The sequence below is a fragment of the Meriones unguiculatus genome, chromosome 10 (assembly GCF_030254825.1).
Source record: "Meriones unguiculatus strain TT.TT164.6M chromosome 10, Bangor_MerUng_6.1, whole genome shotgun sequence".
NCBI lineage: Eukaryota > Metazoa > Chordata > Mammalia > Rodentia > Muridae > Meriones > Meriones unguiculatus.
This window is the reverse complement of record NC_083358.1, coordinates 112,413,857-112,520,980: the sequence shown is the minus strand read 5'-3', so window position 1 is coordinate 112,520,980 and position 107,124 is coordinate 112,413,857. Positions and strand designations below refer to the sequence as shown.

At 43.8% G+C, this 107,124-nt stretch overlaps 2 protein-coding genes across 11 annotated transcripts in view; one reads left to right on the top strand and one right to left on the bottom strand.

Annotated features, from left to right (window-relative positions):
• Positions 1-22,130: 22,130 nt before the first annotated feature.
• Positions 22,131-89,514, top strand: Snx27 (sorting nexin 27). Its single transcript, XM_021661310.2, has 12 exons — positions 22,131-22,596; positions 41,123-41,354; positions 56,324-56,516; positions 58,839-58,903; positions 62,996-63,100; positions 67,089-67,167; positions 68,142-68,305; positions 76,088-76,177; positions 83,396-83,545; positions 84,038-84,166; positions 84,798-84,857; positions 84,959-89,514. Exons 1-12 carry the CDS (start codon positions 22,292-22,294, stop codon positions 84,965-84,967), a joined length of 1,581 nt encoding a protein of 526 aa, XP_021516985.1. The 5' UTR covers positions 22,131-22,291; the 3' UTR covers positions 84,968-89,514.
• Positions 89,515-95,670: 6,156 nt separating this feature from the next.
• Celf3 (CUGBP Elav-like family member 3) overlaps positions 95,671-107,124 on the bottom strand; it is a 14,416-nt gene continuing 2,962 nt past the window's right edge. For 2 of the 10 annotated variants that reach the window (XM_060393152.1, XM_060393146.1), the window contains exons 4-14: positions 103,393-103,441; positions 102,903-103,031; positions 102,723-102,802; positions 101,237-101,380; positions 100,949-101,090; positions 100,604-100,753; positions 99,950-100,099; positions 99,520-99,648; positions 99,125-99,268; positions 98,254-98,436; positions 95,671-96,687 (exon numbers count right to left, since the gene is read on the bottom strand). In XM_060393152.1, the coding sequence (XP_060249135.1) occupies positions 98,285-98,436; positions 99,125-99,268; positions 99,520-99,648; positions 99,950-100,099; positions 100,604-100,753; positions 100,949-101,090; positions 101,237-101,380; positions 102,723-102,802; positions 102,903-103,031; positions 103,393-103,441 (1,269 nt within the window). In that variant the 3' untranslated portion in view covers positions 95,671-96,687; positions 98,254-98,284. The remainder of the gene's footprint in view (positions 96,688-98,253; positions 98,437-99,124; positions 99,269-99,519; positions 99,649-99,949; positions 100,100-100,603; positions 100,754-100,948; positions 101,091-101,236; positions 101,381-102,722; positions 102,803-102,902; positions 103,032-103,392; positions 103,442-107,124) is intronic. The other 8 variants (XM_060393147.1, XM_060393150.1, XM_021661312.2 and 5 more) reach the window with 8 other exon arrangements.

The window sequence follows — 107,124 nt, the reverse complement described above, 5'->3', positions numbered from 1 at the left end:
CAGAGTTACAGGTCCCGAGACTGCATGGAAGGACACCAGTCACAGCAGAGGCACATGAGCAGCTCACATCCTTTGCAATAGAGGTGAAAAGCTCTGGGAAATGCTGACTGCAACTCTTTGAGGGTTTATTAGATTCTGGCAATCTCTGTTAGTGCAGTTAGCTTTCTGCCAGGAAGCTAGTTGGCTGCAGGGCTAAGTAAGACGTAACTGAATTTACACAAACTCTTCTGGGCCAAGGAAATGGGAAACAACACCCCCTTGTTGCTGGCCCTTCTGGTTCTCCTTTCTCTTTCAATTGGGAGTGTAACTTTGCTCCCTTTGCCTCTCAGCTGATTCACAGCACAGGTGTCAAAACGCTTGGGAAACATTCCACCCCAGATCTGGATTTGTCTTCTGACTCCTGGGTTTCTCTTGCCATCGCAGCCTTGCTTGGCACAGGGATATCCAGACTGCTTGTCTCAGAGTATTAGCAGGGTGGGGTTGGCAAGGGTGCTAACAAGACTGGCCTGGCTGGAGGACTCAGGAGTGAGTGTGCTGCCCTGCAGGAAGGGGAGGCTGTCTGGCAGGGCACTGGGCTCCATGGGAGGAGCAGAGATGTGGGTGGAGATAGGAAGTGGCAGAAGACTTTCTGGAGCTCTAAGAGATTCTTTAGTGGGGGGAAGAGGAAAGTGTTGCGGTGGTGGCCAGTGAGTCCTGGCGTCCGCTTTGCCTGGCACTGTGAGCTGCTGCTGAAAGGAGCAAGGCCAGGAAAGATGCCGGGGAGACGCTGGGAAACCATTCGGCATCTTGACAGTCTTTTCAATTAGGGATGTCAGATGGGGCTGGAGAGACGGCAAGCTCCTGGCCTCTGCCCTTTTTATTGCCTATCTTTTGTGGTGTTCTAAGCCAATTCCTGTGTACTACCCTCTGGTAGCTTGCGTTCTGCTTCTTTAGGACCTTTGCTGTGAGGGCGTTATGAGCTGCACAGACATGCAGTCATTGTCAGCCTCCTATAAAACTGGGCTACAGGCCTGGTGTGGGAAAAGAAGCTCACAGGAATGCTTGCTCCCTGCTCCCCCACCCCCACCCCCAGCGACTGCCCATATTCCAGCTTTTCATTTTCCCTTGTGCTGAGCAGAAAACAGCACATACTGTTTCAGCCAGGTGGAGCAGGTTGCTAGCCTTGGCCAATTTGGTGATGAAACCTGGGGACTGAAAACTTAAGGGCTGTCTGGTCAACTTACTTACAGCCCATCTCAAAATAAAAGTTTACCAAAATAAAGAAAAAAGTGCTGCATACCTTTAACGCCAGCAGTTGGGAGGCAAAGAAATCAACCCACAGGTTGATTTCTGTGGGTTTAAGGCAAAAGTCTACACAGTGAGTTCCAGGCCAGACAGGTGTCTAAGGTTCAAAGATGATTTGTTCGAGTGTGTGTGTGTGTGTGTGTCTGTCTGTCAGTATCTCTGTCTCTGCCTTTCTTGGGGTCCCATTTATGTAGCTTAGGCAAGCCACAAAGTCACCATCCCCCTGCTTCGCCCGCAGGTGCTGGGATTACAGGTGTGCACCATCATGCCTGGCTTTGTCCCCAAATCACTGTTCACAGTGAACTGTTCTACCACTTCGGGTGGAGGCTTTGCTTGACAGGGTACAGACGAGGTTAATGCCCTCTGGAATAGAAAAGCAGTATTCCCTCTCTAGCGAGCTCCTAGGTCTGAGTGGCTGGGTTTTTGGTTTGTTTTTGTGTGTGATTCACTGAGTTCTCTTTTTCCTCAGAGCCAAGCTGCTGAGCTAGGGCCCGAGTCTGTTCAGGCCATGACTCAACAACAGATGTTAGCTTAGGGCCCTTGGCCTCTTTTTCATGCTTTGATTTAGAGCTCTGGCTTTGCAAGGAACAATTGCCTCCTCTATTCTGTTCCAATTAGAAGCACCATGGCCTTGAAACTCATAAGTTGGAGACCTACATACTCCCCTTTTCCCAAGGAAAATGCTTATCTAGGTTGAGGATGAAGGAGACAGTTCTTAAAGGTAAGTCTTTCTGGCTCACTGAGGCTGACTTGGGACTCTAAAATGTGTGTGGCTTTTATGCTAGAATCTGTTTCCCTGAGTCCTGTGGGAGAAGATATTGAGGGTAGGTGGTAGCAGGATAATTAACTTCTCAACAGAGTATTGGTCACCAAGTCTTAAACTGCAAGGACATCAGGCTGCTGAAGGGAAGGAAACATTAGTTCTCGTGACTTGAGTGAGCTATCATACAGCCAGCCCTTTCCTCTCTGTTACTAGGGGCTCCTGGCCCAGCCTGACTTTTTGTCTGTCTGTAACTTTCACTGTGGTTTTGTGTTTTAGTTGACATGCTATGTAAAATATATTACTGGGTGGGAATTTTGCACAACATTAATCAATTTTAAAAAATGAGCTTCTGTTGACCGTATAATATCAGGGTCAAGAGGTCTGCAATCAGCTTCCATCTACTCTGTTTCCCTTTACAGTCTTTCCCTCCCTTCCTTCATTCTGAGACAGGTTCTCACTATGTAACCCAGGCTAACCTTGAACTCCTGCCTCCTAGGGCTGAGACAACAGCTGTGAACTATCACGTCTGACTTCAGCTTCTCTGCTTTCTCTTGGTAGGACTGTAACCCTTCAGACTAGACAACCATCTTTGACTCCTCTTCCCTTTTCTTACTCTAATTATATCTGTTTTGTCAACTTGCCAGTTTCCTCTCTTGAAAACTCTCATATGTGCCCTGTCCCATGGCCACAGCCCTCTCCTAGCCTGCCTCCTCCTTAAACTTGAGTTAATGAAGAAGCTATTCCTTGCTGCCCTGCACCTCTTGTTACCACAAAGATTTATTGGAATCGTGTCTCAAAGTACTAAGCACTTGTCTAAGGGGACTCACAACTGCCTGCAGATCCAGGGGATCCAATGCCTCTGGCCTCTGTGTGCACAGAGCCGTACACATAATTAAAAATCATAAAAATAAGTCTTTTAAGAAAAGATAAAGATTGTTATTGTTAGGAGATGGGAAAAGTAGGCAAAGGAAGAATTTAAAAAAAAAAATCAATGAAACCCTACCCCTAAAGGATCCGGGCCTTTCCACTGTCCAGTTAAGACATCCTTCCATTTAATCATTTCCTTGGGCCTGTTAGGCCCTGAACAGTGGCGATCAGCAGCTGAATGGCCTTGACTGTCCAAATTTAAAAAATTGAGAGTGAAGAGTGCCAATGAAACGGTCACTTGTGGCACTGAGGGCAGAGCCTTCTGGACTCCTCCCTTTTGTTTTATTAAATAGGATTTTAGGGTGCAATGAGCACGTTCAATGATACCCTGACTCTGAGGGTTATAGGGGAGACCTGTCAGATGGGTTATTTCCATCTGATGACAAAACTGTCTAAATTTTTGAGAAGTATAGGCTGGCCCATTGTCAGTTTTTAGAATTTTGGGCTTTCCCCAGGCACTCCATGCCTCTAGGCAATGTTGAATAACATGGGCTGCCTTTTCTCCAGTCAGGGGAGAAGCAAACATGACTCCAGAGCAAGTATCAACAGAAACATGCAAATATTGAAGTTTACCAAAAAATGAAATGTGGGTAACATCCATCTGCCACACTTGTAGTGGACAGATTCCTCTGGGATTAATCCCAACATGAGGCATAGGTAAGAACTGACAGCAATTTTGACATTGGGTAACAATATCTCTAGCTTCCTTTCTAGTTATGTTAAATCGATTACACAATGTCTCAGCTGTAACATGAAATCTTTTATGAAACTCCTTAGCCAATTCTAAATTTGAAAGGAGGGCAAATGCAATCATCTTTGTGGCTCGATCTGCCAGGTCGTTTCCATGGGACATGGGCCCCGGTAGACCGGAATGAGCCCTAATGTGTGTAATAAAAACAGGGGATCTTCTGGTAATTAAGGCAAACTGAATCTTTTGAAAAATTTTTGCAAGCTTGCTAGACGCTTTAATTAATCCAGCAGCCTCTAAGATTTTGGTTGCATTTACCACATAACTAGAATCAGAAACAATATTTAAAGGACCTGGAAATTTTTCCAAAACTTCTAGCACTACTAAACATTCCACAATTTGAGGCGAGGTCTCATGATATTGCTTAGAAATAACTTTATTATTAACCACATAAGCTCCTATTCCTGTTTTTGACCCATCTGTATAGACTACCATTCCATCCCGAAGTGGTTTTTGGGACGTTACATGCGGGAAGACTACCTTCTGAGTTAAAGCAAATTGCAAAATAGGATGTTTTGGGTAATGATTATCAATTGAACCACTAAAAGAGGTAACCAGCACCGCCCAAATATCAGAGGTAGCAGTTAATACCTGAACTTGGTGAGCCGTATAAGGCACTATTAAAGACTTTGGCTCCTTCCCAAAGTATGTAATGGCTGTTTTTAACCCACGAAGTGCGAGCTGAGCGACTGCATCCGGATACCATTCAATAATTTTTGTAGGAGAAGCATTGGGATGAACCCACACTAAGGGTCCATCTTGCCATAATACAGCAGTTGGTAAATGTTTAGTTTTAATGACACACAGGTCAAAGGTCTTAGTTTCATCTACACGTTTTAATTGGGCATCCTGTAAAGTGTTTTCTACCACTCGCAGGGCGTGGCTTGCAGCCGGTGTTAAGGCTCTGGGTGAAGAAATATGAACATCCCCTTCCAAAATATCAAATAGGGGCTTTAATTCAGCAGAAGGAATCTTTAAAAACGGCCTAAGCTAATTTATATCACCTAATAATTTTTGAAAATCATTTAAGGTATGTAAATGATCCCTGCGAATTTCTATTTGTTGAGGAAATATTTGTTCCGGATAAATAACAGTCCCTAGAAAGGAGCCCACTTCTGAAATTTGGACTTTTTCAGTGGCAATATGCAATCCCCATTGTTGCAGGGTTTTTTGCAACAAAGGATACGCATCTTGTAAGATGGCTAACTCCTCATGGCACAAGAGAATATCATCCATATAATGAATCAGCAACAAGGAAGGAAATTGCTGTCTAACTGGTTCAAGAGCCATCTGCACATACAATTGACACATGGTGGGGCTATTAGCCATGCCTTGAGGTAGGACTGTCCACTGATATCTCTGGTCTGGCTCATGGTGATTAACAGCAGGTAGGGTAAAGGCAAATCTCTGTCTGTCTCGTGGGCACAATGGAATAGAGAAAAAACAATCCTTGATGTCTATTATTATAATTCTCCATTGCTTAGGCAGGGCTGAAAGCAGAGGCAAGCCTCGTTGCACTGTTCCAAATAATCGCATCTGTGCATTAATAGCCCTCAGGTCATGGAGAAGCCTCCACTTTCCTGATTTCTTTTTTATAACAAAAATGGGTGTATTCCAGGGGGAAGTAGATGGTTCCAAATGACCAAGCTGTACCTGTTCTTTAACCAGCCTTGTAGCGGCTTCTAGCTTTTCAGAGGAAAGGGGCCATTGAGGAACCCATACGGCTTCCTCTGTGAGCCAAGATATGGGCATGGAACCCTCAATGGCAGTTAATGAAAACCCAGGCCTTGTTTTCCTGTATTATTTTCCTGTGAAATCGGGTGCAATCTCCCTTGTTCCTGTTTTCCAAGGCCACTTCCTTCCTTATAACCCATCCTTTTTATTATATCAATTGCCTGTTGGGAGTACTCATTGGTCAATGCTAATCCTAAATCCTGCAAAATATCTCTTCCCCAGAGATTGACAGGGAGAGGAAGAACATATGGTATGAAACTTCCTGTTTGACCTTCTGGTGCTTGCCACCTCAAAGAACATGAACTAACTGCAGGGCTGGCCTCATATCCCAACCCTTGTAAGGAGTGGGATGATTGTGTAACAGGCCACGCCTTAGGCCACCAGGTGGAAGAAATAATGCTTTTATCAGCCCCGGTGTCCAAAATACCAGTAAAACCTTTTCCTTCTATCTGTAATTGTAAGGTAGGTCTGGTCTTAAGATCAACTACCAAATGAGCAAAATCTGTTCCTGTGGAACAGAGTCCTCTTGTGCCCTTTGGTGTTTCGGTAGATGGGAAACAGTGATGAAGACTTGGGAGGAAGACTAATTGAGCAATCCTATCTCCAGGGGAAATAGAAAATATACTTTGGGGGCAGGAACAAAGCACCTGGAGCTGTCCCGTAAAATCCTGATCTAAAATTCCAGGATGGACCATAAGTCCTTTTAAAGTGAGAGAGGAGCGACCCAGAATAAGACCGATACTTCCTTCAGGCAGGGGACCTTCAAACTCCACTGGGACAGGTTGCACCCCCATGTGTGGCATTAATAAGAATTGGGAAGTGGAACGGAGGTCCAGGCCTGCTGATCCTCTGGTTGCTCTATAGCTGGATAAGCCCTCCTGTTGTCTGTGTCCCATTTTTTCTGGGGCCCTGGGACTTGGGGCCCTAAAATCCGTTTTTTGGAATATTTTCATTCCTCTCATCAGGGGGGGTTTCATGCTGGATAAGCTTTCCCTGAATATCTCTAATTGAACGGCATTCATTAGCCCAGTGATTGCCTTTTTTACACTTAGGGCAAAGCCCAGGAACTTTCTTTTGCACAGACACATGACAATCTCTCTTAAAATGACCCATTTTGCCACAATTAAAACAAACTTTATTGTTTTCAGAACTTGGGCGGTTATTGCTCTGTAATATAGCTGCCGCCAGCCCGGTGTTGGTAAGCGGGCCTCCGAGTCCTCAGCAAACCTTTATCCAATCTGTCAGTCCTTTGTTCCTTCTGGGGGTAATGACTGCCTTGCATTCTGGTGAAGCATTTTCATACACCAGCTGTTCTATCATTGGCCGGACCCTTTCCGGGTCTCCAAATATCCTGCCTGCTGCATCCGTCATTCTGGCCACAAATTCTGGGAATGACTCCTGAGGACCCTGGATAATTTTTGTTAAATGGCCCTCGGTCCCACCCTTCTTTGAAAGGGCCTTCCATGCTTTAATGGCAGCAGCAGATATTTGGCCATACACTCCCCAATCATAATCTGTCTGTTGCTGGACATGCGGACCTTGTCCTGTTAGTAGCTCAAATGTCCAGCGTCGTTGATTGTCTTCTGCATTGGCATTAGCCCTAGCTTGGGATTGACAGGCATCATACCATAGGGCTTTCCATTCCAAATATACTCCCATATTAGGGAGGGCAGCTTTCACTACAGTCTGCCAATCATTTGGGGTCATTGCTGTAGAGCCTAGCCTCTCAAGCTGCATAATTGTGAAATTAGCATCCACCCCGTACTTATTAACTGATTCTGCCAGTTCCTTGACTAGAGGGTAATCTACAGGCACATGGACACGGCCTCCCTCCACATCTTCAAATACTGGAAAAGTCTGAAAAATCTTGTCTCTATCTTCTGTTGAAAAGAAGGAATCAGGACAGTGCCTCCCGGTGTAGGATGGGGGAGCACTGGAGACAACAGGAGCGGCCGACTGAGAAAGTGCGCCCTTCCTGTTCCTCATACTACCTTGCTTTTGATATAATAGTGACGGCCGCTCATCCGGATGGTATCGTTTTTCCTCATAGCAGGCTGCTTCCCCCTCCAAATCCTCTTTGCCAGAGGGATATAGCTGCTCAAATCCCAGGGTGTTCTTCCCCTGACCTCTCTCTTCCGTGGCTTTAACGTCCACAGAAGGGTCTTTTTTCTTAGAGACGTCTCTATTTCTATCCATTGGGGCCCCTAATCTCTTCTCACGTCCTGATTCTGGCATGTCGTCTCGCATCTCCCCTACCCTTAGCCTTTTGCTAATCCTTTTTCTTCCGAGGCAGCCCTCGAGTTTGCACGAGACCAAAAAAAGGAGAGCTATGGCAGCTATCACAGCAGGGAAGGTCATAAGGGCTTCTGCTAGCCGAAATGAGAAACGGGATAAATCAAGGTCAAACATGTCTTTCAGGACAAGCCTTAATGTTGCGGTTCTGAATTCCCCCCCCCCCCCCCGCTAACGGGGGCCCTCCTTACCCAGCACTGGCAGTAGCAGGCTCCCTGCTCCCGGGTTTCGGCACCAGATGTTGGGAGCCGAGTGAGAGTCTCGCCGGCAGAAACCCACGCGGACACAGAATCCTCCCGCAATGAAATCTTTATTACAGTCACGTGATGGAAAACGGAGAGGAGAGAGGGAGCCCCAGCTGTGGCGCTGTTTATATAAGCCCGGGTCGCACCTGAGTGATGTGTGAATACCCTGACTGGCTGCTCACTTTTACCCCGCCTGATGACTTGGGCCCATCATGCTTAGCGGGCTTGTGACGTGTCAATACCCTGATTGGCTGCTCACTCTTACCCGGCGTGCTTACGCAATCCTTAGCGTGCTTACGCAATCTGCGCATGCACACTGGAGGTTTACAGTTTTGAGGGCGAGATGTCAGCGCCACCTAGTGGCGTCTGAGTCTCGGCTCTCCACATGTCTCCTTTGTTAGTTGATCCCAGGGAATGACAAGTAGATTGTCCTAATCTCCTCCCTATGGAAGAGTAAAAAGCAGGCACCAGCAACAAAGAGTCTTATGTCACTCCCTTGTCCTTGTATTTGGTCATTCAGCAGTAGTGAGACTGTATAGCATAGAGCTGAGAGCAGCCATGGGCAGCTCTTGCTTATTATATCTTCTTTACTAGCCGTGCTAGTTGGAAAAGTTATTTAAACTCTCTAAGCTTTACAAGATAGTAAGAACATTTACTGAGTGCTTGCAGTGAGCCACAACCATCATTTCCCATTTGGCAGATGAAGTTGAGACACAGACAGCAAGTCTCCTGTCAGAGGATGGACAGGTGGACAGTATGGACCCGTAGCCCTGTGTATAATGCTGTGCTTTACTCCCTGTTGGCTGAAGCACAATGGTCTGAACAGAGCCATGTGGCAAGGGAGCTGGAGATATGGGCTCTGTACTTCCCTGTGCCTGCAGAGGGCCAGCGTTCTGTTCCCAGCACCCACACAGTGGCTCAAAACCATCCGTAACTCCAGTTTCAGAGGATCTGGTGCCCTCTTCTGACTTCTGTGGGCACAGCATACTTGCCTACACAGGCATACATGCAGGCAAAGCATCCATATACATTAACACGTTTTAAAAAGCCATACGCAAGGACTATGTGTAGCATGTTGTATGCCTGGTGCACTGTGAACACTAAATATGTGATTTATTGTGGATAAATATAACTGAGTATGTAATATCTCAAAGGTATAGGGCTTGTCCATAAGGTTACAAGGAAAATTCAGAGAACCTGTCCTCAAATTGCTATTAATCTAAGTAGTGCCATGAGATATCTGTATGCTAAGAGGCAAGAGTCACACATCACTTCTAAAAGAAAACTCGGAAATTGTACAATCCGGTTTTAAGGAAACGAGGCACAAAAGTGGGCACAGGTAAGGGCATGGGCAAGGTGGGCATGGGCAAGGGTGGCATGAGAAAGGGTGGGCAGGGGCAAGGGTGGCATGAAAAAGGGTGGGTGTGGGCAAGGTGGGCAGGGGCAAGGGTGGGTGTGGGCAAGGGTGGGACAAGAATCAGGTCCACAGTAGGGGCTTTGCCTTCATTCTTAGAAGAGCATCCCAAAGCTGGAGAGAAATCCCTGCTCTGAGCTGGCGTAGCTTACTTTTCCTTGGAAGCAGAAGATTGGGGTGTGAAGAGTGAGTGCTGGGGAGATGCTCTGCTTTCCGCCAGACCCTCCTGATCCTCTTGGCTCACCTGGACTCCCCTAAGTTCACAGGTCTTCATGTGTATGTGAGGGTGCTGCGGATTGAACCTTCTGGGACCTCACACCTTCTGGGCAGAGCTTTACTACTGAGCAGCATCCTCAATGAGTCCATATTAAATTTTTTTTCTTTGAGGTTTTATTTATTTCCATTTTTATATGTTTTAGGATTTTGTTCGCATGTATGTCTGTGCCCCACATATATGCAGAGTCTGTGTACGTAAGAATGCAGGTGCCTGCAGAGGCCACAAGGGGACATTGAATCTCCTTGGAGCTGGAGTTACAAGTGGCTAAGAACCCCTGACATGGGTGGCAAGAATCCACCTCCAGTGCTCTGCAAGAGCAGGAAGCACTCAGCTATTGGACCATCTTTCCAGCCCCCAAGTCCCCAGTTCTTAAGTGTCATCATGCCTTTCCAAGTTCAAAGAGGTGACCATTTCTCCTTCCCTGTCCTCTAATGAGTGTGGGCATCTTGCCTGACTACTTCTCTAACTTCACTGTGACCTCACCTGAGTCCCAGCCTCTTTGAGATTCAAGTTCTCTCCTATTAAAAAAAAAGAAGAAAAAAAAAAAAAAGAAAAAGAAAAAAAGGTGGTGGTGGTGAGAGAAGGCTAGACTAACATCCCTTTTTTATTTTTTTATTTATTACAATTTATTCACTTTGTATCCCAGCTGTAGCACCCTCTCCCGTCCCCTCCCACTCTTACCCTTCCTCCTTCTTCTCCTCCAATACCCCTCCCCCAGTCCACTGATAGGGAGGTCCTCTTCCCCTTCCCTATCAGGTCTCATCAGGACTGTCTGCATTGTCTTCCTCTGTGGCCTGGTAAGGCTGCTCCCCCATTAGGGGGAGGAGATCAAAGAGCCAGCCACTGAGTTCATGTCAGAGACATCTTGTGTCCCCCCTTACTAGAGAACCCACTTGGACACTGAGCTGCCATGGGCTACATCTGTGCAGGGGTTCTAGGTTATCTCCATGCATGGTCCTTGGTTGGAGGATCAGTCTCAGAAAAGACCCCTGGGCCCAGATATTTTGATTCTGTTGCTCTTCCTGCGGAGCTCCTGTCCCCTCCAGGTCTTTCTATCTCCCTTTTGTGAGCCAAGTAGAGGTACCACTAGAGGGCAGCAGTGCTCGAGCACGTGGGCAGGTGGCCACTCTGAGCCCCACAGAAGGACAAGCTGGAGGCCTCTTTAGACTTCACCTGGGTCTCAGGAGTTTTCATGCTGTAAATACCAAAATCTTTTTTATTTTCATTATTTTTTTTAGCTGAACTAAGGTGAAATGAGGGATTTCCTGCAAATTAGGTCCAGCACCAGAAGAATAAAGGCCAAGCCTAAAAAAAAAAATTGGATTATAGGAAAGTAAATATTTTATTAAAAAACTGAACACATCTCCTTGTGCTAGTTTTGTTGCTTGCTCTTGTCATCGGAAGCATACCTCTGGGAACATTTTAAAGGCTTTTAAACATTTTAAACATTTTGGTAAAATGAAAGTTGATTTTAAGATCTCATTTGCAGAGAGACAGGTTTCAGCGTGACTGTAGTCCCAGTGTTTGGGAGGCATAGTGGTGGGGGCAAGAGGATATGGCATTCAAGGACATCCCCAACTACATAGCAAGTTTGAAGTCAGCCTGGGTTGTAGGAAACCCTGTCTCAAAACAACGAAAACAATCTCATTTATAAGGCTTGGTGTTTAACCTCTTCTTCATACAGTTACTCAAGAAATGTCAGTTCATTTGATCATGTTAAATAAGTTCTTGCTCATGAAAGAATTGGTTCTGGAGGTTTCCAAAAAGATCTGTCAAGCTATACTCTCCACCCCTTTTAGAGAGGATGATATAACTGGAATTGCCATGTGCTCGCTGGATGACAATCAGCAGCCTGAGCACACTAAGGGGAATGCTCAGTGTGGGAGGTGAAGAGGGTTGGGTGCGGGTGTGGCTTACCCTGAGGAGATGTGGCAAGGCATGCCACTAATCGGAACCTCAGGTCACTCTTCTCTCAAATGGCAGGTTGCTCGAGTTCCAATCATCAACTATTACATTATGTAGAATCACAAGCTGCCTGAAAATGCAAGCCGGGCATGGTGGCACATGCTTATTTGTAATGCCAGCACATGATGGGTTGAGGGCCAGAAGATGGAAAGATTCCAGCTGGGGGCCTGAAGAGATGGCTCAGTGCTTAAGAGCATATGCTGTTCTTACAGAAGATCTGAGTTCAGTTCCCAGCCTCCAGGTAGGGGCGCTCACAACTGACTAACTCCAGCTCTAGGGGATCCAACACCTTCTGGTAACCTCCATGGCATCCACACTCAGGGGTGTGTGCAAACACACACACAAAACCACATGTAAAAATAAAATACATTTTTTGAAAAATGAGTTCAAGTTGGGCTCAGTAAGTCAAATCACTACTCTCCTGTCCTCCACGTGTGCACGCCCCCTTCCAAATAAAGGAGGAAGTGACAGCCTGAGTTCAATGCCTTGTGTCCACATGAAAGTAGAGACAAAATTCCACGAAATTGTCCCAACTACACTGTAGAGATCCACAGAACAGAGTTAAGTATATGACAGCTATGTGGAAAGAGACTGTGGCTCACTCAGGAACAACAGGGCTGAGTGGTTGTTTCCTCCTAGCTCCAGGCCCTGGGCATGTGACAGCTGAATTGAGCCTTACTCCCTTAGCCTGGTTCCTGGGTTTTTGCTACTGTGCAGGTTGTCTTCTGAGATGCAGCAACACTTTCACTTTTTCCCACTTTATGCTTCTATCTTCTTCTAATCCTCACGCAGGGGCCAGGAGAGGAATCTGCCACCGAGGCTGGTGGCCTGAGTTTAAGCCCAAGGACCCGTATGAGAGGAGAGAAGAACACTTGAAAATTGCCTCTTAACCGCCACACTCACACCATAATCCAGGCAAACAAACAAAACCCAAAACCATGGGCCAGCAGGCACTTAGCAGGGAAAGGTGCTGCTGCCAAGGCGGGCAACCTGAATTCAATTCCAGGGACCTGTATGATAGAGAGACGCCATTCCCAAATACTGCCTTCGGACCTCCAGAGATGCACTTGGCAGGAGCAAACCCCCTCCCAAATAAATAAGTGATGTTAAAAAACAAACAACCCTACTCAGTAATGGAGCATCCTGGGATGCCTGCCCTTGAGAAGTGAACGAAGTTCTTGGCTGCCTACCACGTTGAAGGCTAGCGTAGGCTACATGCAACTGTCTCACAAAACAAAACCAGGGCTGTGGGTGCCGTTCAGTTGGCAGAGTGCTTGCCTGGAGTGCACAAAATGATGGGTTCAGTCCTTAGCACCACATAAAACCTAGCTATGCGACACATTTGAGGCTAGCCTGGAAAATATGTGAGACCCTGTTTCGAAAGACAAAGAAATGCCCCACAGCTGGTACTTGGTGAATCATTCTGCCCCTCCTCAAAGGATGCCAGACGGTGATCACCCTCTATGGGACTCCCTTAGCACCTGGCCTCCCTCTCTACAACACCTGTCCACCCTCTTCTCTGCCTAGCCCACACCGAGAGGTCCTAAGAGGCAGGGGTTGTCTCCCTCTCCCAGCACTGGCCCAGTGGCTTGTGGGCACTGCACTCATGTTGGGAGAGATGCGTGAACTCTGCTGTGACCAGTAGGATGTTTTGCAAGGTGGCTGCCCTAGATCACTGAAGAAAAAAATCATGGTTCCTGGAGGGAGCCCTGGAGCACTTGACTGGCACCAGGAGCTGAATGGAGAAAACTGAGTGCTAAGATTTAATGTCTGCACTGGAGGGCACATATCATTTAGAAACTAATGGAGGGTGGCTGGCATCTGTAATCCCAGCCATTTGGGAGGCACAGTGGTTATGCATTCCAAGCCAGCCTAGGCTGCATAGTGGGAACTTGTGTCCCAAACCAAAACCCAGTGCCAGATTAGTGGTGACATAGTGAGTTACCAGATAGCCAGGGCATATGGTCTCAGATAACCAAACCAAACCAGAATCAAAGAGAAAACTTGGTAGAAGCTGATTAAAACCTATTTTAACTCCAGAAGAAGATTAAATGAAGAATGACCTTTCTCAGAGTGTGGGTGAGCTCCAGCGCTATGGGTTGAGGGGTTAAGGAGACCTTAGCCAATAATATTTTTTAGAACAATTGTCTGGAATTACTAGATTAAAATAAAGATGATCTATAATAGCAGACTTATAGACTGGAGCCGGACAGGCTTTTACTCAGCTCTGGGTATGGGACACAGGCTGGGGTTCAGTAGTGTCATCTGGAATGTCTTTATGCTCTCTGAATGGTGTTGGAGTCAGATCCTCGCTGCTCTTCTCAGTATGGCTCTCACAGCTTTGCCTCATGTGCAAACTTCTGAGGGACTGCATGCATTAGTGTCTATATGTTGTCAGTAAATAGACGTTTGGAGAGCTGCCAACACTCACCCAGGCTTTGTGCATGGGCTTCTTTGTAGCTCAAAGACTTTCTCTCTGCCTCCCTGTCCCAAAGGCTCTTGGCGTAGATATGAGATGAGCCAGCTGTGTTGAAAGAGGGCAGCAAACAAAGGAACAAACGAGCAGGTGACCTTCAAGGGGACTTGGAAGTGGATGTGGCAGTTAACTTCATCCTGCACACGGCATTCCTTGCTGTGCTTTTTTTATTATTATTATTTTAAAATTTTAACGGTGCTTCTTGAATTGCATTTCAGTCCAAACAACTTTGGAAATGTAACTGGGCATGGTAGCACCCATATGTAATGTGAGCACCTGGGAGGCTGAGGCAGGAGGACAACTTCATCCAAGGAATTTGAAGCCATTGAGAACCCATCTCAAATAACAACAACAATAATAATAAAAACAACCCTAGAGCCGAAGAGATGGCTCAATGGTTAAGAGCACACTGTTCTTCCAGAGGACCTGGATTCAATTCCTGCTACCCATGTAAGGCAGCTCACAAATACTTGTAACTCTAGCTCTAAGGAAATCTAACACCTCTGGCCTCCGTTGGCACTGCAGTCATGTGCACATTCACATAGAGACTCACACACACACATAAGTAAGAACAAAATAAATCTATAATAATAATAAAAAAAATAAAACATGTGTCTTGGTTACTGTTGTACTGCTGTGACAAAACACCGCAACAAAAGCAACTCATAAAAGAGTTTGAGGCTGATCGTTGCCGAGGGTTGGAGTCCAGGGCCAGCATGGCAGCATGGCAGCAGGCAGGCATGGTGCGGGAGCAGGACTGAGAGCTCACATCTCGAGACCACTTCGGGGCAGAGAGAGCTAACTGGGAATGGGATGCCCCAGTGACACACTCCTCTGACAAGGCCATATCCCCAATCTTTCCCAAGCAGTTCTGCCAACTGGGGATCAAGTATTTAAACATGTGAGTTTCTGGGGCCATTCTTACTTGAACCACTACATCCTAGCACTCAAGAACCAGAGGCAGGAGGTTCAACATGCTTTTGAGATCAACCTGGTCTGCATAATGAGTTCCAGGTCAGCCAGGTCTACGCTGCCAGTATATACATTAAAAAATAAATAAGAGGGCTGGAGAGATGGCTCGGAGGTTAAGAGCACTGGCTGCTCTTCCAGAGGTCCCACAATTCCCAGCAACCCCATGGTGGCTCACAACCATCTAGCGCTCTCTTCGGGTGTGCAGGTGTACCATGCAGGCAGGACACTGTGTGTGTGTGTGTGTGTGTGTGTGTGTGTGTGTGTGTGTGTAATCTAAATAAACCCAATTGAGGATCTGAGGAAAGAGGGGAGGGTGTACAAGGCTGGGAAATAAGCAATGGCTGATGCTGGGAAATTGTTATCATTCACAGATAAAGGTGGGTGAAGTTCAGCATAAATGGCTGTTAGAGACAACCATGAACTAACACAGTTTCCAAGCTTAGCATATTTCTTTTGCTTTATATTTCGAGTATTTTCACTGCTTTCTCTTTGTAGCCCAGCTTGTTCTGAATCATGCTGTGTAGACCAGGCTGGCTTGAACTCCTAGAGGTCCACCTGCCTTTCTGCCTTCTGATAAAGTCTCTCATTGTGGTAAGTTCTATATATATAAAATTTGCCATTTCAGTAATTTTAACTGTGTGGTTGTGGCATTCATTACTTTCGCAGTGTTGCGCAACCACCCCATTCCCGCCCATCTCTGGAGCTCTTTCACTTTTCCCAATCCAAACTCTGTACCTCTCAAACATTCCCTTCCTGTTCCTCCGTTCCTCGAGAGGGTGTGACTGCCACTGCCCTTTCTGTCCACACCTCAGACAAAAACGCTCACATACTACTGTGACTGTAAAATTGTCTACTGTAACAGGCAAATTTCTTCAGCATTGTCTTCGAGGTTTACCCTGTTGTACATGTGCTTCTTTTTTTTAATTATACTGCTTTTTGTAAGAGTGTCCTCATTATTATTTTGGAAGCGTCTACACGGAGATGAAGTGGTACCAGTGGCAGGTTACCCACATGTACCCTCCTATCTCTTTTTGCCCCCATCTTTGATATTTACAGAACTTTGATTGGATTCTGCTCTTCACTGGAAGCTGTACATTCAGGGACAGGTACATTCTTAGCCCCAGGAAAAAGTCTTGACTAGTGCAATTGGGTTATATTGATTTTTCTTTTGCTGTGTAATGAATTGCTGCAGACCCAGGAGCTTGAGACAACGTGTATTCTCTTCCTCATCGTGGTGGGTTTGGTATCAAGAGTCTATCTAGGCCCAGTGTGGGTGGGTCGGTCCTCTACTCAGATCTAACATGGTTACAATCAAGATGCTGTTGAACGGTTTCTTTGTGGAGCTTAAATCCTCTTCTGAAAGTTCATGTGGTTGTTGGCAGAATTTCATCAGGGTAGAGGATGGAGGGACCTATTTTCTTGCTGTCCCCAAGAGCTGCTCAGGTTCTGAAGTCCCCTGTGGCTTCACATATGTGGCTGGCCCCTTAGATGGTTCTCAACCTTCCACAAAGCCAGCAGGACCAATTTTGCTAAGAAAAAGCATTAGGTTTCGCAGCAAAATCATGGGTGTGACCCAGCTGTCACCTTTGGCATATTTTATTGCCCAGAAGCAAGTCATAGGCTCTACTTGCCTTCAAGGGAGGGGGTTACACAAGAGTTTGACTCATTAGGTCATTTGAAACTGTTTTTGTCACAGGAACTTAGATGTCAGAGAGACCTGGAGTCTTCAGGGAACTGGAGCTAGGGCTTGGATGAGGACAATTCAGAGCAGCAAAAGCTAAAAACATCTAAGACCAGAAGGCTGTGTGAGCAGAACTGCAGAGATGGCTTTTCGCCCAAGTATTCCTGCTTGAAAAGGGTGATGGAAAGCTGCTTTTGCAGGTCACAGGGCTAGACAGAACTTATTCAAACAGAAGGTAGACAGCTGGGCGAGGTGGCATATGCCTGTAATCCCAGCACTGGGGGAGGCAGAGGCAAGAGGATCTATGTGAGTTTGAGGCCAGCCTCATTTACAAAGTGAGTCTAGGACAGCCAAGGCTACAGAGCAAATGCCTGTCTTGAAAAAAAAAAAAAAGAGGAAGAGGAAGAGGAAGAGGAAGAGGAAGAAGAAGAAGAAGAAGAAGAAGAAGAAGAAGAAGAAGAAGAAGAAGGTGGAGGAAAGAGTGGCCTGGCTTTGGTCAGAACATTTGGGTTCAAGGTTCAGTTCTTGGGACAATTAGCAGCATGCCTGTGCTCTGCTGTTATCTGAGCCTTTGTGAGGGTAAACTGAGCTCTGAGGTAGGACACACTCTGTAAACAATGAATGGTCCAAGTCCGATGCTGGAGACATTTTCACTGACTTCCAAGACTCCACTCTGGCTGATTCCCCCCGATCTCTGACTCCTCTTAGTCTTTCTCTGATCTCTTTCCTCTTTGAGCCTTCAACACAGTGGCTAGAGATTTCCTGGGTTCTGTTATCAGCGTTCATCTTAGCTCACTACCTTGGTCTGTCATAACCCAGAGCCAAAGGCTCACAAACCTGTGCTGCAGCCCAGACTCCAGTGTCTAAAGAATGAGGAGACAAATCCTCATGGGCCTCTCACAGGCCCCTCAAGTCCATCAGGCTCCAGGTAAGTTCTGCGTCTCTCTTGCACACCTCTCCCTTTTTTGTGTGTCATCTTAGGGGACTGTGTACCATCAATTCCTCCCTGTTCTATGGCATCTGAGATCCCCCTGCCCCAGGCTCCACACCTTTCTCATGTCTCCCTCCTTGTATCCCCACTGCTGCTGCCCTAGTTTGAATCCTATTAACTCTCCCGAATCACTGCAACTGCTTCTTAATTATCTATCTCAGTTCATTCTCCACATGTCCCGCAGCATGAACTTTCTGAAGTGCAAGTTTGATAATGTGGCTAATCTTCTCAAGAAGCATTCAAACAAAGATCCCCACATTCTTAGCAATGAAATTCCAGTCCCCAGGCATGAACAATATCCAGTATCTGCAGCCTCCCAAACTCTCCTGTTTTCCAGCCCAATTCCCTCTGCTCCAGTTCTACCGAGCTGCACTTTCTCACATTACCTGGTGTTCTTGCAGACCTCACCACCACCATCATTCTCCGTGCTGTGAAGTCTTCTCCTGTAGAGTTGCATCTCTCTGTGTCCTCATCTCCAGATGATTGAAGGCCTCTGGCAGAGGCTTGTGCAGGCCTCTATCACACCTCAGTGTGATTTCACTCTTCGTATTGTTTTGTCTTTTGCCACCTGGACTGCTAGACAATGAGTGTTTGAGACATTGTTTCATGTAGCCCAGACTGGCCCTACATTCAGTATGTAGTTGAGTGAGGCTGGCCTTGAACTCCTGCATCTACTTCTCTAGTATTATGAATACAGGCATGTACCACTGCATGGGCTTGGCAACTTATTCACACACACACACACACACACACACACACACACACACACACTTTTTTTTTGCCTGGCTGTTTGGAACTTGGTCTGTAGACCAGGCTGACCTCAAACTCATAGAGATCCACGTGCTGGGATCAAAGGTATGTGCCACCGCCATCCAGCTAAACATATTTTTTAAATATATTTATTTATGTGTGTGTGAGTCAGGGGATATCGAATGGAGTTAGCTCCCTCGGTGCCCCAGGGAGAGAGAACTCAGGTTGCTAGGCTTGGCTGTAGGTACCTTTACTCACTGAACCATCTCCTTGGCCCTTGTTTTTTTTTTTTTTTTTTTTTCAAGAAAGGGTTTCTCTGTTTAGCCTTAGCGCTCCTGGACTCATTTTGTAGACCAAGCCAGCCTCACAGAGATCTGCCCACCTCTGCTTCCCCGAGTGCTGGGATTAAAAGTGTAAGCCACCATGCCAGGCTCTGTTTTCTAATTTTTATGGTCTGGTGACCTCTCTTTTCAGTTTGATCTTTTCTAATTATGTCTTTTTGAGACAAGAGCTCACCCTGGACTTGTGGTGATCCTCCTGCCTCATCTTTCTAAGTGCTAAGATTATAGGTATAAGCCACCACTGCTTGCTCGTTTAATGAATTCATTAGCTTTTATAAGGCAGGGACGCTAGCCCAGAGTGGTCTTGAACTTGTTTGCAGCCCATATTTCCCTGGGCCTCAGGTCACCTTGCCTCTACCTGCCTGGTGCTGGGATTTTAGGTGGCGTGGGAGCCGGAACCCAGGGCTTGCATGCTAGGTAAGCACTGTACCAACTGAACTTCTTCCCCTCATTGGCTTTCTGAATACGTAACACATCCATTCTACTGAAAATTTGGAAGCTAGAGAAGAGTTAAAGAAAAGGGATACATGCCAGCTGGTGGTGGCTCATGCCTTTAATTCCAGCACTCGGGAGGTAGAGGCAGGTGGATCTCTGAGTTCCAGGCCAGTCTGGGATACAGAGTCAGTCCCAGGACAGTCAGAGCTACACAGAGAAACCCCGTCTCCAAAGCCAACCAAACAACAACAGCAATAAAAAAGAAAAGGAGTAATGAGGAGAGTCTCTCTGTGACTGCTGTCCCCAGCCCAGCTGCCCAGCCCCTGTTCCTAGCAGCAGTCTAGGCTATCAGTTTCTTGGGAGCATTTCCAGACTCGCAGAGTAGGGATGCTGCATGACGGGCAGGTGCAGTTTTATGTTTGACTACAGACCATTGACTTTCTTGGCTTCTGGAGAGATCTCATTTCTCTCTGTATCTCTCACCATTGTTAAAAAAAGCCTAGAACAGAATGTACACTCAATTCGTATACATTGTGTCACCTGTGTGTGAGTGTGTACTGAAAAGATATTTATCGAAAAAAGGTTTCTTATAGCCCAGGCTCACCTTGGGCCTGATAGATAGCTGAGGATGATGGCCTTCACCTTTGCTTTCCTTTGGGCCTCTATGATTTGAGTGCTAGGAGTGTATCCCCACATGTTTATATGCTGTGAGGGATTTACGTGGGGGCTTCCTGCATGCTAGACAAGCTGTCTACAACTGGCTGGCATCCACAGCTTTAATTATTTATGTACATGGGTGCTTTGTTTGCATGTATGCCTGCATGTCAGAAGAGGGTATCAGATCCCATTAAAGGTGGTTGTAAGCCACATGTGGCTTACACCACCATGTGGTGGGAATTGAACTCAGGACCTCTGGAAGAGCAGCCAGTGCTCTTAACCTCTGAGCCATCTCTCTAGTTACACCATGCACCCCCCCCAGTATATTTTAATAAATAACAAATAAAGACAACTAGTTTTTTTTTTTTTTTTTGAGAGAGAGTCTCACTATGTAGCTTGTCTCAACTCACAGAGGTTGGCTTGCCTCTACCTCCTGAGTACTGGGATTAAAGATGAGGGCTTGGCAAAAACAACTGGTTCTTTTAACAAGTTATTTCCATCCAGTATTCAACTCAAACCAAATGATTCATGTTCAAAATTGAATTTCACTTATGTTGATGCAAAGCTTATTTCACCATTATCGTTTCAGTATTTGAAAACTGAGAGGCTTCATTAGCTTTGCTGTAAAATAAGGTCACTTTTATTCCTTCTATTTATAATTCAAATTTTTTAACCTTATATGTATGCTCTAACTGTAATTTTTCAGTGTCTTAATCCCTCTATTACTTCTTCTATCACCTGTAATCCTAAGAATTCTGTGTAGCTCCTAAAGTATTTCAGGCGTTGTTTGTTGCTTTTACAAATTACCTGCTTCTTTTGGGTTCATGATTTTAGTTGTGTAACTTCTCCATGTATCTATTTATCTACAAAATAGGGGATGTGATAGTGCTGTAAGGAGCTAATGAGCTGTAGCTGTAAGTGCTTGGCACATGTAATGTTGAGAAAGTGGTACTTCTACAAATCTTCTGCTAGACACCAAGAATTAAGACTCCTGGGTGAGTATTCCCTGGTATTTCTCAGGGTTGTGGGGCTGTTAGCATGTGGCTTTGAGAGATGAAGTAATGTTTCCCTTCAGGACAAAGAGCAAGTTTTGCTTTACTCATTCTATAGAATGGCGGCATTTCCGAGTTGAGTGACTCAGGCTCTGACCCTTTAAGGGTCAGCATTCATCAGAGATCTTTATCTATGTGGTGTTTGGTGGCTAAGAACTGAAACAAGTTGAAGCTAATCCTGTTTCCCTTGTCTTTGATTTGTAGAACCTTGTGTATTCTACAACATCTACTAAACAGTAACAGATTAATTAACTTGTGACCTCAGCAGTAGGGTGAAATCAAACACTAGACTGGAATAGTAATTTCTCAGATTGCCATTTTCATCATTTCTCTTCTTACTCTTTTTGCTGTCACCAGGCACTCAGCACATCATCGAGTTTATATTTTGGGAGGTAGCCAAAAACATCAATTGCCATGTTTTCAAAGAATTCTCTTGTGTAACTGGGAGAAATGAAATAAAAGCAACTTCAAAATTATTGCTAAATTGAAGTTATTGGCCACGTTAATATTTAGTTCTAGGTCACGGAGGCTGTTGTTTTCCTCCACACACGCCTTTTTGTTTGTCTGTGTAGTTTTTGTGAAGTTGCAATACATAAAAAGAAAGTTGCAGAAGTAACTTGAGTTTTAAATCCTGCTACATAATTGTTGCTTGACTTTGGTCACCCTAAGGTTCCGTTTCTTAACACATGAAATAAGGAACCGAATTCACGAACTGGTTGTATCACTCGGTTGCTGGGGCATAGTCCAAGATTAATATTACAAAAGAGCGAGTAATTTAAGACTGCGATGAATCACAGACATCAACTAGTGGCCAGACGTAATCCCAGCACTCCGGAGGCAGAGTAGATGAATCTCTAAGTTCGAGGCCATCCTGGTCTACAGAGCTATTTCAGGACAGCCACAGCTGCACAGGGAAATCCTGCCTCGAAAAACAAACAAACAAAACAAGACATATCTAAACAAAATACAAAGCAAAAACAAGCTGCTCCCCGTCTAATCAGGAAAACTAACAGAACCCAAGGCCCAGTAAACCACAACTCCCAGAAGACTTTGTTCCCGGGTACGTCATGCACCCCTCACGGAACTACATCACCCAGGAGGCCCCGCAGCGTCCAACCGTCCGCTTCCCCCGCCCCTGCACCCCTTTCCCCCGCAGCGCGGTGGCCGACCAGCTCCAGCAGTCGGCAGAGCGGGCGCGCGCCAGGGTCGCGCGGCTGCCGAGGGGTGCGGGCGCGCGCAGGAGGAGTGGAGGCGTAGGGGGCGAGGGACCGCTCGCTTGCTCGCAAGATGGCGGACGAGGACGGGGAAGGGATTCACCCCTCAGCCCCTCACCGGAATGGAGGCGGCGGCGGGGGTTCTGGGCTCCACTGCGCCGGGAACGGCGGCGGGGGAAGCGGCGGCCCGCGGGTCGTGCGCATCGTCAAGTCTGAGTCCGGCTACGGCTTCAACGTGCGGGGCCAAGTGAGCGAGGGCGGGCAACTGCGGAGCATCAACGGGGAGCTGTACGCGCCGCTGCAGCATGTGAGCGCCGTGCTGCCCGGGGGGGCGGCCGACCGGGCCGGGGTGCGCAAGGGGGACCGCATCCTGGAGGTGTGAGTATCGCGGCCGCCACGCCCCGTCCTCCCACCCTGCCCCTGTCCTAGCCCGCACCCTGTCACCCAGGCCGCATCTCCCCCAGTTGGCGAGCCTGCTGCGACCCTCGCCCCCCGTGGGCCTCCGCGGCCCGTCTTGGGCCCCTCTTGCTTTCCTGGCGTATCCGGTTTATGCCTCTGCCTCACCATCCCAATGCTCTCCCCGCTGTTCCCATACCGCTTTGCAGTTCTCGACCCCTTTGCCTTCTCTTACGGCATGCAGCTTTCTGCCCCTTTCTCACGGAGTCTCCTTTTCAACCTAGCCAGTACTGTGTCCTCCCCAAGTTCTCATCTTCAGCATCGTAGTTTCCTGGTCTCTCTGCCACACCCCTCAGACCCTGTGGACTGTCCCTTCTGCCCTCTAGACCCGGTAGGACCTGTCTGGGGTCAGCTCCTTTTCCTCTGGAGGTATCATCTCTCCCCACCTTAACTCCCCCTCCTTAGTTACTGCCCGTTATGGTTAAGCACACCGACATTTTTGAATACACCGCTTGGCCTTTCCTCCCCTCTTCTTTGTAGTCATACCACCTCGAGTATACCTTATCATCTCATGCGTTTTTGCGGGGAGGAGTTGACAGTAGTATTTCTTCTGATTCTGATATTGCAACCTGATTTTCAATCTGGCTTCTCCATGGCCACAGTCCTCCCAGTGCACCCCTTTTCTGGCTCCCTGACTTCCCACGTGCACCACTCCTTACACTTTTGAGTTCTGTTTATGATAGTGCTCTCCCAGTTCCTACTTCCCCCAAACTGCAATCGCCTTAGGTCTTTGCCCGCTCCATTTTCCTTCTGCTCCGTGCTGTTGCAATTCTACACTTATCTTATTTGTTCCTCTACATAGCTTTCCCTTCTCTTTTTAAGGCCCCCTCTGCTGTTGCAACCCACCTTCTATTGCAGTCTTCCTTCGGCCTCACGTGTCCCCACTGCAACTCCTGAAGCTCTTAGGACGTTGCCTTGTCTTGGCGGTTTTCCCGCAGACCTCCAGGGCCTGTTCTGTGTTCGGGATTTAGTACTCTGTACTAAATTCGTATGGCGGTTGTTGGTTGACTTGTAGATCCTGCATGTTCTCATTGTCTCCATTCTCTTTCAACCCTGTATTTCTCTCCTTACTGCATCTGTGCTGTGTCCGCCACTACCACCACCACACACGTGGGCTCTCTTCTTCCATAATGGGAATTTTTTTCTTTTTAAACATGTCATTTTAATTGTAATTTCCACGGCTGCCTGTTTTTCATTTTGTCAAAGAGATTCACTTAAGGTACTTACCGGCTCTTGAAAGTCTGTTCTTGTAGAGGAGTCCACCCCCTCCTTTTTTTTTTTCCTTTCCATTTTTGTGCCCATTACTCTTACTCTATAGAATCATTCATTTTGTTTCCTCATCTTTTCCACATCTAGCTAATTAATGCTTGTGTTTGGAGAGCTTATACATTTCTGACCTGTCTGGGAATAGATGCTTGTTTTTTTTTTTTATTTTTTTATTTTTTTTTATTACTATATTACAAACTTTTTTTTTCGAGACAGGGTTTCTCCATGTAGCCTTGGTTGTACATACTATTTTCTAATGTTTTCTGGCAGTATATTCTCAGTCTTGTGGGGAGCATTAAGATACTGAATACAATAATGACTTTTTGATGGATACCTAGGCATTTATTTTCTAGATAACTCAAAATTTGTGGCTGATAGTTCCTTCTGATAGAAACTTTTAGAGTTGTCATTTTGCTTTCCCTTTGGAAAGTAACTCTGATTCAGCTCTTTATTGTTAGATTTAAAATATATAAAGTTCTAAGTCATTTGCTGTATGGCATCCAAAACAGTGACACTACAGCTAATGTCATCTGCCATGAGTGCATAAGCCAGCAAACATAGTTGGTGACTTTTTGCCTTTATTGTAGTCTGCGGCAGAGAGCCCAGGTGAACACTGGTCATTGAAGAGAAGGTGTGAGTGATCCTGTGACTCTTGTGAGAAGGCTTTGCCTAGGAAGTAGAAGCTAATGTTTTTGGTGGTGAGAGGAATTTTTGTCATTTTTGTTGGCCGGAGAAAGAAACACTGCCTAGACAAATTCTCTCTGGAAGGTTGGTGATGATAGAAAATCTTCGTGTTACTGGTTTTATATCCTTCCACCTGTTTATATTCTGATTCTAAATTCTTTTTCAAAATTCAAAATTCTTTGAAATTTCTATAATACTGTTATAGAAGTAGTAGAAGTAGCAGTTCAAAACTAGTTGATGACTCATGAGGCCTCAGTATGGCTTTTTCCCCTTCCTTTTCTCCCTCCCTCCCTCTCTCTAGATTTTCAAGTAAGAGGAGAAAAATCAGCTACTAACTTCACTTTAGAGATTTTTTTATTTACTTGAGGCAGGATATCATGTAGCTCAGGCTGGCTTCAAACTATATGTAGCTTAGGAAGACCTTGAACTTCTGGTCATCCTACTTCTGCTTGCTGAGTCCTGGGATCACAGGTATATACCACTTTGCTGGGTTTGTGTGCTGTTGAGGATGGAACCCAGGGATTTAGGGCTTCAGTGCTTGCTAGGCAAGCACTCTACCAACTGAAAGACATTTCCAGCCTGAGCTTTTCAATTTATCTTACCCAAGTTGTTAAGTTAACCTCCCAGTTATCCCAAGGAAGCTTTTCATGTTGATGAAATTCCAGGTGCTGGGGTCTGAGTTAGGAATAGATGATTATTCTATTGTGTCACTTCATCATTGTACGAAGTCACAGACAGGTGTCTGGACCTCAAATTGAGGTTTGAGATTTCTCCCTGTTTAAGCGCCTTTCCCTATGTAGGGATAGCTTTTATCCCAGGGTTCATGTTGCCGTTGTTTGGACAACTGGTAGAAGTGTGAGCACAGTAACTGAGACTGAGGTGAATGTAGACTTGGAGATCATAAGAGGATCCGTTTCTCTGTGTTGCTCTTTGAGTTAGCTGACCAAGGCTCACTGAATCCTGAGATAATTGTTCAATTCAGCTGGAGCCAGTATTGGCCACTTTCTCTTTCCCTTCAAGGCTGGCTAGAGTTTGACTGGTTTAAGAGAGTTATGTTGCAGGGCTTGGTACTGCAGTGTGAAGAAGCCCTCTGGGCTCTAAATTTTACTACAGATGGAAAGTTTTCTTGACTGACAATGATCGTTTCCGCCTTGTAATTTCTCCTAGTGGAAAGTGTACTGCATGTCTTCCCTTTGATGTGCATGTACCTTGAGGCCAGTGTGTGGAAGACGCTTTCAACAAATAGAACCAAAATAAATATATCTTTGCACTAATTATATAGTATGTGAAATAACTGACTTCAGGTTAATTTCTGCAAGGTTAAGTAGGTCTGAAGGCATTTGCTCTCTTGAGAGCTGCTGTTAGGGGAATAGCTGTGCGCAGGGAGCATGGAACCATCTACAGGTTTTGAGATTAGGTTTGTTGGCTTTTTTTTTTGGCTAGATACTGTCATCTTTGCACAGGACACACTTTGAGGAGTTAGTTCTCTAAGTTAGGGCAAATTCTCGTGTCTACCTCTTCTCTCCCTGTACAGTGGCTGGGGTTACAGCCATTTTCACCAGTGTATCTAGTTTTTAGGTGGGTTCCAGGAATAGAGCTCAGTGGCAGGCTCACACAGCAAGCACTTTTACCTGCCAGACCTGCTCTGAAGAGTGAATTTCAAGCATGGACCCTTAGGGTTGGCTTGTAAGCATTTAAAATCATGATGTATTTATGTTAGTGAGAGAGTATATGCTTTCCTTCTTAGCAGCTACCTAATAGCATACCCATCAGCTTTTCCTTGTTAAGATTAAAGCATAAGATAAATTATGTTAAACAGTTTTGTTTATTGAGGGTCATTTTGTTTTATTTCATGTGAATGTTTGCAAATCATTGAAGAGTGATAAGTATTTTTGCAGTTGAGTGAGTCATGACACATTGACTGTTGAGTATCTTCTCAAGAACCTTTAAAAAAAATTGACTGATTTCTCTTTAGCTCAGATTTTCCAGGTAGACTTGGAAAATCATGCTTGAAATGATTGTTGAGCAAAGGGAATGATTATGACAAAGTTCTTCTTACACTTTGATATTCACAAGAATCCCTTGGGGGTGCTAGCCAGAAACACAGATTTGCAGGTACACTCTTTAACAGCTGTGATTCAGTAGGTCTTACATAAGGCGAGAAATCTTTGTCAGTCCCTTGCCAGGTTAGGGAATGTAACTCACATGCTAAGTCACATTCCCAGAAGAGCATGATAGTTATGGTCTATTCTGCATTGTTCTCAGCCTGTTGTGGGTTATCATCATTATACTGGGAGCCATTAGCTCGAACTTTGCTAGCACATAGTGACTTATTAAGCTCCTGAATTCCAAACTAAGGTGAAGTCAGTTTCTCACCAAATAGTCTGCCCAGTAAGTAAGTTGTACTTACTTGAGTGGATCTTGCTGTTGTCCTGCAGCAACAGTGTACAGTTAAGAGACAGACGGAATGGCGATAGTCATTGTGATGTGTTGCAGTGACTGTGGTGCATTGAGTATGGTTACAGTTGGCAATACAGTGTGTATGCATATGAGCTTTAGGGCCGCCTTCAGTGGGGAGGTTTAAAGCTCCTCAGGGCAGGGACCGTGTTAACTATTAGCTTTATTGAATTCCTAGCCAAATGTGTAGTGGTACCTGGGTTTTCTTCAGTGAGTGGATTTGGATAGCAGTAAAGTTATCCCTGGTTTGTGAGAGAAAAGAGAGCTGCATTGAGTTACAGACAGAATTAAATCCAGGTCATACGATTCTTTCCCATTTTAAAAATATGTTTTGGTTATTGACTGTTAACAGTTACCTTCCTTAATTTTTATTTATTCTCTGGAAGTTTCACATGTGTATATAATGTCTCTTGATCATGTATCTCCCACAACTTTCCCTTCCAACTCTCCTTAGGGTACCCCCATGATACCTTCCCAACTTCATGTCCTCCTTCCATAATGAATTAATTAGATAATTTCTAAACCACTCAGTCCAATTAGTGCTGTCCATATGGGTATGGATGTAGGTCACCCACAAGGGCGTGGGGGACCTCCCGCTGGCCATACTCTAAAGGAAAGTAACTTTCTTCCTCCGCAGCAGCCATGAACAGCCACAGCTGGGCAGAGTCTCTGGGTAGTCAGCTATTCTTTTTGTGTGTGTTAGTTTTTCAAGAAGGGGTTTCCCCACGTAACCTGGCTATTCTGGAACTCTCTGAAGACCGGACTGGCCTTAATCTTACAGAGATCTGTCTGCCTCTGCCTCCCAAGTGCTAGGATGAAAGGCCTGCCTCACCATTGCCTGGCCTAGTCAGCTGTTCTTGATGGTAACTAGGTTACTTGAAATCAAGTTAAATTTCTGTAAAAATGATAGCGTTGAACTTTTTATTTGTGATTGGTGACATACATTTTTATTTATTCTTTATCTCATGTTGTTAATTTGGATGAGAGGCTGGGGTTGCCAAAGCAAGCCTCCTTTGCTCCTGTTATTGCAGGTTTTTCTGTGTTGAGAGCAAAGGGAACATAACAATCATACTTGTTACTTAAAGTCTCATGTAATGAGGTTGCAAAAAATAGTAAACTTGAAAGTATTACCCAGAAATTACTTCAGAAATCACTTTATGGGTTGCTATGACCAAGAAAAGAACTTTCAGGGGGTTTGGTACATGCCTTTAATCCCAGCACTTTGGAAGTTAAGGCAGCTGGATCTCCTTGAGTTTGAGACCATCCTGGGCTATATAGTGAGTTCCAGGCCAGCCAGGGCTACACAGAGAAACCCAGTCTAAACCACTCCACTCTGCTCTCAAAAAGACTTTGATTAGTTGCATAAGGGCTAGTTTTTAATTTGTGGCAGTTATCTTTTCAGCCACCACTAGTTTATTAGTTAATTTTAGTTTGTTTTAGGTGAGGGCTTGTTATTGCCCTCTCATGGATAAGTAATTTAGAAGCTAAGTCTCAGTGGGAATAAGTCTTATGAAATGGTAGATATTTAGAGCAACACTTTAATTTATAATCACAACAAAGTGCTTTAAGAACAGAATCTGTGGTGAGATTATTCGTTAGATATGTCATTAGATGATGACATTGCTGCCAAAGACTATTGTGGTAGTGTAACTTAGAGCCAGCTAGGTTCATTCTGTTCAGATGGCCAAAAACAAACTGTAGGTAGTGTTAAAAGCTTTAAAAAAAAAACAAAAAACAAACAAACAAACAAACAAACAGGCCTGGCAGTGGTGGCTTGGGAGTCAGAGGCAGGCATATCTCTGTGAGTTCGAGGCCAGCCTGGTCTACAGAGTGAGTTCCAGGACATCCAGGGTTACATAGAGAAACCCTGTCTGGAAAAACAAACCAACCAAAAAACCCATTTTCAGAAACTTACAGGGAAGCTTGTATTCCTAGCACTCAGAAGGCTGAGGTAAGTGGATCATGAGTTTTAGACCAGCCTGTGCTACATAGATCTTAACTCAAAAACAAAACAACCAAAAAATAAAACAGAAAACCAAAATTGCAGTAACTTTTACATTACAACTCATTGTATACACAAACCAACACTAACAGCATCACGTGCCATTCAAACCACCGTCAAAGTAAGTTTCACTAAAACTATTTACTGTTTTTTTTTTTGGTACAGTGGTCAGGTGTTTACTATTTTCTTAAAGCAATGTCTTTAAAAATTTTTATTTTATTAGTAATGTGTGTATGTATGCATAAGTGCATACACATGTATGCATATACATGTACATGTGTGCTGCAACGTGTGTGGAGGTCAGAAGAGAACTGTGGAGTCCATATTCTTTCTCTCTCTACCTTTCTGTAGGTTCTGGGGCTGGAACTGAAGGCAGGCTTTCCAGGCAAAGGCATTTCCCAGTAAGCTATCATCTTGCCAGCCCACTGTTCAGTATTTGGGTTTTGTTGTTTGGGTTGTGTTGGTGCTCTGAAAGCAGTGATTTGTTCATCCTGAGGATGCTGGGCCTCATGTGCTAGGCAGATACCACCTGTGAGCATATCTCCAGCCCTAAACATAATGATTTAAACATTTTTGTCTCCTGTTGGCCCACTATTAATTCATGTTGATGGGTTCCACTGTTAGGCACAAACCATAAGTCAGGTATCACTAGGCTTGTGAGTCAGTATGCCTGGCTTTCTGCCCCTGAGAAGCTTGCTTTGAGTGGAGGAGGTTCTAGAAACAGTTTACTCTGAGCAGCAAAATGAACTAATGGAGGTGAATGGGAAACAGGTGAATGGGATTTAGAGGAAAGTGTGGATATGCTTAAGAAGCTTGATAGTTTACAGAAAACTTCAATATAATTAAAAAATATGTGTGTTGTGAGAACAAGACAGTCAGTGGGAGCATGCGTGTATGCATGCCTGTGTGTGGGTCAGAGGACAACTTTCAGGAGTAAGTTCTCTCCTTTCTCCATGGCTTCTTGGGATTGAAATCAGGGTGTTAGGCTTTGGAGCCAATGACTTTTTCCCCTTGAGTCTTCCCACTGGCTCCTACTGGCTTTTCTGAGATGGAAGGACAAGAGTAATTTCAGTGGTATAGAAGGAGGAAGGGTTTCATATGGTGAGGGTTCGACCAAAGAGAGGAAGATGCAAGAGGTTCTTAGGATTAGGACCCTCAAGTCGCTAATCAGTTAGTGCCATAGAAGAGGGAAAGGATGGTTATAAGGAGATACAGAAAGGCCTTGAAAGCTGCGCCAAGTTTGGGTTTTTTCCCTCTGAAACAGGGTTTCTCTGTGTAGCCCTAACAGTCCTAGAATTCGCTCTGTAGACTCAGGGGTCTGCTGCCTCTGCTGGGATTAAATGTGGGTGCCACCACTACTAGGCTAACAAGTTTGGATTTGTTTTTCTTACATGCTAGGAATATAATTGTATATATATTTGTACCTATACTTTCCTATAAATTTTGTTTATTTGGTTGAATACGTTTCTACAAAGTAGAAAAATTGCTATTATAATGAAAAGAATTTCAGACCATTTTTTTCACTTTTCTGTATATAAAAGGGAATGAAGGGGCTGGAGAGATGGCTCAGAGGTTAAGAGCACTGGCTGCTCTCCCAGAGGTCCTGAGTTCAATTCCCAGCAACCACATGGTGGCTCACAACCAACTATAATGAGATCTGATATCCTCTTCTGATGTGAAGGCATACATGCAGTTATTGTATACATAATAAATAAATAAATTAAAAAAAAAAGGGAATGATGAGCAATGAAGCTCTGACACCCAGCACTAGGACCAGCAGATAAGAAGCCACTATTCATTTGTTTCCACACTTTCCCAGTAGTTCAGACCAGCTTCTGGAATGTCTGTTTCTTGTCCCCTTATGTTGTAAATGATTGTGCTAATGCGTATTGCTATATTTATAGCATTTTCATCCTTATGTGCTGCAGGGCCCTAACAATGCTGCCTTGTTTGAGATTATTTTCTGTCTCTCTGGTTGGAAGATACCACTCTGAATTTAGATCCTTTTTGTTGGTGATGTTGGAGACATGGTTCAGGGGCTTAGAGCAGTAGCTTCCCCCCCCCCCCCCCCCCCCGCCACAGGACCAGAGTTCAGTTTCCAGCACCCACATGACAGCTCACAACCATCTGTAACTCCAGCTCCTGGAAACCTAATACCCACTTGTGGCTTCAGGGCACACACAGAGACACACACCTTTACACCTCCATGAAAATAAATCTTAAATCTTTTATTTTGGTGTTATAGCTTGTGGGAGTTGAGGTGACTAGAGACAAAAAGTTAATATGGTACTGAAATGTATACTGAAGTCTGTCTTCAACATGAAAAAGGTGAATTTTTGCCATGTCATGTCAGGAATGGGACAAGATGCTATTAGTTCGATGTGTGTGTGTGTCATCTTTTACTTACTGCCCCTGTTTGCTAAGTGAGGATCTCCTCACTGGAGGAGATGTACCCATAATTGAGTGTTTGAGTTTCTGAATGAGGCACTGTGTTTGAGAGTCCTTATGTTCTTCCTCCAGTGAACTTTTATTATTGTGAAAATGTTCTGTTTTGTTTTTGACAGTAGCCCAGATGTAGCCCAGACTGGTCTCTAACTTAGCTGAACCTGCTCTGTGTCTGTCTCTCTGTCTTTGTCTCTCTCTCTTTCCTGCCTCTGTCTCCTGAGTGCTTGGGCTACCACACTGGCCTGGTCTTGAACTCTTGATTCTCCTGCTTTCATCCCAAGTGTTACCACATCAGCTTTGTTTTATTAGGTTGCCCAAGCTGATATCAAACTTGCTGTGTAGCCAGGGTGACTATCCTCAATGTTCTCCCATCTCCACCCTCTGAGTGCTGGGATTCACGCATGTGCCATCATGCCCAGTGGAGAAATTTTTTTAAAAAATGTTTTGTTTTTGCTTAAGCTATTTGAAACTTGTTTTTGTTTGTTTGTTTGTTTTGTTTTGTGTTGAGGTGAAACCCACAGTCTCTGCATGCTAAAGCACTCAAATTCTATTGAGCTATACCCCTAATTTTAGCCAAATGTGATAGGTTTGTGTATCTGACCTCAGATCAAGACCAGACAAAAAAAAAGGTATGTATTCTATGGACTCAACACCCAAGTGATTCACTTCCCTTTTGAAAAGTACAGAGTCCCCTGTAGTAGTTAGCTGCTTTCAGCCTGGCTATTACAGAACTGTTTAACAAAAATAATAAGGAAATTTCCTCTTAATACAGCAGAAATTTAGTAAGTATGTGTCTTTCTAGGTTTAGTTATATGCTATGTTTCTAAAATTGGGAGGCGGACTGAATATTTGAAGTTTATGGAAGATATGACAACCTAGGAACATTTGGAAACACACTTCTTTTGCTAGATTACTCATCTACACAATGTGCAAGGTGTTTGTCTACCGAATATGCTAGAGTTATACTAAATATATTTTGTTATAGACTTATAAAATATACATTATATAACATATACTATATTTATATTATATACTATAATTAAAAGATGCTGTTTAATTTTAGGAGCAATCAGCCTTTGGGGCTGGAGAGATGGCTCAGTGTATAAGAACACTTACTGCTCTTGCAGAAGACGCAGGTTCAGTTCTCAGCATCACATTGCAAGGTCTCACAACCATTTGGGACCCAAGCTCCAGGGGATCTGTTGCCCTCTTCTAGACCTCTTGGACACATACACATACACAAACATGTATGTAAACAGATCTTCAAGCCAAGTGAGAAATTAATCCCAACACTCAGGAGGCAGGGGCAGGTGGATCTTTGTGAGTTTGAGGCCAGCCTAGTCTACAGAGCAAGTTCTAGTACATCCAGGGCTACAGAGAGAGACCCTGTCTCAAACAAAAAATTAAAAATAAGCCCTCAACTGCTGAGCCATGTCGTCAGCTCTGGAATTTTGCATTCTAACAGAGGGAAATGAACAAGTTAGGTTTTATTGTTGATAACAATGGTCATGTTGGCTTCACAGACAATTGCCAAACTTTTTTTCTAAATAGCTTGATTATATTTGTATAGTCTGAAAAATATCTTAAAGCCTCATATTTCCTGAATGACAAATATGATTCATTTTCCAAAAATATATCTGCCTGAATAGATTGTAAACTGATTGCCTTGTAATTAGAGATTTAAGGAACTTTTCATTCTTTCCTAAGCATTCTTTCCTCTTGTTTGTTCTGGCTAGAGGTGTTAAGTAGGAAAAAAGGGGAGCTCTCTGTACTTCCCTTGCCTCAGGCAGGTGCTTTGAGCGAGCACACAGCCACAGGTAAAGCCGAGTTGCGCCACGTTATTTTTCCTTCGCTTGGGAGCGTCAGCTGCTGACCCACACGCGGTTTGTGAGCTTTGCCAGGGCTGGTTTTTACTGCTGCCCAGTGTCGATTTTCTGCATGGAAATACTTTTTGTTGTTTTTGTTTCATTTTGTATTTTGAGACAGGACCTCCCTGCATAGTCCTGGTTGTCCTGGAACTCACTATATAGACCAGGTTGGCCTAGAACCTGCCTCTGCCCCCTGCAGTGCTGAGATTAAAGGCGTGTGCCACCCTGTCTGTTGGGAAATGCTTTAAAAGTATTGGTAAGGGCTAGAGAGATGGCTTAGTGGTTAGGGGCACTGGCTGCTTTTGCAGAGGATCCTGCATCCACATGGTGGCTTACAACTGTTTAACTCTAGTTTTAGGGGATTGAACACTCTTTTCTGGCCTCTGCGATGCAAATTGTATTCATCTATGTAGGCAAACTACTCATACAATTAAAATAAAATTAAAAGTAAAAAGTAAAAATATTGACAAGGGCTGAAGAGATGGATTAGTGATAAGAGCATTTGCTTTGCAATCAGAGAGCCAGGGTTTAGATCTTAATCACAGAAGTTCACCTGCTTCTGCCTCTTGAATGCTAGAATGAAAGGCATGTGCCACCTGGCATGCCTGGCTTTGTTTTATTTTTGTTTTTAATGTGGGTTTTGGGAATCCAACTCAGATCTTCATGCTTGTGAGTCAAGCACTTTACTGACCAAGATAATTAATTCCTGGACATTAGTTCATTTTTTAACTTATTTGTGTGTGGCTGGGGTGTATGTGCCTGCACTGTTGTATGCTGCAATGATCATGTGGCGGACCAAGGACAATTTTCAGGAGCTGGTTCTTTCCTTCCACTCTGTTGGTTCTGGATATTGAACTCAGGTTGTCAGCCTTGCAGCAACTACCTTTTCCTGATCAGCCGTCTTGCTGGCTTCCTAGTAAATATATTTTTAATTATTTATTTTTAGTGTATGGGTGTTTTTCCTGCATATATGTGTGTGCACCATGGGCAGGCCTGGTGCCCTAGGAGTCCAGGAAAGGCAGTAGGATCCTTTAGGACTGAAGTTACAGTCAGTTTTGTATCTCCATGTGGTGCTGGGAATCAAACACAGGTTCTGGGAGAGCAGCAAGTACTCTTAACCACTGAGCCATTTCTCCAGGTGCTGCTGCTGCTGCTTCCTTCTTCTTTCTTTGTTTTCCTCCTCCTCCCCCCCCTCCCTTCTTCTTTCTTTTTTGAGATAGTGTTTCTCTATAGTTTGGGCTGTCCTGGAACTCATTCTGTAAACCAAGCTGGCCTTGAACTCAGAGATATGCCTACTTCTGCGTCCCCAGTGCTGGGATCAAAGGTGTATGCCACCATGCCCAGCTCATTTTATGCCTTTTTATGGCAGAAATATTTGATATTTATAATCATAGTAAATAATTCTTTTGATTTTAAATGTATAGGAACCTATCATCTGTTTTTTATTTAAAGTAAGTTTTTTCCATGCTTATATATAATCATCTTAAATATTTGAAAAACTAGTTTATATGTTTGAGTGTTTTCCTTACATGTATGTATGTGCACTGTGTGTTTACCTGCTACCATGGAATCCAGAAGAGGGCATCAGAGCCCCGGGAACTGGAGTTACAGATATTTTTAAGTCTCCATGTGGGTGCTGGGAATGGAATCTGGGTCCTCTAGAAGAGCATCAAGTGCTCTTAACTGCTGAGCTATTTCTCTTTCAATTTTTTTGGTAGAGATTTGGGCTGTTTTTTTCAGTTTTGGAACATTGTAAATAAAGCTGCAGTGAACTGTTCACCTATCGTCATTTGGCCATATTTTTTTCTCGTGGGTAAACATAAGAGTGGAATTGATGGATTCTGTAGTAGTGGCAGCACAAGAAATGAATACTCTTTTATGTTCTTATCAGCAGCGCATGAGAATTCCAGTTGTCCCACATCTTTGGCAAAACTCTGTGTCTTTTGTGTGTCTGTTTGTTTCAGTTTGCAAGCCTGTCCATGCTCATGCAGAGGCCATGTGAAGATGTTAGAGATCTTACCCTATTTTTCTGTGTGTTACTTACTCTTTTGGGACAGTCTCTCACAGAACCCGAAGTTTGACCTTTCAGCTAGGCTGGCTGGCCAGGAAGCTTTTGGGACCCACCTGTCTGCATCCTCCACGACTGGAATTATAGACATTTGCAGCCATGCCTGACTGTTTACATGGATGCTGGAATTTGAACTCAGGTCCTTATGATTATGTATAGCAAGTGCTGTTACCCACTGAACCATCTTCCTAGTGTTCTTGTCGCTTTTTAAAATTTAGGCTCTTCTGGTGGCACATTGCCGTTGTGTTTCAATGTATGAAGCTGAAAAGCATTGTATTACTTACAATTACGTGAGTTTATTGTCGGCTTTTAGTCTGAGGGACTAGTTGCCATTTAATCTCTCTTGCCTGTCACAAGGAGTCAAATAGTATTGTGTAGAAATAGCTTCTTTTCCTGGTGTATATAGAAGTTTGCTTTGTTACATTTCTATTCAAACCTTCTTTTATTATGTTCTGCTTCCTTCAGAAACAGGGTAGATATCCTGACTATTTAGAACTTCTCTCCTGCTTCTGGAAATGTTTAAATCAGCTTTGTAATTTCCTCAGCTGGTTAACTTTAATTGACTTGGAAGTACTATTTGAAGCCATTAGCTAGCTAAAAAAACAAAACAAAACAAAATAAAACAAAAACCCATCTCTGTTGGAGCCAGTTTACTCATTTTAAAGTAAAAAACAAGAATTTCTTTTAATTTAACAAGTGTGTCTTTATACTGTTGAAAACACCTATGTAATTTGAACACATTTACATTCTGAAGGAAACAAAATTCTGGTCTTGTTTATTCATTTTAAATCATTTTCTTATAAATTTCAAACACCAAGCAGTTGTAAAAATTGTAAAATGAGTAGCTACAGGTTTAGCATCTTTAAAAATGTATTTATTTATTTTTAATTAATTTTTTATTAATTACAATTTATTCATTTTGTATCCCAGCTGTAGTCCCCTCCCTTTCCCCCTCCCAATCTCACCCTACCTCCATCTTCTCCCATGCCCCTCCCCTAGTCCACTGATAGGGGTAGTCCTCCTCCCCTTCCATCTGACTCTAGCCTATCAGGTTATTTATTTATTCTTAATTATATGGAAGTGTGTGTGTGAGTGTGTATGTATGTGTACGCCCATGAATGTAGGTGTTCAAGGAAGCCAAAAAAGGGTGTTGGAATCCCAGGAGTTGGAGTCATAGGCTGTTGGAGGTGGGTACAGGGAACTGAACTCAGGTCCTCTGCAAGAACAGTGAATGCTCTTAACTGCTGAGCTGTCTCTCCAGCCCCTACATTTGCCCTCCTGGTTCTATAATTAACTAACAGTCAGTGTTATCTGTTGAATCATTATTGACAGCTCATAGCAGACCCTGACCTGTTTGTGGAAAAGCATAGATTGATACTGCTTTGCTGGCTGTGCATCCTTTTGTGTTCTTGGTTGGACTTGTGTGGTCTTCTGATGCTTGATTATTTTGTGATCATTTATTGTCAGATGAATTCCTGATAGATTATGTTATAAAGACAGAAGGCAGGCAAAACTGGTAGAAGAAGAGGTTTTATTATCATGGAGAACACAATTCTGTTAGCCCATTTGCTGGTTTGGATATTATAGTTCTACTAGCTTTATCAATGGCTCCACGTTCTGGAGCTAAAGCTCACTTTAATTCTCATAGTCACTTCATTAGCCATACATATTAGAGGCGGCTTTTTATATGAATTGGGGAATTGGGGTCTAGTGAGACCGAATGAGTTAAATACTAAGTAAGGTCTTATCTATGATGACATCGTTGGTATTCAAACCCCATTGACTCCCCAGAGCACATGCTTTGAAACAGATGTCTGCACTGCTGAAACTTCCCTTCTCTACAGAAGTTACATTTTGTACTTATTTATATCTCAGATTTGTATCAGTTTGGGGGCCCTACTTAACTTGAACCTGGTTTAATGGTATTCTTGTGGAAAACAGTGTAGCATACCAACATTTTTATGACTAATGCTTTTAAAAATAGTTATTGTTTAGTGTGTATGTTTGTGGTTGTGTGTATGTGAGTGTGAATGAATTTGGGTATGTGCATGTGATTGCCAGTGTCCTCGGATGCCAGAGGTGTCATATGCCCCTGGAGTTATAGGAGGTTGTGAACCACGTGATGGAGGTGTTAGAAGTTGAACTTGGGTCCTCTTCAGGAGCAGTGTACACATGCACGCAATAGCTGAGCAGTCTCTCCAACCTATGACTAACACTTTTATGACTGTAAAGTCCTTGAAATTCCTGAGGAGGGAGGGCCCTGTTTTCACATCAGAGGCCTGGAGTTTTTTAGTGACTTCATTCTGTGGAGAATGTAAGAATTTCTTTTTGTATTGAGTTGAGGCACATATAGCATTCTTCTGTAGTTGAACCAGATAAATATTAGCAAATGTGTTTTGGATATGACACAAAACACTAGAAGTTTCTTCCTGTTTGTGTGTGTGTGTGTGTTTTGTGATTGCTGGGGTTGAATCTAAGGCTCATTCTAGCTGGGCAAGTATTGTACCCCTGAGCTGTAGCCCCACCCCCTGTCTGAACTTATTTTTTTAATGAAGTTTTTGGGCTGTTAGCCAGTTGGAAGCACATTCTTGATATCAAAGATGGGGAACTTAAGCTGCTCCCTTTGCTCTCTGGCTGTGTATAACACTCTCTTAAATTTCTTTGGAGTCTTTCTGGGATTTATTTATTTTTGACACAGACTCTCTGTTTTGCTCTGGCTGGTCTGTAACTCACTATATAAAGCAGGTGGCCTCAAACTCACAGAGATCTATCTACCTGCCTCTGCTTCTAGAGTGCTGGGATTAAAAGTATACGCCACTGTGGCTACTTTCAGGGAGAGTTTTTATGAGTGACTCAAGGAACAGTCTGTTTCTATTTACAATTTGAAGTTGTGTTTTCAAATCAGCAATTTTTAGTCTTTTTGGAGATCACATGTTCCTTTTTGAAACGGATGAAAGCTATGGAACTTCTTCCCAGAAAAAAGATACATGCACACAAACACACTTTTAAGTACAAATTTTGTAGGGTTACTAACTCCAACACTTTAAGTACTTCAGGACAGAGTGGGGTGATACATGCTGTAATGGCTACACTAGGGGAGCTCTCACAGCAGAACTCAAGTCAAGGTGTGGCTGCATAGTCAGATCACGTCTGGGAAAGCTGCCGGAGAATGTGTTCATGCCTCTTGGAGGCCCTCCCACTCTTCGGTGTTATTTTCTTGTTTAACATTTATGTTTGCTTTGAGAAAAAACAAACAAATAAACAAACAAACAAAACCCTTTAAAGGGATAGAATTGGGGACTAAAAGGTAAGATTTGAGGATAAATTTATAAAAAATTCTTGATACTGTCTAGGATATTAGCCTCTGAGATGTCTTATGTCTCTGGTTTTATTGAAAAATTAAAATGAATATTTATGAATAATATTTTTAATATTTACAAAAATTAAAATGAATATTTATGAATAATTAAGATGAATACTTATGAATCCCTAAGATTCTTAGGGATAGATGAATTCCGTGATGATTTCTACCTTTTCGGTTTATTTTTCTTAGAAGTCCTAGGCCAAAGAACTAGATGAACTCCTTTGCCAACCCATAAATTTAGGTTTCAATTTTTTCTTTACCCCAAATGTCTTCATGTATGGTGTCACACCAGTTCCCAAACCTAAATTGAATCCAGCAGGCACTCTACTGCTGAGCTTTATACCCCTTCTTAGTTTCCTTTTCTTCTTATTCATATTGTCTTTTTTGTTTGGATTTTTAAAAACAGAGAATCAGCTCATGTTGGCCTGGAAGCAGAGATGCTCATGCCTCTGCCTCTAGAGCTAGGAAGTTGGACAGTTGGACTTTTGTATTCTAGTTTCTCTTCAGATTGTGCAAGTTGGAGTTTCCATCACAAAGAGGCCTTAATTTTTATTATAGAACTGACTGTTGTTGGCTGAATTACTGCTTTTGAGAGTTTGCTTATAATAAGAACTTTAGGTTGAGAAATGCCAAGAGTTTTGAGGAGCATATAGCCCATGCTGGTCTTAGAACTAAGGCAGTTCTCCTGCTTCAGCTTCTTGAGGGCTAAGCTTACAAACTTGCACTGTACCCAGCTGAATTTACTGGCTGGATTGCTAAACTAAAAATAAGGGAGGAGGCTAGCTAAGGTCTTTCCTGTCTGCTCTGTTCATACAGGTGAGCGTTTTAGATATCAGACTTTGGCAAAAGAGTCCATGACTGAAAACTGCAGAAGGCTTGTTACTAAGTTTACAGAACTGAAAAAAAAAAATAATGTAATTTCAGAGGGCCGATAAGCTTTAAATATGAAAGTGAATAGAGGCCAGGTGTATTTTCCCTATCTCTCTTGTGAGAGCCACAGGAGGGAACCTCCAGGTGCCCAGTGGTTTTGCTGAGGTGGCTCACTAGGCCAGCATTCTGGGAAGGTTCCGTTTGTTGAGTGCTTGTGATCCTCAGCACCTTTCTTGAAAAAATTATTGTTCTTCCAAATCTTGTACTTGTTTCAGCCATGTGTACAAGTAACAGGCAGGAAAATGAATAGGCTGGTATAACTGTAGGTATATGTTTCTTGGTTTGGGCAGATTTTATAGAGTTTTAAGTGAAATGAATGGAGCAGAAAATATGTAGCTAGAATCCTGAGAGATTATCTAGACGGACTGGGAGAATAGAGGAAGTTGGGTCATACAATAGAATTTTAGAGAGTAAGCTTGCCCCTTTAGAAGCCAAGTGATGGGGGAAACTAAGTCTATATGCAGATTAATACTTTTTAACTATCAAGATAATAAATTGGTATAAAGGAAGGCTAATTTGAATATGGGGAAGATGGATATATAATGTGTGTCTTGGGGATGCACACACACACACGCACCCACGCACACACACTTTCTTTCTCTGACTCTCTTAGTTTAATCTCTACAAAGGGTAGTTTTTTAAAAGAAAATTCCTGGGGTTGGAGATATGACTTCATGGTTGAGAGCGCATACTGTTCTTGCAGAGGACCCAAGTTTGGTTACGAGCACTCATGTTGGATATGTCGCAACTGCCTGTAACACTAGTTCCAGGCTATGGCCTCTGCAGGCACCTGCACTTATGTGCTCATACCCATACATACACATAATTAAAAATAATAAATGAAATTATGTAAGAATTTGTTTTTTTTTTTTTTGTTTTTTTTTTTTTTTTTTTTTTTTTTCTTTTCGAGACCTGATTTCTCTTTGTAGCCTTAGCTGTCCTGGACTTGTTTTGTAGACCAGGCTGGCCTCAAACTTATAGAGATCCTCCTGCCTTTGCCTCTCCGAGTGCTGGGATTATAGGCATGTATTACTGTGCCTGCTAAGAATTCATATGTCTGGATGGGTAAAATGAGGAAAGTAGACTGTTTAGGTAGCTGAAGGAGCGTCTCTTCCAGCATCACCATCTTTCCCTCATGTTTTCCTGAATCAAGCAATGTGTAGGATTCTGGACTAGAGGAAGGATAGGTCTCTCCTGTTTGCATTTCCTCTCCCTGCCATAAGTTCACAAACAGCTTTTCTGGAACCAGATGAATCTTTTGCTTTTTATGGTTCATACTATGACACTTGGGGACAGGAGGGTGGAGTTACAAGGTGTTTGAACCCTTCTGGTTTATGGGATTGTTTTTTCCCTTTTTCCCTCAGGAACGGCGTGAATGTTGAGGGGGCGACACACAAGCAGGTGGTGGACCTGATCCGAGCAGGCGAGAAGGAATTGATCTTGACAGTGTTGTCTGTACCTCCTCATGAGGCTGATAACCTAGACCCCAGTGACGACTCCTTGGGACAGTCATTTTATGATTACACAGAAAAGCAAGCAGTGCCCATATCGGTTCCCACATACAAACATGTGGAGCAGAATGGTGAGAAGTTTGTGGTGAGTGTCAGCTCAACTTGATCCTCAAACATTTAGCTATCTTTTATTTCTCTCAGTCTCATTATGAATGTATTTCAAGCAGTAAAACGAAAGCTGCAACCTAGGTCAGTTTGTCTGTCAGAAAGTTGGGTTCACTCAGAAGATCTTGACATTTACTCATTTATTGCAGGGATGACCTACAATAATGAAAAGTCCTGTTTCTTTTTAAGTGCAATTTCATTTTATTTCCTGACAGTTTCAAGTTTGTATTCTTCTCTGCTGTAAAAATATGTGAATTTCTTTTACCATATATCTTTGCTAATTGTAGTCTGATTTACTGTTGGCTCTGGAGCTAAAGGGAGGTTAATTTTAAAAGGCATCTTCCAGATGACTTGGATAGTACAGAGGTTTGCCATTTTGAAACTAGTGCCTCCCTGTACGTACCCCTTCCACACCTTGTTCCTTCTCATTTCTCGTTAATGTCTGTATGCATGATTAACTCGAGTTTTCCTTAAAGGCCCTAATATCTTCTGACTGTAATTTCCATGAGCTGCTCTGCACATTTCCATTTTGTAGCTATTGTAGAGAAGTAGAACTCATCCTGAATTTTATGGTATGTGACAGCTCATTTCCCAATGATGTTTGGTCTTTAAAGCATAGTTGCTACTGATACCTCAGACTGTATTTTTTCTTTTGTTTGTCTTTGGTTGTTTTAGGAACATTGACATAATAAACGTTATTCTTTTATTCTTTGTAGAAATGCAGTATGTTCTGTTGTTCTGTTAGACTAGCAAATAGAGTATAGGTTTTTAGAGCTGATCTGTAGGGCTGGGGGTCATGAAGCAGACTCCGAGGAGACAAGGGACTGAAGGATGTTCTAGGCATAGAAAAGAAGCCAAGGCATGAAGATTTTCTCAGCCACCACTGGCTTTCCGGGGTAGCTTAGAGGGTAGTATGTTTAGCTAACATACCTGAGGTTCTGGGTTCAATACTCTATAAAATAAAAGGCTGATCTGCTGATTAAAGTTAACACCTTTAAAACTAGGATTTGTCCCTTGTGTCGGAATGAGATACTAAATGCTTTGGAAGTCTGTCTCAGTGAAGGGGTGGACAGAACAAGTTAGCTGGGATAATTGCACATGGGTTTTATATCAGCATGGTCTCTGTGTTCTTAGAGTTATACACAAAATTTAGAAATGAGAACTAATTGGTTATGGAACCTTTTGAGAATTAACTTAGGACTTTGGAAACTTTTGCAGCCTTGAGACAAGGAATGAAACTACTAATTGTTCTTTTGTTAAAAAGTCAGCTCTATTAGCAAAGTTTCTGTATGCTAACATTCATCTGGTCATGTGCCCAGTTTTATGGAGTTTGTACTCTTTTATCTATTACTGCCATAAGTGTAGAATACTTAATCACACCCCACAGTTTTCTGCTGTTTTTCATTTAAGCACTGATCTGCTTTCTGTCTCTGTATTTTGCTCTTACTTTTTTTGAATGTCAAACACATGGACATATATAATGTGTGTTGTGATAAAATACCCGACAGAACAAGTGGAGAAGGGGAAGGTTTATTGCGGCTCACATTCTGAGAGTGCTCTCACGTCAGGGAAGGCATGGTGGCTGGAGTGGCCCTGGTGGCCATGGCAGGGAGCCTTAGGCAGTCAGCCCGTTGTGAACGCCCACACTCAGGGAGCAGAAAGATTCCTGCTACTGCTTAACATGCTTTCTTCTTTTTAGTTTTCATTCAGCCTGTGGATGGTGTTGCCCACATTCAGGCTAGTCTTTCCCTCCTCGGTTAAACTTCCTTGGAAATGAGAGGTTGTCTCCTCGGAGATTGTGTGTCCAGTTGGGTTGACAGTAAAGGTGAACTACTACAGCCCTGTGCTCGCATGCACACGCGTGCTCGTGCGTGCAGAGACCCAAGCTCATTACCAAGTGCTTCGCCTCAGTGGCTTTCCAACTTTACTGTCATTAGCTTTTTACATTCATTTATTTGTGTGTTGCGGTTGGGGTGTGGATGTGTGTGTACATGGGTGTGTGGAGGTTAGAGAAAAACATGTGGGAGTTACTTCTTTCCTTCTGTCATGCAGCTTCCAGGAGTTGAACTCAGGTTATCGGGCTTTGTGGCAAGCAGCCTTACCAGCTGTGCCACCTCACAGCCAGAACTGACAAGATAGCTCAGTGGTTAAGAGTGTTTGCCACACCACCATTAGGGCCAGACTTTAGATTCCAGCACCCAAGCAAATCCCAGATGGGTAGAGACAGGACCATCGCTAGAACTTGCTGGCTGTCGTACTACCTGGAAGTGAGGAGAGTCCTTGTCTCCAAGTAACAAGGACATCCAGTGCTCTCAGTCATCTGTCACACTCATTACCCAGGTGAACACGCACACACTCATACATCACTGCACACACAGGGTGTACAGACTTGTCAGAGTTGGATTGGAGGTAAGCCAGAGGGAGAAACTGTCCCTGGTTCAGTTCCTACACATACACCAGATGTAGTAGAACATGCTGTAATCTCAGTACTCAGGAACTGGACGAAGGAGGATCAGCAGTTCAAGGTCTTTCTCAACTACACACTAAGTGTGAGGCCAGTCTGGACTACAGGAGACTCTGTTTCAAAAATTCAAAAGAAAATGAAACTGACAAAGTACTTTTCAAAAGTGCTTTTGTCATTTTTTTTTCATTCTCATTTGCAGTAGAGAATTCTAGTTTTCTGTAACCTCAATATGTGATATTTTAATACTCGCCCTCTCCCCCAGGTATGGACTTGCCATGTGTCTCTGGGTGGCATTTAACTCATAGTTGTTCTGCCTCAGACTGCCAGGGCTTCAGTTAGAGAGAGATGTGAGGCACTGTGCCTGGCCTGTCTTTTTGTTTTTGTTTCTCCTTCAGTTTTGTTTTTAATTTATACTGGGGACTGAATCCAGAGTGTTGTGTGTGCTAAGCACAGTCTCCCACTGAGTTATATCCTTGTGCTTTAGTCTTTTTTACTCCTTACTACTTAAAAAACAAAACAAAACAAAACAACAACAACAAAAAAAACAATCTTGTTATTTTTGAGATGGGGGTGAGGAAGAAGGGAGAGAGAAAATGTGTATTTATGTATATTTGCAGGTGCCCACAGAAGCCATTGTTGAGGCCAGAGGTGTCAGATCCCCCTAGGGCTAGAATTACAGGTGTTTGTGAGCTTCTAGATGGAACCAAACTTGGATCCTCCTCAAGAGCAGTGCATTCTCTTAACTACAGAGCTGTTTTTCCAGTCTTTACTACCGACCATTTTGGTTTTTATTTTATCAAGATTTATTTTTATTTTTTATTTATGTATGTGTGTATTCCTGTGTGAGGAAATGCCAACTGTTTGTAGGTGCCTGAAATGAGGGTGTTGGATCCCTGGGGCTGGAGTTACAGGAAGTTGTGAACTGCCTGGCATGGTCCTTTGCAAGAGCAGCAAGTGGACTTAACCATGAAGCCATTTTTCTCCAGCCCCCACAAGGGCATTCTTGAGGGCATAGTGCTATCCCACTTTAGTTTTAATTTATCCTTATCCAATAACTCATTGGTAATGAATTGATTTCCTTATGATTAATCATCATTCATCTTTTATCATTGGTGTGAAGATTCTGTTAATTTTCTGTCCATTTAAATTTTTGGTTTTATTATTTTGTTATAAGAATTTTTTAGGTGTACTGGATGTAAATCCTCTCTTAGGTAGATGTTTTGTAATTATTTCTCCTGGTCTGTGGCTTGCCCTTTTATTTTTCTAAAGTGTTTTAAAGAACAGCAGTTAGAAATTTTGATAAAGCTCAACTTTATCAGATTTTGATTATTGGTAATGCATTTCATGTTTTAGTAAAAAATGAATGCCAGAATGCCAACCCTCCCGCCACCAGCTCTCTTCATGGTCTTACTATATGCCTTAGTCTGGCCTTGAACTCATGATCTTCCTGCCTTACTGTTCTGAGAGCTGAGACTACAGTTATGTTTCACCACATCTAGCTTTATTATTTTGTTTCCTATAAAATTTTATAGTTATTTTAACTATTTTTGCAATAATGTTATTGATAAACTTAGAGATTTACACAATATGGTGTAAATTGTTACTGTCATTTATATAAATTGTGTAGTTTGGTGTATTTAGAGTATTTCCAGATTGTGCCACAACAATCAGTTTTACGAGTGTTTTCATTATGTTGATACACTATAGCCCGTAGTCATCGTCCCCTTAAACCCTTCGTCTTCCTCCAGCTCTAGGTTTTACTGGTCTACTCTCCTTTAAGTTGACATACACTGAGCAGCTCATATAAATGGAATCATACAGGATTTTTGTGTATGACTTGACTCTTTCATTTAGCATGTTTCCAAGGCTTATTTGTGCTATATTCTGAACCTGTATATTATTTTAACTTCCATTAGTTTTTTTATGGCATGGTGGAATGTTTTTGGGAGGCCGCTTCTCTGTGTCTTGTGTTTTTTGAGTCAGGGTTTCTCTGTTTAGCCTTGGCTGTTCTGGACTCACATTCTAGTCCAGACTGGCCTTGAACTCACAGAGATCCAACTGCCTCTCCCTCCCCAAGTGCTGGGATTAAAGACTGGGTACATGCTGGATTTATTAGCCAGGGTTTTCTGAACAATGGAACTGATAGAATAAAGTTAGGGTTTTATTGCTGTGAAGAGACACCGTAACCAAGACAACTCTTATAAAGGAAAACATTTAATTGGGGCTGCCTTACAGTTTCAGAGGTTTAGTCCATTATTGTCATGGTGGGAAGCATGGCAGAGTCCAGGCAGACATGGTGCTGGAGATGGAGCCAAGAGTTTTACATCTTTATCCACAGGCAGCAGAAGGAGACTGTGGACAACATTGGGCATAGCTTGAGCGTATATAAGACCTCAAAGTCCATTCCCACAGTGACACACTTTCTTCAGCAAGGCCATACTTAACTCTGGTAAGATCTCACCTCCTGATAGTGCTTCTCGTTGGGGGCCAAGTGTTCAAACACTTGATTCTTTGGGGACAATTCCTATTCAAACTACCAATATACATACATACGTACGAACATACACATCCCCTTTTAATACACACACACACACACACACACACACACACACACACACACACACACGGCATTTATTAGACTGACTTACAGGATGTGGTCTGGGTTGTCCCAGCAGTGGTTGTCTCACAGTGGAAAGGCTGAGAATCCAGTATTTGGTCTGTTCATGAGGTTGTTATCTCTGCAGTCCCAGTTTGGTGCAGGTGCCCTGGAGGATTCCTGGAGAGATGCTGTAGTCTTCAGTCTACAGTAGAATCCTGAAGTAATTTGGCAACAACTGGATAGATAAGGTTACTAACAAGAGTGCTAGCAGGTAAAAGGCAAAGAAGGTGTGGCCTAGATTTAAGGTGGGTCTTTTTGCTTTAAAAATCTGATTGACCTCTGGGCAGTGGTGTTGCTTGCCTTTAATCTCAGGAGGAAGAGGCAGGTGGATTTGAGTGAGCTTGAGGTGAGCCTGATCTGCAGAGGGAGTTCGAGGACTCCCTCTGCAGGGGACTACATGGAGAAACCTGACTTGAAAAACATAACAAACAAAACAAACAAACAAAATGGGCTAAGTCTTGAGTTCAGTCAAAAATAAGCCTTTAAGGGTAACAAATAAATGATCACACCTTGATTCTCAAAAAAAAAAAAAAGCCCAAAACCCCATTTGTTATATTTTATTCCAGTCATTACTGTATGTGTATGTAAAAACATGCAGTTGTGCATAGTGGCTCATACCTGTAATTACACTACTTGGAGGAAGCATGAAGTGGGAGAGACAGATCTGGGAAGAATGCTGAAAGTGGCTCTCTTAGTCTACATGAGTTTTAGACCAGCTGCTCTACAGAGTGAGACCTTGTCTCAAAAACATATGTATATGCATACACATGTGTGAGCGTATATGTGTATGTGTGTTTTCTCTGATGGTTTTGCTTTGTAATGGTTCCGGCTGACTTCAGACTTGATATGTACCCCTAGCAGTCTTCCAGCCTTAGCCTTCAGATGCTTGCCATAGGCGTAGATTACCACATTTGGCTTAAATAGTTTTAAAATGTTAATTGACACAGTCATTTTACATATTTGTGAGGTACAGTATGACAGCAATACCTGTATATAATGTGTAATGATCAATATAGAGTAATTAAACACATTTACTTAATTCCTGATCTGAGAGAAACAATTTCAGCTTTTCCTCATTGGGTGTGGTGTAGGCTGTAGGTTTGTCCTACATACTGTTTGCCATTACTATTTTGAGAGACAGTCCTGGTATACTTTGTGGAAGGCTTTTTTTCTGGAGGAATGCTGAACTTCAGCAAATGATTTCTCTGAATGTATTGAGATAATGGTGATTTATACCTTCATTATTTGATGTGATATATTTATTGATTTGCATATATTGAACCATTTTTTCATTTGTTCATCACCTATAATTTTATGTGTTGTTAAATTTGACTTACTAATATTTTGTTGAGAAGCTTTGCATGTTTGTTCATTAGGGTTATTAGTTTTTAGTTTTGCTGGTTTTGTTCTATTAGGTCTGGTGTATGTGGGTGAGGGGTGGTCATGTGCATGCCAAGGCTCAAGTATGGAAGTCAAAGGACAGCTGGTAGGAGTCACTTCTCTTCTACCAAGTGAGCTCCAAGCATTGAACTGAGGTCAGTTGTTAACAGCCTTGTTAACAGCATCTTTACCCACTGAGGCATCTTGCTAGCCGTAGTTCTTGCTGATTTGATTAAAAAAAAAGTTTTATTTTTTGACAGTCTTATGCTTATAAAAGATACAATAGATCTTGATCATAATGCGCTCCAAATCTCCTTTCCTACTTCCCAAGAGCACCTTAACATTTCCCCCTCACATTTATGTCATCTCTTTATTTTTTCTTTCTTTGTTTGTTTGGTTACCCATTGAGCTTTGGTGCTTCTTGTTGGAATGTTGACTGATTTTTGTGCCAGTAACTATAACTGAAGAGAGTCCATGAGTGTAATGGCCATGTCATCATGTCCAGAAGGCAGCATTTCACATCATCCTTCCGCATCCTTTGGATTTTACACTCTCTTCACCCCCTTTACACAATGTTTCCTGTGCCTTGAGTTGAGGAGGAATTGTAAACAGGTTTCATTTAAAAAGGGCTGAGTACTGAACAGTTACTTACCTTCAGCACTTTGACTCATTATCAGTTTTCATTAACTGCTGTTCATTTACAAGAGAAGCTTCTCTGGCCAGACTTAAAGGCAGCATTTATCTTTGTGAATAAGCATAATTATTTAGAAAACCATTTGACAATGTGTCCATTTAGTAAGATCACAATAATAGGTTCCCCTCTAGGGTTTAAAACCTCCCTTAGTCATTGCCTTTTGACCAGATTTACATACCAGGTGTGAATTTCCTCCTGTGGAGCAGGCCTTACATCCACTTAAAAAGCAATTGCTGGTTACCCCTGTGTGCCACCAATGCCCTGATGGACACATCTTGCTTCGTATGTCAGTAGGGAGGAAGTTTTCAAGTCCAGTTCCAGCTTGATTTCTCTGTATTCCATAATCAAGTATGTTGTGTATATAGCAATCGAGTTTGAGCATCTAGTTTTGATGGACAAGCAAGAACAATACAATAGCCTATGTTTTGGGGACTTCTGGTGCTTTCCTGACCAGTAACTTATAGGAAGGATTTTCATGCCACACTGTTGTTTTTAAACAAAATCCCAAATGTTTGATTTTTACCAGTAAAGTTTCAGGAGCCAGATGCTGGGGTGAAAGCTTGCTAGTTCAGAGAGGCAAAGAAGCACCCAGCTGACCTTTTTACCTACCCAACATACTAGAAGGAAAAAGCCTGTCCTCCTCCACATTGTCTTAAAAACCATTTAAATTGAATATCCCTCCTTTCTGTGCATCTCCTTGTCTGTCTTCTGGACTTCTTTCACTTTCCATGGTTTTTTTTCCTATGTTCATTTCCTGTCAACTGGTTGCTTGCTCTACCTCTTTACCTAGGGTTGGCTTTATTTAATCCAGTTTACAGAAAGCTCTAGGATTAAAGGTGTGTGCTAGGGCTGAAGTATACCACAACTAGAAACAGGTTTTTCCAGTATGCAATTATGTGTTTCCAAGTGTGATGAAATATCCTGCAATACTTCACATTGAGATTTAATAACTTGTGTCTTTTAGATTGTACTTTTAGCTGTGCAATGATAGGCACGCCTTTAATCCCAGCACTCAGGAGGCAGAGGCAGGTGGATCTCTGAGCTCAAGGCCAGTCTGGACTACACAGCCTGAGTTCCATTACAACCAGAGCTACACAGAGAAACCTTTCTTGAGAAAACAAAAACAAACAAAAACCCAAAAACCCAAAAACCCCAACCGACCCCTCCTCAAAAAAAAATTTTCATACTTACAAAGTTGTAGCTTTCCATAAAGATTTTTTAATACTGATTTCTGGTGTGTGTTTGTGTGTGTGTGCGAGGGAGAGAGAGAGAGAGAGAGAAAGAGAGATTAGAAAAGACTAATTTTCTAAAAGATTAGAAAAGGTTATGATTGCTATTTCTTTGACTTTGATTTGTACCTTAATATACAGTCAGTTCTGTAGAATTTTATTTGATGATGAAAAGAATGTGTATTTTATAGCTCTTTTGTTTTGGTTTGGTTTTGGAGATAGTTTCTCTGTGTAGCCTTGGCTGACCTGGATTTGCCTTGTAGACCAGGCTGGTCTCTAACTCACAGAGATCTGCCTACCTCTGCCTCAGCCTTCCAAGTGCTGGAATTAAAGGCATACGGCATCACTCCTGGTGTAACCTTGACTTTGTTGTTTTTGATATTTTTTAGGGTCTGGGTGATTGCCCAACTTCAGATGAAGGTGTGGTGTCAAGTTTCTAGCTACTATTGTAATAGAGTATCTTCTTTTAGCTACAGTAATGTTTGCTATATATAATTGGATGCTTTTGGGGTATACATATATTTGCAATCATTTCTTCTTGTTGAACTTGTCCCTTTATTATTATATATTAATAACTTTTGTCTCATACATTTTTTTTTTACTTAAAACCTATTTTGTGTAACAATAGCTATTACTTGCTTTTCGTCTTTGCCAGATGTATATATTTTTTTTTATTTATTATTTTTATTTTTATTTTTTCAATGCAGTTTATTCAGGAACCTTGAACAATCATCTGACCCTGGGGAAAGCCAGCCCACAGCTTAAATAGCCTCTGGGTAGCCAACCCCAGCGTGCCATGTGGGCAATGCAGATAGGTCCACATACATGGAAGCATATTTTCCCCATTCATTACTTTTGGTCTTTGTCTTTACTTGGTAAAATGAGTTTTTTATGCTTAGCATAGGTTGGTCCTATTTTGATCCATCTAGTCTTTATCTTTTAATGGGGGAATTTAAACTATTCACTTTCAAGATTATTGATAAGGAAAAACATACTCTTGCCATATTTTTCTAGTAATTTTGTATATTTTTGTTCATTTTTGAAGTTTGATTTTTTTGTACTAATAAGGTTTGTTTTTTCCTTTTATATATGTAATCTGTTAGTTTTGTGTTTTTATGATCATTATCATTTTATTTTTTTATTTTTATTTTTTAGTGGAGGACTCCTTTAGCATGGTGCCGATGAATTTCTTCAGTTTTACTTTTTCTTTCTTTCTTTTTTTGATGAAAAACTTTATTGGGTATATTTTGTTGGCACTTTTTTCTTTCAGGACTTTATATCATCCCTTTCTTCTTTGGCTTATAAAGTTTCTTCTGAGACTCTGATGTTAGTATAATGATTTTCTCATATATGTTTTGACTTTTACTTTTTATTTTATTTTTCATCATTGTCTAATACTGCCAAAGGTGATTGTATCACCTTTGGCAAGAACATGAGGCTGACATTATGTCAAAAGTTTGAAAGTAGAGCTGTGTTTTTCCTGTTTATTTGTTTAGCTTTTTTGAGACTGGGTTTCTCTTTGTAGTTCTGGCTGTCCTGGAACTCGCTCTGTATAGACCAGGCTGGCCTCAAACTCACAGGATCTGCTTGCATCTGTCTCTCTCTTTTTATAATTTAATAATAATAATAATTTTTACTTTATGTCATTAGTGTAAAGGTGTCAGACCCCTTGGATCTGGGGTACAGACAGTTGTGAGCTGTTATGTGGGTGCTGGGAATTGAACCCGCTTCTTTGGAATTGCAGACAGAGCTCTTAACCACTGAGCCATCTCTCCAGCCCAGCCTCTGGCTCTTGAGTCCTGAATTAAAGAGGTACCACCACCATGGCCTCCCCCAATATGTTTTGTTTGTTTGTTTGTTTTTTGAGCAGTTTTATGTACCTTCTTTTCTTTTTTAAAGATTTTATGTGCATGAGTATTTAGCTTATATGGGTGTATGCATTCTTCATATTGGTGTTCCAAGAGGCTAGAAGAGGGTGTCAGATCCCCTGAAACAGGAGTTATATATAGTTGTCAGTCACCATGTGGGTGCTGGGAATTGAACCCGGCTCATCTACAAAAACAATAAGTGTTCTTAACCACTGAACCATCTTTCTATTCCTGTAATTGTTACCTTAAAATGAATTGAGGCTGGCTCTGGTAATATGGTAAAGGCAGATAAAGGTACTTGCTGCCAAGCCTGATGTTCTGAGTTAGTCCCCACATCTTGTATGGTAGAAGAGATAACCTATCCAATTTATACTCTGATCTCTTCTCATGCTTGTGTGTGTGTATACACATACATGTTTAAAACATTAGTTGAGGTAAAGAATTCATCCTATGAATTCCCTTTCAGATATTTTGTTAATTTATTTTCACTTGGGGTCTGTGCCAGGAAGTTATTGTGTGTCCTCTGGAGATGTAATGTCATGATACTGTTGTTGTAAAATAATAATTGGGGTGTGAGGTAAATACTGTTATTTATTATTTGCCCTATGGTTATCATGGTGGTATTATCTAACCTGCTGTCACAAATAATAAAACACAGACACCTGTTAGAGTTTATAATTGCCTTATTTACCTTGGGCTGGGCAGGTATTTCTACCTCCGCTATTTTAATAACCTCACCATCTCCCAGCACCCTCCAATGCTATCTACCTTAACCATCTTTATCTGGGCTACCTTCCATCCATAGTCTTATAAATACTTGCTTATGTTTGCTGTTTTTTTTCATCCATGCTTTCCTTGGAGTCCTTTCTTCCAGCCCACATGGTTTCTTCTCTACATTAACCCATCATGGTGTTCTGCTTTCTCCTTTCCTCCTGTCCGTCTGTCTTTCCCATGATTCTCCTGTCCTCAAAAGCCCGGGAACCTTAACCATGCCTACCCTATTCTGCCCTGCCCAAGTGTAGGCCTTTAATCAACCAATGTCTTAGGCAGGTTTACACCCACAAGGATAAGTTTATTCAGGCAGTAACCAGATCTTGAGAGCATCAGACCAACCCCAACATGATACCTCATTTTTTTCAGGCTTCTTGTGTTTCTGTGTTTATTCATCTGGCATGTCATTCCTTTTAGCAATTTAATTTTTTAAAAAATTATTATTGTGTGTATGATATATGTGTGAGTGGGTGTGTACCACAGTGTGCTTGTTGTAGTGGTCAGAGGAAAACTTTCAGGAGTTTATTCTCTCTTTCCACCATGGGATTGGAAATCAAGTTTAGGTTATCAGGCTCATATGGCCAGTGCTCTTTATGCACAGAGCCATCTTCCCAGCCCTGCCTGTATCAATGTCATAGGGTGGTTTTCATTAAGAGAATGAAGAGTTTTCCTGGCATTCTATGCTACACTGTCATTTGAATAGGATACATTGGCATTGGTTAAGGGTGAGTGCTTTATGTGGTGTCTGTGTAGCTTCTGCAAGTATAATCAGTTTTGGTGGTATCTGAATGCTTTAGTGTTGTGTGAGTTATATGATTATAGTACCAGCCAGAATGCAGCTCTTTTGGCAGGCTGGTTTGGGTACAGAGTGTGCCTGTCAGCTTCTGTGGGCTGCATGGAGTCCTATAGACTATAGGTGAGATGCAGCTGGTGCAGCAGCAGAGGAATGTTACCATCACATTTTAAAAGGGCCATGTTGGTGAGTTTAGGTAAGTATACATCCCCACAACATGGCTGATAGCAGATTAGAAAATGTATGTGTCTAGTGCCGAATGGATGCCAGGTGGTACCAGTGGGCCCAGATGGGGCACCTGTCAATGCCCGAGAGCTGCATGGGTGACTTCTTATAGGATAACTTGTATATCTACTTCCTGAGAACTGCATGGGTGACTTCTTATAGGATAACTTGTATATCTACTTCCTGGGGTAGAGGGGAAATTCGTACCCAGGGCTTATGACAAGGTGAATGAACCAATATAGAGGTTCACAGGCCTGGATCCATCAAGCTGCCTGGGGGCAGCTCCTTTGCTGCTTTATAAGTCTCAGGATGACAGTAGGAGCTGGGCAGGGATGGATGAATACAGTGTAATTACAGTCTGATGAACAGTGATAATAGTAACTGCGCCCAGTGCCTGTGCTGGTTGCAATCTGTTTAATAGCAAATGTTTTAGGTATCCATGGAGATAGCTGGGGGCCTCCTGCTTATCTTTTCCTTGCCACACAAAGATCTTCTTTGCTAAAGCTTGATCTTGAGAGATAAGATGGTAGGTACTGTGTTCTTAGTTCCTTTTTCAAATTTTATTTATTATTTTTGGAAATACAGTCTCACTGTGTAGCCCTAGCTTGCCTAATGGAAATTGATATGTATACCATGTTGGTCTTGAAGTCAGAGATTGCAGTGTCTTTGCCTTCTGAGTGTTGGGATTAAAGGCATGTGTATCCATATGCTGTTCCTTAAGAAACAACACAAAAACGTGATACACTCACACACACATACATACACATTTCACAGGGATTCTGGCTTTGAAGCCATGAAGGAGCCTGGAGAGCAGCCGGAGCTTGGCACTGTGTGGAGAATAGAGTCTGAAAGATGCCCGGGAGAGGCCCTGGTAAAGGGGAGCCTCTCAGTAGAAGCCCCAGGACTGGCACCATGTGACAGGGGCAGGGAGAACCCAGTTACAGTGAAGACCCCAACATTTTGGAGATTTCAGTACTGTGGGATGGTGCCAAGGACAGATGGAGCTGTAGAGTGGAGCTGGCCTGAGCCTAGGACAGGAGCTGTGTGTGCTTGTGTGTGCTCTGTTGTTGTTTTGTAGTATTTGACTCCAAGACATCATTTGTGGGAAAACCATAATCACTGAAATCAGTATTTGAACCTGGAAGTGCCCAGGCCTTTTCTGTTAAGAAATTGAGTACGTAGCAAACTGGGCTTGGGGTTTGCTGTGTTCTTCCATCTCTCAGGTTTTGGCCACCAGGTGAAGCTCTTTTTAGTTTCCTAAGGTGTACCTGGCTTTTATTATGAACACTTGAAAGGCCCACAGAAAAAGGTCAGTGGGCTGTATTGTGCCAGTGTGCTATCTAGATTCAGTAGGCACTTCCAGAGAGGTCCCAGGCTCTTGTTGGTGGAACAAGGAGTTGGACAGAGATATGGATATAGCAGAAGTAGAGGCAGTTTATTTAGAGATGGCCCACTTTGGAAGAAAGGGAAGCAGGCCGGGACAGAGAATTTAATACTTTAGCTGGGTTTGCTGCACAAAGGATGAGGTTTTATGTCACACTGTCTGGCATTCTGGAAACTTAATGCATCACATGTCTGGTTGACACCTTCAGACACTCAGCAGTGTTTCCAGTCTCCCTCTGCCAACTGGTTTCTTTTCTGTGCTCATCTTCAGCCTTTGCTTTTGTCTAACAACTCGTTTTAGGATTATGGGTATGTCCCACCATGCCTGGTGCTGGGGATCAAACTCGGGGTTCCTGCACACTAGGCAAGTGCTCTACCCATTATACTTTTTTCCCCAGTCCCTAAAAAGATTTTTTTTTTCATAGATGCTAAGGAAAGGAATATAATTTGTTACAAATCTTACTTTTTTGTTTGTTTGTTTTGTTGGTTTGTTTTTTGAGTCAGGGTTTCTCTGTGTAGCCCTGGCTGTCCTGGAACTCACTCTGTAGACCAGGCTGGCCTTGAATGAACTCAGATCCGTCTGCCTCTACCTTCCAGGGATTACAGGCTTGCACCACCACTGCCCAGCAAATGCACATATCTTTAAACCCCTCACTCCAGTTCTCATTTCTGTATGTACAACAGGAGGCATGTATACAAACATTTATAGCAGTATCGTTCACATTGCCGGCTAAATTCAGGAACAACTCAAATGCCATCTGTGAGAGAAGAAATAAAACAAAACAACCATAGGGTTGATGAGGTGGCTAAGCAGGTAAAGGCTACCTAGCCGGAAAACCTGACTTTCCCCGGAACCCACGCGATGGAGAGAACTGACTCGCACAGCTGTCCTCTGACCACCTTTGAAATGACTGCAGAGCTAGCTAGTCTGAGCTACATGTTAGCCATGCTGTATTATAATAAATTCTAGGTTTTCGTTTCCTTCCATATTAGCTTGCTTGCTCATTCATTGCATTTATTGCAGTGGTTTTGAAAGACTTTAAGCTTTCTGAAAATAAATTCACCCTTTAAATCTGCCTTATAAGATTTAGATGTTGGAGAAATGAGCAAAAATAAGATCATAACTTTCTCAGAAGAATAGCCCTTTTGTGGGTAGAACTTTTGCCATGTTTATTAAGTTTTCTTTTGAAATGGTTGTGGATTGGGCTGGAGAGAGGGCTTAGAGGTTAAGGGCACTGGCTGCTCTTCCAAAGGTTCTGAGTTCAATTCCAGCAACCACAAGGTGGCTCATAACCATCTATAGTGAGATCTGGCGCCCTCTTCTGGTGTGTAGGCAGAATGCTGTATAAATAAGTACATCTTTTAAAAATAAAAATAAATAAAATGGCTGTGGACATTCTTTGTGTAGTGCATAAAAATACACCTAGCCAGTATGCACCTGACTTTAGATGACCATGATTTCTTTGTTCTTCTGTCTCACCAGGTATACAATGTTTACATGGCAGGGCGGCAGCTGTGTTCTAAGCGGTACCGGGAGTTTGCCATCCTGCACCAAAACCTGAAAAGAGAGTTTGCCAACTTTACTTTTCCTCGACTTCCAGGAAAGTGGCCGTTCTCATTATCAGAACAACAATTAGATGCCCGGCGTCGGGGGTTGGAAGAATATCTAGAAAAGGGTAAGCCAGGCTTAATTTCCTAACAGGTAGAGGCACTTGCCACCAAATCAGATGACCTGAGTGTGGTCTCCAGAATCCACATGGTGGGAGAGAACCAGCTCACACACAGGTTTCCTCTCACTGCCGCTCATTTGTAGTGGTAGGTGTGCACTCCACCCAAGTGAATGGAGAAATGAAATAGACAAATAAATGTAAGTCTTAAAGATGTTTCAAAGGTAAGCCAGTCAATTAAACTTTACTGTGCTGAGTGGACATAGATTCTTATTCCTAAATTGCACAGCTGTGTTTCCTAAAAGTCAGTAGTGTAGGGAAGTCATGAGAAGTGTTAAATGATCTGGGCCCTGAAGGCGAGGCTAAAATGTTCACTTCACTGATAGTACCCTGCTTTGCTAGCTTGTAGAGAACTTCATAATAGAAAAATGATGTTTTTGTGGTCCTGAATGGTCTTTTATTTCTAGGGTTTTATTTACCTATAAATACATTACTGTGGTGCTTTGATGATTCTTAGCTTATTAGGGTGTCCTGTATAAAAATTCTTTATTCCTTTTATAGCTGTTTCTGTATAGGTTTGCTCAGCTATTGACAATCTATAGTCTTCTTGTTCTCAGCAGCATATATATAGAATTAATGAAACTTCCAAATGTCACCTTGGGATTCTGTGGCTGTGGATACTACACGACACAGATCTGAATAGGATAATCTGTGATTGTGAGAAGAGACTTGCCTGGCTGTATTACATCATGGCTATATAGCTCGTTAGCTGTGTGCCTGAGCCACTGTTCTGTTGCTATAGAGACACCAAGACCAAGGTAGCTTATAAAAGAAAATGTTTAATTGGGGCTTGCTACAGTTTCAGAGAGTGAGTCCCGGACCATCATCATTGTGGGAGCATAGTGGCAGGCAGCCAGGCAGCCGGGAAAGCGTGGCACTGGAGCTATAGTTCAGAGCTTACTTTTCATCCACAAGAGAGACTAGACCTGGTGTAAGCTTTAGAAACCTCAAAGTTGGCTGGGCCATGGTTGTGCATGCCTTTAATCCCAGCCCTCGGGAGGCTGAGGCAGGCAGATCTTTGTGAGTTCCAGGACAGCCTGGTCTACTGATTGAGCTCCAGGACAGCCAGGGCTACACAGAGAAACCCTGACTCAAAAACAACAACAACAAAACAGAAACCTCCGAGTTTATCCCCAGTGTCACACTTCTCCAACTAGGCCATACCTCCCAGTGTGGAGCATTCCAACACTTGAGCCTGTGCAGGCTATTCTCATTCAAATCACCACACTATGCAATAGGGTTTTGTTGTTGTTGTTGTTTTAGAATATTAGTTTAAAAGAATATAGTGTAAAGACTAATTGACCTAATTCGATTTACAAAACAACAAAACAAAACAAAAAAACCAACCCAGAAAACAATTAACTTTGGCAGTGAACCTTCTTTCTGAAAAATTTCTGTCTTCTCACTCTGTCTCCCTGGGGCTTGCTCTCTGTGCCTCTCTGCCTCCTTGTCTGTTTCTCTTAGATCACTTTGAAGGTGAAGTTAGATGCTCTGGAGCTCAAGTCCTTGGTTACCTGCCCCTCTTTCCAAAGCAATGTTAGATGTTGTTGTTCTCTGACTTGCGCTTCCTAGGCCAAGTAAATGTTTTCCTTTAGTGTTTCAATTTGATATTTGTTTTATTTTTACCTGGCCTTTCTCTTTCTCTTCCTTCCATTGCCTTTTTTTCCTTTGTTCAGCACGATAATTTATCCCATAAAACTGGAAATTTAAATGTGCTATAATTCTCTATATTTAATATTTTTAGCAAACTGTATCTTTATAGTTCCTTTTATTTTACTATTCTGAACCATATTTAGGTGAATTGTTTGTCAGGCCTTGAGAGTGCATATACTAAGGGTACATATATTAAGTTATATAATTGCCTGCTGCTGCTGACTTAAACATTTTCTGTATGTTCTTTGTTTTGGTTTTGAGGCAGGGTTTCTCTTTATATCCTGGCACTCACTCTATAGACCAGGCTGGCCTCAAACTCAGAGGTCCACCTGCCTCTGCTTCCCAAGTGCTGGGATTAAAGGCATGTGCCCCTACCTCAGGCTCTGTATACTTTTTGATAGAGGATCTTGCCATATACCTCAGGTTGGTCTAGAAATCACTCTATAGTTCAGTCTGACTTGAACTTGCAGCAAATCTCCTGCTTCAGCCTCCCAAGTATTAGAATTACAGATACTTGTTGACCATGCTTCTCTTTGATAATTTAGTTGTAAACCTTGATATATTCTTTATAGTCTTGATTTGAGGCCTGATGCTAGATACTCTCTTTGTTTTTTACAGTGTGTTCAATCCGAGTCATTGGTGAGAGCGACATCATGCAGGAATTTCTGTCTGAATCTGATGAGGTAAGTGAATACTCCTTCCCTGATCATTTCTTGCTAAGCTACTTAGGGGCAAAAAATGTTTGTGGGCTGAATTGCAATCAACTCTCTGAAATGACTGGATTTTTTCCATTTCCATTTCATATATACGTATCCTTGAAGAACTAGAACCAAGTTCACATTCTCTGTCTTTTATGTTTTAATTAATTTTTAGCTATGCTATAAAACAATAATCTTCATTGTGGTGTTTTCAGTCCCACAAATGTACACGTGTAGATACACACATGCACACACACTCACACCTCACTGTGTTCCCTTGTCAGTCCCCTCTGGTCTCCTTCTTGTCTCCGTGTGGTCCCTCCTTGCTTTTGTCTCTCGTTTATATTTATGCATTTAGGTCTACATAGGAGAGAAATGTGATGTAGCCTTCCTTGCCTTCTACATTATTCTCTTTTGTTCCCCTTCCTTCTTCCTCTTAGACTCTCTTCTTTATGTAGTCCCCGTTCCACTTTCATATGTTAAAATGTAAATTTCAAATATGAGAGCAAGACTGCTTGTCTTTCTTTTGAGTTTGGCTGACATGGAACATAGTGCTCTCCAGCTCTGCCCATGTTCCTTTTAATCTTGTGCTTTCTTCTCCACTGGAGCTACAAGGCCCTTGCTCTTCTCACTGTGCTGCTCCTCTGCATGTCTTCCAGTCCGCCTTCTTTTTGTTTGCTATTTCTGAAATTATTTTAAAGGTAATTTTTTTCATCTGATGACAAACAGCAGCCACAGTTGTTATTCTGAATCTGCATATTGGTAAATTGTATTTCTTTTTGAGATACAAGTTTCTCTGTATTTCTGAGATAGTGTTTTGATGATTTCTGCATTGTCTTGTAGACCCTGATGCATTAACAAATATGATGACTGACTTCCTTTAGATTCATGTAAAATTATGTGGAAGTGACATAGTGGCTAACTAACCTCAGAGCTCCCGAGGCACTGCCTGTAGAAGTCTCTTCTCTTGGGCCTTCTTACTGTAATTTGTGGCAGGACTAATTGAAAATTCACCATTGTAATTCTGCTATGAAAAAATGCTGGAATCCTCTTCTCTGCCCTCCTTTCCCCTTTCTTCCCCTTCTCTCTTTTCCCTTCTCCTTCTCTTTTTTTCTCTTCCCCTTTCCTCCTCTTTTCTCCCCTCACCTTTCTTCCCCACTTCTCTTTGCTTCTCTGTCTTCTCATGCTCATCGTCCACATTAACGAAACAAAACAAAACAAGCCAACAAGATGTCGTTCTTTCTAGGAACTACTTTTCTCCATTCGTAACTAAGCTTTTTAAAAGGATGTTCTCTTTTCCTGCCGTTTCCCTACTTGAAACCTTTCCACAGTTTTCAGGATTCAGTTTGAACTCTTATATAGCACTCACAAGGCCCATCATGACCTGGCTCCTCTCCATCTCTCTAATCTCCTTCCCTGCCATGGACTAACATATTGTTATTCCAGATATTTTGTACTTTGATTTTTATTTTATGATGCTGAGTCTCAAACCTCAGAACTTATGCATGCCAAAAAATGTTCTGCCGCAGTGCCACATTTCAAACCCACAAAATGTGTTTTACAGTTATTTCCTTATTGTGTGTGTACTGTACATGCAGCGAGGCACAGTGCAGCGTGGTAGACAGTGAGCGGAACAATTGGCTCTTTCCTTCCACCAAGTGAGTTTTAGGGGCCAAACTTATCAGGGTCATTAGGTTTGGTGGCAAGTGCCTTTATCAGCTGAGCCAACCTACTGACCCTCTCATTGACCATGGAGTACTTTTTATTTCCTTTATCCATTGTGTCATTCCCTAGAGTTTATCTCCTCTTCTGGGGAACCTCCCCCTCACTTTGCTTGCATGCCCATCCTTTGCACCACTAATCAGGTCAAAGGTCAAAGGTCATTCTTCTGACCTTCTGGTTCTCTGCACTTTTCCGAAGTCTTTATTAACTCCCCTTGCGGTATCCCATGTTCTTCTGCTCTGTCTGTCTTTGGAATGGAATCTATTCTTTGTTACCTTGACTTTTCTTACTGTTACGCAGAGGCAGCATCTAATCTGCCATTTTCCTGGTCCACCTTCTCTTTGAAGTCTTCTGATGACTCAAGTCATTAATTTTTTATCCTACAAAGAACTTCTGCAGTTAGTATCACTCAATCATCATTTTATTGCCATCTCATTTTCTAATTTTTCTACATATAATCAGTTTGTCACTTTATATTTTTAGCTTACAAGAGTGTGTGAGCTACCAGTAGCTCAGAGCTAAATCTTGATCACAGTATCACATGTGCTGGAGGTGCTTAATAATAATTAATTGGATAAAAGCATGATTACATAATACTAATCTATTATCCATCAATTGTTTAATATGTAGATATTTTGTTTTTCTGACCAGATTATAGGTTTCTTGTAGATAGGGTATAAATAATGCCCTCCCCTTATCCATGGTTTTACTTTCTACAGTTTGTTATCTATGGCCAGCCATGGTCTATAAAATATAGTATTTCAGAAATAAAAACTATGTAACCTTCAAATTGTGTGGCATTCTGAGTACCATGATTAAGCTTTGTGTCCATTCTATGCTGTCCCATTTGGGATGTCTACTCTGTATATGCCACCTGCCTGGTAGTCACTTAGTAGTTTGGTCAGCCATCAGACTGCCTCCGCTCTGTCACAGTGCTTGCTGTTTTCAAACAGCCCTTAGCCCTTCAGAACATGAGAGTGGTAGCAACACACAGACCCAAGGAACCCATAGAATACTCCTATGTAACCAGTAAAAGAAAAAAGAATCCTGGTAAGATTGCTAAGGTCTTCTGTCTGTGAAATTATGGACAAAAAAGACAGATTTATGCTGATTTTGCTGGAGCTCCTTAAACTGTAAAAGCTACAACCACAGTGCATGGCTATGCTTAGTGCAGCTGGAAATAGCATCCACCATGCCTTTCAGTAACAGCCATGTTTCTTGCCATCTATTGTGATTCTTGGAACCTTACCTTACCTGTGGGTAAGGGGGAAGCTATCATAATGCTTAAGATGCTTTTAGATAAAGATTAGTAATATTTTTAAGTGGTCAATAAAAATGACCACTTGTTTCTCAGTAATAAAAATTAAAAGATCAAAATCTGTTAGAAGCTGACCAGGATGGTTGATGCCTATAATCTAATATTATAGAAACCAAGGCAGAAAGATGGATGGCCTTGAGTTCATGGCTAATCCTGGGCTTCAAGGCAAAACTGTCTCTCAAAAAACAAAGCAGAAAGTCAGAGCTAGAAATGGTTCAGCGGTTAGGAGCCTTTGTTGCTCATGCAGAGGACCTGGGTTCAGTTCCCAGCAACTAAACAGTGCTTCCTAGCTAATCTGTAACTCTAGTCCGAGGAATCCAAAGCTGTTCTTGACCTCTGTGAGCGCCGGGCCTGCACATGGTGCACACACATGCATGCAGGCAACACCCACACACTTATAATAAATCTAAAACACTAAAAATGTGTTGTCATCAAAAGCAATGAGGATTGTGGTTTTTTTATTAATTGATTAATTAATTAATTTTTGTGGTGCTACAGCCCTAAGCATTCTGTAAGCATTCTCACATGGAGGTATATCCCCAATTGTAAGTGTTTGTTTTTAGTTGAATGAGAATTTTGTAGTCTTTGCTAGAATATTGGGCACAACACAGTTTACATCTCTAAGTCTCATCTGTTTTTCCTTTTGAAGATGGTCTGATCATATCAAGGTTCAGAAAAGTCATGAGCATGTCCCTCTAGCCAATCTAACTGCCTAACATGCAGCCAGTGTTGAGACTGCTCCTGTCATTGTTCTCTTGGTGAGCTCTGAATGGAGTGTACAGAAGTCTCCTGTGTGTTTCACCTAAACTGTTTCAGCAGTATTTTGTTTTGAAATGGTAGCATCTGTTTATCTTCAAGGATAACTTCTACACTCTAAAGTTTTATGAGTTGTAAATATATTAACTTTGGAGACTTCATTTTTTCTTGTCTTAGTAGAATTTATTCCCTGTTTCTTATGTTAGATATTGTTTAGTTAGCCTGAAGCAAGGAGAGTGAAGATTTACTGGTTTGCAAATTCTTTCTTTCTTTTCCTTTAGAATTACAATGGTGTATCTGATGTAGAGCTGAGAGTTGCCTTGCCGGATGGAACAACAGTTACCGTCAGGGTTAAAAAGAACAGTACTACAGACCAAGTATACCAGGTAAATTAAATTTGAGCATGTCAACTTGACATTGGATGATGTGAGGCTAAGAAAAAAAAAAAAGAGTTAATACAAAACTGTGCAGAGTGGTACCCTTATGAATTTGTATTACTAATGTGAAGTTAACTTTGTCCTTAAAAGAAAGGTGTATGAAAGCTAGGTGTAGTGACGTGTGCTTCTATGCTTGTAATCCCAGAACTTGGAAGGCTAAGGCAAGCATGCTGCAGATAGTAGAGTAGCCAGGAGTATGTAAACAAACAAACAAAAAAAAAAACCCTTGTATTTAAAAAAAAAAAAAGTACAGTCAATACCTCAGAGGGCAGTAACTCCTCCTTTGTTGCTGTTGTTGTAAAAAACCCTTTTAAAAAAATAGTGTGTGTATGTGGTAAGTGCAGATTTGTATGCAGGTATGCATGCATGTGTGTGTGTGCTTGTGTGCATATTTGTGGAGAACAGAGGTTGACACTGATATCTTCCTAAACATTGGGTGTTCTCCTCTATCACTCTCACCTCTGTCTTATTCCTTTGAGACAGAATCTCTAGCCTGCTGGCCAGCAAGCTCCAGCAGTCCTCCTGGCTTCACCCAACAGTGGGAGAACTACAGTCTTGAGTGCATGTGGTCTGTCTCACCTTCCTATGTGGAGAGCGATTCAAACTCAGATTCTCATGCTTGTTTAGCACGTGCTCCACCCACTAAGCTGTCTCCCTAGTCCCATGTAAAAAACTGCATGTGCATACATACGAGCCTGCATGGGGTGTGTGTGTGTATGTTTGTGTGTGTGCGTGCCTGTTGAGGTGCAAATATGCCTGTCTGTGTATGCTTAGATGTACATGAACATATGTGTGTACTTGTGGGTGTCTTCCTAGATTGATCTCCATGTTACAGACTGAGGCAAGGTCTCCTGCTAAACTGGAGCTTGGTGATTTGGCTAGTCTTGTAGCCAGCTTCATTCAGGGACTCCTTGTCTCCACCCCCTGGGGCCTTGGATTACAGGTAGTCTTTACAGCCCGCAGCATTTATGTGGATGCCAGCGTTCCAACCGTGTCTCTCACACTTGCCACTGTAAGTGCTTTTCCCATAGAGCCATTTTCCCAGCACTGTGGTAAACTTTTTAAACGTATATTTTTTTGTGTGTGTGAGGTATAGAATCCAGGGCCTTGGTCATGCTGGTTAAGTACTTTACCACTGAACTATATACCCCCAGTTCCTTCATCAATCGTATTTTGAAATTATCAAGATATTGCCACGCTTACACCTTGTATCCTCTTTTTCTTTTCTTCTAAGTTTTTTGTTTGTTTTGTTTGTTTGTTTGTTTGTTCTTTAAGGCAGAAGCCAAAGTAGAGCTGTGTATGCTTCAGCATACATCTAAAACATGTATATTCTTTATATATAACCAGTGCCGTTATCAAGTCATAAAAAGAGCACTACTTCTTATTATTCATTAACTCCATAATTAGAATTTTTCAGTTATCAAAATGAATTTTTTAGTTGGTTTGTTAAAAATCTGGATCTAAACAGGTCCTTATATCACATTTGGTTTTATGTTATTTACCACCCATCAGTCTTCCTTCCCTGCTTTTTGTGTGTGTAGAAGTTTGGGTCATTCTAAGTCTATTATCTTGTTTTCTTGTAGATCATGTATCATGTCCTTCTAGCTCCCTCTATTTTCTATACATGGAAATTTGCTTTAGAGGCTTGATTATATTCAAGTTTTTTTTTAATACAAGATACAAATACTTCATAACTAGGCTGTAACATATTGTGGTATGTTGCTTTTCAGTGGGCACTACAGTCTCTAGTTGTCCATTTTAGTGATACATATTCGTCTGTAGTTTGATGGTGATTACTGGTCTCTTCACTGCAGTCTGTCTACCAATAATTGTTGTCTTAACAATAAAAGTTACAAAGTGCTGGTTTTCAGTTCTCTCTCACTCTTTCAGTATAGCTAGAGTTCTTCTCTAAGTAACTTTTCCTATGAAGGTTTGTGGAGGAGAAAGAATAAATATTTAATGATTTCCTTTATTCACAATTGATGCCTTAGTTCAGTGTTATCTGGTGTAATAATTGTTAATATTCTATTTTTAGTTACAGGTAAATTACTAATTAAATGTGACTTAGTCAGATGCTTTGTTCTCTGCTTTTTTCAGTGTTTCTTTAGATGACCTAGGACATTTTGTTGTTTAATTTTTTTATTATGTATCTGTGTCTGTGAATAAGTATATAAATCTGTGCAGTTATCTGGAATGGCCATAAGAGGGCATTGGATCCCCTGGAACTGGGAGTTTCAGTGTGGGTGATGGGAACAAAACTCATGTCCTCTATAAGAGCAGCAAGTGTTCTTATCTCCTCGACCATCTCTCCAGCCTGGACCTAAGGTGTTTTGTTTTGTTTTAAACTGTCCTTTTCCCCATCACATTACTGAATCTTAGAGCTAGAAGCCATTTTATAACTCCTGACAGTATTCCTCTTCTGATCCAGTGTAGTATGGAATGGTGGTTTAAGATGCTCGTAGTTTCCAGTTCCTGTACAGTGTCAGATGAACTGAGGCTGGACATGTGAGCAGATACGGGAGGAACGGATAACAGCCATACTTGGTTCAGTCTTCTAACAGGTTTTAGCTATTTAGTGCATTCTTTGCTTATGTTGGGCGTACTCTTAAACTGGTATTGTTACTACTGTTTCTGCTTTGTGGTCTTTTGTTGTTGTTGTAACATGTATGTAAAATCAGTTTTGACTTATTTGCACATGAAGTACTTAGTTTCCAGAGAAGACTGATTGGTTCTTGTTTAATATGTTGCTTGTCAACATTGTTACTTTCATGAAGATATTGGTGATTATAATTCTTAGGAAAGAGAGATAGCCAGTGTCTCCAGTTTAGAACATAGATCATCTGAAAAATAAAAATAATTTGTGAATTCTGAATAGAATTGACCATGTTTTAAGCTCAACAACCAAGCACAGAAAGCACAAGTATAGGTGTTAGGAGGCTGAGGCAGGAGGCCCGCTGGAGTTCAGAAGTTCAAGGCCAGTGTAGTCAACATAGTGAGATCCTATCTCTTAACAAACAAGAATCAAAGGGTGAGGGGTTTGCAGAGATAGCTTAGCAGCCAGAATGTTGGCTGCTCTTCCAGAGGACCTGGGTTTGATTCCCAGCACCCCTATGGCTGTCCATAACTGCATTCCTTGGGGATTTACGCCTTCTGCCTTTTATATGTCACACAGACAGACACACATGTAGGCAACACATAAAATAATTAAATAATGAAAGGTTGAGCTCTCATGTGTTAACAGCCTGTAGTAAATGTAAGCTGAATCTGTGAAACTAGGTCCCAGAGAATTTGTTTGCAGGTACAGTAAGCTGACTCAGTGCGTAAAAGCCTAACAAGCCTAACCCTGATTTTAGCCCTTAGGACACATGTGATTTTTGCAAGTTGTTCTCGCATCTCCACAGAAGCTCAGCCCTCCCCACCCACATACACAGTCAGAGACACACACACACACACACACAAACAATAAATGATAAAATATTTTAAAAATTGTTTTCATTTTATGAACTGTCTTGTCAAGTATATTTTTTTTAAGTGATATAAAAGATCTTTGTGGGGCTGGAGGATAACTCAGTTCTATTGTCTTTTTCTGGTCTCTGTGAGTATCCAAATATATATGGCATCATTCACACAGATGCACATATACTATAACATTAGTAAAAATAAAATTAAAAATACTTTATGGAATTAATTCGTATTTGAAAAGGGAAATTTGACACTAAGCCTGTTTTGGAAGGGAGGTGCGCACAGAGGATGGCTGTATTTGGGTTCATGCATCTGTGTGCGCATGTGCACCCGAAGGTTAGCTATGGGCCATGACAGTTTTTATGAATTCAGGAGGCAGAGTGTCTCCCTTTTCCCTTTCTCATGCATATACCTGCCCCATAGCATTGTCTGAACTTACTTTTCCTGAAACAATTCTATTCTGTTTAAACTCCAGGCTATTGCATCAAAGGTTGGCATGGACAGTACAACAGTGAATTACTTTGCCTTATTTGAAGTGATCAATCATTCCTTTGGTAAGTGCTAGTGTCTATTACTATTATTTTGTTTGGGGGTATCTTGTTCTAATACCATTGGACAAAAATTGCTTTGCCAAAGAAAGATTTTATGATGAGAGGAGCTTCCACTTACTAATTCTGCCTTTAGCAAGCCAGCTTGGCAGATCTTATAAAGCATTTCTGCTCATTTTACTTTTGGTCAGTACAGAAACTTTGATTCCTTGGGAGCAGCCATCTTCCTATTATTTTTTTCATCCCAACCCTCAGTGCCCTAATATACATATATAAATTGTGTTATGAAGAGTTGGTAAGATGCCAGGATGCTTGGATTCTGATCTTATCCTTTCTAAGCTTTCTGTTAGTGAGAAGTATTGAGTCTGTCTTTTGCAGCATTGTAAAGCCAAGTAAGTCTCAAGAAAGGTTAGGAAAGCCAGGGTAGGAATTAAAAGGACTGAGCTGTGTGTGGTGGCACACTGTAGTCCTAGCCACAGTGGAGCTGGGCTGTTCAAAAGCTACCCTGTAGACACCTGAACTGTGACAAATGCCTTAGGATTTAGGGAGTGGATGAAAAGTACCTTTCAGTTCTGCATAAATACATACAGTACATTGAGAGTGCCCGTGGGAGAGACTCCAAGTGTCCCCTAGCTGGGTAAGAGGAGAGGCTGCTCTGAAGACATTTGGTGCACTTAGCATGTCCAGTTAGATGCTTGTAACTTAGCAAGTCATAGATCAGACATTTTAACTGAATTTGGAGTTGGCACTCTGTGCAGTCATGTTAGCAAAAGGACCTGTCATTCAATATTTCAGTCATTTGCTTTACTAGCCAGAGTCGTAGTTAGAAATGGTGGACTTGGCTGGACCTTCAGTTGCTTTGTGCTCCTGAGGTAATGCTAATTAACAGGCTACTGGTGTTGACCTGCCCTGTACACTTCCTACTAGGGAAACTCTTGTGTGTCTCTCCACTTCAGCTTTCTTTGTTTTGTCTTCTTTAGTACGTAAGCTGGCACCTAACGAATTTCCTCATAAACTCTACGTCCAGAATTATACGTCAGCTGTGCCAGGCACCTGCCTGACTATTCGCAAGTGGCTTTTCACAACAGAAGAAGAGGTCCTCTTAAATGACAATGACCTTGCTGTTACATACTTCTTTCATCAGGTGAGTGAGTAAGTCTCTCCTAAAGCCTGGGTCTGAGTAACACTGACAGCATGATGCGGTCCCTTTCCTAAGACAGAAATGCCATAGTTTTAAAAAGTTAAATTTCTTTTCTAATCAATAAAATGAGCCTATGACTATGTACACGATCAGAATTTTTATAGCAATATATATATACTATATATATATGTGGGAAAAGCAAAATGTTTGTATTTTTACTTCATTCTCATATTATAGTCAATACAAAGACTTCTGTGATGTCAAAGGGTATAGGGATTTCTCCCACCACATGTGTATGATTCTTCAGTGGACACCACCCCACAGATCATTAAATGTAATGCAGTCCTGACACGATCTACCCCAAAATCCCACAGATAAAGGGCTAAATTCCTCAAATTGTCCACATTTTAGACCTAGTTACAAGTCCTCTGAAACTGTTAACAGCTGGCTTGCAAGTCAAAGTTCTCTGAACTTATACACTGCTGGTTTGAATAATTTGCTTAAAGTGCTCCCAAAGCTCAGGAAACTTAATGTTTACCAGATATCTGTAAAGGACATGAATAAATAAGAAATACAGTAATGTATAGTGAGTGCAAAAAGCCCAGGGGCTTCCATCTTGGGAAAGTTGGGAAGCATACTACACTCCTGGCAGGTAGATGGATTCTCATGTTTACTGTCCTATAAACTGGCTATGTTAAGTACTCCAGCATCTTAACTTTTGGCCTTTGGGGTGTGTGTGTGTGTGTGTGTGTGTGTGTGTGTGTGTGTGTGTTAACATGGGCATGAAATACAAGCAACCATATTAAAATGTGATTGGACGTACAAGTTTTGGCTTAATGGTGTTAGACTGAATGGTGTTACCCAGCCTGACCTTTCTGTACAGCATTCCTTTTTCATAGTCCTGGCCCCAAGACCCCCTTCATGAATGGGGATCTTGTCATGAGAGGGCATGTGTTCATGTGAAGAGAGTGGTACTGCGGGTGAACGTGTGCAGTGTATGTGCCTGTGCAGTCATCTGTGGGCGGTGTTCCTTAGGAATTATTCCCTTTGTTTTTAAGGTAGCTTGTATCACTAGGCTGGGAAAACATCATTTAGGATAGTGTGACTGGCCAGCAAGCCCTAGGGATCCTGCTGTCACTGCCTCCTCAGCACTGGGGTTACAGGTGTGTGCCCCCACCTGGCTCTTTTTTTAATGTTTGTGGGTGGTCTGTCTGCATGTATGTATGTATGTGTATCATATGCATGCCTGGTACTGAAGGGAACGGAAAGAGGATATCAGAGTCTCTGGATGTTACAGATGGTTATAAGTTGCCATGCGGGTGCTAGAAGCCAAATCTGGCTCCTCTGTAAGAGCAGCAAGTACTCTTACACAATGAGCCATCTCTTCAGCCCTGTATGAAGCTATTTATATGCGTGCTGGGGATTGAACCACATATAGATCCTGTGTTCACACAGCAAGCACTTTACTAAATGAGCTTTCTCCCTTCCCCTTTCAGAGGGTTCCCTTATAACCAACTCCAAGATAGGAAGGATATTCAAGGGACTGGAGAAATGGCTCAGTTGGTAAGAGCCCTGGCTCTCCAGTCATAAGGACCTGGGTTTTAAGCCCTGGCACTCACATTAAGAAGGTGAACATGCATGTGAACTAGAGACTGAGGCAACATGCACAGGACCTGCAGGGGTCTGCACTGGGTCCTCTGTGTATATAGTATGGCTTCCAGTTTGGTGTTTTATGGCTTCCTAAATGTGCAAACAGTTGGGTCTTTGATTCTTGTGCCTTCTCTTGGGTTCTTTTCCTTCTGTTTGTTTTTATCTAATTCCTATGTATTAGGTTTTGTTTTTCTTATCTATTTTATTATTATCCCTTAGAACCCTGTTTGTTTTCTAGTGAGAGATAGAAAAGGCCTGGATCCAGATGGGAGCGGAGGTGGAGAGGAAGGGAGGAGTAGAGGGAGAAAAACTGTAATTAGGATATATTATGTGAAGGAAAAAAAAATGTTTTTAGTAAAAGGAAAAAACTGAGCATAGTGCCAGTTTTTTGGCATGGGCGTAGTGCCATACAACTTTCATTCTAGCACTCTGGAGGCAGAGGCAGGCCTGTGAGTAACAGGCCAGCCAGCTCTACATAGTGAGTTCCAGGCCAGTCAAAGGTACATAGTGAAATTTTGTCTCAGGAAAACCAACCAAGCAAACAAGTTGACTATGACCACAAGTACCTTAATTCCAGCACTATGAAGTGGAGACGGGCAGATCCTCAGAGCTCACTGGCCAGCTGAAAGAATGAACTTCAGATTCAGTGAGAAACTGTCTCAAAGCATTAGAGTGGAGAGTGATAGAGGAGACTCTGATGCCCTGCCCTTGCTAGCCTCTGTGTGCACATTCATAAGTACTTACACACACAAGCATGTATACATACACATAAGCACACAATCTTCTAAAGACAATTAGAGCTCTAAGTATTTACTTCATTAGTTTTCATTTTCAGAAGGAATCTTATGTGGAGCTTTTGACCTAGTGAGTCTGAACTAGTGGCCCTGTATTCTCTGCATATCTTCTGCTCTCATGCTCTCCTGTATGGATCTCCCATTTTTAGGTCTTAGATGACCTCCCCTTCCTTTCCCCTTTAGTCCTTTACTTTGGTAGAATATGTTCGCAGAGTGAGAAGGGATATCACTTTTAAAATCTTGACTATCTGAAGATGCCTTCACATTTGGTTGATATTAGGGTTTGAAATAGAATTCTAAGTTGAAATTTTTTTTTCTTCCAAATTTTTAAAGAATTATCTGTTGGGAAGTAGTTATTAGACTCTAGAGGGCCTCTCTACCCCAGCTAGTTCCCAAATAATCAAGACAGAGACCTTATAGGTTTTATGATAAATTATAAAGCAGTAGAGCTGGGCAGATATCAACCCTCTACGTTATTTTGCTATTTCATAGCTACATACCCCAATTTACTTGCCATAATTGTTCCTGCCTGGGCTGCTTCTGTCCCATCAGGCCAGCCCTCGTGGCCACGTATTCATGGTCCGTACTGCCCCATGGTGACTTCCTTCCTCTCTGGCTTCTTCTCCTGCTTCTCTCATGGTCCCCCTGAGACTCCTAAGCCCAGGAACCTAAGCTCTACCTACTTCTCTTCTGCTCAGCTATATGCTGTCTAGCCTTTTTACTGAATAATCAGAGATTACTGTGGAGCAAAGTTTATATAACATCATGGGGATTTACTCATCTGAACCAACCACCATCAATTATCTCTGATTTTTAGGAGTTCATTAGAGAGTTCAAAGCAACAGATTTTGATTTCTTGGTGGGTCACATAATATCCAGCTGAGATGGGTATCTCAGGTTTCATAATAACTTGGTATCCTATTGTCAAACATCAGGTTTCCACTGGGACCCAATAGCAAGCCAAGACCCAACTCGAAGTGAGAAATAATTGTCTGCTGATGATGGTAGAGTCTTGCTCCAAAATCCCGAAGGTCTCCTTAGTGATTCACCTATTGGGACCTGCCAGAATTTCCAAACAGCACCCCTATCAGCCATTGACACCTCAAGTACCTTCTGGTCTGCTGGATCATATGACCCAAGTGGTAGAGCAGCCTTCATAGCCTTCATAGCAGTCTGGACTATTTAAGAGCCTTCTCCTGTTCCAGACCCCACTCAAAGCTAGCAGCTTTCTGAGTCACTTAGTATATGGGCTGGAGCAACAAGCAGGTGAAGAATTTGCTGTCTCCAGAATCTATATGGGCCCAGGAAGGTGGCTGCTCCTTCTCCACTTTACAAGATTTATTTCATTTTTGTGTGTATGAATGTTTTGCTTGAATGTATATCATATACATGCCTGGTACCTACTGAGGTCAGAAGGGGCATTGGATCCCCTGGAGCTGGAGTTAGGAATAGTGCCTTTATGTGGCTAGAAGTAGGTCCTCTGCAAGAAAACAAGTGCTCCTAACTACACAATTTTTTCAGCCCCAGTGTTGTGCTTCTTTTTTGGTGGTCGGAGGGTCCAGGTGTGGTATCCTATCACCGGAAAGGATATCTCCACATGCCCCACACCACTGAACTAGAAATTGTACTGAGGTTGACGGTCCTTGAATTTTGGTTGATTTCCCACCTTCTGATGCACATGTGCACCACCACCAACAAGTCCAAAGGGTTTACCTCCTGCTCACTTGGTCCTAGCTACATAATGTTATCAGTATAGTGGACCTTTGTGATATTTTGTGGAAGAGACAGATGATCAAGATCTCAGCAAACTAAGTTATGACACAGGACTGGATAGTTAAAGTATCCTTAAGGTAAAACTATAAAGGTATACTGCTGGGAAAGCAGATGACTTCTGGTGGTCCTTATGGACAGGTACTAAGAAAAAGACATTTGCTGTAGCAGTAGCTGCATACTGTGTACTAAGAGATGTGTTGATCTTGCTATTCGATTAAGTTCACGATGGTCAACTGTCATTCTCCATCATCCACCTGCCTTCTGAATAGGCCAAATAGGAGAGTTGAAATGAGATGTGGTGGGAACCATCCCCCCTACATCTCTCAAATCCTTGATGGTTGCATTAATTTCTGTAATTCCTCCTGGGATGCAATATTGTTTTTTTGGTTCATTCCTTATCCTGGTAGGCAACTCCAGAGGCTTCCATTTGGCCTTTCCAACCATAATAGGCTTCACTCCACAGGTCAGGGAACCAATGTGGGAATTCTGCTAACTTTCAAGTTTTTCTACCTCAAGTATGCATTCTGAGACTGGAGGAGTAACCACTGGGCCCACTGGGCCCACTGTGAGTTGGGCTTAAGCTAGAACTCTGTTAGTCACCTGACCTCTATAAGCCCCTACTTTAACTGGAGAGCCAAGGTGCTTCTTGGGGTCTCTAAGAATCAGTGTCAATTCAGGACCAGTATCCAATTGATTATTTCCTTCCCCCCGCCCCAGAATATAGTTACCCTTGTAAAAGGCCATAGATCGCTCTGGGGAAGAACTGGAGAAAGGCTAACAGTAAATCTTTTAGATACTTTACCAAGGTTCCTCAGGGGAACTTGGCTGTCCTTTCATTCAAGGGGTTCTGGGTCTGCAAACTGACTCACGTCTGATAATTGGGTCACAGGCCAAGATTTCTTCTTACCACCATTTAATGTATCCTTTCTTACATTTGAGAATTTTTCTACCTGTACAGATCAAACAGAAATGCAGTAGGCTTCTTAACTATTTCACGCCTGGAAACACCATGACTGATTAGTCAGTACCAAAGGTCTATTTAAGACATACCACCAAAAAAATAAATAAATAAATAAATAAAATAAAATCACTTTGCCAGCAGGCTTAGTGGCACATGCCTTTAATCCCAGCACCTGTGGAAGCAAAGGCAAGCAGATCTCTGTGAGTTTGAGGTCAGTCTGGTCTACAAAGGGAGTACAGGACAGCCAGGGCTCTGATACATAGAGAAACTCTTTGCTTGTGGCGACATTGTGCGTTAGTCCATTATGGTAACTATGCTCAACTTGCCTTTGGTGATTCAGGGCTGCCATTTGGCCTCTGCTACTCCACGGCCCAATTAAACCCATCACATTTTATTCATCCAACTGAGCAGTAGCATTTCCAACCCTAAGGTCTGCCACAAGGAGGAGGGTGACAACAAAGCCTTCCAAATGTGCTGATAACCAACCCTTTCACCATGTTGTGTCATGCAGGACTAGTGAAGGCCATGTCTTCTGGGCCTTCCCTTGTGAAGGATTACTTATACAGCATACCCACTCTAGGACTGTAATTTTCCTGAGCCCTAAAATCCCTCAATAACATTGAGCCAAGGGGTATTGGGGATCTTCAGCTCCTTTCCATTAGCCCATCTTTTGGCAAATGCTTCAGCCAACCAGTCAGACTTTTGATACCTTTTAACTATGTGAGCATCCATATTAAACCTAGAGTCTCCACTCAGAGGGTCCATATTCAAAACTGACTGTCCTTAATAGAGGGCTTTGCTCTGTATTTATTGAGCTGCACAGAAGACATGGCATGGGAAAGGAATAAGGGGGGATACTTTAGAAATCTTTTTTAAAATATTTATTTTATATATGTGGGTGCTATAGCTGCATGTACACGTGAATGCCAGAAGGGGCATCAGATCCCAGTATTGATGGTTGTGAGCCACCCTGTGATTGCTGGGAATTGAACTCAAGACATCTGGAAGAGCAGACAGTGCTCTTAACCACTGAGCCATCTCTCCAACCCCTAAATTTTTAACAGAGTTTTACAGGGCATGGAACTTTACTGGCTCCAACTGACTGCAAAGCACTCAAAAACAAAGTACTGCAAATAGATGTTATCAAACTATTTATATGCTCTGTCCAATATTTATGGTTTATATTTATTTTATAAGGTTGCATTCAACCTATTGGCTGCTTTCAGCAAATGATTACCACATGCACGCGCACACACACACTCTTCAAGTGCAGGGGCTTGGAAGAGTATATAACTTAAGTTACTGCTGTACATTAGCTGAGCTCGTAAGTGGGAAATTCAAGTAAGATTTGGTTGTTGAATTTGTTCTCTTAAAGATGGGTTAAAGCCAAGCAGGCTGAGTACACAAATAGGATAGCAGGCTAAATCTGGTTGGTTTTTGTTTGTTTGTTTTGTTTTGTTTTTTTGAGACAGGATTTTTCTGTGTAGCCCTGGCTGTCCTGGAACTCACTCTTTAGACCAGGCTGGCCTCAAACTCACTCTGTAGGTCCACCTGACTTTGCTTCCCAAGTGCTGGGATTAAAGGTGTACACCACCTGGCTGCAGGTTAAGTCTTAAGTGAGCTTAAGTTGCATTATTAACTTGGCTGTGATGTCCAGCAAAAGTTTTGTCTCTTTGAATGCAAGAGATATTTTCATAAAATCTTATCACAACAACAAATTGTTAAGTTCTGTCAGTTTTGTTGTCATCGGTATGGATGGCTGTCTGCCAAACTGAGATGGTTTAGGTGACCTTGAAGGAGATAGAACTAGCACTGATCCAGTCCTTGATGTCAATCTTGAGCTCATTCTCTTTTCTAAGTGTGTGGTGACACACACTTGTATTCCCAGAACTCAAGTCCACGTCAGGAGAATCCTAAGTTAAAGACCAGTCTAGTCTGCATTGTGAACTGCAGACAGGCCTAGGTGAGAAACTGTCTATTAAAAAAATAGTAATAAAACTATGGGAAATAATTTGTACCTTACTGTTACAACATCTGATATAATATTGCATTCCTTCCTCTATATGATCCATATATATATATATATATATGATCCATATATATATATGCATCTATATATATAGAGAGAGTGAAAATACTTCATTTTAGCCACATGCTGCAGTTCATCGCCTTAAGTCAGAATAGTCCATTTAAATACAGCAGATCTATTTCCTAAATGTATTTAGGCCACACCTATTCCTGTTCCCTGCCTTCAGCTAAGAGTCTTTCTCACTCGCCTGCCCAGGAGCTCTGTGTTAGGCTTCTCTGGTAACTATGATTACAGCTGCTCCTGTTCTAACTGCACAACGCACACTTTTCACCCTACACTTTGTTGTATCATTGTTGCCATTAAGCGATAACGTGTACTCTCTCTCCTTGCTCTCTTGATTGTTTTCATGTGTTTAAATTTACTCTTGACAAGAGATTGCTCAAATGCCACCATCCTAGTATATACACCTGTGTGGTGACAGTTCACTGTGACAATGATGATTATGGTCCGGGTGAATATAAGCTTTCCTGAAACTGCATCTGGATAAATTTTCTTTGTCTGTCTTTGCTTTATGATAGGCTGTTGATGATGTAAAGAAAGGTTACATTAAAGCAGAGGAGAAGTCTTACCAGTTACAGAAGCTATATGAACAAAGGAAAATGGTCATGGTAAGTTTGTTTACTCCCTAAACCTCTTGTTGCAGTTGATTTTGAAAGGTACCACAGCCTGGTCAGAGGCTTGATTCATTAAGAGGTGGAACATGTAGACTTTGATGCAAAGTTCCATTGGGTTTCCCCATTATTCCATCAAAAAACTCAGATTATGATACATAGGTATATACTTTTGTTAGTATTGGTCAGGCAGTGGTTTTGTTTGTTTTTGTTTTTGTTTTTATTTGAAGGTGTGATAAAACAAAGCTGGGAATTGTGATCTTCTGTAACCCTAGTACTCTCGAGGTGGGGACAGGAAGAAACGGTGCCCTTAGCTGTATGACGAGTGTAAGGCCAGCCTGGGTTAACGAGTCCCGCTTCAAAACAACAACAAAGTGCTGCATAAAACATAATATGGGCTAGAGAGTTGGCTCAGTGGTTAAGAACACTTGTTGATCTCGCAGAAGAGATGAGGTTGATTGCCAAAACACACGTGGCTGCTCTCAGCTGTCTGTAACTCCAGCTCTAGGGAATCTGATGCGGCTTCTGACTTCTGTGGGCACCAGGCACACACATGGTATACATGCATAAATGCAGGCAAAACACTCATGTACATACATACATAAATCTAAAAAAAAAACTTAAAAAACATAACTATTCTGTAAGGATCTAGTATTTAGACTTGGTTTTTTCTTTTTTCTTTTTTTTTTTTTTTAATTTTTAGTACTTATTTATCCTAGAAAAAGTCTCAGCCAGGTTAGCCTGCAGTTTGCCCAAACTAGCCTTATATACTCTGTCGACCAAGCTGGCTGGCCCTGAACTTCACTTGAACTTCCTATATCAGCCTCCCAAATGGTGAGGTAACAAGAATAAGCCACCACATTCAGTTAGGTCTTTAATATTGAAATTCAGTTGTGAGTTAGCAACATCAATCCTTTTCTAACTTACTTTTCTCCAGTTGTAGGGCTCAGTAGGGCTTTTTTATGTATGATTTCCTAGAGTTGTGTTTGATTTAGCTACTACTGGCTTCATGTGGCTATTTAAAGCTAAATTTAAAATTATTTGAAATTCATTCCTTTGGTTATACTGGCCACATTTTAAGTGCTAAATAGCCACATGTGGCCAGTGGCTGCTGTGTTGGACAGCGCAGGCTTAGAACATTTTCAGCATTGCTGGCTGTTCTGTTGGACAGGGCTGCCTAGCATGTTCTTTAAATGTTTTAAAGAGTTTGAGGCCAGCCTGATCTACAGAGTAAGTCCAGCACAGTCAAGGCTACACAGACAAACCCTGTCTCAAAAAAACAAAAAACAAAGAAACAAACAAAAAGCAACAAACCAAACAAACAAGAAAAAAACCCACACACATAAAAAAACCCAAACAAACAAAAAAGAATACTTACAAACAATTCAGTCATAGAATTTACAGAATTCCCCCTTGACAGATCACACAGATAGCTAAAATTTTTTTCAATGCTGTGTGAATCACACAGGATAATGAGTACATTGGTAATCATTGAAACACTACTTGAATTATTCTTTACCTTCTGTGTACTTATTATCCATTTTAAATTAATTTAATTGGGCCAGGTATGGTGGTATACACCTATAATCTCATCCCTCAGGAAGCCAAGGCAAGAGGGTCCTTATTTAAGACCAGACTTGGTTATCTAACAAGTTTGAGATCAGGCTGTATAATATAGTGAGACTATGTCTCAATATTAGTCACCACCCACCTCCATATACATACACAGAAAACCATTAAATTAGAAGGTAAATAGGGTTAGCATTGACCTTAGCCTATGATTTTACTTCCATGATAAAAAATAATCTCTTTTCCATAGAAAGTCACCAGGAATCAGGGAACTGTCTTACCACTACATAAGAGCAAGCTAAAATAGAAAATTGGCAAAGGGAATTTTTATGTCTGTGAAATAGTATTTTAGACCAAGCATGGTGTTGCACATCAGCAAATCACTATGAGTGTGAGGCCAGCCTGCAAAGTGAGCTCCAGGCAAGCCAGGGCTACTTAGCAGAAAACAAAAACCCCGAAAACCCATTGGCTTAGAGGCTGGGAGAGATGGCCCAGTGGTTAAAAGCACTGGCTGCTCTTAGAGAAGACTGAGATTCAGTTCTCAACACTCAAATCAGCAGCACCCAGCACACTGTGTGACTACATTTCCAGGGGATCTGATGCCTTCCTCGGACCACAGCACCAAGCACACATGTGGTCTAGAAACATACATGCAGGCAAACATGCATATATACATGATAAAACTAAAAAAATACATTTAAAAAAGGGTACTTGACCTTGTGAAACCTGAAGAGCTTCAGAATCTTAATTCAAGTTTGGGGAGATTTGGTTCCCAAGGTTCCTTTCAGTTCCTTGTTTCTAATAGACTTGCTTTGACCTTTGGCAGGTCAGCTGGGAGAGCACAGAATTCTGGAAAATGTACCCGTAACCCATTCACCTAAAGTGTTCTGTGCCCCTCTGTTATTAACTATTGAACATTTACAAAATGTCCTTTGCTATATCTTTCCTTTCCACTTATCTAAGACAGATGTGATGATTCAAGATTATATTTAGCTATTCAAAATTGAGAATGGATAGAATAATTCTGTGTGGTCACTGTTGTTTAGACAGGGTCTCATATGCTGAGGCTGGGTTTGTACTTGCTGTATAGCCAAAAGCTGGTCAAGAACATCTTTCCACTTCATTCTCCCAGGTCCTGGTATGAAAGATGGATGCCACCATGCTTAGCTTTAAATTTTTGTTTTCTTAGATATATGTTGTAAATTTGTTAGACAATAAAAATTTACCTTTTCCAGTTTTTAATTTATGTAAATTTTCAGTGTTTCTTTTCAAGTTTGGTACAAACTCAGCCATGTAGAGGTTGTCTGCTTAAAACTGAGAGAGAATACAAACCCGAGAGCCTCTGAAGACCTTGGTCCAGTAAGACTCCATCTGTCTTCTCATCAAGGCGCGGGTGCCTGTTCAGGCTATTCTTAGAACTTAGGCCAGTAAGAATCCTCTTGAAGGTTTTCAAGAGGAGATTCGCTGTGTGCTGGGACTGTTCTAGAATTCTTATGCAAAGAAGTGGACCAAATGCCAGACATGAAGCAACTTGAGGAAGAGGTTACACGGCTTAATAGGTTGAGGTGATACACTTCTGTCATGGTGGCCAGAGTGGGAGACTGTTGATCCAGGCCTGTCCCCAGTGACCTATTGCTTCCAGTAAGACTCCGCAGCCTTCCAAAACAGTGTCAGCCAGCTGGAGACCAAATGTCCAAATGCATGAGCCTATCTGAGGCATTTCACGTTCAAACCACTGGGATCTGGGATCATGTGACTAGTCAGAATACAAGTAGGATTTGGCAGTAGAGCTCCAGTGCACGTTTCCCTGAATCAAGGGAGAGAGGGCTTCCTTTAGTTCCAGATTGCAGTGGACAGTGACTTTTGTAATGTCAAAGAGCGTTCAGGATACACACTGCTCTTTACATCCCTAGCACTCTTTCCTAATTTCTGTATGCTTCTCTTAAAAAAAAAAAAAAAAAATTCTCCGTACAGAAGGCTGGGTATGGGTAAAAGTGTTTGATTCTGAGACAGAGAAGCACAAGTTTACGGCTAACCTGGTGTATGTAGCCTGTTCCAGCCATCTTACTGGGCTACATAATAAGACCCTACCTCAAAGACCTCCCTCCCTCTATCCCACAAACAAATCTGTACAGTAAAATGTTCTCTTAGGAATATGGTTGATATATTTCTCAGACAGCAAAAGTGTGTCCCAAAGAAGAGAATTCTCGGAAAATTTCTCTTAGGCCAGCCATTTTTGTTAAAGAACACGAGCAGAAGTAATCTTCAGGTTATGTGACACCTACCTACATTGCAGGTTTTTAGCACCACTGAGCAGAATTGCTGTGAGCTGGTCCTGTCAGTGTTTCTAATGACTGTGTCAGGATTGGATTGGATTAGATTGGATTGGGTGTTGGAGGCCTGGGCTCTGGCTATTCTTTTTATTGTAAGCTTTTCAAATACAAAGAGAAGTTGAAAGGATAGTACAGGAAGCCTAGAAGGCCCCGTGCACCACCTGCTGTGCAGTGCTGCTGGGCTTCACCTTCCTAATGTATATAAGCTTCGTTTGGTTCCATCTTATACTGGGGTTTTGTGTTTCTTATTTGCTTGCTTCTCTGTAATGCTAAAGGTTGAATCTAGGGTTTCACAAGTTCGGCAAATACTTTTTCACTGAGCTAACTCTCCAGTCCCTACCCTGGAAGTTGTTTTTGTTTTTAATGTGTATTTGTGTTTTTCTACTTGTCTGAATGTGTACTACATGCGTGCAGTGTCCAAAGAATCCAGAAGAGGGCAGTTTTAGACAGTTGTGAGGCCACCAGTATGGGTTCTAGGAACCAGATTCTGTTCCCTGTGAGTGCAGCAGGTGTTCTTAAATGCTGAGCTATTTCTCCAGTCCCGTACTCTGGAATTCCTTATCTATCATTTCACAGCCAGTCTTTTTTGTACACCAGAGGGGTGTACCACTCCCCAAGCTCTCAAGCTTTTGAGAGAGAAAATGGTTGAGTCCTTTGACTAATGCTAATGGAGCTTTTAATAATGGTAGTGGTGGTACATACCTTTTTATCTCAGCACTCAGGAGGCAGAGGCAGGAGGATCTCTGAGTTTGAGGCCAGCCTGGTTTACAGAGCAAGTTCCAGGACAGCAAGGGCTACACAGAGAAACCCCATCTCAAAAAACAAATCAAAACAAAAAATAAATTTAACATTTATTAATTATCTAATTATTCACCAAATTCTGTGCCAAATATTTTATATTTGGTGTAACAAATAATATTATGACATAGGTGTTGTCGTTATTTCCCATTTATAGAGTAAGAAACCAAGGCTTGGGGCCTGGAGAGATGGCTCAGCAGTTAAGAACACTAACTGCTCTTCCAGAGGACCCAGGTTCAAATCCCAGTACTCACATGACAGCTCACAACTGTCTGAAACTCTAAGATGTGACACCCTCACATAGCCATGGACATGTAGACAAAACAATAATGCACATAAAAAAATAAACATAAATTAATTAAAAAACAAAAACCAAGGCTCCTGGATTGAGTGAATTGCCCAAGGTTATATAGGTAGGAAATAGTGCAGTTTGGATTCCAGTGCCAGGTGGCCTGAGCCCAGCCCAGTGGCCCCAGCTCTCCTCTGTGTCAATGTCTGCTCCAGACCTTGTTGCTCTTATAACCCAGAAGAGTTGTCTATTCCATTGCACCTACCTCTTGTCATACTTCCCTGTGTGTAGCAGGGTTTGTTCTCCTGCTCACAGTGAAGTAGCAGCAGTAAATAGTATCATGTCTACTGGAACTGGAAGGGCAATAAAAAGGGAAGAGATGTGGCAGCGTAGTAGTGGGAGAATGAGAAAAGAAAAATGAGGCTTTGAAGGACTGTGGCTCTTCTGAACGCACCCTGCCTCTGTCCTTGCTGCTGTTCTGTGATTTGTCATCCTCTAAGTTGTTATTTTACTGAGGAAGAAATCTAAAGCCAGCAGGGTGTGATTCCCCCTCCCCTGACCCATATCCCCCAGTAACAGTAGCAATGTTTTAAGTGTCATTCACCAGAACCATTAGATTGCCTTGTTTTTTGGTAGGTTGGTTGGTTTGTTTTGTACGTATGTCATTTCATCTGTCTTGGTAAGAGAGATAGGAACTATCTGGTTCTCAGTTTGGAACTCCTACCCATCTGCTGAAGTCACCAAAGGTGCTGTGCATATACCAGTGTGTCCAAGTCTTGTGTGACTTTCAGGCTTATGTGCTTATTTCCGAGGTAGCCCATGAAAGGACACCAACTCAGAGACCACCAATCTTTTTCCTCCTTTATCTCCCTTTGCCCGTTTCTCTTTTACACACCATCCAAGTGTCTTCTATTCTTTCTTGCTTAATTTGCACTTGTGAGCTGAGTTAGAGAAGAGGGAGCAAAGCTGAGTGAGCTGCAGTGTTTGAAGCCATCTTTGGATTCATCTTGTGAGGACCACATGTCTCACTTGACTGGAGTCCAGATGCTTTCTAAGGAGGTATATTGTCTAAGTTTCATCCATGGCTCTCTGGTAAAACACCCTGTCCAGCAGCTCAAGGAGAAAGGGTTCCTTTTAGCTCAAAGCCCCAGGCTATGGTCCAGCATTGCAGGGGAGTCAGGTTAACAGGAACTTGAAGTAGCTAATCACAGCACACCCAGGAGCAAAGAGAAATGAGTTACTATGTACATGCAGGCCTGTGTTCAGCTCATTCTTTTAGAGAGACCTGGACCCACTCATTTAGGCTGGGTTTTCCACATCAGTTTAATCAGGTCATCTCCCTGACTGCCCATAGACAAACTCAGTCTAGACAATTCCTTATTGAGCCTCCTTTGTTGAGTCTTTAATTGTCGACTTGACAATTAAAACTAACTACCACACATACATGCTGGGACTCAGGAAACAACCAGGTTACTTAGGAATTAATTGATGGTGAAAAAAGGAAAGCCTGGGGTTGTGGTTCTTAATTGTGTGTTTCTGATGAGTGACCTCTAGATCCGTCACTCATCCTGCTCCGAGTTCTGTAAAATGGCTGCTTTTTTTAAGTTTATTTTAATTTCACCATGTTATGAGTGTGAGACATGGAGTAGTTTTATCTTCATCATTAAGATCGGAGTAATTTTTTTATTAGAAAAGAGATAGGAAGAAACTATTATGAAGATAGATTTCCATCCCGTAAGTACAGTGAAAAGAGAGGACCACACTGGCTGCCATTATGGATTCCTTTCTAGTGCTAGTGATCTTGACTACAGTGTCTCTTCTGCCACTTCATTTCTGTATCATCTTTAACTGAAGAACTGGGTGTTAGAAGTTTGAAGGTAGGGCTGGAGAGAGGGCTCAGAGGTTACGAGTACTGGCTGTTCTTCCAAAGGTCCCGAGTTCAGTTCCCAACAACCACATGGTGGCTCACAACCATCTCTAGTGAGATCTAGTGCCGTCTTCTAGCCTGCAGGTATACTGTATACGTAATAAATAAATCTTTAAATGAAGAAGTATGAAGGTAAAAGCTGAGAATGGTATGAAGGAGTGCCAACTCAGGGACAAGTGTGAGATCAGGAGCCAGGTCTTCAGGTGGCTAGGTGAAATGTTCCTGTCCATCCAGCTGTACTGTGCTTCAGCATCTTTGTAACATGGTTTTCCCTTTCATTTATGTGTTTGCTTGTTTAGTACCTCAACATGCTAAGAACTTGTGAGGGCTACAATGAAATCATTTTCCCGCACTGTGCCTGTGATTCCAGGAGGAAGGGGCATGTTATCACAGCCATCAGTATCACGCACTTTAAACTTCATGCCTGCACTGAAGAAGGGCAGCTGGAGGTAAGAGTTGAGCCTGGTGGGCCAGAAGCTGTCAGTGGGCGCTTGCATACCTTTTGTGTTTTACTTCCTCTTTGTAGAGTAAGTGGAATCAAAGTGTGTTGATGATAGTCAGCAAATCCACATTGATCCTTATTTTACTGGCTCCAAATTACACATTAATTATTGTATGTGTGTATGGTGTGTGTGTGTGTGCGAATGCACGTGCACGCACTCACATGCACGCAGGCTCATGCCCACGGCACAGTGCATGTGTGAAGGTTATAGGACAGCTTTGTGGAATCATTTTCTCTTCCACCTTTGTGTGGCTTCTGGGGCTCAAACTTAGGTCAACTTGCCCAGCAAGCGCTTACCTACTGAGCCACTTCACCAGCCTAAGTTTCTCTTGGCACAGCCCTTCCCTGAAACACCGAGCATTTTTCCATCAGAATCCATTTGCCTCAGCTCCCCAGTACTTAAACTATAGACCTTACTCTGATGTTCTTGGCTGTCTAGAACCAGGTAATAGCGTTTGAATGGGATGAGATGCAGCGATGGGACACAGATGAAGAAGGAATGGCCTTCTGTTTTGAATATGCACGAGGAGAGAAGAAGCCTCGATGGGTTAAAATCTTCACACCATATGTGAGTGGGAGATGGGAGGCATGGGGAAAGTAGACCGGGCTTTGAAACTGTTGAAATAAATCCTAGTGGGAACTAAAGGAGAAGTCGCATTAAACTAGGGCTCTTGAAGGCAAGTTATGGTTTCAGAGAACTCTTTCTCTCCATTGTCTCACCATAGATGCTTGTTGCTGTTTGTTTAAGACAGGGTCTCACAATTTAGCCTTGGCTGGCCTGGAACTTGCTCTTGTAGACCAGGTTGGCTCTGAACTCAAAGAGAGCCACCTGCTTCTGAATTTCAAGTGCTGGGATTAAATATGAGTACCACCACATCCGTGGCTTTTCCATAGTCTTTCTATAGGCCCTGACCTCATGGTTTTATTCCTTTGTTGATAACCAAAAGAGCATGGGCCAGTTTGACATTTTGTCCTGGGATTGTGAAATTCACAGCCTGTGTGTCATAGTCACCACTAGGAGGAGCTGGAGAACAATAGATTGCCAGGTCTGTGGTTGTGGTTCCCAGGCAGGATATGGTTCCCACCCAGTCTGTCCTGGGTGGGTTTGAAAAATGGGATGGTAGAGTTGAAGTTAAAGGCATGGCCTTGTGCCTGGTTTGGGAAGTCAGTGAGTATTGCTCCCTTTTTTTTTTTTCCAGTTCAATTACATGCATGAATGCTTTGAGAGGGTGTTCTGCGAGCTCAAGTGGAGAAAAGAGGTAATTCTAAAGAATTCTTGAATTAATTTCTTCCTCTTATTTAAAATTTGTAGGCCTATGACCAAATACCGGGACCCTCACCTTCATTTCTGTCTTTCTAGGAATATTAGTTAGAGACTGATTATCCCATGTGAGCAGGACATTCTCCCAGCGAAGCTGGCCTCTGGACGGTGAAGGGGCTATGCGAAAAAAGCCCAACTTCTTCCCTTGTAAGAGGGTGGACACTGGCTGCAGGCTCTCCCATCTCTCATGACTTCATGGACCCTCTTCTGCCTGTTTGTTTGATTTTTGTTGTTGTTGTTTGTTTTTTTAATCAAATAACCCTCCATGCTGTTCCTGACCCAGGAGAGCACCTGTCCTGAGTTTTAGCCATCTGACTGGACAAGTCACAGTAGAGTCTTTCTTCACTAACCAAGAACATATATGTGGGGGACATTTTTACTACTGTTGTTTATAGGTGTCAGTGCTGGAGCAGAATTTTGGAGACTGTCTAAATACTTAGCTACTTATTCTCAAAGAAAATCAGAAAATCGAGAGGTCCAGTCAGTCACGTAGAAGCTGATGTTCTTGCTGTAGTAGAAAGAACGCTGGTCTCTGAAGGTCATCTGGGATTTCTCCTGCTTGTTTTACGTGTGATTTTGGGCAAAGCAACCTCCTTAAATCTGAATTGTCTCTTTTGTAACACAGGAAGACTAAGCCAGGTGGTACATACTCAGAGTCCTCTAAGAGGCTGTGGTTGTGGATGGGAAGTTGGATCAGGTTGTCAGCCCAGTGTGGTGCTCCAGTTCTGTGTGAGGGTTGTCTCCAAGTCGGAGACCATACTGCTCCTCAGTAACTCTTCTTTTTTTTTTTCTTTCCTTTCAGAATATTTTCCAGATGGTGAGGTCACAGTAGAGGGGTGTGGCCACCTAGCCTTTCCTCACCCCTCTCCCTTCTCCTTGCCCTCATCCTCCCTCTCCCTTCTCCTTGCCCTCATCCTCTTAGCCTTTCCGTCTCCCATGTCAGACAATAACCTTTAACACAAAAAAAGAAAAAAGTCATCATATCCCAAAGACCTAAGCTAAATCTTATAATAACTTCCTGTGAATTTTAAGTGTTTGGAACTGAGCTGGTAGAGGAACAGCAGGTTGATAATGCCAGAAGTCCACTGAGATCGGACAGAAATTAGCCCAGCCAACTCGCCAAAGGCATCTTTGTGTTTTACCCAGGCCTCAGACGAACAGACTCTCCTTGTACTATATTTTTAAAACTGGAACTATGAACTCCATCCATTTGCACTGTTTAAGCATATATATGTATGTATGTAAAAAATTATATATACACAAATTAGCTGCACGTATATACATATATATATTTCTTTTTAAATTTCATATTGATGGCAGTACCTTTTTTAGCTTGTGTTTTTACACACCTGAATTCATGACCTCTCTCTTGCTCTCTTTATTTTGAAACAAACTTTAAAAAGGAAAAAAAAATTACAGGGAAAATACCTCTCCTCATGAAGGACTCGAGAAGTTTACAACCTGCTTGGGTTTTCCCCCTCTTTTGTGTTGAATACAGTTTCTGGCTGTGGGTTTGCCATAGAGTCTGAGGAGCAAGGACTGTAGTGTCTTTATTTTCAAGAGGATGCTGAGGAAAAAGGCTGTTTCTCAAGAGCAACAAAGCTTCGGGTCTGCAGGGAGTCTAAACGCCTCTAGTCTCAATTCCACGTCATTTTCCTGGTCCACTGCTCCCACTTACGACTTACTAGTCCATTCTGCACCCCTTCCTGTTTCTTTGGGGACTTTAAATGCTTCCTTTCAACTGGCCCAAAACAGAGTTCAGAGTAGTTTAAGGAAGCTGTTATTATAGGAAATGGAACACTTTTCTTCTGTGATACAGATAGTATTAGGAGTAAAACTTGACGTCCAAGGCACAAAGACTGGACATAAGGAGGGAAAGAAGGAAGCATGCCTTGTATTTTAAGGTTTTACCTCTTCCATTCCTGTCCATTAACTGTCAAGATTTTACATCCTCCATGACTTCCATAAACAGTTGTGTGGGGAGGAAGTGGCTTGGGTAAACTTAAGAGTCTGTGTCTCTGCCAACCAAATCATAGGCCTGTTCATGCCAGCTGAGGGCCCAGGAAGAAGTGGGAATATGGTCGATTTAGCTGACCACCACTTTTTTACTACAAAGGAGACTGAAGAGAAATCTCTCAAAGACTTCTTCATCTGGAGCTGGGTCTGGGCCTAGGGCTGCGGCTGGACCTGGGCCTGGGTCTCAGTGGGTAGAATGTTTGCCTAGCACGCATAAAGCCCTGAGTTTCACCCCCAGCACCATATAAAACTTGGCTGTGGTAGTGCTCACCTGTAATCTCAGCACTTAGGAGGGGAAAGCAGGAAGATCAGAATTTTCAAGTCCACCCTCTGCTACATAATGAGTTCAAGGCTATCCTGGATCACATGAGTCCCTGTCCCAAAAGTAGAAGAGTCCCTTATCTGCTGCATTTAGACTTCCTAGAGCCTAAAAGCTATATGAGGTAGAGGCCAGCCTGGCACTAGGGCAGTATTCTCAGATCTTGAGTTCTTACGTAAAGAACACTTAGGTCAGGTAGAACTAAAACATTCATCTTTGAAACTCCTTTCCTACTTTACCTTCCAAATTGAAGCCTCTGCAGGCTGGCATCCTTAGGTTCATATAGCTGGAGGCCAGCCAGAATTGAGTGTGTTTGGCAGTGTTGGCTGTGGTTTAAAGTTTCTTTCATACCTTAAGTTTTGCAGAACATTATGAGGCTACTTTTATGGCTCTATTATTTTGACAGCTGCTTGTCCCAGGAAAGTGTGAACCTTTTAGGACAGCCCGTCCCTTCCCCCTCCAAACCTGTAGAACCACAAAGTACAAAATATAAGAATGTTGAGTGTTTAAGTTGAAGAAGGTGATGCCTGATTTGCAGGCTTTAATCCAGGATCAACCCTCCTTTTGGCTTTAATATAATGAGTCTGAGTACCTTAAGAGTAGGTGCATTGATTTTTCACTCCAACATGCTCTGGAAGCCAGCTTTGTTCAAACAGTAGAAATAGCATGCACCAGTGTGCCTCCATCCACTCAGCAGGAGAGACATGAACAAACTGGAGAGTCTACACTACAGCCTTCCAGAGTGGAGACAGGGCTTTGGAGGTCCCGAAGAGTGAGCCCCAACATGTTGGCCTCTTAACAGAATCTGTGCAGGAGCAGCCTACTTTAGGCAGTCTTGCTACCAAAACCCACATCTCCAGCAGGGAGATGGGAAAAGGGAGACCCGAAAGGCTCACAGTGGGTCTCCAGTCATGGAGGCAGTGATCACTGTGGCCAGGAGCCCACAGGATCAAGCCCTTTTGCATGAAGCAGTGTTAGATGTAACTCTACTCCATCTCCCATCCCCTCCACTTCTTTCCTTTAATCCCCACTGTTTCTTATTCCTGGCTTCTGCCTAGGGAGGCATGTACCGCGTCTTCCTTGCCAGTTTTGTCTCTGGGAAAGGGATTTCCCCTCCCCAGCTTCACCCCAGCAGGATCCCCGGTCTCCAGTTGTTTCCTCCATTGGGTTTCTGTTCTCTGACACAAAAACTCAGAGATTTTTATGGAGCAGGAAAATATTTAGGCCCTGAGAAACCTGGCCCTGTAGGAAGCTTTACTTGCACAGTGCTTTGAGCTTGCTGGTTTTTGTATTTTTATCCTGGTCTCCACTTTTCTGCCTTCCCTTTGGCGAGACCTAAGCTCAGCACAGATATGTTAGTGCTCAAGGCAGCTACGAGGCCTGGACAGAGCTCTCAGGGAGGAATGAGGCAAATATTCCAGTATCCTCTTACCTGGCCCATTTAATTTTATCCTTTAGTTACCTGGGCCATTAGCTTTGCATAATCCCCTTTTATAGCTCCAAACTCTGAAGCATCCAAATAGGGCACTGATTAGAGGGGACACCTCTCTCTCTCAGAATTTCCAGCTTAAGGGCCAGCTCCTAGAAAGCAGTTCGCTTCCAGTTGACCTGAAGTCTCCAGGACTCAGGACCTCTGTGCCCTCCTGTCATTATGCTGTCTAGAGGGATGGCCTCAGCACACTGCTGCTCCTTCACCAGTTTTATGAGTTGCTTTAACTTCTTGGAGGAGGGACAGAGTGGCTGAATACTTACAGCTAGTGGGAGGGAGAATGCATCTTTAGTCCTTCATCTTGGGATCCTCTCAATCTAACCCTGAGCGAATCTGCCAGGCCTTCTTTACCCGGGTAACAACAGCTTCTTCCTCAGCGGTAACTGAGGGAGCACGGAAATCAGTTGGGCTCTGGGGAGGAACAAGACTGAAGAGGGACTGGTTACTGGCAGGAGCACTTGGCCAGCTGCTAAACATGGTTGCCAACTTGATATCATGCCCCTTTTAAGCTGGTGAGCTGGGCTTCAGTTTTTCCCAGGCCATGCACACTTTTAATTTATTTGAGAGAAACTAATTGTATTTTCACTGCAGTATCTTGTATTTTTATTTGTGATTTATGAAATGTGAAGAGAAAATGCAGAGAGCACACTGGCTCCAGTGTTCTCCAGCCCCTGCTCTAGCGCTAACCACTCTAAGACTGTCTGGTGATGTTACTTAGTGTAATTAATTGTAACATATTCTTTTAAATAAATTGATTTATTGATGAAACAATTCTTTGGTTTCCTAGACTACAAATCCTTTGGGTTATGTGGGAAGAACTAAAGAGGGACCTTTGACAGTTCAGATGGAATGGCTAGTCTGAAAATGAGAGCCTCTAGCTGCTTTTCCAAGGTAACTAGTGAAGCTGGGAATGGAGGCAGGAAGGAGCAGGTCTTTGCCCAGTGGCTCCCTCAGAAATTCCATCTACTTCTTCAATTCTTAGTTTGTTGAAGCCTCCTGTGCAAAATCTTGTGACTATTCACAAGACTCCTGCATCAACTAAGCATAGATAAAACCTGGCAGAGCCTTTGGGACGTAGAATTATGCCCACCTGACCCCAGCAGATGTGCATCTCATATGTAAGTAGGAAGATATTTTATACCACCCCTAGCAAATGCGTAGGAAGCACCAGCCACTCTGAGGGCTACGTTCCCTCCTCTGATCATGTGCCTGAGAATAAGGGTGGTCCTGCTGACCTAGGTCTTACACAGAGAACCCAGATACCAGGCAACCTCCCTGCTCAGAAGAGAACCTGCTCTCTGAAAAGCTCAGCATTTGTAGTAGGTCAAACATTTCCATTTTTGGTATTTTTATAGACCTTTACCACATGCTTTTGTTCCGTAGTTGACTGTAAGAGCAAAGACCACCAAGTTTGACATTTTGTTTGGATTTGGGAAGAAATATTATTCACAGTCTCACTCACCTAGCCACCAACATCCAGTATTTGGAATCTAATAAATACTATGCCACTGACCACTAGACATGTAGAAAAATACTTTTTTCTCTTTAATAAGGTATGAACAATAGAAAGGTAGAATTTTAGAATTATAATTACAGAAGTTAAAGTCAACACCATTAGTAAATATGTGTATGGAACACAATGTTCAGAGCCTCACAGAGGAGACAGACTCACGATCCACAGTTTAAGGGCTCGGTGCTGCAAGGGCTGTAATAAAAGGCCCAGGAATAGAGGTGCATGTCTATAACTCTATAACTCAGGAGACAGGAGAATGAGGAGTGCAAGACCACCTTCAACTACATAGTAAGTTCAGGAGCAGCTTTCTCAAAAGCGAGAGAAGGGCCAGGAGGGTTCAGAAGGTGAAGATGCACGCTGCCAGGGCTGACAACCAAGGTAGAATCCTGGGCCCCGCACGGTAGAAAGAGAAAACTGATCTCCACAGTTCCCTCTGCACACACATGATTGTACTGCATGCCCACATACAATAAATACATCTTAAAACTGACAGATGAAAGTAGAAAGGAAACCTTAGTGATGTTTAATGTGAATTATTTAACGAGCAGGATTTCGTCAAGCAGCTGTCTAACAATATTGGGCTGTTATATACAAGACACTGCAGCATGGAGAATGAAGAAACCTGAGGTGAGAAAGACCAGACTTGTCCAGAGCGCACTGAATAGTTCTGTTTCAGCAGAATATAGGGTATGTACTGGACTACAGTAGGAGTTAAGGAGTCCCCCGCCCCATTTTTACATTTCAGTGTGCGTGTGAGAGAGAGTGTGTGTGAGTGTGTGTGTGTGTGTTACAGTAAATGTCAGAAGACAACTTGTGGGAATTGATTCTCTTTCCATCATGTAGAAGATGTGGTCAGGAGCCTGGTATAATTATTCCATTAAGAAGCAGACACGATAACTGAAAGGAAGGAAATAGATAACAAGGAAAAATTGTAGAAATGTGAAAACTCGGAATTTACATGAGCAGAATAAAAGGCTCAGGCCAAGTAGACAGTATATCAGCACTTGGGACATAAAGGTAGGATGATCAGGGATTCAAGATCATCTTTCACTATATAGCAAGTTGGAAGCCAGCATTGCCTATCTCAAAAAAAAAAAAAAAGAGAGAGAGAAAGAAAGAAAGGGATGGGATGCAGTGGTGACACACCTTTAATCCCAGTACTTGGGAGGCAGAGGCAGGTGAATCTACAAAGTGAGTTCGAGGCCAACCTGGTCTACGGACCAAGTTCCAGGGCAGCCAGGGTTACACAGAAAAACCTGTCTCAAAAAGCCAAAACAAAGTGGTATAGAGAGATGTCTCACTGGTTAAGAACACTGGCTCCTCTTCCAGAGGACCCAGACTCAGTTCCTAGCATCCACATGGTGGTTCATAACCATCTTAAATTCGGCTCCAGCGGACCCAGTCTCCTCATTGGTTTCTGGAGCACCAGGCAAATAAATACGTGGTGCACAGATACACATGTGGTGCTCACACATAAAAATCTGAAAGCTGCCCAGGCATGGTGGGACAGAGGCAGAGGCAGGCAGGTCTCTGTGAGTTTGAGGCCAGCTTGGTCTACGAAGACAATTCCAGGACAGTCAGCACAGAGAAACTCTGTCTGAAATACCAAAATGGGAAGGGAAAAAAAAGTCTTAAATCTGGACATGGTGGCAACAAGCCCTTAATCCCACCATTCAGGAAGGCAGAGATAGGTGGACCCTTGAGTTCAAGGCCAGCCTGCTCTACAGAGTAAGTTCCAGGACAGCCAGGGCTATACAGAGAAACCTCCTATCTCGAAATACCAAAAATGAAAAAGAACAGCAAAATGCCCCAAGACTTTGGAAGGAAAGTGTTTTAGTGTTGGACTATTCAGATTTAGGCACAGGTGGGAAATCCAGTGTAGATGTTTAGGAGTCATTTCTTTTTTTATATAATTTACTTTCATGTACATTGCTTTTTTGCTTGCATATGTCTGCGTGACGGTGTTGTATCCCCTGGAACAGACAGTTTTGAGCAGCCATATGTGTGCTAGGAATTGAACTCAGGTCCTCTAGAGCAGCAGCAGCCAGTGCTTTTCACTGCTGAGCCACCTCTCCCGCCCCTAGGAGCCTTCTTTAGAGATGCTTTTTAATGTATGTATGTGCATGTGTCAAGTTGGGATCTTGTGTTACTGGAGTTACAGGCAGTTGTCATTCTGTGAGTGCCGGGACTCAAACCTGGGTCCTCTACAAGAACAGTAAACACTTTTAACTGCTAAACTGTCTCTCTAGCCCCAGTGGTCATTTCCTCAGTGTTTACTAAATATCTAGTGTTCGAGGCAGCTATTGAGGGCAGTAGCAATGAACAAGGCGCATGACAGTCATCCAGTGGACATTAGAGAACGAAAAGTTGGCTCTAGCTCTGAAAAACAGGTTGCATATAGATGAGCAGGAGGGCTGTGGAGGCAGAGGAGGATACTGCCTTCCTCTTTAGTGGGGCAGTGGGTGTGGACAGTAATGATAGTGGAGACCTGAGGAACCCAGCTGGGGTATCTTTGGACTGACGAGAAGATGTGGGAGAAGCTGAATGCGGTAGCCCATGCCTGCGGTCTCAGCACTTGAGAGGTAAAGGAAGGAAGATTGTGTGAGGCTGCCCTGTCTCAATCATTTCTCCCAAAAACAGTGTGGCAGGGAAATAGAAAGGTTGTAATCAGGTTGACATGAGTGGGTATGTGTGGCATTGTTTACTACTAGGAAAACTAAGAGGAAAGGTAGTACCAAAATGAATTCAGGAGCAGAGTGGGGGGCATATGGTGGGAACTTGTTTTTATTGAGCAGGGAGAGGATCCAGTACATTGGAGGGAAATCTTGGATTTGGCAAGAGGAAGTTGACTCTTGGAGAAAGACAAACAGTGAACCTCGGGTCATGGTGCAGACCTGCAATCCCAGAACGTGGGAAACAGGCAGCAGGAGCAGGAGTTAAAGTTCATGCTTGACTACACAATGACTTGGAGTTCTTAATTGACTTGTGACTCAGTGGGCCACCAAGACAATACAATGGTTAATGTGCTTGCTGCCAAGCCTAATGACCTAGCTCAGTCCCCCAGGACCCACATGGTGAAGAGAGAATGAACGCCTTCTGAGAGTTGCCCTCTAAATGCCGCCTGTGCTCTGGCACATGCTTGCCCACACACATGCACGTGTGTGCACATTAAATAGTAAATCCTTAAACAAGCTGAGACCTATGGTGGTGGCGCACCCCTTTAATCCCAGCGCTCCAGAGGCAGGTGGATCTCGAGTTCGATGTCAGCCAGGTCTAGAGCAAGTTCTAGAGCTGCTGGGACTTCACAGAGAAGCCGTCTCAAAAAACCTAAATAAATTCTTAAGTAATAAAAATAGAGGCTGAAAAGCAAGAAAACAAAGCTTTTCTAAGAACCAAGACTTTGGGTCAGGGCTACTCAAATGCTCATAGTTAGAGAAGATAACTGAAGCTCGGTCATGAAAAAGGCCATGACTCTCACATCAGCAGGGCCTACCACCTCACATCACGTGTATTGTTGCCCAGCTTTAAAAATACAGAAAGGGAAGAGAATTATTTAAACTCATCAGGGCATTCCCCCTGCCATGTCCTTATCAGCCTTAGTCTCTCTACTGGGCTGCTTTCCCTAGTGTTGTGGGGTTTCGGACCTGTTTCTTCTGTTAACATGGCACCAACACTCTTCTGCCTCAGCAAGTTACTAGCAAACAATAGAGGCAGTCTCTGAGGTACTTTGGGAGGTACCAGTCAGAAAGAGATTCCATCATTCTAGGAGATTCTCTCAGTCTGAAACTCACTTTTCATCTTTGTTCTGAACTACAAACTCCCAAAGCTGACATAGCTCTGGGAAAAGTTTGCAAATACCAACCACCGGCCCCTACTGACTTTTACGATTGTTTCTTCCCATTCTTGCTGTCACGTGGGTACACACTGAACCTACTACTAAGATTTCAGGTGCTCTGCTAGCTAAACATCCTACCTAGAGCCTTACTGTAAGGCCTTTAAATCTTCCTTGTCAGCTTAACTGGATTTAACACCAATCTAAGAGAGCATGTCCAGAGAGGAGGAACTGAGAAGGGCACCCTTAATGTAGGTGGCACCATCCCATGGGCCCACACTGAATGAAAAAAGAACATGAACGGACTATCCGCTCTAGAGCTGAGAGCAAGCACTTCCCACCAGCACCAAGGTGGGCTGTGTTCCCTGAGTCAGAGCATGTAAAACTTAAGTTACTTCTTGTCACAAGAAAGAACCAGACTCCACCCAGTTCTTGATCTCTACCACACTAAGACTTGCTTTTCCATGAAGCCACACCCACAGATGTTTCTCCATAGTGTGTGTATGTATCTATCTGTCTGTCTGTCTGTCTGTCTGTTCCAGGCTGGCCTCAAACTTCTGAGTCTTCTGCCTCAATCTTCCAGGTCCTGGAATCACAGCCATGTGCTGCCATGCTCTGACTTCTTTTAAACTGTTACAAGTTGTGCTAGGAAGAGGAGGGCAGGGAGAAGTGGAGCTTAGCTGTGAGGTTTTACACATGGATAGTTTCTGTTGCTCTTTCCTCTCCCCTCCAACCCCTCCTTTTCTTTCTCATTTTGTGTACCCTTGGCAAGTGTTCTTAACCACCAAGCTACATGCTCAGCCCACAGTCATTTTTTTCACTGAACAACCCTGGCCTGAGGCCAGATCAGACCTGAATGGGGGCACATCTGTAAGGATAGACAGAGAGGAGCTACCTGCCTGCAGGTGGGCGGTGCTCAGGAAAGGGAGAGTACTTGGTGATTCCTGTGGGCCAACAGCAGTTCTTAGAAAGGACTCATAGGTTGACTTGCAGACTTTGTGCTTGATGGAGCACTGCAGCGGCCTGTTTGGTACTGCTGGGGAGCCTCACCTCAGGGAACAGCGGGTGAGAAGAAGGGGCGGGGCTTTGGACTTGGGCAGATGGGCAGCTTCCACGGCTTTCTCTTTTCTGTCACTGTGACTCTGGGAAAAAAGAGCTAACTTTCAAAATATCCTCTTCCTTTCTATAAAATTATAGCCTGCTCCACAGGCTTGTTGGAGAATGAGGAAGTGAACATTAAGGGGCCAGCACAGGACCATGAACAGCAATGAGAGCATTATACCAGCTCCCAATGTTCCCTGAAACAAAACCCCAACCTTCTGAGGGCCATGGCTGCCTACAGGGAGAGGTCTGCCGACCAGCACTTGCCTCTGCACTCAACTGCAGATTCTTGCCCTATGCTTGACTCTGAAGAACATTCTAGAATTAAACCCCAGTGATCAGCAGAATAGGATCCTGAAGTCATGAGCAATGTCTAAACACAGCGAGGGCTTGGCCTTCCATGAAGGGTTGGTTAGTCTCCACTTCCTTCCCTCCCCCTCCCCAGTGTGAGCACCCTACTCTGACCCTTCCAAGACTCATATTTGATGCTTTTAAACTTTTTTTCTTTATTTAGACAGAAAAGACCAACTCTTTAAAAGTAAAACTCAATAAATAAGTGTAGAGAACTGTCAGAAATGGACTCCCCCTTCTCGCCCTTTACCACCCCACCCCCACCCCACACTCTTTTCCTTAAGACCTCTTCCTAAAGAAAATGATCAGGTAATAAACCCCTCTAGCCCTCCCCACACCCTTCCTCCCGGATACCCAATTACCCCCAAAGCAAAGGGAGAAATCAAGAGAGAGAAAAAATCCAAGGGCAACATTGTCTAATCTCCCAGAAAGAGAGATGGCAGCGTCTGGCTGGGTGGGCTGGTAATGCCCTGGTGGTCATGGTATTTACATGGAGGGGCCAGCAGAGACTGTAAACATCATTAGGAATCCAAGGGAAGGTCTTTTCCTCATGAAAGGAGGGTCTCTGTGACTGGCAGCGAGGCAGCCCTCAGGGCTCCCCCACACCCTCCTTGGAGGGGGCCCTTGGGGGAGGCAGTGAGCTTTAGGGCTGGGAGCCCAGGATTTGGAGACATCCTACTTCTAGCTGAGGGTGGAGGGAATGTGAGCCAGCTTCTGAGAAGCCCCTGCTGTGTGGAAGAGGCTGGGCTGAGGGTGCTTGGGAGAGAGGACATGCTGCTGCCCTCTGGGGCCTGCACAGCTACTTCAGGCCCACTGAGGGGAGGCAAGTGCGAACAGTGGGTGCGGAGGCCCATCTTGGGAACCTTAGCAGAAGGCAGAGACCCCTGAACCTTCAAGCCTATTCCTTGCTTCCTCACAAAGGCCAAAAGGGCACTGGGGAAGAAATAGGCTCTTGGAGCCAGGGAAGCAAAGCCGTGGCCCTTCAGAGAGGCAAGGTGGTAGGAGTGAGCCAGGTCCTGGGCCCGAGGGGCCATGAAGCAGCTTTTGCCCCAGAGTCCAATCAAGACCCAAGGCAGATGTGCAGAGAAGGCCGGGGCCAATCATGGGAAGAGGGTATGAAGTGCCCCTTCCTCTGTTATCTCCAGACCTGTGAAGGAAGGAAATATGGGTGAAGCACAGGGAAGAGGGCTAGTACAGGTCACGGGTTCCGGGAAAGTGGGGGTGGCAGGGAGTGATGGCACCTATGGTGTGGCTACCTGAGAAAGGCAGGCCATCCAAAAGGCCTGTCCCAACAGACCCATCTGCTCATCTCCCCATCCCTCCAGTTATGAGGGCATCGAGCAGGGGAAGATGACTGGGGAAGGTGGGGTGGAACAATATAGAAAATGAAGCTATTAGAAAGAAACAAGTCAAAAATTGACTCAAAGGTAGAGTCAGCTAGATAGGAGAGAGGCAAAGAGATGAGACAAACAGGCAGGCAGAGATAACTCGAGGGGAAGGAAAAAGGGGGGAATGGACAAGACAAACACCTGGAGAGAGGGGGCCATCTGCAGAGGCTGGGGTGACCCAGCGGGGGCTTAGGGATGGAGTCTCGTGGGGTAACACCACTCCCAGCCCTTGAGTAGTGTTCTCATTCCTTTTTGGAAAGGAACAAAGGACGCAGGAGAAAATGCACAGAACACAGACTGCTGTTGACCAAGCACATCCCGCGAGCTTCCCCCGGCCCTGAGCCTGTGCTGGGGGCCGCGTCCCTCCTCAGCCCCTCCCCAGGTAACAAACAATTGGCTCCAAAGACAACACGCTCGTTCCATGCAACTTACAGGGGCCCGGAGCAGGGGTCCGGGGTGGGGGCTTCAGCCGACAATGGACACGGACCCTGGGCTGGGGCCCCCCAGGGTGGGGGGAGTTAAGCAGCCAGGATTGGGGGGGAAAGGGGAGAAACAGAAATGTGGGTATTGTTCTTGGGTTGTGAATTTTCAAGGTTTGGTCCAAAGGAGATTAAACAAATCATAGGTAGGCGGGGCTCACAGGTGGGTGCCCCAAGCTTGGATGGCAGCCTACACTGGGCTGGGGGCCTACTCAGTACAATTCCCAGGCAGGGGCAACTCCACTTCCTCCACTAAGCCAAGCCAGGCCCACTCCCATCTGCATTTGTGTGCTCTTGCCCTAGGGTCCACTGCCCTGGGAAAATCACCTGCAGTTCAGGGCAATGGGAATTGGTGTGTCTCCACTTCTCGGGAGATGAGGTTTCAAAATCAAGAGGCTCTAGGACCCTCCAGTTCTCTAAACCAGCCACCTGGCCCCCAAAACCTACTGCACTAATTTCATCCAACCCAAAGGAAAACCAGAAAGAGAAAGACACAGACACATGGACGCTGACCAGACAAACAAGACCAGATATTGTGGGAGACTCTAGGAGCAGACACAGGCACAGACACTTGGCTCTCTGGATGTGTGTGTGTGCGTGTGTGTGCGCGTGTATGTATGTATGTGTGTGTGTGTGTGTGTGTGTGTGTGTGTACTCAATAGCACACATGTGGGCAGGAGACACAACCGACTGAACAGTAGCTGGGGGAGTGGCCCTGATCTCAATTTCTCATGGCCAGCACCAGAGTGTGGCAATAATGGAAGAAGGGTAGACGATTCACTTAAGGGGTCTGGCTACAGTGGGTGGAGCCTGGAGTTGAGATCACAGGGCAGGAGCAGCACCCACCTGAAGCCCTTAGTAGGGCCTGTTTGCATCCTTAGGCCGCTTTAGCTGGACTTTGAGGCGCTTCATGCCAATCTGGAAACCGTTCATAGCCTGGATGGCAGCCTGAGCACTGGCCGGATTGTCGAAACTCACAAAGCCTGAGGTGAGAAGGGCGTAAGCCCAGCCCAGCCCTACATCGCTGACCTGCCATAGGATCGGGGCTTGTTTGGTTTCCCAGTAGCACCCTACTTCTTCTGAGCATCTCTAATACCTAGAAACCTGCCTGGCACATAGTAGGCATTCAGAAATAGTTTGTTGAGGATAGATTTAATGAGTGAATCCAGTCCAGCCATTCACACAAACTAGGATGTGTTTCCCAATGTTCTTTGAAGGGTGACCCCTTCCTCATCCTGAGAGCTCTCAGATCCTTGCTTTTTGAAAACCCTATAAATGGCTTTGAAGCAAGAGCATACTATAGCAGGCTTCCAAAGACAAGAAGGCAACTGAACCTGCTGAATCTTTTTAAAATCTACTATCCCTGCACTTCATGAAATGGAGATGGCTGTGTGTGTGTGTGTGTGTGTGTGTGTGTGTGTGTGTGTGTGTTTTATGATAGAACCTAGGACCTCATGCCGCTAAATGTACTCCCAAGGCTGGTTCATAAGGAGGAAGATGAAGCTGTGACTTTTCTACAAGAAGAGGTGGGCTTGGGTAGCAACTATATGGGATAGCAGGTGTGTCCGAAATGATTCTTTTGTGGCTGTATACTCAGGCTTTCAAATACTGAGTTCATTGAGACCCTAAAATGCCTTCAAATGTGACAAACTTTGTTCTAAGTTAGAGTTCAAACAAAAATGTCCATACCCTGTCTTTTGGGTTATCATATTCTTACCAAAACATTTGCTTTGATTGGTGGCCCGGTCAACAAAGACTTTGGCTGAGATGACATGACCAAAAGGGACAAACATCTGGAGGATCTCTGAGTCCGTGAACTCCTGGGGCAGGTGGTAGATGAAGATGTTGCAGCCATCAGGGCCTGGGTGGCAGCAGAGACAGAAGGGATAGCTCAGAGACTGGGAAGAGTAGACTGGAGCGGCAGAGGTGTGGGGAGAAGCAGCTGGTGAGAGCAGCCACCGTCCTGGTCCCTAGCAGTGTGGGCTAGGGCTCCCCATTCCTTCCATCCTCACACACAGGGCCAAAGAGCCCTCGGGAGTACCCGAGCCCACAACATGGGTGTTCTTATCCCTGCAGATGCACGGCTATCGGGACCCTGCCCCAGGCTGGCACCTTCCCGCTGCTGTTGCTGCTGCTGCTGCTGCTGCTGTTGCTGAGGTGGTGGCGGTGGCTGCTGGGTGACCAGGGCTGGAGGCTGCGGGAATGCAGGTGCAACCAGGCTGTAGGCTGCAGGGTAGGCTGCTGGGGTGGTGAAGACAGAGAAAGCTCATGGGGTTCGCCTGACTCCTTACAACCTTGTCTCCCTTCCCCAGCCCAAACGGGTGGAATCTACAGGCTGAGGGGTTGTCAGGGAAGGTGCTTCCTCAGACAAAGTCCTGGGTGTGCTGTCCCCAAACATCCATTCTCACAGGACAGCACAGCTTGTCAGGAAAGCCTGAGGGTGTGGTTGGCAGAGAGCTTAGGAGTGCAGACATATAGTTTCTGTCTGTTTTCCTCATGCCAGCCCTCCCACCAGGGCAAGGCCTGGGCAGAGCACCCTTACCTGTGTAGTGTTGCATTCCTGCATAGGCCTGCTGGAGAGGGTCCACGGGGGCCGTGGGGCTCTGGGCTGCAGAGAGCATCACAAGCCATGAGTGGGTCTGGGACACAATGGGAACCCCACCAGCATTCCTCTCGGCAGACAAAGCCTCATCTGGGGGGTGGAGGGTGAGATGAGAAGGGGAGATGCAAATGGCAGTAAGAAAGGGGAGAGGCCAGCATTGGGTAGACAAGCCTGTGACTGACTTGCTGCTCTGGTCATGTTGCTTCTCCTCTCTAAGCCTCAGCTACCCTAGCCAAGAACCCAAAGAATGCTGGGCACAGTAGCTCATGTCTTTAATCCCGGTACTCAGGAGGCAGGGGCAGGCAGATCTTTGTGAGCTCAAGGCCAACCTAGTCTGTATAGTGAGTTCTGGGACAACCAGGGCCTCACAGAGAGACCCTGTCTCAAAAAACACTTAAGAAAAAAAAAAAAAAGAAAGTAAGAAAGAAAAAAAAAAAAAAAAGAATCCAAGGAGCATTTCTGTCCAGGAAGAGAGCAAGAAAAAGCACCTTAAAGCCTTGAGTTTGGAGAGGGAAGGTGTGTCAATGGCTGCCAGCAATGGGAGTGGTGGCCTGGATGGCTGATGGAGCAAGGTGGGCAGGCAGAGAGCCCCACCTGGGTAAGGGTGAACCCCGTTGGGATACAGAGCATCAGGGGCAGGCTGCCCTGTGGGCTGGGTGGGCACCGGGCTGTAGCCGTTGACGCCCAAGGCAGCAGGTATGGCAGAGACAGGCGTGGCAGCAATGGCAGGAGGGGTGCTGGTTCCTAGGAAGGAGAAAAGTGACAGCGACAGAGCAGAGAGGCAGGCACACAGAAGCGGAGAACCAGTTGGCAAATCTGAGGGTCAGAGTTGAGCAAGCAGGCAATTCTCTAACCCCTGAGCACCTCCTGGACCCCATGGTTTTCCCTGCCACCATGCTGGGTGTGTTCCTGGCCCCACCTGCCCAGCACAGGCCTTACCTGAGGACGGAGTGATGGGGGTGGCGATGAGGCCATTGGCGTTGATGGCAGTCATGTGCTGCATCTGTACGGCAGCCATGGTGGCCATAGGGCTGAGGTAGGCACTGTGAGCGGCCACCAGGGCTGCCTGCTGCTGCATCAGCTGTGGGGTGGGAGAGAGCAGGGCCTGGCTCCCAGCACTGAGGTTCCTCTACCTCCTACCACCTGCCTCGGTGTTTGGAGGGGGGCCAGGAGGGACATGGAAATGAGCAAAATCTAGCACTGGTAGGGGGGAGGGGGCATGCTTACGGCCTGGGTGTAGGCGCTGTAGGCTCCAAACTGGAGGGCGATAGGGCTGAACATGCCTAGCTGGGCTGCCACCTGCTGCATCCGGCGGAGACCTCGCTCCTTCTCTGTGTCAGCAAACTTTACCACCAGGCTGGATGAAGCACCCTGGGTATGGGCCCCACATGTCACAGGAAAAGCCAGCATCTGCTCCCTGGGGGCCTCACCTGGCCTCAGGCCTCCTTGGGAGCACAGCCATCACAGTGCCCAATTCAACTGGGGAATCATAATCCCACCATCTCCCTGCACTAGGATAGGTAAAAGACTAAATAGAATGGAGAAATATGAACTTAGATGCTCAAAAAATGGACAGGCTTGTGGGAATGAAAAGTTCAGCGTTGAGAGCCTTCTGTGCTGACAATCCACAGTGGATTAGCTGCAGGGAATGTTAATCTGACAGCTGCTCCATCTCCCTGCCCTGATTCTGGCCCCACACCCCAGATCTTACCGAGTGCTCAGTGGGTGCCACTTCACATTTTAATGCTAGCCTGAGCCAAATCAAATCCAAACAACATTTGCAAGGGTTGTTGCAGAGTCCTAGACTCTCAGAGGTGAAGGGGTCCAAGAGCCAGCTGGTTCAGTTCTCTGTCTGATGCTGTCTCTTCCTGCTCAATGGCTGCCTGCCTCTGCTAGAGAACCCTGAGTTGTGCGAGGCCCCCATCTTCAGTAAGCTTCCAGGCAGAAACTCCAGCTCACATTCAGTTGACACATACTAACATTCAGGCACAGCAGTGTCGACATGTGCTGAGCAGGTGGGGCCTCTAACAAGGGTCTGGAAACCCCAGGAGGTGAGGTGGGGAGGGTGGTAGGGTAGAGAAGAGATGGGAGATGAGAGAGGGCTGAGGAATGGAGGAGGTTGGGATTCAGACCTGGGACCAAAGGCTGAGGTGCCTAGTTAACATATCAAAGCAGACCTGGGCTCTAGGTTCTCCCAGTGCCCCTCAGTTCCTACCTGAACTCTCCAGCCCAGGGGCTGGGCTTCCTCTCCCCAGAGGCTCTTCACTATATAATCCAGACATTCTCCCCCCTCACCCAGCACTCTTTCTTTCCTCCTCCTCCTCCTCCCTGTCTCCCTGTATACATGGTGGCTTTCCTGGCCTTGGTCTTTGGGATGGGTGAACCCACCCAAGAGCTGACCCGATAAACCTGCCTTTATACTTTAATTTGACTTGAATTTGGCTCATTTCATCAGTGGAGAACACCAGTCAGAGAGTAAGGGAATTTAAACTGAAGGTGAGGATTAGATATGGGGATGTGGTATTTGTTGGGATCAGTAAGCAGGCACTTCTACGGCCAGCCCCAAGGGGCCTGACAAACAGGTTGTATTTGACACATTGATTCTTATGCAAAATCTTAAATTAGAAGTCCTGTCCTGAGTGGAATTTTGCTCTGTGCCAAGGCCTGGCAAGTGGGCCAGTGGGAGAGAGACAAGGCGGGTACTGGGGCTCACCGGCAGGGTCCGGCTGCTGTGAAGGGTGTTGATGGCTGCCTGGGCCTCAGCATGAGTCTGGAACTTCACAAAGGCACAGCCTAGAGTGAGTGGTTGGGATGGAGGACAAGAGGAGTTGAGTGCCTACCATGAGGGCACCCTATGGGGTCCTGTGGGAGAAGGGAGAAGAGGGAGGTCTACCTTTGCTGGTACCGTCTGGCCCCCGGAGCACAGTGCACTCGTCTATAGTCCCAAATGGTTCAAACATCTTCCGGACGTCCTCATCTGTCTGCTGCTTTCCTAGCATCCCCACAAAGAGCTTCCGGTCTTCTAGGGGGTAGGGCATGGGGGGAGGAATGCTCAGGGCCTCCTGACCACTCCCCCAGCCCTTCACCTTCACTTGTCCCTGTTGCTCCCCCATCCTGGCGAACAACAGCTCTAGGTTCAGTAACATGCAGTACTCAGCTCTGAAGGTCTTGAACTTGACTTTTTGGTTTTGTCTTCTCTACAAATGGACCAAATCTGCCCTCCTACCACCACTCTCACCCACTCCTTAACCCCAACCTTAGCGGATAATTCTTCAGAATTACCAGACTTCCTTTCTCAGGAAGGCTGCCTGCCCTTTAGATCCCTCAAGCCCTGGGCCTGGGAGTAGGAGAAAAGGGGCTAAATCCAAAGCTGTAGAACCTACCTCCTCGACTCTCGCTGTCGGCTGGCTTGACCTGGATCGGCCTGTTCATCTATAGGAGAGAAAAAAGGAAGCTGCCAGGACCTCCTTGGAATGTCAGGAGCCCTCCCCAGCTGAGATGGCCAGAGACTAAAGGGAGCAAAGTTGCCTCAGCACTCTAAGTTAATGGGAAGGAAAGGGTAGGGCCAGTCTTGTCTAGAATTCAGACCCGAAGAGATTAGAGATATTGGGAAGAGGGGATGTGTTAGAAGATGTTCTGGGCTCCGGATAGCCTCACTGCGTGGGCCATCTTAGGTAAGAAAGGCCTGCTCATAGGACCCAGGTCTTGAGCCAGAGCTCAATCAGAGCTGCCTCTATTCTCAAAGTAGAAGCAAACAGAGGCTATCCCATGGAGAACCCTCAAGGAAGGCCGAGGGAGATCCCACAGAGGCCCAGAATTCCTTCTGACCACTGGAGGTGTATCTGCCTCTTTTTCTGCTCCCCTACACCCCTTGACCCCAGGGGGAAGGCACTCGGGCAGCACAAAGGGAGCAGATGCCCAGTCTCCTTGGCAACGGGAGAATGCGCACCATGGCAACCGCCCACAGCCTGATTTATCCGTCCCGTCGCCCTGGCGACTGTGGTGACGTCATCACTTCTGCTTTTCCACACACCCAGAGAAGGACTAGAAGAGGGGGTAGGGGGTGGGAACAGAATATGCTGGGGCTAGGGGATTGGGTGGGGGCTGGGAGGTGGGGGAGGGGCCCAGGAAAGCTTCCTGGTTCTGGAGGGCCCTATGCAGAGTGAGCCCTGCTGGGGCCATACTGTTAGTTCTGCTTTCCGCCTCCAGAACCAATCCTTGGTATCTGAAGAGCTGAGAAAGCTGAAGGAGAGGAGGCTATCCCTACTCCTTTGCAATCCTCCCTGGCTGCAAGTCCTCCAGAGCTCTACCCTCTGCCTGACACCCACAGTATCACCCTTTGTTCAGTGGGTAGAGAAAGTCCTACTTCTGTTCTGTGTGTCCTGTTTGGTGAGTGGACTTGGGAAATGCTGCCACTGGTTGATTTCCTTCACCAAGAAGGCAAGCAAGTAGTAACTGGAAAGTGGAGGCAGCATTCAGTGTTCGGCCTCTGAATTTCCCTTGCTATTGAGACTTGAGTGCTGGGTACCCCCACTCATGTGATGGTGGGGCAGTCTTAATTCCAGAGACCGAAAGCATAAGTGTGGCATTCATTTACATGCTAAGAGTGAGGCTGGGCTTAAAGGTACTTAAGGAAAGTCACATAGGTGAGAGGAGACCTAGGTCTAAGGCTCCCTGCCTCTCACTAGCAGTGGCCTCTAGGCTTCAACTTTTTCATCCATAGAACAAGAGGCTAGATCAGGAAATCTGCACCTAGGTGCTTCTCAGCTCTCATGGGCTAGGGTTTGGAGACTTTGAGTGACATCAGTTAAGATGGAGAAATACAGCCCCTTGCTGTTCACAGCCTTGGATCAAAACTAAGACTCATCTCCAGTGATATTCCTGCCCCAGCCTTCCTACCATCAAATCTCTGGATCTGTGAGCAGCTGGTTGGGGGTGGGAGGGTCATAGTCACCTAAATCCTCCTGCTGATCTGCCCCCAGCTCTAACTTCTATCAATCTGGGATTATCCCATCCGGAGATTCAATCTGCTAAAGTGTGTGTGTGTGTGTGTGTGTGTGTGTGTGTGAGAGAGAGAGAGAGAGAGAGAGAGAGAGAGAGAGAGAGAGAGTATGCCTGTGGAGGTCTGTGTGCTAGAAACTTATGGTCATTTACCTCCTCCTCTGTAATGTAGCCAAAATAGGAAATTCCCTCCCAGGCACCACAGCAGGCTGTCACATCCACCCGTCAAGAGGTACAGTCATTCGGAACCAGGGCCACAGAATGGGGCACTCTTAGATTGGCACTTTGCCTTTCCCAACAGGTCTCTGGAAAGTTGCTGTTCTCTTGGAGACTGGGAAAGAAATAATGTGGTGCCCTCCCTGCACAGGCTTCCAGCCCAAAATAACATATCAGTAAATACCCACAGCTGACGTGCATTCTCACAGAGACACAGCGCGGATCACAGCATGGACCTTGTGGACAGAACACCCCCAGTCTCCTCACAGAGGGCTCCTCAGTGCTCCCAGTGACTTTCTAGTCCTCCCTTCCTGGCCTGGCACTTCCTGTGGGAAGCTCAGCTCTGTTAGCTTTCCTGAACACACCTACCCCTTCCCCTGAGTCCAGCTGTGCTGTGTTTACCTGGCAACCAGGCAGGCGCCTCTTCCCTAGCTACCACCGGCCAAGTGATAAGGTCTCCCAGGGGCCTCCCAAAGAGGAAGGGGCTATTTCTACTCCAGCCAGGGATCCTGATCTGCTTTCCCTAACAGGGACACCGTTCAGGTCCATCCCTCTCATCACCATCCCATCTCCAAAAGCTCATTCTCTCACAAAATCTGATTCTCTTGAGGGTGCAGGTCTGGGGCCCTGGCACGCCTGTCTCCACAGGGTCCCTGGAGTCCCAGAGTCTACCCTCCCTGCCTCAAGCTGGTGGGAAAGTCCACATCTTAAGAGTGGGAGTCTGATCCAGAACAGATGGGGACGAGGAAGCCAGGCAGCAGAGGATCCCCACAACTGACTTCCAAGAAGCCACACCCTGCTCAGAATAGATCCAGGGACCTAGGGCAGGACCGCCCTGGGGACTCTAACTGGAGAGAAGAGGAAATGGGGCTCAACAGATACAGGCCAGCCTGAAACATCATCTCAGTGTGGTAGTACCTTCTAGACTGGGGGGGGATAAAGAGGGGAAAGCAAGAAGCAGGCTAAACTAGACCTCACAGGAGGGCTTGGAGCTTAGATAGTAGCAAAAGCTTACTGACAGAACTGTGTATCAGCTGACAGCCTGTATACACACAGAGAACATACACACACACACACACACACACACACACGCACACACACACACACACACACACACACACACACACACTCAAAGCAAATGGCAGGATAAAGCACTTGATAGGGTACAAAGGCAGAGTTTGGTTACAGGTGTCTGTTCCTCTGACTGACCTGAATCAGCTTCCTCAACCCCTAACTATGGGATCCTCCCTGGAAGAATGGAACCCCTCATTTCCCATTAGAAACTCTGGATTCTGTCAGCTGTGGCAAAGGCCATCGTGGGAACTTCGTGTCACCTGAGAGAACCATTCTTGGCAGGGAGTGCTCCCTCCTCCTCTGCCCAGCCCACTATATGTGTGTGTGTATTTTTTCCCCTACCCCAAGGACAGACTTTTATCTGAGCTTACAGGCAGCTAGAGGGGACAGATGCAGAGGAGATGTCCCTAGCTGGCACTGTGCTTTTGGGGCTCCTGCCCACCCCACACTTTCTTTAACTCAAGTCCCTACCCAGGCCTTTTTTGGACCCCTTCCCTGACTCTCCAGTTCCTGTCGGGTCTGTGAAATGAGCAACAGAAAATCCACAGCAATGGAGGTAAAAATCTGATTTGCGAGGGCCCTTCAGAGAGAAAAAGGAAATTTGGGCCTCAGCAGCTTGCATGATCTGGCCTGTTAGCAGCTCACATACATGTGTACAAGAGCACATGCTCACCCTAGACCCCAGTGCCAGCTCATATCCATGTACCCCACCTCCACTCTGAGCAATGGCTCTTCCTGTTGGTTGGGATGAGATGGTTGGGGAGGGCTGGAGGGGACCTCCGGAGGGTCTGAAGTTGGGGGCTGTATAAGCAGTTGTTTCCTAT

Coding starts and splice junctions, on each gene's coding strand:
- Snx27 (XM_021661310.2), top strand. CDS start 22,292: ATGGCGGACGAGGACGGGGAAGGGATTCACCCCTCAGCCCCTCACCGG. Junction 67,168..68,141: donor AGTGATCAATCATTCCTTTG/GTAAGTGCTAGT, acceptor TGTCTTCTTTAG/TACGTAAGCTGGCACCTAAC. Junction 76,178..83,395: donor AACAAAGGAAAATGGTCATG/GTAAGTTTGTTT, acceptor TTGCTTGTTTAG/TACCTCAACATGCTAAGAAC.